The sequence below is a fragment of the Rhinoraja longicauda genome, chromosome 1 (genome assembly GCF_053455715.1).
Source record: "Rhinoraja longicauda isolate Sanriku21f chromosome 1, sRhiLon1.1, whole genome shotgun sequence".
Classification (NCBI taxonomy): Eukaryota; Metazoa; Chordata; class Chondrichthyes; order Rajiformes; family Arhynchobatidae; genus Rhinoraja; species Rhinoraja longicauda.
Window position 1 is genome coordinate 81,836,573 of NC_135953.1, and position 144,179 is coordinate 81,980,751.

Genomic DNA, 144,179 nt, shown 5'->3' on the forward strand with positions numbered 1-144,179 from the left:
AGTAACGTCGAGTCTTGTTGTGCGGTAACGGAGCTTCAGGTATAGCTTTAAAACCAAATTCCATTTACCTCATGATAACTTGAAGTTACAATAGTGCCATTGGACGTTCAGTGGATGACAGATGCATTGCAGGGCCAGGAAAGAAGATTTAGTTTTTTGATGCCATATTTGCTGATGTTTATGCCACATTTACGTTGTCATGTTACCCTGTAAAATAATGGCAAGAGTTGATACGTGTTCGTCACACAAATGGCCAAGGCACAATAACGCCTCTACTTAAGCTGCCCTCGGATTTGGAGGAAGTGGGAGGAGTCAAGGGAGAAGTTGTTGAGGTTAAAGAGAGTGGTATTGTTGTGTATGAATTCTGTAAAAAAACAGAATGATCATTATTAAGGGGAACATAAATCTCAAAAATATAGATTAACACCACTTATTGGATTTACATTTTGCAAATAGAAGCAGTTGTTTGTCCCAGCTGCTGGTGTCTGAATCCACCCTGTCCGCATTATTAGAGCACAGACAACAATGCCAAAACAGCTTTAAAAAGCCATAGGCACTAACAGTGTTTTCTCACCTTGGGCCTCACACAGCAACTGGGATGATTTATCAAGACCAACAGTGAAAACAAGATTGCTCAACATACCTGTTGACAGAGGAAAAAATACTTGCCCATGGAATCTAATGTAAGGTGTAACACTTTACAATTTGATGCAGATCATAGATTATTTCTTAGGGTGTTCGTCATTGCTTGCCCATTGCCTTTAACGTATTCTCCAAATTTACCAGTTAACATGATTCTTGCAGCTGGTTCCTTTGTTTAGTTAGAAAACCCAGGTTCCAGATTAAATGACATCATTTTCAAATGTCCCTATTATAACAAGGTTATTAATTAAACCTTTCTAGTTGTACTATACTTGATCTAAAATAGCCTGTTCCCGTGTTTGCCCCTCATTATACCGAAGTAGAAATCCCTGATGCATACATTTCAGGAAATCATCCTTTCCTGAAGTATTTTTTTGATGGGTGGATGAGAAACCAAAAGATAAATTTTGTCTCTTAATACATTTGGTCTTATTTTACATATTTTGTGTAATTTCTCTTCAGATGATGTCAATATGGGCAATATACCAATTATTGTTAATATCACCAATTTGTAGTAAATCATACTGTTGGCATAAGTCAAATAGGGAAGGCAGGCTTCCTTATTTGAAAGATTTTAACAAGCAATTTAAGTTTTTACAAAAACTATTTCCAAGTGTGCTCACTAAGTGTGCTCTATAAATAACTAGATATCTGAATTTTACTAGCCTGATTTTCCATGATGGAAATTTATGAATTTGATTCAAGAGTAGAGAGCATTTAATTGTCATATTTACTAATATTCTTACTTGCTGTAGCTTTACTGGCACACTAAATGTAACAACACAACAAATAAAGTTATAATAAATTTCCAACCACATTGGGTAAATCAGATTGTGATTATGCAAGACAAATACATTGTGCAAACCTTACTCGTACAAAGTCCATAGTAATTCAGTGCAGAAGTGCAGTTGTGTTTGGGGTTGTGCAGGTGGTTCAAGAGGCAAAAGACAGTTCCTCCCAAAGTTTGCTTCCTCTGCAGAAATGTCCTACGTTGCCTGTGAGGGACAAGTTCACAAATTTATAGGAGCAGAATTCGGCCATTTGGCCCATCAAGTCTACTCCACCATTTAATCATGGCTGATCTCTGCCTCCTAGTCCCATTGTCCTGCCTTCTCCCCAGGACCAAACATGGTGTGGACGAGCCGCTCTGGTAACAGGCACCTGACTCCCCTTGAGGACATGTGCAGAAGAAACACTCCACTAGCATCTGGAGGCCGTGAAACTAGTGGCCCTGAACAGATGGAGGTGCAATACCTCAGTGTTTTATCTTTATAATCTCTAGTTGTGGGCATGCTTGCTGCAACAAATATTCCAAAGTATATGGTAGATAAAAAATGCTGGAGTAACTCAGCGGGTCAGGCAGCATCTCTGGAGAGAAGGAATGGGTCGAGACTCCAGCACTTTTTGTCTCTCTTCGATTTATATCAGCAACCAGCATCTGTAGTTTATTTTTCCAAAGCACATGGTATGGTCACCTTCATTGACCAAGGCATTGAGCAGAGGTCAGGAAGTTATGTTGCAGCTTTACAAGTTTTAGGCTGCATGCGGAGCATGACATGGAGTTCCGGTCACCCCATTACCAAACGAATGTAAAAGTTTTGGAAAGAGTGCAGAGGTGGTTTGTTAGAACGATGGATGGTTTAGAGGGATACACACAGACTGTACCTTTATTTCCTGTGACCCTCTGCCCAGCAACCTCACTTGAGCCAAAGACTCAAATTTAACCTCAACACAGTCCACCTCTCTCTCCCAACATGGCCACTCCACTACACCTTTTCTTCTTTTTATTGGCTGCTCAATTAATCAATTGATTGGCCACTCATTTAGCCAATCCAACAGCTGCCTTTTGAAAATTGCATGGAGTGAGCTCTGGATCATATTCAGGTGTTGGTTGCAAGCAAGCCAGCAAACCAAAGTGTGAATCTTTGGTTCAAGAGTCTTTGGTTCAAGAGTCTTTGGTGAGGAGGCTACACCTGATTTGAAGGTTGTGATTTTTTTTGTCCACTGAAGCAATGGCAGGCAAGTTGGTACAGTGTGTTTCCTGCAGGATGTGGGAAATCTGGGACACAGCTGGTGCTTCTGGAAACTACATCTGCAGGAATTGTGTCCAGGTGCAGCTCCTGAATGAACGTGTTGGGGAACTGGAGAAGCAGCTGGATGATCTCAAGACCATCCGGGAAAACAAGAGTTTCCTGGACAGGACCTACAGTGAGGTTGTCACACCAACGATACTGGAAGAATGAAGATAAGTGAATGTGAGAAAGGGGAGTAAACGTGGAGTGCAGGAAATTCCGGTGGCTGTGCCTAATGAAAACAGGTACAGCCCCCTAGGGAGCTGTCGGTGCAGAAGGCGCTTCCAATCCGAGCGGCGGACAGGTCGGTGGCTCCAATCCTAACGTTGAGACTAGACCGGCGAGAATGACGTCGGGCAGAGCCATAGTGGTGGGTGACTCCATTGTCTGAGGTGCGGACAGAAGATTCTGTGGCTGCAGGCGAGACTCGAGGATGGTCTGTTGCCTCCCTGGTGCCAAGGTTCAAGATGTCATGGACCAACTTCAGAACATCCTCGAGAGGGAGGATTAACAGCCGGAAGTAGTTGTGCACGTGGGCACGAACGACATCGGGAAGAAGAGGAAAGAGGTTCTGCAACATGAGTTTAGAGAGTTAGGTAGAAGACTGAAAAGCAGGACTTCTAGTTTGGTTATCTCTGGATTGCTTCCTGTACCTCGTTCTGGTGAGGGGAGGAACAGGAAGATCGGGGATCTGAATGTATGGCTGGGGGCTGGTGCAGGGAGCAGGGAGCAGGGATTTAGATTTATAGACCACTGGGATCTCTTCTGGGGTAGGGGTGATCTGTACAAAAGGGATGGGTTACACCTTAACTGGAGGGGGATCAACAGTGTGGCAGGCATGTTTGCTAGTGCCACACGTGTGGGTTTAAACTAAATAGCGGGAGGAGGGGTTGACAAATTGGGAGTATAAAGATGGAATTAAAGGGGAAGTGTGTACAGGAAAAGTTGCAAAAGACTCCCGAATTAATGGGAAGGAAAGTTCGAGAAGGGATAAGAAAGTAAGGTCAGGGCCAATAGTGACCAGAGTAAGAGAGGAGGTGAATACCGAAGTTAAAGTATTTGAATGTGCAAAGTATAAAAAATAAAGTGAATGAGCTTGAGGCTCAGTTAGATATTGGTAAGTATGATTCTATTATGGGAATTACAGAGACATGGCTGCAAGAGGACTAGGGCTGTGCACTGAATATTCAGGGATATATGTCCTTTCGAAAAGACAGACAGGTGGGCAGAGGGGATGGGGTCGCTCTGTTGGTAAGGAATGAAATTCAGTCCCTTGCGAGGGGTGGAATAGAATCAGGCGATGTAGAGTCAGTATGGATAGAACTGAGGAATTGTAAAGGTAAAAAGACCCTAATGGGAGTTATCTACAGGCCCGCAAACAGTAGCCTGGATATAGGGTGCAAGTTGGCCCACCTCAGGCTTGCAGTTACCCGGTCACATCCAGGCCCAGGCCCAGGCTCCGGCTGCTTCCCCCGGCACTAGACCTGGCTCTCCCGCCCCCAAGAGACACGCGGCCGAGCCCTGTTCAACAGGCCCCAACTGCGTAGGCACGGATGCGTTTGTCCTGTGCATGCGCGGATGCAGTGGCAAACTGGGCATGCGTGGTTTTTTAAACTTTAAAAATATAACACCGATTTCAATGAAACTTCTTCATAGGACCACAGGATGACGGTGAGTTAGGTGGGCGTAAAATTGCCACGCTATCCTGTACCGTTTTGGCTGTAGTTGAGGAACAAGGGAACAAACGAGAGTTTTAGTATATGGATTTGAGAGGGAGAAGGGAAAATCGGAAGTGTCAGTGTTACAGTTGAGCAAAGGGGACTGTGGAGGCATGAGGGAGGAGCTGAGCAAAATCGACTGGAAAGAGACCCCAGCAGGGATGACAGTGGAACAACAATGGCAGGTATTTCTGGGAATAATACAGAAGGTGCAGGATCAGCTGATTCCAAAGATTTTAGATTTTTTTAGAGATACATTGCGGAAACAGGCCCTTCGGCCCACCGAGTCCGCGCCACCCAGCGATCCCCGCACATTAATACTATCCTACATACACTAGGGACAATTTTTACATTTTACCCAGTCAATTAACCTACATACCTGTACGTCTTTGGAGTGTGGGAGGAAACCGAAGATCTCGGAGAAAACCCACGCAGGTCACGGGGAGAACGTACAAACTCCGTACAGACGGCGCCTGTATTCAGGATCGAACCTGAGCCTCTGGCGCTGCATTCGCTGTAAGGCAGCAACTCTACCGCTGCGCCACCGTGCCGCTGAGGAAGAGGAAGAAAGATTCTAAGGGGAGTAAGAGGCGACCGCGGCAGACAAGGGAAGTCAAGGACAGTATAAAAATAAACAAGAAGTACAACATAGCAAAGATGAGCGGGATGCCAGAGGATTAGGAAACTTTTAAAGAGTAACAGAAGATAAATAAAAAGGCAATATGGGGAGGAAAAATGAGGTACGAAAGGAAGCTAGCCAAGAATATAAAGGACAGTAAAAACTTCTATAGGTATGTGAAGAGGAAGAAAATAGTTAAGACAAATGTGGGTGCCTTGAAGACAAACGGGTGAATTTATTATGTGGAACAAGGAAATGGCAGATGAATGGAACAGTTACTTTGGATCTGTCTTCACTAACATTCATATGTATCATTCGTCTTTCAATTTTGTTAGATCTATATCCTGCAGCAGTACAAAAAGATGGCAATTAGTGATGGACAATCGGTCAGTGACGCCAAGATTTTCAGCTTTTCCATTTAAATGATAAAGGAAATTATAGAGATTCAAACCTATTGCTAAGTTGAATCCAGTAAGAAAAGACCTCAAGAAATTTATAGAACTCATTTATCAATGGCAATTTGGTTCAAATGGTTCTATACAAAACTTCATTCCAGTACCCAGCTCCTCTAAAACTGTAGACATACACAAAAAGCTGGAGTAACTCAGCAGGTCAGGTAGCAGCTCTGGAGAAAAGTAATGGGTGACATTTTGGGTCAAGAGATATTGATGGTACTGAGGAGAAATTAATGAAAGATATACAAAAAGCAATGATTATCAAGGAAGTGTAGGGCACACAATAGGCCATGGGATAGATGACAGTGAGTATACAAACAGAGGAACTAAACAGGATGACAGTGAAACTAGTACAATGACTAGGGTGGGGGAGGGACGAAGAAAGAGGGGATGCAAGCGTTACTTGAAGTTCGGTTGTAAGCTACCCAAGTGAAATATGAGATTCTGATCCTCCAATGTATGTTTGGCCTCACTCTGACAATGGAGAAGATCCAGAGAAGAAAGGTCAGTATGGGAATGGGAAGGAGAGTTAAAGTGTTTGGCAACCGGGAGAGCACATAGGCGAGGCGGACTAAGTGGAGGTGTTCAGCAAAACGATTGCTGAGCCTGCGCTTGGTCTTGCCGATATACAGGAGTCCACACCTGGAACAGTGGATACAGTAGATGAGTTTGGAGCAGGTGCAAGTGAACATCTGACTCACCTGAAGTCCTGCTGGGGTCCCTGGATAGAGTCGAGGGAGGAGGGAAAAGGACAAGTGTTGCATCTCCTGCAGTTGCAGGAGAAGGTACCTGGAGAGGGGGTGGCTTGGGTGGGGATGAATTAACCAGTGATTTGCGAAGGGAATGGTCTCGGCAGAAAGCAGGAAGGAGTGGGGATGGGAAAATGTGGCTAGTGGTGGGACCCCATTGGAGGTGGTGAAAATGTGGGAGGATTATGTGCTGTATGCGACAGCTGATGGGGTGAAAGGTGAGGACTAGGGGTACTCTGTCTCCGTTGCGACTGGGAGGAGGGGGAGCAAGAGAAGAGCTGCAGGGTAATGAGGGGACACGTGTTAAGGCCTCATCTACATTAGAAGAGAGGAACTCCCGTTTCCTATGGAACACCTCATCTTGGGAGCAGATGCAACTTAGACGGAGGAATTGGGAGTAGGGGATAGTCTTTTTGCAGGAGGCAGGGTGGGAAGTAGTGTAGTCTAGATAGTTGTGGGAGTCAGTAGGTTTATAAGAGACGTAAGGTCATTGCGTGAAGAGACCAAGGAGATTTTGAGCCAGTAACCTTAATAAACTATTGGTCCGATAGAAGCATTTACTTTGTTTCATTTCTTAAATTCACTTGTTCACTGGATGTGGATCTTTATGGAAAGGCTAGCATATAGTACATTGCCCATTCCAAACTATTCTTGAGCTGATGACAGTCAAATGACAACCACTCTGATGGTTCTATGGGCCAGACTGGTCCAGGATGGCAAATGTGTTTCTGGAAGGACAAATTAACCAGGTAAGCTTTTGAATTACAATCTACAGTTTCAAATTCATTACTATTCTTACTAGCTTTCAGATTTCATTCATCTATTTAAAAAAAAAATTAAGTTCCTCAATTGTCATGTCGGAATTCAAATGAATTGTTCCAGATCAGTGGTCCAGGTCTCTGGATATTTGTCTCATAAATGGACCACTCTGGCTCTTTACCATTAATTTGCTGAGCAGTAATTAGATAAGAGGTAATTTCCCAGTTTTCACAATCTTGCTGGTTGCCATCACTGCTGGGAGCTCATCTACACGTTGCTCATAAATGTTTAACCACATTAACGAAACAAAGAAGCCTGGTACAATAGCAACGCCATACTTAAATAGTATTTCCATTAAATAAAAAACATTGCTGGTGCATTTTAAGAAAGTATTTCTCCTCACTGATATTTTTAAGTGCAGTGATTCCCAAAATGTGAAGTGCTATTTGACTTTTTTGAAAGAGTAGACAAGGCAAATTTTTTAACTTGTAAGAACTGATTTTCTGTTGCCAGTGAGAGTTTTGGATTTTAGACATGAGGAACAAGATTGAAAACAACAAAACATGAGAAGGAATTCCTAACGCATCCCTCAAGGGGAAAAAAGGAAGCGAGGGGAAAAAAAAATCAGTGAGGAGAAATACTTATTTTAAATTCACCAGCAATGATTTTTTTGAATGGAAATACTATTTAAGCATGGCACTGCTATTGTACCAGGCTTCTTTGTTTTCCATTTTGCTGTTTCAAATGCCAGTATCTAAATTTATTCAAAGGAGAACAATGCAAATGTTCTGTTTAAAACCTAAAATAACTTGAAAGTCAGAAATAAAACTGCAGATGCTGGAAATCTGAAACAACGAATGCTGGAAACAGCAGATCAAGCTGCATCTGTGGGAAGAGACACAAAGTCAACATTTCATGTCCAAGATCTTTCATCAGCAGAGTAGAAAATCTTCAAGTTAGGTAATCCTGGCAGAGATGTGGCAGTAAATTCAGCAAGTAAATGAAAGTTTAAAAAGCTGAAGTTATTGTAAATCTAAAACAAAGGCAAACAATTCAGCAGGCCTGGCTACTTCTGTGGGGGTGAAGGATCCCTGACATGAAACATTGACTTCATTTCTCTTCCTACAGGGGCCGGCTGAATATTTTCAGCATTGTTTGTTTTTGTTTGACCTAAGATAAGTTGGTTGCTGAGAAAGGTTGCTCCATGTTGAATTGCCAGATTTGCTTCCATCAACAAGACTCACTCCTTGCCTCAGATTCCAAGGCATCGTCTATCTGCAAGGTAGTCTCAGAGCTAACATACATGATTTGGCAATATGTTTAAAGCTGTTTGTGTTGCAGAACTTAGTGAATCATGCATTTGGCAAATGGTGTGTATTTAGATAATGTTGAATTATTGTCAGCTGTGAAATGATTTTGTTTCTGTTGACTAATACCTTAATCTTCTTTAAAACAAAGGGATTTTCACAAATTGTATTCCAGTCACCTCTCCACTGTGATGGAAGGCCAGAATGTCTTTCTCTTCCCTGCTGTCTTCTCCCGCGGTCAGGCAGTTGAACTTGCCACGTCGGGGCTCCCAACATTGAAGCCCCCGCCGGGCGGTGGAAAATCCCGCGGCCTATTCCAGGCCGCGCCGGATGGTGAAAGGTCCGCAGCGGGCCGACCCAAGCCCCGCAATTCGGGGCAGACGAAGACGCTGCCGGAACTCCCGAAGTCGGCCCCTACCCAGGGACCTGCGAGCTTCAGATGTCCACAGGGCCCACGGCCGAAGCCTCCGAAGGCGAGTCGCAGCCACACTTGCAGCGCTACCACAGCCTCCGAAGATAGCCAGCTCCGCAGGTGGTGAGTATAGTCCATGGACTCTGCGAACCAGAGCCCCAGGTGGTCCCAGCTGGAGGCCGCCAGCTCCAGGTGTTTGGCCGATGGTAGGCCGCAGCGTGAACGGAGACACGACCCATAAAAAAAGGTCGCGTCTCTGTTCGGTAGAGATTATTTTTATAGTTCCCCCCCCACATAATTCACAACCACAAAAAAGACTACATCATATCTACTTACAACTAAGACAAAAACAAAAAGACAAATGGACAGCGCCGCCACCCGTGGCTAACCTTGATGCTGTGCTCATTGGCCATCCGTCAACATGCTCCATGAACTGCACAAACATATTCAGACCTCTGAAGCACGTCTTGTTTTCCAGAATTCCTGCACATCCATCATTGTAATGAGTTCACAGACTTAACTTGCACCAATAAATTGACTTTGCCCTTTTGTTTTTAAATCAGTCTTGCAGCAGATTACATCGATGATCTCCTCCAGTTCAAGCAATGCTGCTCTGATTCATTCTCTGCCCTCTCCCTCAACCTGTCATTGCCTGTTACCACTGCATCTCTTTGTGTCATTTTGTTTTCATCAGTGCACTTCACGAACCTCTAGTAGACTTTTAGCCTCGCGGCAGCTTTATAAACATTTATTTTCTGCTGGGTTTTAAACAATATTAGATGTTAGCTCTATTTACAGATGTTGATAAATACGGTTGTGATCAGGCCATACACAGAGATCACTAGGAAGTATCACCAAGTTAATTCAATAGTACATGCCAAGTTCTTGTCATTCCCCTGTATCTTTAAAGGTTTCAAATCTTCAATCATAGAACTCAATGGAAGGTTTCTTGGTTGGGAAGTCCAAGAAACATGCACAAAACGTTTGGTCGGGAATCAGTGAGCACCTCTTCATATTTTTCCACCAAAAAAAAACAGGAATGCACTGGTTTGCAGAAATCCCTAATTTTCAAATGGGGTTTCCTGTGGAGATTAACAGGATGATGCAGTATCTGGATTTCATTTTATCACATTATCTGGAATGGAAAACCTGCTAAAGTTTATCTTCCGAAGAAGGGTCTCGACCCAAAATGTCACACATTCCTTCTCTCCTGACCCGCTGAGTTACTCCAGCATTTTGTGTCTACCTTTAAAGTTTATCTTCAACAATTTTGTACTTCTTCTGGCGCCACAGATATCCCACTGAAATATAAATATTTCACTTGGGTGCTTGGGTTCAAATAACCTTGGGCTTGTCACTGATGCTGTGCACTTTCTGTTGGTAGACAATTGTAATTTTACAACCTTGGATTGCACCTTTTAATCTACAAAAGTACTACTAAAGAATAAAATATGATTTAACAAGTTGCTCAGAATTGGTAACCTGGTTCCCAAGTTCTCAAATAATCACCCACTGAATTTAATTCCAATAACATCAGGCCTCCTAAAATGGCTGAACAGAAGTGTCATAATTAATTCCTCTGATCCAGACCATTACTATTGCTGCCCAAACAGGTTACCAATAAAGAAACACTGCTTTTGTTATTATTTAGCTCTTTATCACCCCTCCCCCCCAAGAAATATCATGGAATTCGATTTTTTGGGTGAAATATAGGAAATGGTGGACACATAGGGAAAAAATGGGTAATTGGCAGAAATAGGAACGGAATTGTCTGGATTAATTTCATCAATTTTCATGGCCCTATAGGCAGAAATTGTATAATTCATTCATAGTACTGACATTGGATTCTAAAGGGTGTAGATGTTTTTATAAGCTTGAACACCAGGCAACACAATTGGCTTTTCAAATGTTTTTCTTGGAATACAAATTGGTGGTACATCTTGAAGCCAGCAATAGAGTAGTTAAAGCATGCAAGTAATGGACTCTATGGCAGACTAATCCAAAACAGTAGTCCTGGTTATTATCATTTGAAGCATCACGATATCCAACTATATGTACATTTTTCAGCAACATAGAATAAGCTGATTGGATAGATGAATCAAGGTACATATTCTTTAATTGGATTACATTTGAACAGCTCTGCGTCTGGCTGCACAGCAAGTTTGCCTTTTATACATCTAGACATTGGAACATGACTTGACAGCATTTATCACTGAACAATTCTGAGGGCATTTACCTGTAGAATTGTAAAGATGCAGTATGGAAACAGGCCCTTCTGGCCACCAAGTCTGCACTGACCACCAACCTCCTATTTTCGTACCATAAATTCCTCCCCAACCCACCAGGGATACTTTAAAGTGGCCAACTAGCCGACCAACATGCATTGTTCAGACGTAGGAGTAAATTTGAGCACCACGGGGAAATCCACGCTGTCTTGGGGAGAATGTACAAATTCTATATGTAGCACAATAGATCAGGATTACACTATCACTGGAGGTTTATCATGTGTAACTCCCTGGTTATCCAAAGTATCTGCAAAATAAAAGCCCACCATGAACAGCAATTTGGAGAACAAGGAAATAAACCTCCAATTTCTTAAAGCCCAGTATGTTTCTCTTACTTCCAATGAAATTTAAGTGGGACACTTGTAACTGCATGATGTAACTTAAGACTGATTTACAATTTTTTGTTATGTATTTATAATTAAGGAAAGATTAAGACATTCGCAAGCTCACTTTTTCTTTGATTCCAGGAGGGACCCTGAAGGTCCATGCATATTGATTCTAGAGGACCAACACGTTATGATTTTCCATACCAAGAATTTAGTCATCGCGATAGTGTGGAAACAGGCCTTTCGACCCAATTTGCCCACATCGACCAACATGTCCCCGTTGGCTGAGCAGTAAAGTAAGTGCTAATCACAGTTCAACAGGCAGTTTAAAAAGAGCGCCAAAAGGAAGTAGTAGTCAGTTTGAAAAGTCCGGGAGCAGAGCAAGGACGCCCGTTGGCTGAGCAGTAAAGTAAGTGCTAATCACAGTTCAACAGGCAGTTTAAAAAGAGCGCCAAAAGGAAGTAGTAGTCAGTTTGAAAAGTCCGGGAGCAGAGCAAGGACGCCCGTTGGCTGAGCAGTAAAGTAAGTGCTAATCACAGTTCAACAGGCAGTTTAAAAAGAGCGCCAAAAGGAAGTAGTAGTCAGTTTGAAAAGTCCGGGAGCAGAGCAAGGACGCCCGTTGGCTGAGCAGTAAAGTAAGTGCTAATCACAGTTCAACAGGCAGTTTAAAAAGAGCGCCAAAAGGAAGTAGTAGTCAGTTTGAAAAGTCCGGGAGCAGAGCAAGGACGCCCGTTGGCTGAGCAGTAAAGTAAGTGCTAATCACAGTTCAACAGGCAGTTTAAGTGAGAAGTCAGGTAAATTGGACAATCAGGCAATTTAAATTGGTGATATAAGCAAGGCTCACAAAAGGGTGCAGCCCTGTTCAGGTGCAGCCCAGTGAGGGAAGTGCCCAGTGAGAAAAGTGCGAGTCTTTGGCTGCGAGTCTTCGGCAAGGAGGCTGAGGTGAGGAGGATACCATTGTTTTAAGCCAGAGCTGGTTATAGGCACAAGGTGATGGCGGAAAAGTTGGTGCGGTGTGTTTCCTGCAGGATGTGGGAAGACAGGGACGTCGCGGGAGCTTCTGGGAGCTACACCTGCAAGAACTGTGTCCAGGTGCAGCTCCTGAAGGGACGTGTGGTGGAGTTGGAGAGGCAGTTGGATGACCTCAGGGCCATCCGGGAATGCGAGAGTTTCCTCGACAGGACCTATTGTGAGGCTGTCACGCCAAGGGTCCAGGTCGAGCGAAGGTGGGAGACTGTTTCCGGGGGGAGTGGACGTGGACTACAGGAGACCCCGGTGGCTGTGCCTATTGCAAATAGGTATACCCTCTTGGGAACTGTCGGGGCAGAAGACGTTTCCAGTCCGAGTGGCGGACCTGTTGGCAAGGATACACGACAGGGGAGACCGAAGTCTGGAAGAGCCGTAGTGGTCGGTGACTCCATAGTCCGAGGGACGGATAGAAGATTCTGTGGCAGCAGGAGGGACTTGAGGATGGTCTGTTGCCTCCCTGGTGCCAGGGTTCAACACATCACAGACCGGCTTCAGAAAATCCTAGCGAGGGAAGGCGATCAACCTGAAGTCGTTGTGCACGTGGGCACGAATGACGTCGGGCGGAAGAGGAAGGAGGTGCTACAGCGGGAGTTTAGAGAGTTGGGAAAAACGCTGAGAAGTAGGACGTCGAAGGTGGTTATCTCTGGACTGCTACCGGTACCTCGTGCTGGTGAGGCCAGGAACAGAGAGATAGAGGGTATGAATTTATGGCTGAGGGACTGGTGCAGAGAGCAGGGATTTAGATTTCTGGACCACTGGGATCTCTTCTGGGCTAGGGGTGACTTGTACAAAAGGGACGGGTTGCATCTTAACAGCAGGGGGACAAACATTCTGGCAGGCAGGTTTGCTAGTGTGACACCTGTGGCTTTAAACTAAGTAGTGGGGGGGAGGGGTTAACAAATTGTGAATATGAAGATGAGGTAAAAGGGAATACAGGAGATATTGCAAAAGACTCTAGGAAGAATGGGAACAGAAGTTCCAGAGCGGAAAAGAAATTAAGGGCAGGGCCAATTGTGAACGATGTGAGAGGGGAGGTAAATACAGAAGTTAAAGTGTTGTACTTAAATGCGCGTAGTATAAAAAATAAAGTGGATGAGCTTGAGGCTCAGTTAGTCATGGGCAAGTATGATGTTGTAGGGATCACTGAGACATGGCTACAAGAGGACCAGGGCTGGGAACTGAATATTCAGGGGTACACAACGTATAGAAAAGACAGACAGGTGGGCAGAGGGGGTGGGGTTGCTCTGATGGTAAGGAATGATATTCATTCCCTTGCAAGGGGTGACATAGAATCAGGAGATGTTGAATCAGTATGGATAGAAATGAGAAATTGTAAGGGTAAAAAGACCCTAATGGGAGTTATCTATAGGCCCCCAAACAGTAGCCTCGACTTAGGGTGCAAGTTAAATCAGGAGATAAAATTGGCGTGTCAAAAATGTAATGCTACGGTGGTTATGGGAGATTTCAACATGCAGGTAGACTGGGAAAATCAGGTTGGAAATGGACCCCAGGAAAGAGAGTTTGTAGAGTGCCTTCGAGATGGATTCTTAGAACAGCTTGTACTGGAGCCTACCAGGGAGAAGGCAATTCTGGATTTAGTGTTGTGTAATGATCCTGATCTGGTAAGGGGACTAGAGGTAAAAGAGCCATTAGGAGGCAGTGATCACAACATGATAAGTTTTACTCTGCAAATGGAAAGGCAGAAGGGAAAATCGGAAGTGTCGGTATTGCAGTATAGCAAAGGGGATTACAGAGGCATGAGGCGGGAGCTGGCCAAAATTGATTGGAAGGAGGCCCTAGCAGGGAAGACGGTAGAACAGCAATGGCAGGTATTCCTGGGAATAATGCAGAGGTTGCAGGATCAATTTATTCCAAAGAGGTGGAAAGACTCTAAGGGGAGTAAGAGACACCTGTGGCTGACAAGGGAAGTCAGGGACAGCATAAAAATTAAGGAGAGGAAGTATAACATAGCAAAGAAGAGTGGGAAGACAGAGGATTGGGACTCTTTTAAAGAGCAACAAAAGTTAACTAAAAAGGCAATACGAGGAGAAAAGATGAGGTACGAGGGTAAACTAGCCAATAATATAAAGGAGGATAGCAAAAGTTTTTTTAGGTACGTGAAGAGGAAAAAAATAGTCAAGGCAAATGTGGGTCCCTTGAAGACAGAAGCAGGGGAATTTATTATGGGGAACAAAGAAATGGCAGACGAGTTAAACCGTTACTTTGGATCTGTCTTCACTGAGGAAGATACACACAATCTCCCAAATGTTCTAGGGGCTGGAGAACCTAGGGTGATGGAGGAACTGAAGGAAATCCACATTAGGCAGGAAATGGTTTTGGGTAGACTGATGGGACTGAAGGCTGATAAATCCCCAGGGCCTGATGGTCTGCATCCCAGAGTACTTAAGGAGGTGGCTCTAGAAATAGTGGAAGCATTGGAGATCATTTTTCAATGTTCTATAGATTCAGGATCAGTTCCTGTGGATTGGAGAATAGCAAATGTTATCCCACTTTTTAAGAAAGGAGGGAGAGAGAAAACGGGTAATTATAGACCAGTTAGTCTGACATCAGTGGTGGGGAAAATGCTGGAGTCAATTATAAAAGACGAAATTGCTGAGCATTTGGATAGCAGTAACGGGATCGTTCCGAGTCAGCATGGATTTACGAAGGGGAAATCATGCTTGACAAATCTACTGGAATTTTTTGAGGATGTAACTAGGAAAATTGACAAGGGAGAGTCAGTGGATGTGGTGTACCTCGACTTTCAGAAAGCCTTCGACAAGGTCCCACATAGGAGATTAGTGGGCAAAATTAGGGCACATGGTATTGGGGGTAGGGTACTGACATGGATAGAAAATTGGTTAACAGACAGAAAGCAAAGAGTGGGGATAAATGGGTCCCTTTCGGAATGGCAGGCAGTGACCAGTGGGGTACCGCAAGGTTCGGTGCTGGGACCCCAGCTATTTACGATATACATTAATGACTTAGACGAAGGGATTAAAAGTACCATTAGCAAATTTGCAGATGATACTAAGTTGGGGGGTAGTGTGAATTGTGAGGAAGATGCAATAAGGCTGCAGGGTGACCTGGACAGGTTGTGTGAGTGGGCGGATACATGGCAGATGCAGTTTAATGTAGATAAGTGTGAGGTTCTTCACTTTGGAAGTAAGAATAGAAAGGCAGATTATTATCTGAATGGTGTCAAGTTAGGAGGAGGGGGAGTTCAACGAGATCTGGGTGTCCTAGTGCATCAGTCAATGAAAGGAAGCATGCAGGTTCAGCAGGCAGTGAAGAAAGCCAATGGAATGTTGGCCTTCGTAACAAGAGGAGTTGAGTATAGGAGCAAAGAGGTCCTTCTACAGTTGTACCGGGCCCTGGTGAGACCGCACCTGGAGTACTGTGTGCAGTTTTGGTCTCCAAATTTGAGGAAGGATATTCTTGCTATGGAGGGCGTGCAGCGTAGGTTCACTAGATTAATTCCCGGAATGGCGGGACTGTCGTATGTTGAAAGGCTGGAGCGATTGGGCTTGTATACACTGGAATTTAGAAGGATGAGGGGGGATCTTATTGAAACATATAAGATAATTAGGGGATTGGACACATTAGAGGCAGATAACATGTTCCCAATGTTGGGGGAGTCCAGAACAAGGGGCCACAGTTTGAGAATAAGGGGTAGGCCATTTAGAACGGAGATGAGGAAGAACTTTTTCAGTCAGAGGGTGGTGAAGGTGTGGAATTCTCTGCCTCAGAAGGCAGTGGAGGCCAGTTCGTTGGATGCTTTCAAGAGAGAGCTGGATAGAGCTCTTAAGGATAGCGGAGTGAGGGGGTATGGGGAGAAGGCAGGAACGGGGTACTGATTGATAGGGATCAGCCATGATCGCATTGAATGGCGGTGCTGGCTCGAAGGGCTGAATGGCCTACTCCTGCACCTATTGTCTATTGTCTATTGTCTATTGTCCCAGCTGCACCAGTCCCACCTGCCTGCGTTTGGTCCATATCCCTCCAAACCTGTCCTATCCATGTACCTGTCTGTTTCTTAAATGTTGGGATAGTCCCTGCCTCAACTACCTCCTCTGGAAGCTTCTTCCATACACCCACCACCCTTTGTGTGAAAAGGTTACCCCAAAGATTCCTATTAAATCTTTCCCCCTTCATCTTGAACCTATGTCCTTTGGTCCTTGATTCACGTACTCTGGGCAAACGACTGTGCAGCTATTCCTCTCATGATTTTACATCTCTACAAGATCACCCCTCATCCTCCTGTGCCAATCTACCCAACCACTCCTTATAGCTCTATTTTATTTAATACATTTATTTTTTAAATTCTATTTAATAACTATAGTTAGATTGTCCAGTAGTGATATTGTCGATCCATTTTTTATCATTACCCATCATCGAACAAAGTATATGTAACAATCGATGCTCAATAATGAAAGATCTTCAAAGATCTTCAAAATAGAGGTTCATTGTCCTGTTCCCAACCTTTCAAAAATGAATCTGTTTTCCCTGGATTAGTAAAACGTGAATATTGGCAGAGACTTCAGTCTCTTCCTATGAGTGATGTTATCAAAGACTTGTTTTAAAGTATTATCACAAACTTGTACATTGTTCCAGTTTTGTTGAAAAAATGTTAATGTAAAGTTTACTTCCATTTCTTCTTCGGTTTAGCAAATATCAATTGCTAAACAGAGCTGAAGAAGGTAGGTTTCAAGTATTCAGCATTTAGAGTATTTTGCTTTCATAATTGTCGCTCACCAGCATCAATTGAACAAGAACATTATAACGGGAGGTCATTCAGCCTCTCAAGCTTTTTCTGACATATAGAACAGTACAACACAAGAACACTCCCTTCAGCTCCCAATGTTTGAGCCAAACACTGTGCCAAGACCATTTTTTATCTGCCTGCACAGAACCCTTATCCATATACGTAATCAAGTCTCTTATTTGTTACTATTGTATCTGCTTCAACCACCACCCTGGACAATGTGTTCCAGGCACTCATCACCCTCTGTGTACAAAAACTTGTCCCGCATATCTTTTAAACATCGCCCCTCTCGCCTTAAAGCTATGCCCTCAAGTATTTGATTTTTTAAATCCTGGGTAAAGGTTTCTGACCATCTACCCTATCTATGCCTCTCAAATGTTATATATTATATATTTTTAAATTCCATGATGGTTGATGTAATATTAATTTTAAAGTCTAGAAAGTGTATATTCATTGATCCTGGAACAAGTTTGTTGGTTGGATAGCGCTACAAATTATCCTGTTTATGTAAACGACAACAAAATTCAACATGATGGTTATTTAAGCCGGTTATACCAAATTTGATGGGACAAGGTTGGTCGTCAAGTTGTCTATTTCGCCAGGTATAACAGTTTCTGCAAGCCCGTGCTACTGCAGTGAGGGATTTCTAATTGGTAGAATGAATAATGTGAGGCTTGGTGCAACGGACAAAAATTTCAGGAAAACAGACTTCTACTTGTAACCAGACACTGGAAATACGAGTTAATTTTCTAATTTCAAACAGGACAGCTGACAGATACATTTTTAGCATAGAGCAAACATGCAAATAGTTTAATGGTTTATTAATTCAGTCAACAGTTAATATTACAAATATTTAAAAATTACTTAATATAAATAGTTGGCAGCAAATCATTCCAGTACAGAATTATCACCAGTACAACAGACAGACTGGAGGAATTAGACATCAACAGAAGTATGCAAAAGAAATATAAAAGTTGAAAGGAAAATTAAATCAAGCTTGAGGTGATCTTGTGTCCAAAAAGCATGGGTTCTCCTTTATTTAAAAATCAAACAAAATTACTAATCAACTTTCCCCTATAAAGTACAAAAAGGAACAGAACTGGCAGAAGTTGATGGCTGTCTAATTTGCATATCAAAGAACCATTAGTTAATTACAACCTAAACACTCCTGTAAACCACCGCTCTGAATCTATACACAAGCATTTAATTAGAATCTAGAGACTTTAACAATATTACAAAGATTTAGCTCCAAAAATAATTCAACATAAAATAAACTTTAGGAATTAGCATCATAAAATTATATTTTCCACATAAAAATACAAAATAATATTAATGACACTGGCTGAATAAGAAAATCATTCCAAGTATCATGCTACCGTTGAAAAAGTAGTCATATTTTTAAAGTAAAATAAAACAAAATAAGCAAATATGCATGAAAAGTATCTCCTTTTTTCTTTTTTTTTAGCAAAACACTATCCAAAATAACTACAATCATTTACATCAGTACAAAGATCTCTGGATTTAAAAATATTAGCATGACAAAGGGGTAAAATTTCTGACAGTAAAAAAATGACATTGTGGATAACTAGTCTGCAAATATGCAATGAAAAAAATAAATCTGCATTAAAAGGTTTACACTGTTATTCTTTTTCTTTTCTTACAAACATTAGAAACAGTATTGCACATCACAACACAGAGTCGAGGTTAATCAGCCTTCCAAAATGTGTTATATTCAAGTCTTTCAGCATCTTTGAGGAAAGGCCTCACTTGGCCAGATGCAACAGGGGTTAAAATGTCAAGTGTTTCCCATAAAATATATTTTGCTTGTGTTTTCTTTGCAAAAACACAGCGTGATTTAAAAAAATTAATTTCTCTGCAGAGCCCTGCATCTGGGCAGAAATACATACATTCGGGGAACACAGTATGTGAACAAGCTTATTAGAATATAAAAATAATACAATCAAAACAAAATAATTACATTTCTACAAAAATAGTGAAATAAATATGATTTCTTTAAAAAAGATGCATTACAGTGTTTACCATTTTCTTCATGGCAATGCTGAATAATTCAGGTGCTACAGTGTCACGGGAAAGAAATGACAGCAGATGAAACAAAAATCATTCTACTACCACCCCACCCTAAAAAGGATTCACTTAATATTTAAATTAAATTAATTTAACAAAATACATGGGTGATTATGCCTTTAGTTATATTTCAGGAGCTGGGGATATTTCAAATTACTGCACTTACTTTCTGCACAGTTTTAAATAGCAGAGCCCTCCTAAGGTTACTATAATAGTTTACAAATGTTTAGACCCTTCCAAATTTAGGAAGCAGAATGTATGGAAAAATAAAATTATCGATTTGTTAAATCATTTATTTGCTAGGTTAAATTATATATGCAGATCATTTGATAATAAACGTAGCAAAACTATCGATTTCTCTTCTAAATTCAGAAAAATTGAGGTATTGCAAAGGAGATGCCATCAGTCAAAAAGTGTGCCCTAGAACTGCTGACTGTTGGAAAAAATTCTCACCAAGATACAAAAGTAGTGCATAACAAATGCCAATATGGATGTCTGAAAATTGAACAAATTTGGCAGAGAAAAAATACTCCAAATAGCCTGGAGAACCATGGTAAGTAACAAATGGGAGCATTAGCCAATAAATAAATTAGTAAAAAAGCTATTTTTCAAAACAGCATAGACTTCAAACATTTTAAAAGTTGCATCACAGTCACTAAACAGCAGAGTTAGACAAACTACATACACAAAAGCACACCAGGAGACCACCAATGTTCAAGACCAACACCTTGCTTACATAAAAAGATTGTCCCTAAGGATTATATACGGTTGTTTTATACAGCATATGCTTGTAATGGCATGATCACCTATTTTAAAAATAAATAATTGACACCCGCATAACTTTCTGCAGCTTACTAATACATTTTTTCAATCTAGTGTGATTAAACTGCAGAGAAATTCAATGCTCTATGCCAAACCAGATTAATTTAATACCATATTCATCTCCATTTTGACTTTAAAATGGTTAGGTTTAGTACTTCATGTTCCTTATATGACAAATTCAGTACAATTTTATATTTTTAGAGAGGGCTGGTAGGAGGGAAGGGACTTTAAGTTTGGTGATTGTTTAGCAGTGTGCTGACCATCTTTGGTTTGTAGAGAAAGTCGGAACCATTATACCAAAGAGTTTTATGAAAGGGGCAATGATGTCAAAGCTTTTAATTTTTTTGCCATTTAATAATTTGTTTTAAATTCCTAGCTAGCTACTTCTAGATTTCTACTTTGGACAACAATTCACTGAACACTAAAACTAAACCCACATATTAACAAGATTGCACAGGGAAATACGAAATTACATCCAGTCTGCAGAAATCAAACTCCACAACCCACCAGGTCACGATAGTGGCTGCACTTCTATTCTAAAAGCTAATTTGCATAATGTACACAAAGTGTAGCAGTAGGACATTGTCGTTACAGGAGTCACATTTATGCATGCAAGTTAGGTTTTCTCCTCATTTTCTTGAAAAGTATTATTGTATTTTTCATGCTAACTAATTTTTCTGAATGTTTGCCAGATTTGACATTGCATTCACCGCTGTGAAGAACATGTATGAATATACTAAATATACTACTGCATGCATTAGGTGTACAAGTAAACATGCAGTTGTTTAAATTCACATTGTAAATTGTGGCAGTCTAGGCCATTGCTGCCTGCATTTAATTCTTTTTTTATGCAGCTATTATTGTTTCTGATCCCATTTTGTTACTGTGTGTTCTGGCATTAAATATAACACTATATAGCAGCAAAGCTCCTAATGTAGCTCAAGAATAATACAAATGCTAAAATAGTTAAACCAGATCAATCTCGAGGTATTATTTCTTGCAAGTCAAAATGGAGAGCAAAAATGTAACCTATTTTTTAAAAAGTTTGTGTATATATTGCAAATAGCAACATTAAAAAATAAAATTTTGTGTGGCAGAAATCACTCATCTATAGCTAATCTTGCCTCCTACTATGTGCTACCTTTGGTAAAATTACTAGGGATAGGACTTGGAGATGAAACTGAGCTTCCTGAAATAAGTGCATGCTCCACCCATTAAAGATAGCAGCAAACTGTGCGCCCCTAAGTGGCAACAATCTCACTTCTAAGTTTATTTTATATAAAAAAATAACTTGAAAAAACTACAAAAAATCCTTTTTATCTCAAAAACATGAAAGTACCTCAAAAAAGTTAGTAAAGCCTGAGATGCAGGGTTTTGGTGACAAACAGAGGCCTGTAGTGTATTAGCTGCTACATATGATGTACGCATTGAGAGCTGGGGTAGGAGGCAGAGGAATGCACTTATTTCTCCTAACTAGTCATGGTTTCTTCAGTTTTTTAAACCTCATGCACTCTCCTATCTTCATCTGTCATGATCCTTCAGGCGTCTGAATGTTCTGTTCAGCTCCAGCGGAAGTGAACTTGTCGAGGGCGGTCAGCCCCTTCCTTCACCAGTGGCTTGTGGAATTCTCGCCCTGCACGTGAGTGGATATTTGCCCAACAAAATTCACAGTAATACTGCAGACAAGTGACATTGGCACAGAAAAATGGAGCAAACTTTCCACCACACCGGGCACCCTGGCATTCATCACACATTTGATCATCTAGCACATATGGCTTAACTTCCACCTGTTGGAACAAAGTACAATTTATCATCAATATTTCTTCCCAAAAAGTCTGCAAAATCTCTTTGGATCAATAGAACGCATACAAATAAGCATAAATAGTTACAAATATGCAGATTTTAAAACTGCAGCTGTAACATTTCAAATGCTCAAAAAGAATCAGGGTCATCATGCTCCAAGAGGCTTTCCCCCCCCATTTTTTTCCTCAATTATTGCAGCAGATTTTTTGAAGGGACATTAAGGCCTGGGGCGTTTCATCCATATCCTCGCTCCTATCTCCCCCCTCTCCCCCAAAACAATGATTCAGTACATTAAGGACATGAGTAAATGTGTGTGTAAACTCATAAAGTATATCTATTTAATGTGTTTCTTCAAAAGTGGTCCAATTAATGTTTTATTCTTTGGCAATACATCAGAGGTGTGCTCCAGTCCTCTAGATAAAGGCTCCAAACAAATGGGTGGACAATGTTTAAAGAAGGGTCCCAGCCCAAAACATCCTCTGTCCATTTGCCTCTAGAGATGTTGCCTGACCTGCTGAGTTTCCCCAACAGTCCGTTTTTGCTCCAGCATCTGTAGTCTCTTGTGTCTACCACTTCATTAACCTTTTTGATTATTTTCTATACTTTCCACAAACCATTGTGGTCACATCACAACTATTCAGATCTCAAAAAAGGGCATTTTATCTGATCCATCCCTCAATATTATTCTACCCAAATTATAGGAAACACCAAACAACATTCTCAGTTAAATCTGAGTGTAAACAAATTATAATAGACCTGTCAGCAGAATGACAGAGTGGTATGATATATATTACTAGCAAAATCTATATAAATGCTAATGCTAATTCCTCAAAAAATTAAATTTATAATATTTTCTAAATGATCTTGGGAAAGCATTAGAATTTAAATCTTAAGATGTCAAAATGAACTCTGCATTTCAAATAGCACCATGTATTATTGAAGAAGGGAACAAAAAGTCAAATTACTGATTACCTAAACTTTGAAATCTGCATGTAATCTATTCATTATGAATCCAGCAATATACAACATTTACTTCATGCCACATGCATCAAAATAGATACCAACAACATATGCAATGTTTGTTCACCTGAAATAAGGGACAGGAAAGAAACTCAGTCATAGAGTGTAGAGAGTAGGAAGGAACTGCAGATGCTGGTTTATATCGAAAATAGGCACAAAAAGCTGGAGTAACTCAGTGGGACAGGCAGTAACTCAGTGGGACAGGCAGCATCTGGTAAGTTCAAAAGATACCACTTACCCGTTTATCTATATCTCCATGCTGTAGCTGAACAAATCGAGCACTGATGGCAGCTATATAGCTCTGCTGATTTGAAAAAGCAACACGCCCCGCCCCTTTTGGGTACTTCAGCTCTGGGTCGGTATCAATTCCTGCATAACACACTCCACCATAAAGGCGATCCATTATCATTGCTAGTTCCACTAAGAAAAAGTACAAAAACTTTAAAACTCAGAATATGTACTGACGTGAATAAATCATGTAAAATAGTACTAACAAACTGAAGGTCCTTCAATATGCCACTGTATTGCAAAATGCATAATTGTTTGAGAGATGTCAGTATATTCATGTTCCCACAATCCTAGTTTATGCTCTGCTTCATTTTCAGCATTGAACATTTTGGGGAAATTGCTTAATATTGCTTGATAATGTCAAGCTTGAAAGGGTTCAGAAAAGGTTTATGAGGATGTTGCCAGGACTAGAGGGTGTGAGCTATAGGGGGAGGTTGAGTAGGCTGGGTCTCTATTCCTTGGAGCACAGGAGGATGAGGGGTGATCTTATAGAGGTGTACAAAATCATGAGAGGAATAGATCGGGTAGATGCACAGTCCCTTGCCCATAGTAGGGGAATTGAGGACCAGAGGTAATAGGTTCAAGGTGAAGGGGAAAAGATTTAATAGGAATCTGAGGGGTAACTTTTTCACACAAAGGGTGGTGGGTGTATGGAACAAGCTGCCAGAGGAGGTAGTTGACGCTGGAACTATCCCAAAGTTTAAGAAAGTTAGACGGGTACATGGATAGGACAGGTTTGGAAGGATATGGACCCAGCGCAGGCAGGTGGGACTAGTGTAGCTGGGACGTGTTGGTCGGTGCGGGCAAGTTGGGCCGAATGGCCTGTTTCCACACTGTATCACTGTATACTGGCTTGATGCGTGATCAAAAAAAAAAATCAGCCTCAAAAATCATTTGTACAAATTTGACAATGTATTTTTAGTCAACTATTTTCAAGGAAGTAACAGTGTGAATAAGACTCAATATTATGCTTTTAATTTTGTTTTACATCTGCCATTTTAAATCCACACTATTAATCGCTTCTAGAGTACCATTAGTTAGTTCAATTCAGCAGTCAAAAAGTAAATACGTAAATAAAGTAAATAAGTATGTAAACCTCAGAAATTTACCACTGTTGGAATATTCTGGTAGGCAGACTAACTTTGCCTAGATTAATGTCAAGTAGGAGCACCTTACTTTTAATATTTAGGTATTCAAAGACTTTTTTGTAGGATTCCAAGGAAAAGATGGATAGAAATTAAAGGGAGAGGTACTCGGAAGTTTCCCAAACAATTTTGTCAGAGGTAAACTTCACAGGCTGTAAAAGCACAGAGATCAAGACATTTTGAGCGTAGATATCTAAAGTCGTGAATGTCAATGGTTAGGTGAAAGAGGGCAAGCTGTGCAAAAGAACAATCTGGAAAATGTAAACCTTATGAAGACTGAACTTGGTGCTGTGGCAGTAGAAAACCATAGCTTTGACTTGCCCTAGTGAAATCGTAACGGGTCAGAGGCAGTGGAGCCGTTAATGGTATATGTGGCAGGTAGAATTCAGTGTCACCATCATAGACACACAATCCAGTTCTATATATGTGGATTAAGTTGCCAAACAAAAACATACTACTATGAAGCTAGATGGGATGAAGAATGGATATGTATGGGCACTCCCAAATTGACTGTGTGGCAAGAGAGGACATTGCTAAAGATTACACCAAGCGCTGGAGTAACTCAAGTGAGTCAGGTAGCATCTCTGGGGAACATGGATTATTGATGTTTCGGGTCGGGCCCTTATTCCGACTGAAGAGAGGGGGGAAAGGACAAAGCCTGGCAGGTAATAGATTGATACACATGAGGAGGGTTCTTTGACAGGCAGATGTCTGGACAAAAAGCAGAGATGAAAAGAATTGAAGAGTTGTGAATTGTGAAGCTAGAGGGAGGAATGTAGGTGGAAGGGCAGGGGAGGGGAGGGGAGAAATAGGTGAAAGTCCACACTGTATGACTATGACTCATCATGGGGCACAGGGGCTAAAGATTCTTGGACTGAAGGTACTTGAAATCATACAAGAGCAGTCACACAAACTGAAGAACAGAGAAACCGGAAGAAGATAGTATGTTTAATTATGTTAAAGTCTTCAGAGGCAAAGGATAACAAAGAACAATAACATAGAATTTGTACAGTTGAATATGTTAAAGATTTTGAGTGGGGCTCTTCCAGATCCGTGGATGAGTCAGAAATCATGGAAATGTTCAAAATGAGTTGCACCGGATATGAACAATTCAGGGAAACAATAGGTGTAATAATTTGGGGACGAGGGACATTGGAGATGAGATGGTTTGCATTGATAGGAAAGCCAATTTAAGAAAAAATAAAATCAGGCTATGACAATTATTTTGAAAGCAAAGAGACAGTCAAACAAATAATCATTTTCAACTTCAGATAGAATGGTAAATGAATAGTCATTAATTTGCACTGTCAAGATAAAACCACATTTTATGCTGGTCCAGTGTACATGCATGGATTTTGCTTGGTCAGCAGTAAAGGACACCATTTCAGGTTCGGACAAATGTAATATTTGATTATGGTTTAAATATTTAACATTTTTAAATATGCTATTATGCTATATTGGAAAAGATTCATTTCAAATACTTCAGTGAAGATTTTTTTACCAGCTCTCAGAGGACGAGGAACCCCTCCTACAAAGATGGTTTTGCGAGGATCAAGTGGCTGTGAACCATCCATTACAAAGTCGCTGTCACTTAAATTCCATGGCCGAATCTGGACCTGATAAAAAGAATAGAACATGTTCAGTCCACTCAAATACTACTGTACAAAAACAATTTTCAATCAGAGAACTACAACTGACATTCTTCGACCTCAATGAAGAAATCTTGGTGAAAAACAAAAGGGCATTTACTATCAAATAAACACAATAGTGTGGATATTTTAGTGAAATGGGCAGTTTGCTGACAATATCATGTATAACAAACAAGTTCAGTGCAATGCTGAAGGTTCATGTGCTGTAAGTCCACTACCTTTGGTGCAGAAGCTGCCAAAGACCCCGTGGTCAGACATAGTTCAGGGACAGCTACCTCATTGATTTCAAGGGAAGGGGTGGATGTAATGGATTCAGGCGAGTATATGTTCCCTTAAATTGCTAAAATCCATTTTAAAATATTCATGTATTTTAGGGCATTCATTTCTCCTGACATGTTTAAGAATTTTATCTTTTCATGAACATTTACAACATGTAGAAGCATTTGACAGTTTCAGTTATGTCATAACTGATCGAAGCTGATAGAACCTAACCACAAAAGATTGGATGAACTTTCATCTGTAACTTCTAAATGGGAGGATCACTTGAGACAGTTGCGCATTCCTGCTCATTACAACCCCACCACTTCTCAAAATGAATGCGAGATTGTTAGGTTAGGTTTGTTGCCAACACACCACTAATAAGACTTTACATGTGTTATACCTAACCATTATACCTCCATAAAGGATTCAAACATAATTAAATTCCAGATTAAATAAAATCACAATCAGAAAAACAGAAGTGAATAAGTGGTCTTGTCATTATACATGTTTGAATATACATTTAGATTATATCCAGAAATCTGATAGCATCACTGTCATTTACAGCACATGTACAAACTGCTATTGAATATGGCTACTCTACTTTTTTGCAAGTGGGGTGGAAAAGTTATGATTCCCAAAAAGCATTACAGAAACATTTAGAATGCTTAGTTTGAGTACAAACAAATCTTGACCATTTGACCTAACAGTGTATGAATGAATAGCTAATTATATCAGTAATTTACTTCACTGTGTTGTTAACATTGTGTCATGTAATGATGTTAACTGGGATAAATAATTTGATATTAGTACTAATTTACAAAGAAATAATGTGCAGATGGTGTCAGGGGGTTATTCAGTCCCTTTATAGCAGATAACTATATTCACTAAGGAGTAATATATTTGAGTTACAGATTTCAGAAAGGGTATTCTAGAGCATCTTAACATTTAAAAAAAAGAGGATAGATTTTATGTCTTCGCAGGCATAAAGGAGGATAAATCCCCAGGTTACTGTGGAAGGCAAGGAATGAGATTGATGGGGGTCCCAAAATAAACTTTAAATCTTTTCTGGCCAAGGGACTGGAGGACTGCAAATATGATATTGTTAATTAAGAAGGGCAGCAGGGATAAGCTAGATCAGAGGCCAGTGAGTCTATCATCAGTTGTCAACAAATTATTGGAAAAAAATTGAACACAGGATTAATCTACAGGCAACAATTCATCAGGGATAGTCAGCATTGTTTTGTTAGTAAAAGATCCTGCCTGACTAATTTGGATTGATTTTTTTCAGAAGAGATTAACAAAATGTACTGATGAAGAAAGTGCAGTTGATGTAGTCTACATGGACTAGTCCTTTGACTAGGTTCCTTGTGGAAAGCTGTCCAAAAGGATAGAACTCAGAAGATCCAAGGCAATATGACAAATTTGATGTAAAATTGCCTTGATAACAGGAAGTAGAAGTGAAGGCTAGAAGGAATCTGAGAAAGGGTTTTTATCACTAATCTTAGAATATACTGTGTGAAAAGATGGTGGAGGTAGATACTCTTCCAACATTTATGAAGTGTCTGGAAAAGCACTGGGATAGACCAGGCATTAAAAAAAGCTAAGGAGCAAGTGTTGGTCCACACAGACACAGTGGGCTGAGGAGCCTACTTCTGCTCTGTGTGATTGACTCAATGACAACATTTCAATGTGGGACAATTATTTATGTATTAATGTTAAGTCGAACAATCTTGATGATATTCAGATGTTAAAATTCCTATTTGGGATTAATAAACTTTAGCTAGAAAAGAATTTGTCACCAGATTACAATAAATATACTCCAGCCCATTCACATGAACTAAATTATAAATATATCTCCCGAGATGCTGCCCGACCTGCTGAGTTACTCTAGCACTTTGTGAATAAATACCTTCGATTTGTACCAGCATCTACAGTTATTTTCTTATAAATTATAAGGATACCTGCTTGCCTGCTGCTTAACATACAGTACATTCATCTATAGGTTTACTCTCTTGCAACTCAAGAACAATATCTAGCAAGATTAAAATAGGTATCATCCACAGATGTATCTATAAATTTACTGGTTTGTCCTTGATGGTGGGGCTTGAAACACAAAGATAGAGTTTGCCATCCTCTTCAATGCAAGCATCAATCAGAGCCTGGACAGAACTCTCCTCCTGAAACAGGAGAAATGCATAGCCTGTAATAGAAAAGGAAATTAAATCAGCAAGCAGTCATTTTGTGTTTTGAATTATATTTCAAAATACAAATTGTTAATTTGTTTGCTGTACAGTAATATTTAAAACACAATTCAATTCAAGGGGGCATCAGCAAAAAATGTACCTACACTGGCATGAAATACACCTTCTGTTATCCATTTTATTAAAAAGTTATATCAGTCTATTTTTTAATGACTTTTCCCCAAACATTATGTACGATTGGCATTTGGGATCCAGTGTAAGACACAATCAAACAATAGAATAAATATTCCTCAAATGAAACAATAGACGCCAAGAGATTTTATTACCTCCTGCAGCACATAATACTGGGACAGCAGGAAAACAATTTAAAATGTGCTGTAATGCTAGGTACAAGGCCAAAACTCATTTGCGGTGACATTTTGAATTCTGAATTCTAGACTCAATTTTCTCACAATGACTTTGCTTTATCTCAGTCTGGTGTACACTTTGCTAAACAAAAAGTACATATTTCCTTAGATTGACAGCAACAAGCTGGTTACCAAGCTTATGGAACTGGGTCTCTGTGCATCTCTCTGCAACTGGATTTTTGACTTCCTCATGAACAGACTACAGTCTGTTCGAATTGACCAACATACTTCCTCCTCAATAGCAATCATTACGGGAGCACCTCAAGGCTGTGTGTTCAGCCCCCCACTCTTCTCACGACTGGGTAGACAGACACAGTGCAAACTCCATCCTCAAGTTTGCCGATGATACCACCGTTGTTGGACGAATTACAGATGGTGAGTCAGAGTACAGAAGTGAGATCGATCGACTGACCAAATGGTGCCAGCACAACAACCTGGCTCTCAATGTCATCAACACCAAGGAACTTGTTGTGAACTTTGGAAGAGGAAGGATGAGGACCCATAAACCTATCTATATTGACGGGACGATGGTGGGGGGAGTCAAAAGCTTCAATTTCCTGTGCGTGCATATATTTCTGAAGATCTTTCCTGGACACAGCACAATGATGCAATTATAAAGAAAGCACATCAATGCCTCTACTTCCTGAGAAGATTACGGAGATTTGGTACGTCAGAGGATTCTCTTGAACGTCTACAGGTGTACAGTAGAGAGTATATTGACTGGTTGCATCACGACCTGGTTCGGCAACTTGAATGCGAAGAAGACTGGTTCGGCAACAGGAGCGAAGAAGACTGCAAAAAGTTGTGAACACTGACCAGTGCCTCATGGATTCCGACCTCCCTACCATCGAAGGGATTTACCGGATTTTCTGTCTCAAAAGGGCAGCCACCATCAGTCGATACCCACACCACACTGGCCACACACTCATTTCACCCTTGCATTCAGGAAGAAGGTACAGGAGCCTGAAAACTGTAACATCCAGGTTCAGGAACAGCTTCTTCCCGACAGCCCTTAGGCTATTAAACACTACAACCTCAAATAAGCTCTGAAGTACATAGATTATTATTGTTATTATTGTACTATTATTGTTTGTTTTTTATCTATATTATAGAAACATAGAAAATAGGTACAGGAGAAGGCCAACCGGCCCTTCGAGCCTCCACTTCCTGAGAAGATTACGGACATTTGGTATGTCAGAGAGGATTCTCTTGAACTTCGACAGGTGTACAGTAGAGGTATATTGACTGGTTGCATCACAGCCTGTTTCGGTAACCTCAATGTGATCAAGGTTGATCATCCACAATCAGTACCCCGTTCCTGCCTTCTCCCCATATCCCTTGATTCCGCTAGCCGTAAGAGCTCTATCTAACTCTCTTTTGAATGCATCCAGTGAATCGGCCTCCACTGCCTTCTGAGGCAGAGAATTCCACAAATTCACAACTCTCTGGGTGAAAAAGTTTTTCCTCATCTCAGTTCTAAATGGCCTATCCCTTATTTACTGTGGCCCCTGGTTCTGGACTCCCCCAACATCGGGAACATGTTTCCTGCATCCAGCTTGTCCAATCCTTTAATAATTTTATGTGTATGTATGTGTGTGTGTGTGCGCGCGTGTGCGTTTGTATCCACGGAACTTTTTTTTCTTATTTATTATATTGTTTACAGTGTACTATGTTTGCATATTATGTTGGGCTGCTGCAAGTAAGAATTTCATTGTTCTATCAGGGACACATGACAATAAAACACTCTTGACAGGTTTAGCAGTCACAAATATGTGGCGTAATCATGATAAAAGACCAACCTGGTATTCAAAGAGAAATAGAGACATAAAAAGAATCTCTGACACATTGAATCTACACTGACAATTATGCACCTATTTAAACTAATCTTATCCTAACTGTTTTTTGTTCTCCCCCCATTCCCATCAACAACCATCCTCCCTCCAGATTCCACCTCTCTCCCACAAGCTGACAATTTACAGTGACCAATTAATCCCCAATCCTTGGGGTGTGGAAGATAATTGGAGCACCTGGCAGAAACACGAGATTACTTTAAGTATTATATTTTAAAAATAATTCAATTTCTAATCAAGGAAAGCTTCAGTTCGGTTAATCATTGATGCCTGCCCAAAGAAATGTTGCTTCTAATATATTTACATTTAAAAATCACAAATATTAACTTTGTGAAAGAATACCTTATTTTAGTCCAAAACCAGGGGTGGCATGAGCAAAACATTTTATGCAGTGAGTCAATATAGGTTGGATTTTATTACCCAAAAGGGCAATGGAAGTAATTGTTACTTTTAAAAGGGAACTGTACAGAAACTTGGAGAATTAAAAAGAGCCATGGGTAAAGAGCAAGAATTGTTGCTGACTTTACAATGCAGCTCAAGTGGATTAATTGTTTTTTGCTATAATGATTTCATAGCTTTGATTAAGATAAACAATTTTAACATTGAATTCCACTGATATTGCCTTACCTAGTGGGCCTCTCCAGCCTTTTCTGTTTGTTATTTCAACTTCAGTATATTTTTATGCTTGCATCTTATTAGCAAACTCTTCCAGGTGAAATATATATAAAATATAGATGTCAATACATATACATTTATGAATGGTACTTTGATGTTTGCTCCAATGATAATTGTTTTGAAGCCAAATCAAAAATCTAAGCAAATGTTTAAGATTTACGCTAGACTGAGATGAAACAAAGTTGGATCAGGGGAATGTGCAGAATACGAGTTGACTCCAAATTGGATGTGCAACTGCAGATTCAGTATTTGTAGAATGAATGCTACAATGGTGTAAATTATAATGTAGCGCTTAATAAAAGTCCTTCCAGCTTTCACAACAATTGTAAAATGGTACAGCTTTATGCTGTAACTATTTCATTTGGAAGGAATATAGAAAACGTATTCAATAAAAACTTCAGAATCAGCTGAAAATACAGCTTGTTCGAGTGCAGAGGTAAAAGTAAGACAAAGTTGTGTTTAGATGGTTTGGAAAAGCAAATCTGATGAGTCAATAAGCAAATCAGAAGACCAAAATATGGGTGCGTTGGATTTATAGACAATAGGTGCAGGAGGAGGCCATTCGGCCCTTCGAGCCAGCACTGCCATTCAATGTGATCATGGCTGATCATTCGCAATCAGTACCCCGTTCCTGCCTTCTCCCCGTTCCCCCTGACTCCGCTATCCTTAAGAGCTCTATCTAGTTCTCTCTTGAATGCATTCAGAGAATTGGCCTCCACTGCCTTCTGAGGCAGAGAATTCCACAGATTCACAACATCACTGATTGAAAAAGTTTTTCCTCATCTCAGTTCTAAATGGCCTACCCCTTATTCTTAAACTGTGGCCCCTTGTTCTGGACTCCCCCAACATTAGGAACATGTTTCCTGCCTCTAACGTGTTTATTTGTGTCAGCTGAAAGATTAAAATGCAAAATAATCTAGATTATCAACTGAATCAGACTACTTTTAGATTTAACATTCCTCTGATAAATCAATGAGGCAAGTGCCTTTGCAACACGGCTTGTGCATCGAGTTGTAGGAATGTTCTTTTCCAAAACCAATAAACCACTCAGTAAATATTTTAGTTCTGTATCTGTGCTTTATCCAATATCACTTCACCCAATACACAATTGGAAACCTCTCCATGATTTTAGTCACATTCCTAAAACACAACTTGTCTTTAGTAGATTTGGCCTTGCGCATAATGCCTCTCAATCAGGATACCAATGATTTTGGACCCGACAGAAAAATAAAATTTAAAAAGGAACCTGAAATAAGTCTGGATAACATTGTTCTGGTCTCAAAATAACTATGTAAAATTCATCTACAGGCCAAAATCTCATTCATCATTAGATATTTGCCTTACCTTTTGGTGGAAAATAGGATTTGCTTTCAGCTTTATGGGGCCAGTCGACAACCAAAGGTCCAAAACGGCGAAAACTGGCTGTAATTTCATCTGGAAAAGCAGCATTTGATAATGTATACAATCTCTATGAAGGCAGTTCAGAATTGAAGAAAGAACTCCATAAAAATTTCACAGTGAGCACTACCTTCATCAATATCTGGTGGAAGGCCACCAACAAATACTTTTCGGGAGTATCGTTCAATTCGTTCTCCGTTCTGGTGAGATGAGCAGCAATTAACAGAATTCAAAACGCCAGGAACAGTCTGGTCACCATGTCCGTCATCAAGAAAACCATCTTCGATGGGGAACAATGAGGAACGGCCTGAAAAAAAAAATCAATTTTGAAAAAGAGTTCAGTTGTAACAAAAGATCCAACTTCTTGAAACATTTTTTTCAATGCAAAAGATGACAAAATTTAAAGCCTATGTAAAACTAAAAACATCAAATTTGTTTACAACAGTTTGACTTGCATATTACTCAAGTGTTTATTTCCCCTGCCTCTTCAAAGATATATGCACAGAAATTCTGATATTAACTTTGAAGAATGTAGGGTTAAGAAATATATCTACAAATAGTTTATAACATCAATCCTAATTAAACCTATAAGTTTAATTTTGTAAACCAGTTTATATTACCATGCATTGATAAAAGTATTGATGGAAGGCATTTCTTTGATCATCCATAACACTTGCAGTCTCTCTCTGCAGATGTACCCTGATCTGTATAACCAGCATTATATTTTTTAGATTTCTTGTACTTCAAATTTAAAATGACAGTGATTGCTTTGCCATTTTGGATTACCACAAAGTCTGTTCACTTTGAGGCAAAGACTAGGAAATACCTTTCCAATCAGTCAGAGAGTCGTGAATCTGTGGAATTCTCTACCTCAGAAGGCAGTGGAGGCCAATTCTCTGAATGCATTCAAGAGATAGCTAGATAGAGCTCTTAAGGATAGCGGAGTCATGGGGTTTGGGGAGAAGGCAGGAACGGGGTACTGATTGAGAATGATCAGCCATGATCACATTGAATGGCGGTGCTGGCTCGAAGGGCCGAATGGCCTCCTCCTGCACCTATTGTCTATTATCTATTATAACATAAACAGAAGCAACAATAGGCTATTTGGTTGCTCTGCTGTAGGTTCATGACTGATCTTTTACTTCATCAGTATTTTTCTTCACTAAACACATATCTAGAACATTTCATCTCAGTCTTCAATATACTTAGCAGCTGAGTCTTCAGTCCTTTTGGATAAAGAACTCCAACGATTTATGACAAATTTACTTTCACTCTTTGAACTGTATCTCTCAAACCCACAGCCTCTACTACCAATACAGAAAGGAAAATCTGAAGGCTGTGGCATCCCTTTAAGCCCCACACCAGCATAACTTTGGTTTTCTAAACCAACATGTCGAGGAACCAACGAGAGAACAGGCCATTCTAGACTGGATATTGAGTAATGAGGAAGGGTTAGTTAGCAGTCTTGTTGTGCGAGGCCCCTTGGGCAAGAGTGATCATAATATGGTAGAGTTCTTCATTAGGATGGAGAGTGACAAAGCCAATACAGAAACAAGTGTTCTGAACTTAAAGAAAGGTAACTTTGAGGGTATGAGGCGTGAATTGTCCAAGATAGACTGGCGATTGATGCTGAAAGGGTTGACGGTGGACATGCAATGGAAGGCATTTAGAGGTCGCATGGATGAACTACAACAAGTGTTCATCCCAGTTTGGCAAAAGAACAAACCAGGAAAGGTAGTGCATCCGTGACTAACAAGGGAAATCAAGGATAGTATTAAAACAAAAGATGAAGCATACAGATTAGCCAGAAAAAGTAGCATACCAGAGGACTGGGAGAAATTCAGAGTCCAGCAGAGGAGGACAAAGGGCTTAATTAGGAAAGGGAAAATAGATTATGACGGAAAACTGGCAAGGAACATAAAAACTGACTGCAAAAGCTTTTATAGATATGTCAAGAGAAAAAGATTAGTTAAGACAAATGTAGGTCCCTTGCAGTCGGAAACAGGTGAATTGATCATAGGGAACAAGGAGATGGCAGACCAATTGAACAAATACTTTGGTTCTGTCTTCACTAAGGAAGACATAAACCGTCTGCCGGAAATAGCGGGGGACCGGGGGTCTAATGAGATGGAGGAACTGAGGGAAATCCAGGTTAGTCGGGAAGTGGTGTTAGGGAAATTAAATGGATTAAAGGCAGATAAATCCCCAGGGCCAGATAGGCTGCATCCCAGAGTGCTTAAGGAAGTAGCCTCAGAAATAGTGGATGCATTAGTGATAATTTTTCAAAACTCTTTAGATTCTGGAGTAGTTCCTGAGGACTGGAGGGTAGCTAATGTAACCCCACTTTTTAAAAAGGGAGGGAGAGAGAAAATGGGGAATTATAGACCAATTAGCCTAACATCGGTAGTGGGGAAAATGCTAGAGTCAGTTATTAAAGATGTGATAGCATCACATTTGGAAAGTGGTGAAATCATCGGACAAAGTCAGCATGGATTTACCAAAGGCAAATCATGTCTGACGAATCTTATAGAATTTTTCGAGGATGTAACTAGTAGAGTGGATAAGGGAGAACCAGTCGATGTGTTATATCTGGACTTTCAGAAGGCCTTCGACAAGGTCCCACATGGGAGATTGGTGTACAAACTTAAAGCACACGGTATTGAGGGTTCAGTGTTGAGGTGGATAGAAAATTGGTTGGCGGACAGGAAGCAAAGAGTAGGAATAAACGGGTCCTTTTCGGAATGGCAGGCAGTGACTAGTGGGGTACCGCAAGGCTCAGTGCTGGGCCCCCAGTTATTTACAGTATATTAATGATTTGGACGAGGGAATTGAATGCAACATCTCTAAGTTTGCGGATGACACGAAGCTGGGTGGCAGTGTTAGCTGCGAGGAGGATGCTAGGAGGCTGCAGAGTGACTTGGATAGATTAGGCGAGTGGGCAAATGCATGGCAGATGCAATATAATGTGGATAAATGTGAGGTCATCCACTTTGGCGGCAAGAACAGGAAAGCAGAGTATTACCTGAATGGTGACCGATTGGGAGAAGGGGAGATGCAACGTGACCTGGGTGTCATGGTGCACCAGTCATTGAAAGCAAGCGTGCAGGTGCAGCAGGCAGTGAAGAAAGCGAATGGTATGTTGGCATTCATAGCAAGAGGATTTGAGTTTAGGAGCAGGGAGGTTCTGCTACAGTTGTACAGGGCCTTGGTGAGACCGCACCTGGAGTATTGTGTGCAGTTTTGGTCTCCTAACCTGAGGAAAGACGTTCTTGCCTTAGAGGGAGTACAGAGAAGGTTCACCAGATTGATCCCTGGGATGGTGGGACTTTCATATGAGGAAAGACTGGATAGACTGGGCTTGTACTCGCTGGAATTTAGAAGACTGAGGGGGGATCTTATAGAAACATATAAAATTCTTAAGGGATTGGAGAGGCTAGATGCGGGAAGATTGTTCCCGATGTTGGGGGAGTCCAGAACCAGGGGTCACAGCTTAAGGATAAGGGGGAAGTCTTTTAGGACCGAGATGAGAAAACATTTCTTCACACAGAGAGTGGTGAGTCTGTGGAATTCTCTGCCACAGAAGATAGTTGAGGCCAGTTCATTGGCTATATTTAAGAGGGAGTTAGGGATCGGGGGTATGGAGAGAAGGCAGGTACGGGCTACTGAGCTGGATGATCAGCCATGATCATATTGAATGGCGGTGCAGGCTCGAAGGGCCGAATGGCCTACTCCTGCACCTATTTAAAAAAAACCTTTAAAAACTTGGAAATATATCCACCGTTCTTTGACTAAATCCTAACCACAGCTTTTGAGAGCATCTTTAGTAAATGCTCAATGTGATGGCTGACCACCATCTTCTCAGGGGTAATTGGTAGTGGGAAATAATTGCTGGGTTTTTTAGTAATGCCACATCCCCAAAATTAATAAATGGAAAAAATACTTCTGAGAACCTAAGATTTTACATGCTTATTTATCAAAATAAGTATTCTGCTTCTACTTTGAAATTTTTACTGATTTGGTTCATTCTTCTGTTTCAAATAATAACTAAGTATCCATGTTCTTCAGCCATGTGTAATAACAATCAATGCAATTGATAGGAAAGAACTAAGGCTGGCAGACAGAAGAAAATATTCAGAACAAAGCTTGCCATATGTACGAGAATCAAAGAGGTGCTTTAATGAAAATTAAAAAAATCTGGAAACTGCAAGTTGTAATCCAGAGGCAAGTCTATGTTTCATTTCTTGAGAATCTTGGTGTCAGTTTTAACGCCATGTAAATCTAAGGTTTTCACCCCATACTTAGGTTCTATAATTTTGATTTAGAATTTAATTTTAAAAAGTGCAAATGGCAAGTAAAGACAAAGTAGGCATTCAGACTAAAACATGTGAGAAACTGTACTGACAACATTGCAGAAACTGAAAAATATTGCTCTTTTCAATTTGTAATGTTATGTCCAATTCTGGGGTTATTTCAGATAATAAGCACAAATCTATTCTTTCATACATGATGATTAGCAATGTGTGCACGCTTAGGTACAAGTACAGAACTTTTGTCCCAGATGAAAAAGCAATTTCCAACCAATCACATTCTCCATTCCCTGTGTTATTTTTGTATAGCCATTAACCATTTCAGTCAAAATACACAAGAGACTGCAGATGCTGGAATCTGGTGCATAAACCAAACTGCTGGAGGAACTTACCAGGGCAACCAGGATCTGTGGGGGCAAAAGAATTGTTGAGGTTTCAGATTCATCTCCATTAGGACATGAACTGAACGCTGGCATTGTACTACTCAGTAACACAAGAGCAAGTGTGACTCAGTCTCCTCGAATAGCTCTCACCATACCTCACCAATATCAATTTTGAGCCAAAATCTGCAGTTATTCAGTACACGAAGAAACTGCCCAGATGTAGAATCCATCTCACGGTCTCATAAGGTTGCAACAAAAAAACTTCAAGATATTATCATTCACCTTGGTTGCTATCTTTAAGAATTTTAAGAATTCAAAATGACAGAAGTATTAATCATGTTGGTGGAGAGGAATGTGTTTACTAAACACCCTATTCAAAGGACCCCATAACTATAGCTGGAAATTGTACAAAGAGAACATGAGGTCCAGGATACAGTAGAATTTGTTGCTTTAAATAGTGGGTCCTATTTGTTGCAATTTGCTCATGCGAATAGGAGGATGGGAGTGGAGCAATGTGGCATGGCATTTTATTAAATAAGTTATACTGTGAAATTACACTCTTGGGTAATCATGTTGAGTTTCACCAACCTCATTTCACAAAGTATTCACTTAAAAATAAAATAGATTTTCACTCTAGAAAAGCCAGGAATGTGAAAGAAATTCTATGAATGAAGTTTTAGTGATAAAGTAAAAAACAAGTTCTATGCAAAAAAAACAACTGCTGGAGGAACTCAGCGGGTTGGGCAGCGTTAATGGAGGTGGACATACACTGTTTTTAGGTTGACCCTTTTTTTCAGCTGGAGTCAAGGGAGGTGGCTGGTGAAAGCAGGTGGGAGGAAGAGGTAGGTTAAGAGTTGGGAAGTGATGTGTGGATCCAGGTATGGAAGGGGTTCCACCATTTGCACTCTATTGTCTTTTCCTCTTACCATTTTTAGCTGGTTACTCTCTCCACCCTTCACTCCCCCATCTGATGCACCTGCTAATTTACCTGCCTTACTCGATCCATATTTCACTTACCAGCACTTGCTCAACCGGTTCCCCTCTATCAGTTACCACCACTATACTCTATTAGGATGAAGAGTCTAAACCCAAAACAACATCTGCCCATTTCCTTCCACAGATGCTGGCTGACCTGCTGATTTTTTTCCGCAGTTTATTTTTTTTAAACAAATATAAAATGCTCATATCTTATCATTTAATTATGCAATATTAGATATAAAGCCTTTGATAACGATCAAAACAGAAAAGCACTCGAGATTTTTTACACGGGGCAATAAAAATGTTATAAATTACTGTGCTTCTATCATTTCCATAAAATGTGTCATATTCTGGGATGTGTGGCTTATGTGTCAAATGGTTATAAAAACAATTTCTAATTATTATAAGATATCAAAAAATGAAAACACAAGGTTAGCTTGGAATGCAATGAAATCTGTTTAAATGAAATGGTCTACTAGTCTTAGAGAATAAAACTGAACTTTCCTGGCAACCAAAATTGTGGAAATACACATTAGCTTTATCTAGGAAAACATTCACATCTTGTGTTCCATAGGACCTAAAACATAACTGTACATTTGCTAGAGCAAGTTTTATATTTTACTTAAGGGGAAAAAGAAAATTCATTCTTAAATAGAATTTATTCAGCTTCATGCAAATTACAGAAAGAATGTAATCAAGACACGAGTTTACTGATCCATCTGGTTAGCACAAAGCACAGGAAGTGCATTTCTCGATAAATAAAATTAACATGGATCTGCTATGAAAAGAAACCCTTCATAACAGCATGGTTTTAAACGCAAGATTCAAACTTCCTATAAAATTGGACAGCTGTGATGAATCCTTGTATTATATATATTTAAAAAAAATTATATTGGGAGGTCAATTCTTAAATTGTTTCTTTTTATGTGACAACTAAAATAACAGTAATTGGGTGCATGCAGATCATTAAAAATGCTGATAAGGTAGAATACCACAATAAATTAATTGCATTGGATTTTAAATCCTGGCAACAAATGGCACTTAAAAAATGCATCTATCTAATTGAAGCCAATCACCGGGTACATCTTTGGAACAGATCTATCAGGTAACATTAAATTATTTCTATATCTGAAACATACCATCGTTAATGCTGAATACAAAATAATGTGTGTAATAAAATGAGACTTTTGCTCCTTTTATAATAAAAGGTCTAATTGTATTGTTTTTTTTATTCTTAGGTTGGCCCTGGGGATCAAAGATTTGCTTCCATTTTGGTTTGATTGGATGAGGTAGCATATAAGGCCTAAGTGGGAACTGGAGATTTTCCTGCTAATGGCCAGGTGGTATTCGACAGTAAAAGCGAGGTAACATGCACCTTCTGCCACTTACATAAAGTTTCTACATGTTTATGATGTATTCATTCAAGGTTCTCAATATTGTTCGATTGAAAGATATTGCATGGTAACGGGTCCTTCACCCAATCAGTTCCAAGCTGACCATCGATTACACGTTCGCACTAGTTCTATGTTATTCCACTTTCGCGTCCACTCCTTACACACTGGGGGCAATTTACAGAGGCCAATTAACCTACAAACCCACACTTGGAAAGAAAATGGAATGGCCATTGCATCACAGGGAGAACATGCAAAGTTCATAGAGATAGCAACCAAGGTCAGGATTGATCCAGAGTCTCTGGCGCAGTGAGACAGTGGCTCTGCAAGCTGTGTCACTGTGCTGCCCATATTATCCAGTTCCTTCTCCACTTTAAGAAGTCATGGGCTAGTAGCTCATAACAACTGTCATGGATCTTGCCATTTACAAGTCTTGCATCAGGGCTGGAAGAAGCTTGGCTTGCCCAACAGACCAACTGAATACAATGAGAGAATCAATGCAGGACACGGGAGTCTTGGAGAGGTCTCTTGACACTGTTTCTTCATGTCCAAATAAATTAAGGATTTTGCCAAGACACTTCGGTCTTTTTAGTGTCTTGCTGCAGACAGATTAAATGTTAGAAACACACACGAGAGCAGTAATCCCTGTTACTTGGTAGACCAGGTCTTTTGTGCCAGGTCTTTGGGTGTGGTGTTCAACAACCCTTTGCCCAACCAACCAAAGGATGTGATATGATAGAAATAACTTTTAGGTGCAAAAATAGATTATTTTACCCAAGGTTAGTGAGGCAAAAAGTAAAAGCCAGCAGGCATTGCAGTAGAAATCACGTGGATATGCAAGGACATAACTAGGTCAGGCGTGGTGCCTCCCTTAGCCTACATGCATAAACTTATCACATTAGCAAGACAATTGTAAGTTGCCTGATCATGACAACATATAACTCCCGCAAAAGTGAGACCCTTCTGAGAGAGTAGGGTAAAAGGTAACATAATCCTATGCTCTATTTGTTATGTTCTTGAAAATTAGGAAAAACAAAGATGTTTTGGAAATAAAAAATCTTGAGCATAACAAAACTTTTTTTCATTGAATTGCATGGGTTCTAAATGTGGTCAACTGAAGAATTCACTGAGGGAAAAAAAAGCAATTCAGTAGCTATACATTAGTGCAGATTTAATGTATCCCAAAATAAGAACTGAATGGGAAGGAAGCACTAGTAAACCATTCATTCAGTCTCTTGTGCCTAGTCGGCAATTAAATAAAATTACAACTGATCTTGTATCTTGGTGTTATTTTCCTGCATTCATCAATTTCCTTTAAATATAGTGTCTAAAATATATAAAAAAATTCAAACTGTTTAAAACTGTTATCTTCAGCCAAATCATTACTTTCTTTAGTTCATTCAATCAGGGGGTCAGAAAATTGAGGAAGAGAAAGGGGATGTCAGTCCTACTCTATCAAATGACACTTGGTCTGTAAAGGAACCTGTAGCTGTCCCATACTGTATGGAGGAGATGGTATAACAGTGAAGCAAGCTTCAAAAAATTAAGGAACAAATGAACTGTACAATTAGAAATTATTGAACAAGTTTTCAGGTTTAAGTATCAAAATAGATCAGAATATTGTGTTAATACTACATTCATAAAACCTTCATTATTAACATAGAATCCAAGCCAAGCCAAGCCAATTTTGAAAATTTGCATACAATTAGTATTTTTTAAACCATAATCACCAACTATTTTTTGTTGTGTTGTTCAGCCATGCAATTATGCAGTTACAGTGGAAGATCTCCAGTCCAAATACATCCTAAATCCAAATGCATTCAGAATTCCCACCAAAATGTATTATGGGTGCCTGATCATGTATTTTCAAACACTGCCATTTTCAAACAAGGCAGTAGTCCTTGTGCTTCCAGGAAGTAGCCAAGTGATGCCATGGGAAGGCATGTTACACTTATAATGATGAAGAGCATTTTAATCATACAAAAAGTAGATTGGCGTTAAGCATAACTTTAGAGAATCTGGTGTTGGTAACTAAAATTGCATATATTATGTTTCATGGAAAGCTATTTAAGTTTTATGTTAGAATTATTCAACGGGGCACTGTTAAACACAACAAAATGAGCTGATTGCAATTAGCTTGTTTATAGGCAGCTTAAGCAGCTTTGTACCTGTTCCTTAGGAAAAGATTGATTTCATCAGTATGTGCAATTTAAAGATCTTTTCGGGTTCATGTGTACACGGCAGTAAAAAGCAAGTTGTGAAATAGCATACAATACCTAAGAAGCGCAAGAAAAGGTCTGCAGATAGGTCACAGGGATGTAGTATGGTTATTAAAAGATAAAAACTTCGGAAACAAATTTATATAATGAGGAGATGAGCTTCATCTGGCATTGTATTCTAAGAAACATGCTTAAAGGAAGGCAAATAAATAGTCTCTGGCATGAAGAAAATAAAGACAGCAACTATTTGTGTATGTACATAGATGGCTGACATAGAGGTTCAAACTGCTGGTGATACAGAGAGTGGTCATCTTCAAGTATTGAAGATGATGAATTTAGAGATAACAAATGGGTGCAATAGTTTGATACAAACATTGTGAAGATGACAGTGAGACACGGAAAAATTGGACCCGTGGTCTTCCAGATGAAGGGATTGAATTTGTGGTTTTGACCCAACTGAAGGCACTAATAACAATTGTAGTGGTGGGCAATCTCAAAAGAAAATCAACATGGAATCTCAGATAAAGTTGGGAGATCAGAGCATAGGAATTAGGGGGAAGAGGTTCAGCTCTTGAAGCATGATTATATTTACTGCATTCATTAGAGATTAATCAAGATGTTGAGATCTTCAACTGTAGTTATTTTCTCTGTAACTGAATTCCATAAAATCATCTAATCTATCATTCAATTAATTGTCAAAAATAAATAACTAATAATTAATCATCCAATAGTACAGAATAATTTAAAAGATACAATCTAGTCAGCACTAAAAAACAAATGTTTACCTCGTCTTCTCCCATAACTTCTTGCTGCATGCAAACAAAGGATAAATAGAATTTGTATGTGGACTTAAAGTTCATAGAATGTAAGCCAAGTAAAATGCAAAACCTTTACAATAAAGTTGCTGTGACAGCTTAATGAATCCGCATCCCTTTGTACATGATGATAGCAATTTTCAAAATCTAAAACATTTAAGTTTTCTTCATACAAAAGACAAAATAAGGATCTGCGTTGTCAATTCATAACTGTGAATAAAATTTGTGACCACACTCTGCATTCAAGAATGCTTCAAATTTATTACAGAACAAATATTAAACAAATCAGTTGATTTAGTAACTTTAAATGGTACTGCTTCAGATTACATACTTACTTGGCAATATGCCGTTAAAATTCAAATTACTATTAAATGAACTGATTTTATATAATTCAGTATCAGCACAATGTTCATAGAAGTACATTGAACAATCTTAGAAAAAGGTTAAAGTTTGATGTATTTTTAAGGCATTTTGAATGGGGAGAAGAGTCAATGACACTTTAGAGAGTTCTTAGCATAGTCTAGGAGAGGGGAGCTCTGTACCTGCAGAAAGCGGGTTTATCATTGAAATAATCTAATTAGACTTCAACCTTGCTTCAACCTTGCATTCTCTTTTCAACTTCAGGAAGCTGGAGTTCTACAGTTGCAGAAAACTGTTAGCTGAAAGGAAGCACGAATAGCTGAATTCAAAGTTAGCATCTTTACAATACTGTTTATGCCCTATAGGAGCAAGAGTATTTCCACCAGGCTCAATAGCACATTCAAAAATGAGCACCCTTCCACTTCCATAACCTATCTGCTTCAGTTTGCATTCACAACCATCACCATCTGCTCCTCACCACAACACCCATTATCCTCTCACTGTAGACATAAGCCCCATTTGGTCTCCTCACCCCATATCCAGAATCATTCACAATTCCCAGTTCACCACATATCCTGCTTGTAAGCATAACAGAAACGTAAAGCAGAACTTTGGGAAGCCCTTTATCCAGATTTCCACATCTCTGAACAATGCACCTATTACTGTAATCACACTCAATTTCTCTCAGAGTCAAAGTCCAGGCCTTTTATAATAATTAATGTTAAATGCTTTTAAAACATTTTGTTTAAGGTTAAAAAAAAATTGAAATTTAGTTAATTCCATAAAAGCTGCCCTAGGGAAAAATATATAATTTTAAGGCAAAACCCTGCTTGTCATAAACATTTGTAATTAAACCTTCCTCTTTAATCTTAGACTAAATTTTGCACTACTTCCCCCCCACCTGTCTGATCAAACAAGGTTCAGCTCCTTCCCCCCTCCTGTGTGGTATCTGTTTCTGCTGCTTGATACAATTCTTAATGTTTAATAATTTCCAAATTATATCCAAGGTAGTAAACCAATTTCCATATGTTTCAATGGGTTACTTCAGATTCATAGAGCCTCAAATGGGTAGCCAGCTTCAAATAAATTACATTGATAATAGGGTATGAGCAGGAATTACAAATGTTAAAATATTCCTAGCACCTGGTCTGTTTAAACTAAACCCATCTTCCCATAGAATGCTACACTGTACGTTAAGACGTTTTTCATGCATCTTTCCAAAAGTTTTAAAATGGCTTGTTATTTTATGTTTCAGCACTTCTGAAGGCTGGAAGGAGAGACTATTAAGCTCTTTAGACAATCAAAGACCTGGTGGTGCAGGGCCAAGAAAATACACTGTTAAATTTGCAAATCCACCCCCATGTCAGTTCATCAAGACACAGCCTTAGCCAGGGGATGCTGGGATTTTATACATTTGCTCAATTTCTGGGATTGTGGACCACAAATTATCCCTTTTACGGCTGCCCAGTCCCATTAATGTATGCAGATACCCTGGCTTCCTGCAGGTATCCTTAAGGGCCTGTCCAACTCAGGCAATTGTTTTGGCGACTGCCGGCGACTGTTAAAGTCGTAGCAGATCGCCAACATTTTCTTTTACCCGACGACAATGCCGAGTCAGGTCGAGATTACACCGTCTTCGGAAACATCGCAAAATTTCCACACTGTCAGTGCTTCTCCGGCGTCCTAATTTTCGTTGAAATCACTGACAAGTCGGTAAGTACTTGAGAGTTTTGAACTATAACATCTTGTATGGGTTACTTAAAAACCAAGCTTCACTGTAACAAGGCATAAACTGGATTTACTTCCAGTTTACTAATAGCAGTATTAAAAAAAAAAAAATTTAAAGTGGTGAAGTGGATTTTTGTGAAAAGTGTGTAGGCATTCTTTGTAAATGTCCGGGAGATGCATATCTGGTTTCTGGGAGCCCACTTTAAATGTAATGGCTGATGGCCATAAACATCGCGAAAATTCCCACGCTTACCGACAGTCAAACTGTTGCCTCCAATCTACCTGTCAAATGTCCTGACGGTAAATAAATTGGTTAAACATAAGCATTTTATGGTATTTTGAAATGACTTTACTTATTTTAATATTATGTGCTTCTAAATGCATCTAAGAGAACCTATCAAATCTGGGGACAGCATGCAACAGCGCCCGCAATAAGCAACAAGCCAGCTGTCGCCGAGAATTTTCAAACCGGATGATTTCTCAGCGATGCGCTGAGATCCACTATAATTTTTGGAAGACTCCTCACGATCATGCCCGCGACACCCCGGCGAACTGTCGGCGACAGCCAAGTCGCCGGCAGTCGCCTTAAAATCGCCTAAGTGGGACAGGCCCTTTATAAAACCCAATGCTAATCAACCATGAATGCTGGAGGACAGTGGCAGAATTATTTCCAACCAATACATGCAACTTCATGGCATACCTATCATTTCAGCCATTACCATCGAACCAGAATTTAGTGATTATGTAAAGGTTTACCAGGAACACCAGGTACATCTAAAAATTGAGGTGGACTTCATACATGTTAAGAGTGTCAATGGGATTTGTTCCATATGAATTATTATACAAATAGATTAAATCAAACTTGCATGTAATAACAAATCATACTGTAAGAATAGCTCTAGATATATAAAATAGGAAGAAGGTAGGTAAAGTAGGTGTGGATCTCTACAGACTAGGGTGATGAATTTATAACATGACACAAAGAAATGGCTTATGTGTTAAATTATTTTTTGCATCAGTCTTCATCATATAGAATACTGCAAATATATTTTCGGTAACAATTATTGAATTTGAAATAACAGGAAGGAACTTGTTAAAATCTTAATCCCAATGCATAAAGTATAAATGGAACTCAGAGGGCTAAAGGACAAATTACTGGGAATTAACCGCCTGCACTCAAGGGTTTTAAAGGAAGTTGTGATAGATAGTGGACCCATTAGTTATAATTTCTCAAAACTTGCCAAATTCCATAAGGGTGCTGGAAGACTGGAAAACAGCCAATTTGAATCCTTTGTTAAAAATTGGAGGAAGGCTGAGGGTGGGGAACTAGAGGCCAGTTAGGTTTACATCTATGGGTGTCAAGGTGCAGGAATCAATAAACAAAGAGGAAATAACTCATTTGGGAAAGCTCATAGTCAAATCTAGTCAACGTGGTTTTATGAAAAGAACATAATGTTTGAAAAATTCCCTCACATTCTTTAAGGTGAAAGCTAGAGTTGAGAGATTGAATACTGTATGTGTATTGTGTTTCAGTTACATCAAATTTACCAAATGAATGCAAAAAGCAGCTAACTATACTGGGGGCATTAAAGTTTAAGGGTCCAATAACAACATTCTGGCTGGATGGGAAATGGTTCACAAAACATATCACTTTTTGGCAAAAGCTGATTCAGTACATCCTTGAACACTGATATCTATTTGGCAAAGTGAAAAATTTCAGTCACAAAGAGCAGGTCAAGTCAAATTGCCAATTTTGGCAATACTGTAGTTCAATTAAGTAACATGTACTCATCAACCACCTACTCACTACTGTTCAGTTTTACTTTGGTCAGGATAGTTTGGCCTGAGCATATGACAGTCTTAGTTCAAATGCAGAATTTAGAGTCCTATGTCAAAAGTCAGCTGATAGCAAATCAGCATATAACAAGCTAGCACAAAGATGCCATAATAAAGCTCAAGGTAATGCAGGTCATGGGGAAATTCCACCAACGAGAAGGTAGGCACAAAATGCTGGAGTAACTCAGCGGGGCAGGCAGCATCCCTGGAGAGACGGAATGGGTGATGTTTCGGGCTGAGACCCTTCTTCAGATTTCTCCACCAACTAGAGTTATCTGTTGCACAACAGAAGATGATTGTGACTGTAGAGTCCAAATGGCTCTGCTCCAAAATCTAATTGAAGAGGTTCATGAGCCCAAAAAATTTCAGCTGCTTCATGGAATCAAATGCACATGAATTGTTTGGAATAACTGCTCACCATTAGATCCCATTAGCAATTCCCACAAGAAAAAACGAACATGTTAATATGTAGCAAATGCAGTACAATACTTGAGAGGAAATAAATAATATTTACATTACACAAGTGTTGAGCAATAGATTGAAACGTCTAACCTCTACCTTGTAACTTTCAGTGATATTACCACATTGTAATCAGCTACTGGTCAGTCTGAGGAGCACTATTAACCCGAAGCTTAACTGGAGTAACAAAAATAGATCAACGGAAAACATTCCTGGTGGGATAGCATCTCTGTTCCTTAAGGTAACAAAGACCTGGGAAATTGAAAGCCTGGACTATTAATGCTGAGATTTGTTCAAAATGCTAAAGTACTTGAGAATTTAACTTCAGATAAATGTGGCTTTATGAAAGCTACTATCAGCAAAAGTGACTGGCAAAACTACCAGACTGCTGAAACTGTTAGGTTAATTGCTAGTTTAGCTACTGAACTTTCCCCAATGTTTGCCACTGGGGAAAGTGATCTTTCTTCCTTACCAGTTTGGCCTTTGACTTCAAATCTACACGAATATGGTTGACTTTCAACTATCTTCAGACGTAAACTAATCACTCCGTTTAATGGCAATTATAAACCGATAATAAATTCTTGCCTTATCAGCAACACCAATATCTGATGTATGAAATAAAAATTGCCCAGGTTTCCACTCCAAATAACAAGTGTGATATAATACTTGTCACAAAACATTTTAAAAACGTTTAGTCACTGTTATGAGCTCCAAAACATTACTGATTTTAATTGGCATTGATAAAATTATAACGACATACATCGATTTGGAAAAAACAGTAATTCAGGAACTATTAAGCACTTCAGCATATTCTCAGGATAGACATTAACCAAGTGTTAATTTCTTCACACTGCACTATGGCTCCGTATAACTCGATTTACCACAAAGATTGCCATATTTCTTTACCAAACATTATAAAATCTAGAACATTTCTGATTAATATGTACTGAATGATGCTAGAATGGGAATTAGCAATTAACTGAATTCATAATGTAAACCGAAGTGTATAAAAACAATAACAATGGCGAAAAAAACATTTGAAGGATCTCTGACGTGAAACATTAGCTCTGCTTTTCTTCCTACAAATGCAGTATGGCCTGCTGATTATTTCCAGCATTGATGTATTTAATTTATATAATAATTATAGTTTGTTTGTTTCTTTTTTTTTTTGGGGGGGGGGGGGGGGGCGAAGTGCTCATGGAAATCCAGCAAAATCTTTAAGAATCCCATATTTAAAAGATACAGCCACAAGCAGCATTTTGCTCATAGACGCAGGCACCACCTTTCTAGTCCAGGGTTTCCTGTAAGTTAGCAACATTAAAGAGAGCAAAATTGAATGCCCACTTATGGTCTGGAACAAAATTGGGAAGTAGTTTCTTCAATTATCATGCAAGACTCACACTATTATTAATATTGAAAAGATGTCAATTCTGACCATTGCATAGTGACTGCACTTAAACACCTGACCTACGATTTTGTAGATTCAAGCTCGACTTCATCAAGGCCTTTGACAAGGTCCTGCATGGTAGGTTGTCCAGAAGGTTAGATTGAAAGGGGTCCAGGATGAGGATGCAGAGGATTTGGAAGAAAGTTGATTTTCAGATTGGAGGTCTGCAATTAATAATGTGGCACATGGATTGGCGCTGGGTCCCCTGTATTTGTAACAGATGTCGATGAATTGTATGAGAATTAGGTGGCACGATTAGTTCGTTTGCAGGTGACACTAAAATCGGTGGCATTGTGGACAATGAAGAACATTATCAATGTTAATTACACTATCTAAATCAACTGGGAAGTGGGCAAAGGAATGGCAGATGGAATTTGACTTGGCTAAGTGCAAAGTGATTCATTTGGAAAGTAAAACTAAGCAGGACATACATAAACATACACGGCACTGGCTTAGGGAACGTTGTTGAGCAGAGAGATCGAAGGGGCACAGGGACTGTTCCTTTAAAGTGGCAAGATAGGTAATCAGGGTAATGAAGAAAGCAGTGAGCATGCTTGCCATCATCAGTTAGGGCACAGAGTAAAGGAGTTGCGATGTCTTGGAGAGAATGGATAGGATGGGAATGTTTACCCTCGAGCGAGGAATTGCCTTATAGTTTTTGGAGGGGCATAGGTAGGGTTAATAGTCACAGCCTTTTTCCCCATGGTATGGATGTCTGAAACCAGAGGATGCTGGTTCAAAGTGAGAGGAATTGTTTAAAAAGAATCGGTGGGGCAAGTTTTTTTCCCCCCAAACTGAAGGTGGTAGATATATGCAAGGTTCCCTCATTGGTGGTAGTAGAGGTAGGTCCAATCACAACTTTTGAACAAGTGCATGAATATTACATGAAAAGTTTAGAGAAATATGGGCTAAATGCAGGCATGTAAGAGTAGCATAAGCAGGTTCCTTCATCGACATGGATGAATTGGGTTGTGAGGGCCTCTTTCCATGATGTATAACTCTACAGTCTCTCACACATTAAGCTGATGTCGGTGCAGTAGCCTTTTAAAATGGCATCAGTTTTAAATGCCTCTTTTCACACTAAATTCCTTTCCTCTCAAGAGATACCTCGTGGCACAATTTGGGGGATTTTTTTTCCCTCCAATATCCTGCATAGTTTAACAACATGAGCCACCAGCTCTGCCAATTAATAAGATCAAAGCCTATCCTCTTTCCTTAAATTCACTGTTGCCCAATTCCAATATTGACCAATTCCCTCAGCAGTCAAACATCTAATCAGTCTCGAACATAGGTTATGACTGAACATCCGTAGCTCTCTGAAGTAATACTCAACCAACATTATAACAGATTACATGGTTATTACTTAACCGTTATTTATGGAACTTGTGGTGCACAAACTGGCTGTTACATTTCCTACATTCCAAAATTAACTACTCCTTTATTTGGTTGCAAAGCATTTGGGAAGTTATGTTTAGGAAAGCCACTGCTTAAATGTAAGTATGTAGGAAGGAACTGCAGATGCTGGTTTAAATCGAAGATAGACACAAAATTCTGGAGTAACTCAGCGGGATGGGCAGCATCTCGAAGAGAAGGAATGGGTGACGTTTCGGGTCGAGAGCCTTCTTCAGGCTGAGAGTCAGGGGAGGGGGAGATACAGAGATAAGGAAGTGTCAGGTGTGAGAACTAGACACAAAAAGGGGTGGAGATCATGGAAAATGTAGAATAGATCATTGTTACCTCGGAGAAGGTAACAACAAAGCAAACTGAGATGAAATGTAATCAGGGAAAGTCAGACTGGTCAGAGAACTGGGAAGGAGGATGGACAGTGAAAGAGGGAAAGCAAGGGTTACTTGAAGTTAGAGAAGTCAACAGTCATACCGCTGGGGTGTAAGGTGCCCAAGCAAAATATGAGGTGCCGTTCCTCACTCTGACAATGGAGGAGGCCCAGGACAGAAAGGTCAGTGTGGGAATGGAAGGGGGAGTTATAGTGGTTAACAATCGGGAGATCAGGCAGGTTTAGGCGGACTGAGTGGAGGTGTTCAGTGAAACAATCATCGAGCCTGCGCTAGGCCCCATAGATATCCACACCTCGATCAGTGGAAACAGTAGATGAGGTTGGAGGATGTGCAAGTGAACTTCTGACTCACCGGAAAAGATTATTGGGATGGACAGAGTCGAGGGAGGAGGTATAGGGACTGATGTTGCATATCCTGCGGTTGCAGGGGAAAGTACCTGCGGAGGGTGTGGTTTGGGTGGGAAGGGACGAGTTAAGCGGGGAGATGCAGAGGGAATGGTCTCTACGGAAAGCGGAAAAGGGTGGAGATGGGAAGATGTGATGGGATCCTGTTGGAGGTGGCGAAAATGTTGGAGGATTATGTGCTGTATGCAATGGCTGATGGAGTGAAAGGTGAGGACTGGGGGACTCTGTCCCTGTTGCGACTGGTGTGAGGGGGAGCAAGAGCGAAGTTGTGGGATATCGAGGAGACCCTAGTGAAGGCCTCCTCTATGATGGAAGAGGGGACCCCCTGTTCCCTAAAGAATGAGGGATGGAACACCACAGCTTGGGTGCTTAAATACAAGTGTTCCTTTTAAAAAACAACTTGAAGAAAAGATTTTAAACAAGATATGTTAATTTTTGCGAATCACTGGCATATTTAAATGGAAATTTACGAGAATGTGGAGCCACCAATCATTTTATACACCTTAATTAGATTATACTGTATCCAATAGGATATACGCTACCTATACAAATTGTTCAAGAGTTAATCTTTGAGCTCAGACAATGTTATGAATCAGTATTTGCAGACCTCAAGGCCAATATACTCTTTCCTGTGTTATTCCTAAAGGCGACTGCAGCGGCAATCTAAATGGGATCCAGCGAAACATTTTGTACAACTGAATTGAATCTGGAGAGTGGCACCCAAATAAGTCATTTTGAACTGCTGTTTCTGTCAACATACTGCAGTGCAAAAATGACAATATTCAATGAGCTGGTTAACTATACTGAAAATATTAAGTCTAAAATTTATGCTTGCATATTGTTTCTTTTGCCAAAAAAGGACAGCAGTAGCTCAACAGAAGTTGAATGACACTTGATCAGCAGCATTTTGCAGGTGCAATTTTTACAGCTGATCTATATTTACACAGATCATATAGAATAGCTCAATGTTTGGCTCCGCGACATTCTCATTTTACAAAGAGAATGCTATTAGAGTTGAGCTGCATGCATCCTGATGATTTCTCAGTGAGGGAACTGAGCAGACAGACTGGAGACTCTGGTAGGCAACTGAAATAAAATAATTGCCAGCTTTAAGGCATGGCAGTCTCAAAAATGGAACTGCATTTGAGTTGAGCTGCAATTGTTCAAAATAACCCCAGGAATGGAAATAGTTGCACAAAGTACCTCAGCATCAGATTAAAAGTTATTTTTGATAGCAATCCTGTGACGTGCCTGGGGATGTTTATGATGTTAATGTCACTACATAAATGCAAGCTGTTAATATTTTAATGCTCAGTACATTTCCTTCCAGTAAAATCATTTAGATAGTGCAGTAAACAGTTTACAAGCTTTAAAAGATCCATTTTGTAGGTACTATTGAAAATCCGAGCAGTGTAAAATGTATTTTGAATTACATAACATTCTGTAAAAATGTACATTTACATTTCTCATTCCATCATGTTTTTTGTGAACGATGAGCAATTTGAATATCAGAAATATCATCTTATCCTTTTGAAATTGCTTAACTAGTTACGTTTATTGGTTATTACTCTACCAATACCAAAGTAATATTTATTACATGTGGCAATTTAATTATGAACTGTTAAATAACTCAATTATGTCCATAACGAGTTTGTGCTTCTGGATTTCTCATTAATAAATAATCATTACATAAATGGTACAATATGAATCAAAATATAAAATATGTCAAAACAATACTATTCATTGCAAAGGAATATTATACATATCCAAGAAGTTAGCTTAATTAACAACAGAAGGAAATTTTCAACAACTGTGAAGGTCAGGCTAAAATTAGACCATTCCCTGATGCTGCAGGAGCGAGCTTCACATGTGACATTTTGATGTGAATTTTTCTTCCTTGTGTGGCACGTTCTTTTCACATCTATACCATTGACCTTTCTTGGGAATGATGTGATGCAGTGAGTCATAGTTTCTGCAGCACATTTTACAGCAGTTCTAAGAACCAGTCAGTTACTGGCTTCAGCAAACTGTAACACTCTAGAATTAACAACTCGATAAAATAGGATGTACAGATGCAACATGGGCATGTGCATTTCATTCAAGGACTTCAAATGAATTTTAAGCACTAAACAAAGAGCTTCTGGATTGTCAGTGTGCACCATATACAAAACACAAGGGAATCTCACTCGAAGTGGATCATAAGTCAAAAAGCTGGAACAAAATATTCTGCAAGTCAGAGAGCATCTGTGGAGACTAAAACAGAGTTAATGTTTCATGTCAATGACTTTTCATCAGAACTGAGATGCGTCAGAAATTAATCATCTCAAGTCCAAAGAAGGAAGAACAAAGAGAATGCCTTTCGTCAGATGGAGTTGATTGTTGACTTCAGGAAGGAAAAGCCGAGGGACCATGCATCAGTTTTCATTGTCAGGATGATAGTGGAGAGTCGATAGCTTCAAGTTCCTCACAACAAAGATGATCTGTCCTGGGCCCAGCACTTTGAAGCTATCACAAGGAAAGCTCATCAACGTCTATAATTCTTCAGAAATGTGAGGAGATTCCACAGATCGCTGGTGGAGAGCATGCTGGCTGTTTGCATCGTAGTCTGGCTCGGAAATACAAATGCTCAAGAACGAAGGAGGCTGCAGAAAGTGATGGACATTGCCTAATCGATCACGGGTACCCTGCCATCAAAGGGATCTGCTGCCTTTAGACAGCAACTAATATCATCCGAGACCCACACCACACGAGTCACGCTCTCTTCTACAATTAGGAAAGTAGTAGAGGAGCGTGAAAACTGTTACATTCGGGATCCAGAACAGCTTCTTCCCACCAGGTTCTTGAACCACCCTAAACTACCTATTCTCTGTACCAAATCACTATGAACTTTGCATTACTATGGTTGCTCTACGTACTTTGGTTTTGTCATTTTCATAGTCTTGTTTACTTAAGAACGATAATTTATTGTATATATTATTGTTGTTGCTGACTCGTATGCTTGCAAAGCTGCTGCAAGTAAGAATGTCAATTCTCTGGTTCATATCCGATACATAAAACAAATAAACACGCTTGACCAAGAGATACCAAGTGACAAGTGGCGATGTTAAACGAAGGTTGGTGGAATTTGAGAAGAATGAAAACAGAAGGAGAAGGAAACAAAAAAATATACTGGGTACAAAACACCTCTTCCAATTTATTGCACTGCATCGGAACTTATAACGTGCTCAATGAACAATTTTGGAACAACCAAACAGATTGGATAACCGCTCTGCATAACACCACCATTCACTCTAGCAATGCTTCTGAGCTTGCATGCCACTTTAATTCTCTATCCTACTCACTCTGTGTTGCCTTTGGCCTCCTAGACTGTTCTAATGAGACTTGTGGAGCAGAATCTAATTTCTAAGCTTGGCAAATAGAATTTGAGCTAGAAAGCATAGATACGGGCACATTGGCCAACAAGCCAGCCAAGTTGCCTAACCGAGCTGGTTCCACTTGCCTGTTCATGACCCATATCCCTCCAAATCCTTTCTATCAGTGTACCTGTCCAAGCGTTTTTTACATGTCTTAATTGTACCCGATTCAACCACTTCTGGCAGCTCGTTCCATGTATGCAACAACCTCAGTGTGAAGAGGTCGTTCCTTGGGTTCTTTTTTAATCTTTCCACTCCCACCTTAAACCTATGCCCTCTAGTTTTAGCCTCACTTACCCTGGGGAAAAAATATTTGGCTATTCACCTTATCTGTGGCCCCATGATTTGTGGCTCCATGATTTTATGAACTTCTACAAGGTCACACCTCAGTTCACTACGCTCTCAGGGGAAAAAAGCCCCATCCTATCCATAACCATATAACCATATAACAATTACAGCACGGAAACATAGAAAATAGGTGCAGGAGTAGGCCATTCGGCCCAGGCCCGTTCGGCCCTACCAGTCCACGCCGACCACTTTCTCTGACCTAGTCTCATCTAACTGCTCTCAGACCATAACCCTCCAATCCCCTCCCATCCATATACCTATCCAATTTACTCTTAAATAATAAAATCGAGCCTGCCTCCACCGCTTCCACCGGAAGCTCATTCCACACAGCCACCATCCTCTGAGTAAAGAAGTTACCCCTCATGTTACCCCTAAACTCTTGTCCCTTAATTCTGAAGTTATGTCCCCTTGTAGGAATCTTCCCCACTCTCTTTTTAACTCAAGCCTTCCAGGCATGAAACAGGCTCAACTCTTTTTTTGTTCCCTTCTAGTTTAATGACATCCTTCCTATAACAGGGTGACCACAAGTGTACATGGCAATCCAAATGTGATTTTAACAATGTCTTGAACAGCTGTAATATGGCTTCCAAATCCTGTACTCAGTACACCAATAGATGAAGGCATGCATACTAAATGCATTCTTCATCAACCTGTCCATCTGTAGTGCTACTTTCATGGAACTATGTACCAGCACCCCCAGGGTCTCAGTTCTATAACACTTTCCAGAGGTCTGCTGTTTATTGTATTAGTCCTGCACTCGTTTGTCTTATCAAAATGCAACACCTTGCATTCAACTGAATTAAATTCTATTTGTTAATCCTTTGCCCGTTAGCCCAGTTTAGTTTAGAGATACAGCGCAAAAACAGGCCCTTCAGCCCACCGAGTCCGCACCGACCAACGATCCCTGCACATTAACACTAGCAGATTAACACTATCCTACACACCCTAATGACAATTTTACACATACACCAAGCCAATTAACCAACATACCTGTACGTCTTTGGAGTGTGGGTGGAAAACCGAAGATTTCGGAGAAAACCCAAGCGATCATGGAGACAACGTACAAACTTCATACAGACAGCATCTGTAGTTGGGATTGAACCTGGGTCTCTGGCACTGCAAGTGCTGTAAGGCAGCAACTCTACCGCTGCGCCACCAAACCCAGGTCTCTGGCACTGCAAGTGCTGTATGGCAGCAACTCTATCGCTGCACCACCGTGGCCGCCCATTGATCAAGATCATATCGTAATCTTAGATAACCTTCATTATAGCTCTCATAACCTAACATTAAATTAAGATGGTTGAAATCAGATCATGAATTGTTATGCTTTTTTGCTCTTAATATATTTAACATAGCACTCACAACATTTGCTTTTTATTTTATATGTCCAGTATTACATAATAGACATAGTATTCCCACCAAGGCTTGAGGAGGAGAGAAAACAGGAAATTTCTAAAGTGTTAGCTAAAAGTCAGCAGTAGGGAAAGGAATGTTATAACAGAACACTTTGGGCTGGATCTTGAATAATGAAGAGATGCCACACAGGAAGGAGATAGAGCCTAGTAGCATGGTGGCAAGACAACAACCTCTACCTCAATGTTTGTAAAAGAAAAGACCTGGTCATCGACTTCAGGAAGCAAGGTGGAGTACATGCCTCAGTTTACATCAATGGTGCTGAAGGGGAGACGGCTAGGAGCTATCACCAAAAATGCCCTGGTCCAACCACAAGAAAGCACACCCACGCCTCAACTTCCTCGAACGATCAAGGAAATTTGGCATGTTTTCAATAACTCTTACCAATTCCAAAAGAAGCACCACAGAAAAAATCCTATCTGAATGCAACACAGCTGGGTATGACAACTGATATGTTCAAAGCCACACGAAATTGCAGGGTGATAGACAATAGGTGCAGGAGTAGGCCATTTGGCCCTTCGAGCCAGCACCGCCATTCAATGTGATCATGGCTGATCATTCTCAATCAGTACCCCGTTCCTGCCTTCTCCCCGTTCCCCCTGACCTCGCTATCCTTAAGAGCTCTATCTAGTTCTCTCTTGAATGCATTCAGAGAATTGGCCTCCACTGCCTTCTGAGGCAGAGAATTCCACAGATTCACAACTCTCTGAAAAAGTTTTTCCTTGTCTCAGTTCTAAATGGCCTACCCCTTATTTGTAAACTGTGGCCCCTGGTTCTGGACTCCCAACATTGGGAACATGTTTCCTGCCTCTAACATGTCCAACCCCTTAATAACCTTATATGTTTCGATAAGATCCGCTCTCATCCTTCTAAATTCCAGTGAATACAAGCCTAGTCGCTCCAGTCTTTCAACATACGACAGCCCCGCCATTCCGGGAATTAACCTAGTAAACCTACGCTGCATGCCCTCAATAGCAAGAATATCCTTCTTCAAATTTGGAGACCATATCTGCACACAGTACTCCAGGTGCGGTCTCACTAGGGCCCTGTACAACTTCAGAAGGACCTCTTTGCTCCTATACTCAACTCCTCTTGTTATGAAGGCCAACATTCCATTGGCTTTCTTCACTGCCTGCTGTATCTGCATGCTTCCTTTCAGTGACTGTTGCACTAGGACACCCAGATCTCGTTGTACGTCCCATTTTCCTAACTTGACACCATTCAGATAATAATCTGCCTTCCTATTCTTACCACCAAAGTGGATAACCTCACACTTATCCACATTAAACTGCATCTGCCATACATTCGCCCACTCACACAACATACACCACATCCACCGGCTCTCCCCTGTCAATTTTCCTAGTTACATCCTCAAAAAATTCCAGAAGATTAGTCAAGCATAATTTCCCCTTCGTAAATCCATGCTGACTCGGAATGATCCTGTTACTGCTATCCAAATGCTCCGCAATTTTGTCTTTTATAATGACTCTAGCATCTTCCCCACCACTGTCAAACTAACTGGTCTATAATTTCCCGTTTTCTCTCTCCCTCCTTTCTTAAAACGTGGGATAACATTAGCTACCCACCATTCCACAGGAACTGATCCTGAATCTATAGAACATTGAAAAATGATCTCCAATGCTTCCACTATTTCTAGAGCCACCTCCTTAAGTACCCTGGCATGCAGACCATCAGGCCCTGAGGATTTATCAGCCTTCAGTCCCATCAGTCTACCCAACACCATTTCCTGCCTAATGTGGATTTACTTCAGTTCCTCCGTCACACTAGGATCTCTGGCCACTAGAACATCTAGGAGATTGTTTGTATCTTCCTTAGTGAAGACAGATCCAACGAACCGGTTCAACTCGTTTGCCATTTCCTTGTTCCCCATAAAAAATTCCGTCTGTCTTCAAGGGACCCACATTTGCCTTGACTATTTTTCTGTCTTGAAGGGACACACATTTGCCGTGACTATTTTTTTCCTCTTCACATACCTAAAAAAGCTTTTACTATCCTCCTTTATATTATTGTCTAGCTTACCCTCGTACCTCATCTTTTCTCCCCATATTGCCTTTTTAGTTATCTTCTGTTGCTCTTTAAAAGAGTCCCAATCCTCTGGCTTCCCACTCTTCTTTGCTATGTTGTACTTCTTCTCTTTTATTTTTATGCTGTCCTTGACTTCCCTTGTCAGCCACGGGTGCCTCTTACTCCCCTTAGAATCTTTCCTCCTCTTTGGAATAAATTGATCCTGCAACTTCTGCATTATTCCCAGGAATACCTGCCATTGCTGTTCCACCGTCTTCCCTGTTAGGGCCTCCTTCTAGTCAATTCTGGCCAGCTCCTGCCTCATGCCTCTGTAATTCCCTTTGCTATACTGTAATACTGACACTTCCGATTTTCCCTTCTCCCTCTCAATTTGTAGAGTAAAACTTATCATATTGTGATCACTGCCTCCTAATGGCTCTTTTACCTCGAGTCCCCTTGTCAGATCAGGTTCCTCACACAAAACTGTCCAGAATTGCCTTGTAGGCTCCAGTACAAGCTGTTCTAAGAATCCATCACGGAGGCACTCCACAAACTCTCTTTCCTGGGGTCCATTACCAACCTGATTTTCCCAGTCTACCTGCATGTTGAAATCTCCCATAACCACCGTAGCATTACGTTTGTGACATGCCAATTTTAGCTCAACTTGCACCCTATGTCGAGGCTACTGTTTGGGGGCCTGTAGATAACTCCCATTAGGGTATTTTTACCCTTACAATTCCTCATTTAAAAAAAAAAAAAAATTTGTTTTGAAAAGCATATGTACAGATAGAAATAAAAGACAAATTTGTTACAAAGTTGTTACATAGCTTCAATTTAAAAAAATTTAAAGAGAGAAAATAAAAAATAAAGAAGAAAGAAAAAAAACCTATAAACTATTGGGAAGAGAGAATAATAAAAATAAAAAAAAGGGTATAACTATAAAAATTAAAGGGGGTAGATCCGGGAGACAATAACCACAGTTGTACATCCAACCCTAAACTCAAGTTTCAACTTTTAATTTTAAATTTTTATTTTAGTCCTGTGTCAAACCCATTTATTTTTCTAAAAATTCAATAAATGGAGACCATATTTTAAAAAATAAATCAGGTTTGTCAATTAAGGCAAATCTTATTTTTTCCAAATGCAGGGTCTCTGTCATTTCCGTAGTCCACATTTTAATTGTGGGGGTTATTGGTTTTTTCCAAAATTTAAGTATTAATTTTTTCGCAGTTATTAAACTGTAATCAAGAAAATGTACCTGACTTGTTGTAAAGTTTGTAGTATGTTCTGATAATCCTAATATAATTAATTTTGGATCCATATCCAATTGCTTGTCGATAACTTTAGAAACTATTTAAAAAATATCCAACCAGAAATTTTGCATTTTTATGCAAGTTACGAAAATATGAGTTAAATTAGCTTCTTGAAATTGACATTTATCACAAATAGGAGAGATACTAGGAAAAATCCTATTTAATTTTGTCTTCGAATAATGTAATCTATGTATTATTTTAAATTGTATTAAGGAATGTCTAGTATTTAATGAACATTGGTGTATATGTTGTAAACTTTCATCCCATATATCTTGCATTATGAGTTGGTTCAATTCGTCCTCCCATGCTCGTCTATATGATTCTGATGACGGAATGTCAGTATCTAAGAGAGTATTATAAATAAAGGATATTAATTTATTTGAATTATAATGTCGATTCAGGCATACATCAAGAGTTTCTGGACCTCTAAATTTATATTTTTGCATGTGTAATTTTACATAATCTCTAAGTTGTAAATATCTAAAATAATTATTAACATGTAATCCGTACTTCTGCTGTAACTCCTGAAAAGAAAGAAAAGTTCCCTTATGATAAAGATCTCCCACCCTTTTAATTCCATAACTTTTCCATTGAGCAAATCCTCTATCTAAGACAGACGGTTTAAAAGAAGGGTTATTCGCAATAGGGAGGAAAGCAGATAATTTACTCAGTTTTAAAGTAAGTTTTAATTGTTTCCAGGTACGGATAACACTGTGTATAATCGGATTACCTCCATATGTTTTTTTATTTAAATTTATTGGAGCTAAGAGGATCGCACCAATATCAAATGGTAAACAATCCTCTTTCTCCATCTTTAACCAATCCGGTTGTTGATCAGTGTCATCCAACCAGCAGGTTATATTTTTAATATTAACCGCCCAATAATAAAATAAGAAGTTAGGTAAGGCAATTCCTCCATTAGTTTTAGACTTACATAGATGTCTTTTATTTATTCTATGAGTCTTGTAGTCCCAAATAAAATTAGTAATAATTGAATCGATTTTTAAAAAAAAACTTTTTTGGAAGATAGATCGGAATTGCTTGAAATAAGTATAGTAGCTGTGGAAGAAAGATCATCTTTATAGCATTACTACGACCAACTAATGATATAGGAAGTGTTTTCCAAAATTGGATATTTCTGTGTAATTTAGTAAGTAAAGGAGGAAAATTTAATTTAAATAAAGAAGTATATTTCCTAGTCACGTAAATTCCGATATTTAAACTTTTCATAGGCAATTTTAAAAGGAAATTGTTGAAGTATGGCCGGATTGTGCTCCATTATTGGCATAATTTCACTTTTGTACCAGTTAATTCTATAACCTGAAAATGAATCAAATTGAGTTATGAGATTTAATAAATTCGGAATGCTAATTTCAGGCTTTGTAATGTATATTAATACATCATCCGCATATAAAGAAATTTTATTGGTTGTATGTTTAGTGTTATAACTGTGAATATCTGAATTTGATCTAATACTCTCAGCAAGTGGTTCTATAACGAGGGCAAATAGAAGGGGAGATAGTGGGCATCCTTGTCTACAACCCCTAAATAAATGAAATTTGGATGACAGCATTTGATTAGTTAATATTCTAGCTGTTGGGGATGTATATAAAAGTTTCACCCATGAACAAAAATTTTCACCTAATTGAAATTTTTCCATCACTGAGAAAAGATAGGGCCATTCTACTTGATCAAATGCTTTTTCAGCATCTAGCGAAATGATTGCTAAATCTTCGTTTAATAGTCTATTTGAATATATTATATTGAACAAGCGTCTCAAATTGAAAAATGAATATCGTTTAGCTATAAAGCCTGATTGATCGGGGTGTATCAATTTATCTATAACTAGACTTAATCTATGAGCTAAGATTTTCGCTAATATCTTCTGATCAGTATTTAAAAGAGCTATCGCTCTGTACGAACCAGGGTCTTCAGAATCCTTATCTTTTTTAGGAATAAGTATTATTGTTGATTCAGTCAGAGTTTCTGGTAATCTGTTGTTTAAAGGCGTCACTATATACAGTTTGCAAACGTGGAGAGATCAAATCACTAAATTTTTTATAAAATTCATTATTTAAGCCGTCGGGGCCAGGAGTCTTCCCATTTTTCACGGATTTAATGGTCTCTTCAACGTCTTTCATAGTTATTTCTGCGTCCAGTAAATTTCTGTCACTCACATTCAAACCAGGGAGGTTACATTCCTGCAAAAAGTTTTGCATCTGCGCAGAGCTATCTGTTATTTTTGATGAATATAATGTCTGAATACAATTCCTCATTTCTATCCATACTGATTCTACATCTCCTGATTCTATGTCACTCCTTATGACCGCTGCTTAGTCCATCACACAGCCACCACCCTGCACCCTCTTTCATTAACTCCATCTACACTTCACACTCGTTTGGGAAATCAGCCATCATAATCAAGGCCCATTTATACTCTGGTCATTCTCTCCTCCTCTCTCCTGTCAGGCAGAACATACAAAAAGCTTGCCAGCATGAAATACCAGATTTAAGAACAGCTTCTTCCCTGCTATAAGCAGGCTCTTGAACAGACCCACCATAAGCCAAGGATGGATTACTGGATCTCCCAAACTCCCTCGTTGGTAAGTCTTAAAATAATAGTGCATAGTTGAGGGCCCTAAATGGTTCTTAGTGGGTAACCACTGTAGTGTTTCATCAAGTAGAGAAACAGCTTAACTATCTCACGTTACTTGATCACTTTTCTGACTGTTACTTATCTGCCTTCAATTACACAGAAAAGCTTTTTTCCAAGTTATTTTATGAAGTACTTTTGCTCTGCACAACCTTCCTTTCTAAATCCTAATTCTGCCTTTGTCCTTAATTATAGATTCAACCGATGCAATGGACAGAATGCACCGCTTGATATTATTCATATTTTTGCAAATGACCAAAATGTACTCTACAAAGGCAATATTAAATATGTATAGATAAATGAACCAAAACACATGATAACAAACCATTCGATTAGAAATCAGGTTCAAAACTAAAATCCGAGTCACGTGCATAATATTTTTATATATCATGCTGCTGCACGTTAACACTAGATTGAACTTTTATTAGTTGACCATTGCACCTCGTGGGAGACGTTTGATGTTCTGGCAATCATTGAGGTTTCAGCAATGGAAGAAAATAATGCATTACTCAAAGACTTACCATTAAGCATCAGAAAATTGTCAGTTCCTGGATGGGGATATCCTAAACGACCTGGAAAAGAGAGGATAGCATAATTAAACATTTTTAAATGAAAGTAAAGCAAAAATTGCAAGGGTATCTCAATATTAACCCTTGAAGAAATGTTAGGGGAATAAAAACAGGAATTTTTCTAGCATCGTTTAGAATCTGAACTTGTTTTAAAATCCTTCGGGAAATTATGTCCTGCTGAAATGTAATTATAAAATCCTGACTTAATATTGAACAGGCAATAGTTTTTTTTAATTGATATCACCAAATTTTCACCGGAAAATTTACGTCTGACCCATTTCAGAACCCCAACAACCACAATGGTTTACTAGATTCAATATATTTCTGGAAATATTTCATTTTAATACCAAAGAAAGCTTGCGGGGAATATAAAAACTGACTGTAAAGGCTTCTTTAGATATATACAAACAAAAAGATTAGTGAAACCAAATGTAGGTCCCTTACAATCAGAGACAGGTGGATTTATAATGGAAAACAAGGAAATGGGAGAACAGTTAAATGAGTACTTTGGTTCTGTCTTCACTGAGGAAGGCACAAACAATCTCCCAGAAATACTAGGGGACCAAGGATCTAGTGGGAGGGAGGAACTGAAGGGAATCCACATTAGTCAGGAGATGGTGTTAGGTAAACTGTTGGGACTGAAGGCAGATAAATCCCAAGGGCCTGATGGTCTGCATCCCAGAGTACTCAAGGAGGTGGTCCTAGAAATTGTGGATGCATTGGTAGTCATTTTCCAATGTTCTCTCGACTCTGGATCAGCCAACAGTCATAAAAACACAACATACATGAAACATGAAATTAAACTGACGAGTGGAAAGGATTGGCGATGCGCAAATATTGGGGGGTGGGGGGGGGGGGGGGTGGGCAGAGCCAGTCTCAGTCTTCCCCACGACAGAAGAGGGAGGCGTTGTACAGTTTGATAGCCACATGGAAGGATCTTCTGTGGATTAACAAACTCATCAGGAAGGCTGGCTCCAGTCTGTTGTGGAAGGTACTCCTCACGTTGACCAGTGTGTCATGGAGAAAGTGAGCTGTATTGTCCAGGATGTTACGCAGTTTGAGGAGCATCTTCCCCTCCAAGACCACCTCCCACGAATCCACTCCCCCGCCAGGACAGAGCCAGCCTCCCTGATGAGTTTGTTAATCCTATTGGCGACCATGGCGTTTGCCCTGCTGCCCCAGCACAGGGTAGTGAAGAAGATGGCACTAGCTACCACCAATTGGTCAAACATCTGCAGCACCTTACTGCAGACGTTGAAGGAGCGGAGCCTTCTCAAAAAGTGCAGCCGGCGCAGTCCCTTCTTGTACAGGGCCTCAGCATTCCTGGACCAGTCCAGTTTACTGTTCACGTACACTCCAAGGTATTTGTACTAATCTTATCCCACAGAATCCTCTACTGTAGTTTATCTACCACAAATGTTAGACTCGCTGGTCTATAGTTCCCAGGCTTTTCCTTGCAGCCGTTCTTAAAAAGATGCACAACATTTGTCACCCTCTAGTCATCTGGTACCTCATTTATATCCAACGATGAAAATATTTTGTGAAGTGGATATGTGGGTACAAATTTGGATTATCAGCTATAATTACATTGAATGGCAAAGTAAACTCAAAACGGCCAAATGGCCTACTCTTGCAAATAAATTCCATCTTTTGCTGCCATGAGATGGCAGACTCAAGGGATTTGGAAATCCATATAGGCAACAAAAAGCAGAAGTCTAAAACATAATGAAATAATGTAATTGCATCAATCTGCTCTGTCACAATACTAATGCAAAGAGGAGACTATGGATGCTTTTAAATCTATCCCTCAGTTTTACCATAGAGGATGGCTAGTGTGTTAATGTCAGCAGTGCTCATTTAACTGATCCCGTCGAAAGTAGCACATGCTTTACATATTAAAATTCTGCTGGACATTTTAATATCTCGAATGGAGAGACATGCAAGGTCTTTGACAGCCACTGATCTGACAAAGAATGTGCTGACAGCAGGTCCTAAGGGCTTAGACAATGCCACCTAAAACCTACTCGCTGCCAAAGTCCACCCCATTAGAAGCTTGCCGGATATGGCCCTCAGTCTGGACAATGCGAGTGCAAGTGGACATCAGGGTTAGTACGACTTGGCTCAGAGTTACTTATCGTACAGGATACATTGCTATACCAACAATGCCCTTTTATTCAGTCACTCACTGAAAAGAGTAACCCATGCCATGATTGTATAAAGTCTGACAAATATCCAACTTAAACTGCGTTCACTGGCTAAATGAAACTGTAGTGGAACTGTAGTTTCTAAACATTTGAACTGATGTTTAAAATGAAGTTATACTGCAAATTTGGTGATCCATAAACCACCTAGAAATTATTAACAAGAACAGCGCTCAGAAGATTAAAAAATATTCAGGAAATGCAGTGTTAAAATGAAACTGAGAATTCATTAAAATACTAGCCAACAATCATGAATACTATGCCCTTGACCCAAGTATAAAGGAACACAGATCAGCTTCTTAATCTTAATTCCTTCATCACAAATTCTGTTATACAAAGCTCTTGGAACCTGTTACAATAGAATAAAGCCTTTTTTGTTGCATTTGCCCACATTCCCTTCCTCTTTCATCACTGATAGCAATTCACGCATTTGCAGATCAACAAGCACGAAATTTCCCTATTGCCTTTTGAATTTGTATACTAAATAATAGTCCCAACCTCATTTTCAAAAAAAATTATTTCAATTGAATGTAATTTTTTAAGTGGGTTTCCAATTAATCGAATGATTTCTTTGAAATTAGGATTGGACACAAGAAAACCTGGCATATTCAATTTGGCTAATTACCATTCATTCAGTCTACTTTCAATCAAAGTAGTGAATAATGTTTTCAAGTGCTATACCATGGCACATCCTCATCAATAAACTGCTCAATGATGCCCAGTTTAGATTTCACCAGGACCTTTTCATATGTGTATTTAAAACAAGATCCCAATGAGTGCACTTGGCATTAAAAATGCACTGCATTTGACCGAATTTGTAATAAAGACAGGACAGCAGAGTCAATAGGCTCTAAGTAAAATGGCTCTTATTCTCAAAGATGTCATCCCAACTCCAATATATTTCTGGAGGAAATCATATCTTTTCAGCTGCCTCATCATTTATCTTCTTTCCATCACTCAGCGTGTGGTTGGTTATGTTCACTGATAATTGCTTAACGTTCAATTCCCTCAACTCCACGGCAATTCAATTAGTCGTTACCTACATACAGCAAGACCTGGATAACATTCAGACATAGGCTGGGTTAGTAAATACCAAGTAACAATTGTTGCACAGAAATACCAGGCAAGGAACATCTATCTCATCAAGAGTCTAACCACCTCTCCTTGATATTATCAGAAACCCACACCATCAACATGTTAGATATTACCTGCAGCAAGAAACAACTGCATCTCTCAAAAATAAAAATAAGAGCAGGGCAGATGATTATGCACAAAGCCTTGTTGATATTTCAAAACCTTTCAATCATCCACAAGGTACAGGACATGAGAATAAAGGCATATACTTCACTTTCCTGGATGGGGACAATCCAATGACACTAAAGAGGTTTTAGTCCATCCAGGGCAAAGGAGCCTATTTGAATAACATCAGATCTACCACCTAAACATTAATTTCCTCTACCACTGGTAAACAGTAGCTAGCTTTTTGTCCCATCTGCAAAACAAACTGTTGCCACTTGTCTGGGCTACTCTGACAGTATATTCTATAACTACTATGTGCACCATCAGGACAGAGGCAGCAAGGTCAACACCCTCATATTCCTCTCCAAGTTGCAGACCTCCTCAATTCAGAGGTTTCACCATTGCTAGGTCCCTGCTCAAATAAAATGAGAATACTTTCATTAAATGGACTAAAGCAGTGCAACAAGGCTCAATGCCACAGCTTCAAGTACAATTATCAAATGTAATGCTGGCTTAGCCAGATCCTGATAAATGAAGGCACAAAAAAGAAAATGCAACAAAGTGAATAGTTTATTGAACATTACTATCAAATTGATGGCAAAATTAACTTGCATATAAAAACCGTCAAACCTATGCTCAAAAATGAAGATTCACCGTGTTAATTTTTAAATGGACAAGAAAGCAAACCATAGACAATGTATTTATCCTACAGCTGATGGTCATGTTTGGGTTCCACCAGAAACTATTTAGCTCCAGACCTCATTACAGTGTTGCCTTAAATATGAACAAAAATATTTGAATTCTAAGGGTGAGATGGTAACAATTACCCTTGAAATGAATGCCACATGAATGTTGACATCAAGGAGCCCCAGAACAAAGAAAGGCTATTGTCATCAGGGCTGAAATATATCAGTCTGTATTAGGTCCAATCATCTTCAGCCTTTTTATTAGCCTTCTTTCTTCCTCATTTCTGATCATATAATAGATATCTATTGATGATGGCAATTTTTTGTTCCTTTCATGACTCCTCAAAACAAAAGAGGCCATGATTACATAAAACAAACCTAGATAATCATCAAACTTAAATTGATAAATTGCAAGTGAAATTGTGCTATGCAAGGAGGAGATTGACCATCTCCAACAACGGAAACAAGATGTTCAGTGATAGTGTTCTTATTGAATCCCTTACCAACATCCTAATGCAGAGTTGGGGTAAGAGAAGGGGTCATCATTGGTTAAAAACACATCTGAATCCACCACATAAATATGAGAACATGAAAAAAGCCGCGTAACCTGTAGCAAAGCATTTCCACCACTTACAAGTTAAAAGTCAGGAAGGAGTGAGATGCAATACTACCCTATTGTCTTGTTGAGTGCAACTATAACACCAACAAAGGTCAACACTATCCAGGATGAAACATCTCTTTTAATTCTATTCACTATCTCAAACCATACCATCTGCCAGAATCACCCCACTTTAAGTTTTGCATGTACTATTCACACAATGCACAGCTCAACTCAAAGCTTCTATAAATACATCCCACAAACCCATGACCTCTTACCACGTGAAAGACCAAGGTCAGCGAGCACATGAACTCCAAATTCGCTTTCATGTCATTTACCAGTCTGGATTGTAAATATGTAATCACTCCTTCATTGCCACTTAGTTATAATATTGGATTTCCCCATCCATCATCAGTGGTTATACCTTCATCACACATGAGTGCAATGGTTCAAAATGCAATTCACCACTACCTGCTCATGACCACCCAGGAATTAACAATCAACGTTGTCCTTGATAGATGATCCTACATTCCCTAAATAAACACAAAAGCTGATCAATTTCATATTCTATTAGCATTTGCTGCTGTTCACACCCAACATATTATTGCCACTGGCTATTATTAGATAGCTGGAATGTGTTATTAATAATATGCATCTGTGTTATATGCAAAATATCCGTATGTTACAAGAAATAATCATGACCCTTGTCCTTTTTGCAAATAGTTTTGCAACTATTTTCATTTGAATTGCTTTGCACATGAAATGTTTTGTTTGTTCATACCCAGCTTCTAATCAGGGTATTGAGTCCACATTGCTTAGTAACTCAAAACTTAGGACATAGGCTCAACATTCCATTGGCTTTCATTCTCAACTGCAACAACACAACATAAAAGATGCACTGTTTCTGTTCGTTTCAACTTTCTACTTGAAGATTAGGTTGTAAACAAATTCTAAGCGAGAGAATAAGATCTTTGTGTTTTGTCAGTGACTTTCACCAAGTTAAAACAAAACAGCCTTCGCAAAACCTACTCTAAGTCATCTTGTCAGTGTTTTGAAAAACCCCATTTATTACAATACTTTCACAAAAGTAGGTAACTATTCAGTTTTAAGCAATAGACAATAGACAATAGGTGCAGGAGTAGGCCATTCGGCCCTTCGAGCTAGCACCACCATTCAATGTGATCATGGCTGATCATTCTCAATCAGTACCCCGTTCCTGCCTTCTCCCCTTACCGCCTGACTCCGCTATCCTTAAGAGCTCTATCTAGCTCTCTCTTGAATGCATTCAGAGAATTGGCCACTGCCTTCTGAGGCAGTGAATTCCACAGATTTACAACTCTCTGACTGAAATAGTTTTTCCTCATCTCTGTTCTAAATGGCCTTCCCCTTATTCTTAAACTGTGGCCCCTGGTTCTGAACTCCCCCAACATTGAGAACATGTTTCCTGCCTCTAACGTGTCAAACCCCTTAATAATCTTATATGTTTCGATAAGATCCCCTCTCATCCTTCTAAATTCCAGTGTACACAAGCCTAGCCGCTCCAGTCTTTCAACATATGACAGTCCCGCCATTCCTGGAATTAACCTAGTAAACCTACGCTGCATGCCCTCAATAGCAAGAATATCCTTCCTCAAATTTGGGGACCAAAACTGCACACAGTACTCCAGGTGCGGTCTCACTAGGGTCCTATACAACTACTGAAGGACCTCTTTGCTCCTATACTCAACTCCTCTTGTTATGAAGGCCAACATTCTATTGCGCTTTCTTCACTGCCTGCTGTACCTGCATGCTTCCTTTCAGTGACTGATGCACTAGGCAATTCTCTTTGTTGAAGTAAATATTGAAATGCCCAACTAATTTATGGCAGCTCATTACATTTATCTAGAGATAGTCAAATTCCAATATGAAACTTTTGTCATGAACCTGCTGCCACTTCAACATCTTTTAGCACAAAAAAAAAGTTGGTTTGGGCAGAAAACTTTAAAAATCAGGACCCAAAGTTATGCCATTCATGTCTTGACTTGGTTTCTTTTATCACCAACCAAGAAGAAAATACAAGGGTTCTAAACCCATTGAGATATTCATAGTCGTATGTCTGGGATCTTTTTGAAAAGTGGCTATTTTGCATCATCACTTTCTTCTCCTGCTTGCTCTTCAACTGAGCATTTTGTAGAGGGCAAAAGAATCAGGCAAAAACAATGCAGCAGTTAAAGGAAAATGTTTACCACTGTAGATGTTTCCCATCTTTTAAGATGCACAAGAGGGCTTCACAACCAATGTTTAAATGTTGTCACAATTGTAATTTCAGAGAGAAGTGAAAAGTAAACGGAATATGACCACCATTAAATCTAAAGCATTTCTAACAAAATTTATTTTGCAAAAAGAGTTTGACACAAGGTTGAAACCAGGGAGCAATCAAAAAAATCAAAAGACAAAACTAAAATAGTTGGAAACAAATGATGAACCAATGTATGCTGATCGTAAAATCCGTTACTACAAAGTTTATCTACACTGTTAAATCAATCTAGACTCGATCTTCCCATTCTTTTATTATCTCTCATCTTCTCTTTTCTCTTGAACCACTGCACACTTACCTTAATGTCTGAGTTTAATTATAATCTTGCTTTGCCATACTATGTGCTATAACCTTACACTTGACATTGCTATTCAACCACATCTACATTGGTGAATCACTGTTGGTATTGTGACAAGGACCTCTTTGTTAGTTTAAGTAGGTTAACACACAAGAGAGAACTGTCAAAACAAAATGAGCAGGTTATTATTCACACAGGAAAATGAAGCCAATGTACAAATTGTTTAATACTTCAAGCACAGGGATAGACTTACTGACAGGAACATATTAGTAGCTAACCTTAGTCTTCAAAACATTATCTTTAGTGAAATGTTTTAAACAATTTTTTTTATCTTTGTGTCCACATCTCTTTGGACATTTTCACAAATATATGATCTAAAGGGTCTAACACCATTCTTTTAAGTTCCCAACATAAAATCTGACCAAAGATAATCTTTGAAATTAAATTCTTGTTTGAATCACAGCTTCAGAGGCCATAAAAAATGCCCACACTCCATTGTGATGCTGTCTCGGTGCTTAACTATTTGAAATTTTCTTTTAAATGTTTTACTTTCGTAATAAATTTTCATTGAAACTCTATACAAATATAGCTATACTCCTGTCATCTATTACTCAAGGTCATGATGACATTTTGATTAATAACCCCATCCCATTGTTTAGAAAGTGCTTGTTTGCAAATTTTTTCTTGAGTTCGCACAATCCAACTTCTGAAGTTTCATTCAAATTTATCCCACACACTTGCTCTAAACTTAATTATGTTTACTTTATTTTTCCCTTCTACCACACCTCCTCTAATTCTTTCACTGGTAACAATCCCTCACACTGACTTCCACAAACTGGTCAGCTTTTCTTCAAATTTATTCATTGTCCAACAAATTCTTCAATAATATTCTTCTTGGATAGTCCCTCAGAATCGAAGATGACTTGTTTCCAACTTCATTGAGGTGGCCGATTAAATCTTTTGTTGAATCTACAAATTCACAAAAGTGGGGCAAGAGACTGCCTCATTCCTGTGTTTACACCAAGTGTTCTCCCAATGAATGGACTCAAGCCAGTATTCATTCAAGAGATGTGGGCTCCACATTTAAATGGCATCACTCATAGCCCCCAAGGTGATAGCGAGCTGTTTGCTTGAACTGCTGCTGTCCTTGAGGTGCGACCACAATGCTGCCAGGAAGGGAGTTCCAAGATTCATACCCAGCAACAATGAAGCAGTGGCAATATATTTCCAAGTCGGAATAATGTGCAGCTTGAAAGGCAACTTTTGGGTGGCGGTGGTCCCAAACTTTTGATATCTTTACCTTTCTGGTTGGACGAGGTCATGGGTTCTGGAAGGTGCTGCCTAAGGGGTCTTGGCTCCCCCAATATGGGAAGATCGCCACTTCTTCTGAGATTTCTTGCAGAGATTATTGAAGTGCTGTAGTTCAACATCTGCCAGTTGGTAAAAGAGCTATTTAGTAGAAGTGCGAGGTCCATTCTTTCACATACTTCAGTGAAAAGAGTCGATGACTTGGAGCTTCCAAATGTGCAACTTGTGACAACACCCTCTCCCTTGGAGGTCGCTCTGATCCTTTTAACTGGTTGACAGGCCCGGAGGCACCAATCCTCAGCATCATTGGTAACAGCTGAGTCCAATTAGCTGGTATTGGTTGGCCACTTGAACCTTGTCAGCCTACTCTCTAAAAAAACCTAGGCTTTCGAGCCAGATAGACACTGCGAGAAGAGAGAGACTGCGAGAAGAAAGAGAAAGTGGAAGAAACCAGAAAGAAAAGAAAGAGAACGAGGATGGGAAATCAAGTCTCCCTCCTTGTGTTCCCGTCGCAAGGTTCGAGGCCAGAGACCACCAGCACCACAATGTACTCGAGACTGGACTGCTGGGAAAGAAGCCCTAGCCCACCAGTGCCTTCCACCCGAGGTCGACTGAGTGGCCGGGGCAAGCCTGAGACGCACGAAGCTCATCCTGCCCACAGATAACGAGGGACTGCACCCATACACACCCACAGAGGCCAAACCTGTCCACCAGGATAATTCGGAGACGGCTATGTCGCCTCTTCGAGCCCAAAACCGAGCTGCCTGGAAGAAATCTACACCATCAGCCACTCATCTCGAGGCAGGGGTGAACTGCGAGAAGCCCGAGGTCATCATGCCTCCTCCTTCGTAGATCAGGCCTAAGCTGAGGGGACAAGCCCGAGATTGCCAACGTCATTGCACACATGCTCTGACGAGGGGCAGTGACTCCATGTGATCCTGGACTTTCTTAGCGCTGTAAATTGAATAAACCATGCGGGTTCGCCCTCGTGCGAGTGTTGGTGTGGTCACTGCCGAACCAGGCGTCATTCCCAAAAGCCAAAACCTATAAGCATCATTTGTGTTCTTGTCACGTGTGTTGGGTGAAATGGTCTCCTGTTCTGTGGATTAGCAACACTCCAGCAGGATGTTTGTTGGATGAAAGTTACAAGAAATCAATAGGAAAATGATCAAACAAAGCATTAAAGCGAAGACAAAACCTTGTTTGATAGCAATCTGCCTTGATGCCGTCACAAAGAAAGTACAGGATAAAGAGGAGTTTCTGCAGCCAGCCAAATTTGACTTGTGGGGTTAAAAAGTTGAGGGGTCCAAATGCTCCTTGCGTTTCTTTTTGAAATTGTGCAGTATGGTGAAGATCAAGTCAATGGTGCTTCTAGTTGCGTTCACACTGGGATTCAGGGAGTAGCTCTTTGGCAACGGTGAGGAGGCAGATCCTAGCAATAACTTTCCATGTAGAAGGCAGCAGGGAGACACCTTTGAAATTTCCAGTCAGAATGCTCTCTTCTTTATGATTGTGGCATCACTGAAGCCCCCTGGCATACCTTTCTCTTCTGTCATGAGAATTATATATCTCTTACTGAAGGTGCTTTCTCCAATGATTTAGAATTCCAAAGGAATATGGCTATTCAGTTGCCGTTCAAATGGAGGTGTTGCTTCTATCAGCATCAGCCTAGATCCAAAATAACTGACAAATTTGGTACAAAAACACAATATTAAAGACATCCCACTTGGCTGATGTCAGTCTGAAGGGTCTCGACCCGAAACATCACCCATTCCTTCTCTCCAGAGATGCTGCCTGACCCACTGAGATATTCCAGCATTTTGAGTCTATCTTTAATTTAAATTTGCATCTGCACTTCTTTCCTCCACCATTTCGGCCAATATTTCCCCTCAAATAACCTGCTCCAATCAACATGTGCGAAACTTTCTCTCATATCCTGGAAGTTGGCCATTTACCCCAATTTAACATTTTAACACAAGCCCTCTCTGGCCCTAAACATAACTATCTTAAACCTAATCGAACAGTGGTCACTGGTCTCAAAAGGCTCCTCCATGAACACTTCATTCACTTGCCCTTCCCAATTTCACAAGACTAGATCAAGTGTCGTCCTCTCACAAGTAGGGCCCTCTACATATTGTTGGAGACCTCTCCTGAACACTTGAGAAACTGCACCCCATCTAAACCTTTCACACTATGATTTTCCCAGACAATATTGGGAAAATTAAAATCCCCTACTATAACAACCTTATTTGACTTGCAGCAATCTTCTGGCATATTTGTTCTTCTAATTTCTGTTGACAATTTGGGCGTCTGTAGTACACCCTCAACAAGGTGATCATCCCTTTTTTGTTCCTCAACTCCACCTATATAACTTCACTTGATGAACCGTCTGTAATGTCACCTCTGATTACTGCCGTGACATCCTCCTTGCATTAAAATACGTGCAGTTTAACCCAAGCGAGGAAGGAAGATTGGTTTAAACTGCACGTATTTTAATGCAAGGGGCCTGATGGGTAAGGCAGATGAGCTTACGGCATGGATAGGTACATGCGACTGGGGCATAGCCATTATCAAAATCTAGTTAAGAGAGGGGCAGGACTGGCAGATCAATGTTCCGGGATACAGGTGCTTCAGGAGAGACAGGGGTGATGATTAAAGAGGGGGGGTTGCATTATTGGTTAAGGAGGATGTCAATCGAGGCCTTTCTTCTGCCCTCCAACCTTTCCCTCACCACCTTCTAACCTCTCACCTGTCTTTGTCCTGTATGAGATCCCACCCCCGTCAATCTAGTACCAATCAATGAATCCATTTGCGAGCTAATGAACATTTGCAGTCAATATTTCAGTTCAATGGGTTCTGATTAGGTTTGATAAATCGTCAGAAGCCAAGGAGTCCTCCATGCATCATATTAGGTGGCATATTGAGCAACCTCTAGATAGGTAATCTATGGAGGGGCCAATGGTCAGCTCATGTACTATGGTGCTACTGTATAGTGATTTTGCTTCCATTGTCCACCAGAGTTGACACCATTTACTGGTATAGCAGCACAGGTTTGGAAGAGTACGTACAAGTATTTCAATTCATTACCATTAAAACTTTAACTTAAGGTATTTTATCAGAAACGCCAAGCTTCTGACCAAGTACTCCTTCAATAATAGCTACACTCCAGTACATTATTTTCTTTAATATAGGCTGAATTTATTACTCAATAAACAAGATAGAGATTAATATTTGGCTTCTCTTGTTGAATCGTCATACCTGCTACAGGAGGCCACTTAGCTTATTGTTAGCAATCCTATAATTCCTATTCTCTCCCTATTTACCTGTATACCTGCAACTCATTTTTTCACAAGTCCATCAACTCCCCATTGGTTATTTTGCCAGTTACCTAAACTGAAGGATAGTTTCCAATAACCAGGTTTTAAACAACAACAAACATTGGGGTTGATAGGTCTCTTTCTGCACCCACAAAATTATCTGTCACACTATCTACGCCCTTTGGGCTATTTTTCCACTACCTTGGTTATCTAAAGTGACCTCAAACTGGCCATGCACTTTTATTTTCTTCCACAAGAAAAACCTTTTTCCACATGTAACAGTTTAATTCAATCAAATTTTTATTCAAAAGCAAAATATTGTAGATGTTGAAAATCTGAAATAAAAGTAAAAAGTCAGAAATAACTTGTATGAAGAAAAGGTTACTGTTTCTGCAATGCATCTCTGCAAATACTGCCTTCCTTGCAGAGTATTTATAACAATCATTTTTAATTTCAAATCATACATTTTTTTAGGTTTATTGGCAGTCATGATTACACAAGATTACTCTTTTGCAGCTTTGTATACTTGCATCAACTTTAAGTTTTATTCTTCTTTATTTCAGATCCAAAGCATTTGTACACTCTAGCACAAACGTTCCACGTTGTAGTGAGACTAAATAATCACCTCTTCAAGTCACATCTATTTAATTTCACCAACCTTTTAGGGGATCTTGTTCAGCTCTCATTATATCAATGAGAGAGTTTTCAAGTGAATGCATGTTGAGGGAATCATACAGACGAGTGCGATCCTGTAAGGAGAAAAATACATTCAGTACCATACAGTAATTATTGCATTGTTCACTATAACTCTAGGCAAGATTACAAAAAAGGACAGATCGTTATTACACAAAAAATCTCATAAATAGCACATTTGTTGCAGTTTTCTCAAATTCTTAGTTACCGACTTTTTTCAGACTACAATACATGTCCCTCAGCTCATATGTATGGTTAGAAACTAAATTATTTCAGTTTTGTTTGAAGCACATTATATTTTTTTGAAACATGATTTAAATCTTTAGAACAAAAACAGAGTGTATCATAATTGCTAATGAAACACAAGAACAGTTGCAACAAAACACCACTCAGGCCAGTTTGCTGAAATTTGAATAGCTTAATTGTATCATAGGCACCAACAGCCCCCAGCAAGTCTTAAAGCCAGGAATGGGAGAAATAGTAGCTCTGAGAATCTACAGTTACCATAGCTGTCTTTTTTAAAGATCAGAAAACAGAATTTAGCAGCCCTCCAGCATCCATAAAGTAGAGGGCTACTAGCTATTCATTGCATTGATTGGGGATATATTCAGGATCACAATGCAGAGTTCGTTTGACATATTCAAATGTTCAGTAAGCTGAAGGCAAATAATATGTTCTCCAACCTCATCTGGGCTACTGCCCTGGCCCAACCCTGACATTCACCATAATTTGGTCAATGCGATAGATAATTATTGGGCAACAGGCAGTTTAGAACTTGCATCACAAATATCAGCACCAAGTTGTGACTAACATCCAGATATTATCCATTCTCCAGATCACAAAAACGAATTTGCATTCATTATTTGAACTTCAAAAGTTAAAATATCTAAATCGGTCAATTGATAGTCAATCTTCAACATTACACGTGTTTTGTAATGTGAAAATAAACATTTAGAAATCAGCACTAATTTGTTTCAATATTAAATTTCAATCCTAATACTGAACATCAGAATTAAAGTACATAAAAGAATGTGTTATATTTTCACACTATTTTCACCTGTAGTTCAATAGAGGAGCCTAATAAAATAAAATCCTAAAAAACTCATCTTCCAGGGATGCTTGAATGGCCGAAAATAATATACTCCAGTTAACTCTGTCAAATACCTCATATGCATGCAAAATGTTTACTTCGATATCACTGGTTATAAGCAAAATAAGATGTTATGAATAATGGGCAGCATTTCAAATTTTCTTCAATTAAGAGATTTGTTTCCTCCAATTATTAAATATTTTGTTTCATTTTTGTTACTCCATATACTGAATTCTGTCACAAGAATTTTCGAAACAAAGCACAAGGTCAAAATAACTCATGAAAATAAAACTAAACTGGATGTGCAAACTGTACCTACCCTTGAGCTATTTTAAACAAGATCTGTAAGAATCAACAACCCATTGTAGCCAGGAAAATTGCAATTTCAAATTTAGAGTGTCAAATTATGCACCTCCCTTGTCTTTCAGCTTTGTCAGAAAACAAGCTAATATTTATAGGACTGGAATGGAGAACAACCAAGTTGCAATAATGTAAAAGGGCTGTACTTGAATGAATTCAGTGTAGCTTGATATATTGGTTAGTACAATTCTTTCCCCAAACCTGAAGGAATTTAGTTAAAAATCAAGCATATTAGAACTGCCTTTTAAAACTAGTGGGGAAACTGTAACAATAGTTCTGTTTTCTAAGACGAAAGCAGAACAAAATATAGACTGATGATTATGAACAGCAGGAACAAGCATCAAACCAGGGAAAATTCATTTGAATTCTATTGGAATTTCCTAAAATTATTGTACTTTCAATTTCCTGCTTCTACTTAATAGGTAATAAAAGTCAGTCTCTCCCATTGGATCAATCCAAATCAGAACATTCCACATAGTCACATATAACACACATAAATCCTTTTAAGGATGGCAGGCAGTGACTAGTCAGGTGTCGCAAGGCTCGCTGCTGGGACCCCAGTTATATACAATATATATTAACGATTTAGACGGAATTAAATGTGACATCTCCAAGTCTGCGGATGACACAAACCTGGGTGGCAGTGTGAGCTGCGATGAGGATGCTGTGAGGTTGCAGGGTGACTTGGATAGGTTGGGTGGTGTAAGAAAATAACTGTAGATGCTGGTACAAATCGAAGGTATTTATTTCACAAAATGCTGGAGTAACTCAGCAGGTCAGGCAGCATCTCAGGAGAGAAGGAATGGGTGACGTTTCGGGTTGAGACCCTTCTTCAGGTTGGTTCAGGATAGGTTGGGTGAGTGGGCAGATGCAGTATTATGTGGATAAATGTGAGGTTATCCACTTTGATGGCAAGAATCTGAATGGTGTCAGATTAGAAAAAAGGAGAAGTGCAATGAGATCTGGGTGTGCTTGTACATCAGTCACTGAAAGTAAGCATGCAGGTACAGCAGGCAGTGAAGAAAGCCAATGACATGTTGGCCATCATTACGAGGGGATTTGAGTTTAGGAGCAAGGAGGCCTTACTGCAGTTGTACAGGGGCCCTGGTGAGACCGCACCTGGAGTATTGTATGCAATTTTTGTCTCCTAATTTGAGGAAGGACATTATTGCTATTGAGGGAGTGCAACGTAGGTTCACCGGGATGGCGGAACTGACATATGATGAAAGAATGGATTAACTGGGCTTGTATTCACTGGAATTTAAGGATGAGGGGATCTTATAGAAACATATTAAATTCTTAAAGGATAGGACAGGCTAAATGCAGGAAAAATGTTCTGAATGTTGGGGGAAGTCCAGAACCAGGGGTCACAGTTTAAGAATAAGGGGTAGGCCATTTAGGACTGAGATGAAGAAAAACAGAGAGTTGTGAACCTGTGGAATTCTCCACCACAGAATTCACTGGATGTTTTCAAGAGAGAGTTAGATTTAGCCCTTAGGGCTAAAGGAATTAAGGGATATGGGGGAAAAGCAGAAAAAGGGTACTGATTTTAGACGATCAGCCATGATCACATTGAATGGCAGTGCTGGCTCGAAGGGCCAAATGGCCTACTCCTGCACCCATTTTTCTATGTTTCTAAATGTTGTTATTGTTCTTGTCTCGACTACCTCGTTCCATACACTCGCCACCAGCTGAGTGAAAAAGTTGGATCTCGGGTTCCTATCAAATCATGCCCCTCTCACCCTTGTTCTATATTATCGCACTTTAGCATCCACTCCCAGTAGCTCAGGCTCTCAAGTCCTGGCAACATCCTTGTAAATCTTCCATGCACACTTTCCAGCTTCATAACATCCCCTCAAAAACTAAACACAGTACTCCAAATGTAGCCTCACCAACATCTTGTACAACTATAACATAACGTCCCACCTTCTGCATTGAATATCCTAACTGACGAAGGCCAATGTATCAAAAGCCTTCTTTACCACCCCATCTACCTGTGACACCACTTTCAGGGAGTCTGTACTCCAAGATCATCTGCTGTTGACTGCTGTTTTTTTCTTAAATCACTGTTATGGCGGATATGTTCTGTTTTGGAATCTTTCGCACATTGCTGTATCTCATTGTATTGAGGCCCAGGCCCAGCACAAAGATCTTCACACATGAAGGCATGTGTAAAGGAGATTTGGCATTTCACTGAATACTCTGAACAAATGTCTGCAGATGCACTGCAGAAAGTATCCTGGTTGGTTGCATTGTGGCCTGGTATGGCAATTATCTGGGCCATGCCCTCTTGTTGCTACCATTGGGAAGAAGTTACAGAAGTCTGAAGTATCCCACCACATGTTCAGAAATAACTACTTTCCCACAATTATCAGGTTCTTGAACCATCCTGCTCAACCCTAATGCCGCATAAACCCTGGAACACTGCAACCCACCTCTTGCACTACCATGGACTTGTCTTAAAATTGTATATTTTCGCTCTCCTGTTTATTTGCAGTCTTTACCTTTCCATTCTTGTGCAGAATTTGTTTTGTGTGTGGTCTGTGCCTATTTGCCCATAATGCTGCAAGCAAGGTTTCATACTTGACTTGAGATTTACATTAATATAAGATAAAACTTGCCCTGTGTTATGTGCCCTACCAATGGACATCCATACATATGGAACGAGCTGCAACACTCGGGGTTTGGGTCAACACAGTTGGCAGCACTGAGTGGGCTAGCTCGTCAAATCAGGAAGGCTGGCTGGTGGTTGCTCTTCCCTCTGCTCGCTCTCCCATCACATTGCTCATTTTTGACTGAAAAAAAATTGGGTTGTCAACGGTTCTCTCTGGAACAGAACCCTTTCCTTATCCAGAAGCCGTGTGTGTATGAAGTTGCAGTGGTAAATCACTCAAATTATGCAAAGAACTATGCATAGGTTAAATATGCAAATTATGCATAAGTTTAAGGTGAAGAGGAAAAGATTTAATAGGAATCTGAGGGGTAACTTTTTCACACAAAGGATGGTGGATGTATGGAACAAGCTGCCAGAGGAGGTAGTTGAGGCAGGGAGTATCCCAACATTTAAGAAACAGTTAGACAGGTACATGGATAGGACAGGTTTGGAGGGATATGGACCAAATGCGGGCAGGTGGGACTAGTGTAACTGTGGACATGTTGGCCGGTGTGAGCAAGTTGGGCCGAAGGGCCTGTTTCCACATTATATCACTATGACTCTCTAACTCCAGATTTTCTGCTTGGCTGTGAAATCACCTTTATGGCTTAGAAGTCAAAACCATTAAATAAAACTGAAGCCCACAGTACAGCTTCCGTCCAATATTTATAAGCACTAAAGGGATTGTTTTCCTTTTTGCTGTTCACCTTGAATTGTCCTCCCGTCTGCTTAATATGAGCTGAATGCATCAGCTGTCCTCATGCATGGCTTGAATTATTAAAGCACCATTTCCACATTACACCAAGGCACAGTTGGAGTTTGTTTTTAGGTGCCAAATATGAGCTTTCAATATTTCAATTTTTTTTATTTTTAAATGCCGTATGCACTTGGGAAGAGCAGCTGTTATCCAGTTAGTCCACGCGTATTTCTGCATATGATGCTCTGTGCTCAAAATTCATCTACAGCATAGGCTTTGACAGTCTTATTATTACTACTATGAATTTCAGGTCATTGTTTCTGTGGTAGTTGGATTAAATTATAACTTGCCGTTTGTTTTAACAGATGTCTCTTTCCTCCCCCTGATCACATAGTAACTTGTCTCATGAATGTCCAATAAGCTGCTGCTTAAAATAAACATAACCAGCTGTAATAATTATCGAGCTGTTTGGGCCCATGCTGACGATTCTGGATTTTTATGTAATTAATGTTCAACTGGCATTATGAGTTACTAGAATGGAAATTGTGACTTGAAACAGCCATCTAAATCCCAAGATCAATTGTTTTAATGTTAACCTTTTTGTTTTTCTATTTTACACATGCTACTTAAATTGCAAGCAGTTTATTACAAATATCTGACTTTTTTTTTTTAAGAGAAGAGTGAACTGCGACAAAATGGTGGGTTGATTTACAGATTTGGTTTCTAATGTAATAGAAATAGAAAAATTGATGCAGGAGTAGGCCATTCGGCCCTTCGAGCCATTCAATATGGTCATGGCTGATCATCTAAAATCTGATTAAAAAAATGTTTTCCTCATCTTTGTCCTAAATGGCCTACTCCTTATTCTTAAACTGTGACCCCTGGTTCTGGACTCCCCCCAACATCAGGAACTTTTTTCCTGCATCTAGCCTGTCCAATCCTTTAAGAATCTTATATGTTCCTATAAAATCACCTCTCATCCTTTTAAATTCCAGTGAATGCAAGGCCAGCCGACCCAATCTCTCATCATATTCTGTCCTGCCATCCCGGGAATTAACCTGGTGAACCTACACTGCAATCCCTCAATAGCAATAATGTCCTTCCTTAAATTAGGAGACCAAAATTGCACACAATACTCCAGGTGCGGCCACCAGGGCCCTGTAGAACGGCAGCAGGACTTCTTTGCTCCTAAACTCAAATCCTCAAATAAGCTTTCTTCACTGTTTGCTATACCTGCAAGCTTACTTTCAGTGATTGATGTATAAGCACACCCAGGTTTTGTTGCACCTCCTTTTCCTAATCTGACACCATTCAGATAATCTGCCTTCCTGCTCTTGCCACCAAAGTGGATAACCTCACATTTATCCACATTATACTACATCTGCCTTGCATCTGCCCACTCACCCAACCTATCCAAGTCACCCTGTAGCCTCATAGCATCCTCATCGCAGCTCACACTGCCTCCCAGCTTTGTGTAATCCACAAACTTGGAGATGTCACATTTAATTCTTTCATCTAAATCGTTAATATACATTATAAATAACTGGGTTCCCAGCACCGAGCCTTGCGGCACCCCACTAGTCACTGCCTGCCATTCTGAAAAGGACCCGTTAATTCCTACTCTTTGCTTCCTGTCTGCCAACCAGTTCTCTATCCATGTCAATATCCTACACCCAATACCATGTGATCTAATTTTGCACACTGATCTCTTGTGTGGAACCTTGTCAAAGGCTTTTTGAAAGTCTAGATACACCACATCCACTGGCTCTCCCTTATCAATTCTACTTGTTACATCCTTAAAAGACATTTGGACAGTTACATAGATAGAAAAGGTTTAGAAGGATATGGGTCAAACTCAGGCAAAGGGGTCTGCATTAGATGGAGCAAATTGTTTGGCATGGATGAGTTAGGCCAAAGGGCCTACTTCCATGCAGTAAGACTTTGATCCCATAACTTAAGTATTTATACTAAATTATATTGAATCAAATTTCTCACTTTTAGAATGCTTTCTGGATAGAATGGTGCAGATAAATTATATTGCCCCACTGCCATTTCGGTTCAAATCAGCTATAATGGCATTGTCCAAAAAATTAAATTGCTATCTTCAATATTAACATCTATAGCTCCATAAATCATAATGCAGGTTCATCCAGTGTTATTGCCAGCAAAATTTTAGCGGTTAACTCACATGACTATTATGATTGTCGAAATGAGGCACCAACCAGTGCTTACAATGATCAGACATGGTAGGGTACGAAAGATTACAAAACAGAACACGAGAGCAATAATTGAGTAGGCCAGAGTCTGAAGGTCGGCTTTGCATGCTGCACTCAAGAAATCCAAACAGAAAATCTAGGATAATACTTAAATGCAGTCTTACTCTTAAGAAAATTATACACATTCAGATGTGCCTTTGGTTCAATGAAAAGAGCTGCACCTGCTTATCAGACAGATGTAAAAATATCCTAGGGATTCATTCCATGAAAAGCAGGAGAAATGTTCTGGTGTCTTGCCCAAATATATTCCACTAAAACACAGTTGTGGGACAGTGTTGGACAATGGTTTTCCTATGTCACAGCAGTGACTACACCAGAAATATTTCAATATTTATAAAAATTAGTTTGCAATGCCCTAACATTATGACAGGTGTTTCATAAAATACTTTCACTGAAGGCAAGACTAGTTTGATTCCTGCAAGCAAGCAGAACAATACAACAGAAATAAAATCTAATGCCAACAGCTTTCAGAATTTACTTTTTAAAGAATAGTCCAAAGTACCCAGCACCTGGTCAATTTTAAAGCATCGTGTGGTTAAAATTCAAATGTGACCTTAAACTTCAAACAAACTAAATGTTATAATTTCTGGCAAATTTAAGTTATCTTTGCTGCTATATCACTACATTTTAAATAGAAATGTTAAAAAGTTCAGCTTTTGGTACTAATGAACAGTACTAAAAATGGGTCAATGCCTCAAAGGTTAGAGTTATTTGATGTTTCACCAGAACAGATATCTACTGCATTTGTTTAACGAGGAGTTACAGCACATCATTGAAATCAAACAATTCTGAGGTTCCAGTTGACAAAGAACAAGGCAGCTAAATGCAAAGGTAGTGTTTAACAAATTTGGTGAAAACAGACCATTGTATTTGAGAAACATAATCCTCATTAATCACAGGGGGGAGATATGATTTAATAATTTATTGTTGAAAATATTTACGTCACAATAAAAAGAGATGCATACTCTTTTAACTTTAGCCTAATGCCTTAAACTATAGATTCATGTGGAATGCTCGCTTATAGCATTTGATATAGCAGAATTCTGTTCAAATTGCAAAAAAAACTACCAGGCTATGGGGGGTGGAGGGGACTAATTGGACAGTTTTCCCAAAAAGCTAGTACAGATACAAGGCCAAATGGTCACCCATCTTATAAATGCATAAAATGTTAGATTTATCCAAATTCCAAAGAAGTCAGATAAATTATCAAAGCACCAGAGGAGACAAAAATCTATATTTACAAGCAAATACATTAAATGAGGCATCAATTTAAAGTGGAGATAGTTGAAAATGAAATACCTGTGCTAATTACTTTAGACTTTAATTGACATTGCACGGAATCATATTGAAAGCTTATCTATAATGAATGGAAACACTGTTCTAAAATGAACCTGTAGACATATACATGCAAATATTTACCAACCTAGAGTGTCTGCTTCTGTCATCCAAATCTATTAATTAAAAGCATGCATATTCATTCAAGATTGTTACCAATCAGAAATAAATAGCAAGATGGACCCCATAATTTAAACTTTTACAAGATTGCCATAAACCAATTGTTCTGCTCAAGAAAATCTGTTAGTTAAAAATCCCAATGTTAAATGGTCAGAGATGCCGAGATGTAGAAAAGGTAATTTTCTCCACCCACCATGTAGAAATCAATTTGAGCAGAATTTATTATGTACCATCTTTCACATAAATCAGTTTTGAGCATTACCACCTTATTCTGATAATTCCAATTTATATAATCTTATTACATTTTGTACAAACAGGCACAGAGGATCAGGAAACAAGAAGAGAATCAAGTTGCAATTATAGCTTAATAAATGAGATACCTCACTCATACAAACTAAAATATGGTTATTTCCTTGTCTTTTTATTCTACTTGCTTTCCCAAGGATACGGATCACTGTTCCTGGTTTCAATTAACTTTCTCATGGCAGTTAGAATCAAACTAAACACAGACCAGGGTCAGATAAACCCCAAATTTCTGCTTTGCAGCATGATGATTAGACTTTTCTCATTGCAGTGATTTGGTTAATAACTACATTGAGCAACTATAAAAATACTTTTAATGCACTGTAGATTGGGCAATATTAATGCAGATAGAAATAGAGGAATAAAATGCAATTCGCCCCATGCTGATATTATGACATGCTGATCAAATACGCATTGCTCTTTTTTCAAAATTTGTTTCACAGAAGTTTGTTCCAAAATAATTTAATGGTCAAAAATATACAAATTGAAAAAGTGCACAGAAAATCTGCTCAAATTTTAAAATATTTTCTCATGTTCAGAATTTAGAAACATTTCAGTAAATATATCTCTATATCAAATATTTTTGCAATGAGTGTAAAATGTAAAACATAAATAAGAATTAAAATGAATTAAGTTAAGAATGTATTCATTATAGCGCTATATTACATCGCTGATGTGCGACGCCTTTTTGCCAATTAATGTTGAACAAATTGTATAAGCATTGTCTAAATACTAAACCAGTGATATTTCAGTCACTTTTAACTCACAATATACTCATTTATATGCCAAAGGTTTGCTGTACGGTAAAACCCATTAGCAAAAACATTTTTTCAAAATGTTAGTACGACTTCTAATGTAAGAGGAAGTATTTGCTATGCTGAATGGGCCAGATTGTTGTATCACATTAAGAAAAATAATGATTTATTTATTGAAAATACATTAATTGTTAACGTGGCCATATGATTGCATTTGAATACACTAATCATTTATCATCATTTGATGACACATTAGATTCTTGCCAAATTCAATACAATAGCATCAGTTTTGGGTAAAATGTATGTGATATGAAATGTTATACAGATAATTTGCAATGAATATTTGAAACTGTATGCTTTGAAATTATGCATGAACTGCGGTAAATGAAGAAAATAGAAATGATGCAAAATTATTAAACGTTATATAACAAAATATTTAAAGGCCCTTCCATTTTTATGTGTGTTACCTAATGGAGACAAGTGGGAAGAGGCAATGAGGCTTAAAGAAATTATAGATGAAAACACTATAGAAGGGTGCAAATGGTAGAGAAGATTCAGATGTTTTGGGAATGGAATGTTTCAGTTATGAGGAGAGGCAGGATTGACTGATTTTGTTTTGCTTGCAGCATAGGTGAAACATGCTTGGAGGTAAGGAGAACTTGATAGAAGTATGCAAACTTATAAGAGACATAGATATTGTGTACAGAAAGAAACATTTCCCTGTGCAAGAGATGTCCAAAACCAGAGTGCATATGTTTAAGGAGCGGAGTAGGAGGTTTTGAGGGATCCAAGAAATAATCTTTTCACCCAGGGGGTGATTGTTATCTGAAATGTACTGCACAAGGTGGTTTTCATAGGTTCATGTTATTAAACAGCGTGGAAACAGGCCATTTGGCCCAAGTCATCCATACTGACCAAAATGTCCATCCAAGCTAATCCCATTTGCCTGCGTTTGGCCCATATCTCTTTAAACCATACCCATCCATATACAGTACCTATCCAAATGTTTTTAACTGCTGTAATTGTACCCGCCTCTCCCATCTCCACTGGTAGCTTGTTCGATGTATTAGCCACCCTTTATGGAAAAAATTGCTATTCAGGTCCCCCTTAAATCTTTCACCTCTCATCTTAAACATATGCCCTCTAGTTTTAAACTTCTCAACCCAGGGAAAAATATTGTACCATTTTACCTATGCCGCTCCTAATTTTACAAGCATCTGTAAAGTTAACTATCAGCCGTCTTCACTCCAGGGGAAAAAAATCCCAATCTATCCACTCTCTCCGAATAACTCAAGCCTTCTATTGCAGGCAACATCCTTGTGAATCTTTTCTGCACCGACTCCAGCTTAATCACATATTTTTCATTGCACGGTGACCAGAACTGCACACAATATTGCAAATGTAGTCTCCCCTATGTCATGTACAGTGTAACATGATATCCCAACTCCTCTACTCAATGGCACAGCTGATGAAGGCAAGCAAGCCATGTGTTTTCTTCACCACCCTGTGTTGCCACCTGGTGATAGAGGCTGATACTTTCATAGCACTTAAGCATTTGGAAGACCATTTGAATTGCCAACAGATACACATCTACGGACCAAATCCACTGGCAAAATGAGATAGCTATTTGATGGTCATTATGGACGGTGGACCAAAGGGCCTGTTTCTGTTCTTTATGACTCTGACACAGGTGCAAATTCTCTATGTGCACATTAGATTCATGGTGGCTCTAAAACCTAATGATCCTTACAATTGTTCATTCAGTCCAACAGAATCCACAAATGAAGCATGTCTCAGTAAATGATGCATAATATTGATACTCCTGACCATAAATTTCAACATTATAAAATAATCTCTATGGACCAATCGTGATGCCATATAACAGGGCTGAGGAAAAACAAAATACCTGTCGAAATTCAATGCAACAGAATGCTCATGAGTGCCTTCATACTTCGCAATACCAACTGTAATCATAATCATTGTTCTTCATGTTTCCGAAGTCAGCCAAAACTATCCATTTAGTAACCATCTTTCTGGAAAATTATTTAAATGTACACATTTCTTTAAAATTTTGGCAGAATCCAACCAACCCAATAAAATCAAGATAAGTTAGACATTTTAATACACTCAAAACCCTTTATATTAGGTTCAGTCAATAGTACAACTGTTACCCATCAGACAACATGAACACAACTTCAATACTCTATCTTTATTTTGTCTGAGCATTTGAATGTGCAGATTCAGTACTAATCCAGGGGGTGGCAGTGCACAATAAAGGTTAATATAAACCTGTAGCACCTTGTACATCAAAATCATATGATACGAATACCGTCATATTTGACCCATTTTCAAAAGATGTCTCAGCAAATCTTTTTTTTCACTTTCTGTCCAGATGCCACTAATTTTTGTTACTGGTTCTGCATCCAGAATCTGGAACCTAATGCAGCCTAATTAATGTGTAGGAAGGAACTGCGGATGCTGGTTTAAACCAAAGATAGGCACAAAAGCTGGAGTAACTCCACGGTTCAGACAGCATCTCTGGAGAAAAGGAATAGGTGACGTTTTGGGTCGAGACCCTTCTTCAGACTGAAGGGTCTCGACCCAACACATCATTGATTTCTTTTCTCCAGAGAAGCTGTGTGAACCGCTGAGTTATTCCAGCTTTTTGTGTCTTTCTACAGTCTAATTAATGTTTTGTACATCAGTAACATGGAGTTCCAACATTTGCATTCATTGCCTTGGCCTATGAAGGCAAGCTTGTCATACACCATCGTAATCACCCTGCCGACCCGTGTTGCCACTTTCAGGGAACTATGCACATATAATTCATGGTGTCTCTGTTCCTATGCTCCTCAGGGCCCTGCCATTCACTGTGCATGTCTGGTCCTCGTTTAAGTTTTCAAAACACATCACATTGTACATGCCGAAGTTAAATTTTAATCTGCACTTTCCTTGCCCTCTTTTCCATATGATCTGTGAGGTGTAACATTCTTCACCATTCACTTTACCAATTTAGTGTCATGTGAAAACTTACCATTCATACCACCCACACTCATCCAAATCATTAACATACAGGACAAACAACAGAGGAGTCAGCACTGATCTCTGTGGCATGCCCAGTGGTCACAGAGCTGCAATCTGAAGACAATCCTCTACTTTAATCCTCTATTTATACAATTAGCTCTAGGGGCTAGTGGAATCAAGGGATATGGGGAGAAGGCAGACACGGGTTATTGATTGTGGATGATCAGCCATGATCAAATGGCCTCCACCTGCACCTATTTTCTATATTTCTGTGTTTCTAATTGGCTAACACACTCTGGATCCCATGTGGTTTAACCTTCCAGATCTACCCACCATGTGGGACTTTGTCAAAGGCCTTTCTAAACTCCATGTAGACAATGGGTACTGCCTCATCAAACCTCGGTTAGCTCTTCACAAATCTGTGACATGTCTGGGAGCTGAATATTCAGGGTTATACATCATAACGGAATGTCAGGAAGGTGGGCAGAGGGGATGGAGTAGCTCTGTTAGTTAAGAATGAAATTCAGTCCTTAGTGAGGGGTGACATAGGATCAAAAGATGGAGAGTCATTGTGGATAGAGCTGAGAAATTATATGGGTAAAAAAAAACCAATGGGGGGTTATTTAGGGCCCCCCAAACAGTAGTAAGTAAATAGGGTACGTTACGATAGAACTTTATTTATCCCAGGAGGAAAATTGATCTGGCAAGTCATAAAAACACAAAATACATGAAGCATGAAATTAAAGTGACGAGTGGAAAGGATTGGGGACGTGCAAAGATTGGGGGGTGGGGGAGGAGACACCCCGGGACAGAAGCGGGAGGAGTTGTACAGTTTGATATCCACAGGGAAGAAGGATCTCCTGTGGCATTCTGTACTGCATCTTGGTGGAACCAGTCTGTAGCTGAAGGTGCTCCCTAGGTTGACCTTTGTGTCATGGAGGGGGTGAGCTGTATTTTCCAGGATGCTCTGCAGTTTGAGTATCCTCTCCTCCAAGACCACCTCCCATGAATCCAACTCCGTCCCCAGGACTGAAGCCAGCCTTCCTGATGTTTGTTAATCCTACTGACGTCCGTGGCCTTCGCCCTGCTGCCCCAGCACACGGCAGCAAAGAAGATGGCAATTTAACAATATATGCCAGAGGATTGGGAAGCTTTTGAAAAACAACAGAGGGTAACTAAAAAGACAATACGGGGAGAAAAGATAAAATACGAAGGTGAGCCAGGCAATAATACAAAAGAGGAAAGCAAAAGTTTCTTCAGTTATATAAAGAGCAATAACGAGGCAAGAGTGGACATTGGACCGCTGGGGAATGATGCAGGAGAAGTGTAATGGGGAATAAAGAAATGGCAGAGGAGTTCAAGAGAGTCAGGGGGTGGAAGTTAGTGGAGTGGCTATTACTAGGGAGAAGGTGCTTAGGAAGCTGAAAGGGCTGAAGGTGGATGTCACCTGCACCCTAGGGTTCTGAAAGAGGTGGCTTTAGAGATTGTGGAGGCATTGATAGTGATATTTCAAGAATTACTAGAGTCAGGAGTGGTCCCAGATGATTGGAAAATTGCCAATATCACCACACTGCACAAGAAGGGAGCAAAGCAGAATAGTGGGAACTATACTGACTCCGGTGGTCGGTAAGATTTTAGAGTCCATATATAAAGGATGAGGTTACAGAGTACTTAGAAGTTCACGACAAAATCGGCCAAAGTCAGTAGATGCTGTTTACTTAGATTTTCAGAAAGCCTTTGATAAGGTGCCACACGTTAGGCTGCTTTGGAAGATTATGGCCCATGGTATCAAAGGGCAGGTACTAGCATGGATAGCAGGTTGACTGGATGGCAGAAGACAAAGAGTGGCAATAAAGGGGGGCTTTTCTGGTTGGCAGCCAGTGACTAGAGTTCCACAGGGGTCGGTGCTGGGGCCGCTACTCTTCATGTTGTATATTAATGATTTGGACAAGGTGATTGAAGGCTTTGTGGCAAAGTTTGCGGATGATACAAAAATAGGTGGAAGGGCAGGTTGTGTAGAGAAAGCAGGGACTCTTCAGAAGGACTTGGACAGGTTGGGAGAGTGGACAGAGAAGTGGAAGATGGAATATTGTAGAGCAAAGTGCAGAGTCATGCATTTTGGTAGTAGGAATAAAAGCGTAGACTATTTTCCAAATGGGGTGAGAATCCAGAAATTGGAAGTGCAAAGGGACTTAGAATTACTGGTGCAGCATTCCTAAAAAGTTACTCTGCAAGTCGAATCGGTGGTAAAGAAAGCAATCTCAATGCTGGCATTTATCTCAAGAGGGCTTGTATACAGAAACAGGGATGTAATGTTGAGGCTCTATAAGTCGCTGGTAAGGCCGCATTTGGAATATCGAGAGCAATTTTGGGCATGATATCTGAGGAAGGATGGGCTGGCTCTGGAGAGGGTCCAGAGGAGGTTTATAAGAATGATCCAAGGAATGAGTGGGTTAACGATGGGTGTTTGTCGACACTGGGCCTGTACTCGCTAGAGTTTGGAAGAATGTGGGGGGACCTCATTGAAACATACAGAATAGTGAAAGGCTTGGATAGAGTGGATGTGGAGAGCATGTTTCCACTAGTGGGACTTGCAGAAACATTTAAAAAGAAAAAGAACAAAAATCTATGAATTGATAGATGAGATATATTCTGCATTTTAATGGTATCATCACACATACTGTTCCCCAAAACACTGATTACACTGCGAGAGGCATAACAAACGGCGGGTTTTGCCTACCAAAATGGCGGACATTACGCTCATTTGCATACTACACTATAGGCGATTTCAACTGAGTGGTCCATCTTGTTCCTCTAGTATCTTTGATTAGTACAGGCGTCAAAGGTTATGGGGAGAAGGCAGGAGAATGGGGTTAGGATAGAGAGATAGATCAGCCATGATTAAACGGCGTAGACTTGATGGGCCGAATGGCCTAATTCTACTCCTATTCCTTATGACCTGATGACAAATTCATGATATGATTTCCCATGTACAAAGTCATGTTGATCATTCCCATTCAATCCTTGTCTTTCCAAATGTAAATAAATCCTGTCTCTCAGGATTCCTTCCAATGCCTTTCCCAACACTGAAGTCAGGCTCAGCAGCCTGTAGTTCCCTGGTTTATATCTGCTGCTCTTTTAAATAATGGTCCAATGTTAACTATTTGCCAGTTTTTTGGTATCTCAGAGACTAACAAAGGGTCACAAATCTCTGCCAGGACCTCAATAATCTCCTCCCTTGCTTCCTTTAACATCCTAGGAGACACCCAGTCAGGCCCCAGCGATTCATCCACCTTTGTGCATTTCAAGACCTCCAACACATGTTTATATGTTTCAGGCTATCACTAATCTCTCCTCTGAACTCAACAGTCTCTACATTCTTCACCATGATAAATATAGATACCATGTATTCATTTTAGATCTCACCCATTTCCCTCGTGTCTACACAGATTATCAAGCTGATCCTTAAGTGATCTACTTTCTTCCTTGCTACCTTATTATTCTTAATATAGTTTTAGAATCTTTTTGGATTCTCCATATCTATCTGTGTAGGAAAGAAAACTGCAGATGCTGATTTAAATCAAAGGTAGACACAAAATGCTGGAGTAACTCAGCGGGTCAGGCAGCATCTCTGGAGAGAAGGAATGGGTGACATTTCGGGTAGAGACCCTTCTTCAGTCTGAAGAAGGATCTCGACCCGAAACGTCACCAATTTCTGCAAGTGAAATTATTTGTGTATTTGTAGGACAGAAAAGGTTTCGTATAAGATGTGATGTGGCTTTAACGGGTATGCCAATGCATTCACAATTTTAAAGCAATAAGAGTACTAGCAACAAAGGATGTTGGAGAAAGTGTTACAGGAAATTAGTGTGACACTTGGAAATGTGCACACTGGGGAATACAATAAATAAAAATTATATAATTATATGAGCAATGATCAAGTTCAGAACTGTGGCAAGGAACCAGATGAAAAAAAAGTGGGTTGGGCCACATACTGCCAAATGTAAGGGTGGAGGTAGTAAAGGGCTAACTTTAATGGAAAAAACAGGTATTGATCACCTCTACTTCCTTAGAAGGCTTAGTTTGGCATGTCCCTTTCAACTCTCAACAACTTCAACAGATGCATCATAGTAAGCATTTTATCAGGATGCATCACAGCTTGGTTTGAGAACAGCTCCATCCAAGACCACAAGAAATTGCAGCAAATTGTGGACGCAGCCTAGACCATCACACAAACCAACCTCCCTTCTATTGACTCTATTTATACCTCACACTACCTTGGCAAGGCCAGCAAATTAATTAAGGACGACTGTGGAGTTCTTCCAGCACTGTTTTTTTGCTCAAGATTCTAGTATCTACCATTTCTTGTTTTTCCATAAATGTACACCACTTTCCACATCAGGAATTAAATAAAATTCGTGTCTTCTAAATCCAGAACTTTGACCACAAAATTCTGTTGTCTGGCTAAAGAGAGCTGTGTCTACTCCACTCATTTTATCCACTCACTTGTTCCATTGAGTAGGGTGTGTTCATAAAGGATCTTTCATTAGTAACTCAACTTTCCATGCCAATGCAAAATTTTGTGACAATGACTATAATAGATTGATACCTTGCAAATACATTAGGGGTTGCATCCACGTGTTTTCTCTTCCCCCTCCACCCCATTTACTTTTCGTTTTCTTTAAAAGCTTGTCACCCATTATACTGCCAAAAGTAGCAAACAAAAAATCTAACATACTCAAATTTGATGTACAAGCCAATGATAAATACACCACTTATTTGTTAAATCAGCTACAAAAGAACATCCTACCACATTGCAGTGCAGAAATTTCAACTCCCTCCAATAGCAATTAACATCAACATTTTGGAATCTGCTGGTAACATTACATGTCAGTCATTGATCTACTCGGAATGGAGTTAAAATTACACTAACCTCCATACTAGTATGTGCAAACATGCATATCATGACATGAAAAAAGCAAGTAAGAAAGAGGGAGCAAAAAATGTTTTACAAGAAGAATGTGGTCAAAAACAAAAGAAAAACCTTTCACAGTTATAGACATCAATTGGTGCTACAAACCAAGTAAATCCGTTTGGAATAATTAAAGAACACAAAAGATATATCAAAATTATGAACTGAACAGAATTTTCAGTAAAAGTTAGATTCAAGTTTTCTTTATTGTCTTCATTATTCCAGTCAGTCATTGTCTTAATTGCTCCAGCCCTGAGATCAGCTTCCAAGCCCTCAAAATATAGCAGATTTCAGCGTCCAAAAGAGCAAAAGTTAATGCAGCACAAGTTTGCTACCTGCAAGCATCCACCAAAAACGGTAACACTCTCATGCCAAACTCCCCTTAATTTAGTGCTAAATTCAGTTGAGAAGAATGATAAAGATATAGTTTTTGGTAAATGGGAAAGGAGGTTAAAAATATTTGAATGTTGAGAAACTAAGCAGGGTGGAAGCTTTACTATGCATCTGGTTTATGTGATGGGAGCTTTTATTACTATCTGGTAAAGTTCCTTCGACAATTTTGAAACAAAAAGTAACATTAGAATGTTGGACAATTTTGACATTTTTAATGGAAAACAGAGGTCATCAAAGAAAAGATAGCACAGTATTTGAGAGGGCATAAATTACATTCTGAGGGCGATTTTGTGCACTCAAAGAGGTGGGTGTCTAATTTCCAATGTATTTACAATACAGAATTACATCATAAGTAGTTTTGGTTGTATACTCAAGCCTGCTGAAAATTGAGATGCAAAGGCCAAACATTTCCCAACAAATTTCCCAACAGTGAGGAATAGTAAAAGCCAGAAAATCAGTTAAAAATTTTGCAGAAGTGATAAGGATCAGTTATGCAATGGGGCATTCAAAGAAAATGTCAGCATATAAGATACTATATTTATTCCCAATGCAATGTAAATCAATGAGGTAGACTTAACAGGACCTGACAGCAATAGTAAACATCACCAAATGTTGTAAAGCAATTTTATGATCAAATAGACTTTTGAGAGAAAACTGAGTAATAGAAGTTTTCACAGGAGACTCATTCATCCATCATGTTTGCGCCAACTGTTACAGTAATGAAAAACAAAGCTGATTGTCCTGCTCTCTTCCCCCTTTGTTTCCCCCATTTCAAATGTTTACTCATAGTTATAACCACAGCAGAGAAACTCTGTACATGAAGACATTTCTCATGAGCTCTCCTCACCGTTGATGACTATTGTCATGAATGATTCTTCAGTGCTGCTTCTATCAGACGAAAACCACTTCCATTTGCTGTTCAGAACAGTAAAACCTTCACAAACTGCTCGCCTAGAACTGGTTTTTTTCTAAGCCACTCATAGCCATTTTTCCAATCATACATCCTTGTGTAGATTCAGAGAATGCTGGACAATATGTTTTATAATGCAACTCTGTGGCTCAACCAATCTTTGAATAATTGTCACTTCTTTACTCTTGCATTCGAAGGCCTAATTATGAAATCAAACTTTTAAAAACCCATCAAGCAATAGCAATGCACACGAGCCCCTAAGCTTCTGCCTAAAGTTAACAAACCTTCAGCATTTCAGAGTATATCCTTCCAAATTACACACTTCATTTCCACATTTGCAAATTTATTTTTGACAGTGTTTTCTATATATATATATATATATATATATATATATATATATAATATACATAGCTTTTACTATGATTGCCCTAATTCATAACCTTTTATTGTTTTCAATTCTTCAGAGAGATATTCCTTTTACATTTTTAATTTGATTTAAATGCCTCATCCCTTGATCATCAGTTGGTTCTAGTGAAGAAAAAAAATGATGGCTGCTCATGTTTCTTTATGAAAGAGTACAAACAAATATAATTTATATATATTACTAAAATTCTGTTTGTTTGTGCATTTTATTAATTGTATATTGTTTGGGGCTTGACACAACCAAAACGGTACATGATAGCGCGACAATTTTAAGCCCACCTTACTCGCCATTGTCCTGGGCTTTCAATAAATGTTATTTTTATTTTTTAAATCACTTTTTAACATTTCAAAATCTCTTTAAGTTTAAAAATTCACTATTCCACTTACCTTGACGTCACAATAGCACCCGCCCGAGTGACGGGAGTGATGGCCAATGGGCGGGGGGGGGGGGGGAGAACCACAATGACCACCAGGGGTGGGACCCGCCAGAGTGGCGGCCAATGAGGGGGGGGGCTGACTTCAACAAATGCGTGTCTCTCCCCTCCCCCCCCCCGGAGGACCAGCGGGAGGACCGCCACCCGTCCAGGCATGCATCGCGCTTGACATTCTTCCCGTGGTGCAGTGGCGGCCCCAGAGGCAGCGGCAGAGGGTCTGATAAGATGGGCGCTCGTCGCGGATTTGAGCTACATGCACGGGGCACAAAGTGGCTTTCGCTGCCAACGGTTCCACGGATCAGTAGGCCCGTTTATGTTGAGAGGGGATGGGGTGGGTGAGTGGGGGTGGGATGAGGAGGGGGGGTTGGGGTGAGGGGGCAGCGGAGGGAGAGGGGGTGAGTGAGGGGAGGAGAAGGGGGGTTTGGGGTGGGGGGGAAGGGAGGTGGGGGTTGGGGGAGTGGTGGGGGGAGGGGAGGGAGTGAGGGTGGAGGGAGGGGAGAGTGGCGGGGGAGGGGGGAAAGGGGAATGTGGAGGGGGATGGGGGTGGTAGGGTAAAGGAGGAGGGAGGGTGGGAGGTAAGGGAGTGGAGGGGGGTGTGGGGGGAGTTGTGGAGTGGGGGAGAGGAGGGTGCTACACCAATGCAGAAGAGGCTTTGAGTCCACAGCTCGCTCTGGCTGAGATTTTTTTTACAAAACAATTTATTTTAAAGAAAAAACGCGATTTTCCAAAGTCAATGCAAACCCTACGAGGAATGGGCCCAACGGGTCCACTTAGTCTAGTTACAAGTAAAAGTAAATAATTTAGTCACAAAATGGGGTTTCAAAGATGCTGGGTCATTTTTACATATTTCATAATAGACAGTATCATGATCCACAAATAACAGATAGAATAGTAGTATTTGTGCGTAGAAAGAGCAAGAGACACTGTACAAATTAAAAGCTATATTTTCATTTAAATTATTGGCCATTTATCTCTTTTTTTCATTTGTTACTACATTTTATTCATTTACAGTGCTGAGCGATGACTTGTAAATCATAAGGTCATAAGAAATAGTAGAATTAGGCAATTCGGCCTATTAAGTCTACTCCGCCATTTAATCATGGCTGATCTATCCCTCCCTCCTAACCCCATTCCCCTGCCTTCTCCCCATGACCCCCGACACCTGTACTTTTCAAGTATCTATCTCTGCCTTAAAAATATCCGCTGACTTGGCCGCTACAGCCTACTGTGGCAATGAATTCCACAGATTTATCACTCTCTGACTAAAGAAATTTCTCCTCATCTCCTTCCTAAAAGATCGTCCTTTAATTCTGAGGCTATGACCTCTAGTCCCAGACTCACCAACTAGTGGAAACATCCTCTCCACATCCACTCTATCCAAGCCTTTCACTATTCTGTATGTTTCAATTAGGCCTTCCCTCATTCTTCTAAACTCCAGCGAGTACAAGCCCAGTGCCGACAAACACTTATCATAGATTAACCTACTCATTCCTGGGATCATTTTTGTAAACCTCCTCTGGACCCTCTCCAGAGTCAGCACATCCTTCCTCAGATACGGTGCCCAAAATTGCTCACAATATTCCAAATACGGCCTTACCAATGCCTTAGAGCCTCAACATGACATTCCTTTTTTTGTACCCAAGCCCTCTTGAAATAAATGCTAGCACTGAGTTTGCTTTTTTTACTACCGATTCGACTTGCAGATTAACTTTTTGGGAATCCTGCACCAGCACTCCCAAGTCCCTTTGCACCTCCGATTTTTGGATTCTCATCCCATTTAGAAAATAGTCTACGCCTTTATTCCTACCACCAAAATGCATGACTCCACACTTTGCAACACGATATATTCCATCGTTCACTTCTCTGCCCACTCTCCCAACCTGTCCATGTCCTTCTGCAGAGTCCCTACTTTCTCTACACTACTTGCCCCTCCACCTATTTTTGCATCATCCGCAAACTTTGCCACAAGTGTAAATGTATTAATACATCTGAAAGCATCAAAACCAAATTGCCACGAGAGAGGAGCAATGCCTTCTGGAGAATCTTAATTATTTGGCTGAAATGTTGGTACCCTCAATAATATTTGATTGTAAATGCAAGTGTAGCACTCTCTAAAACATGATTGTTGTGCCCACTCAATGTAGACTATAACTATACTGCACAACACTAATTAGTTGCCATGCACTGAATGGTGCCATGCCTGAAACTTAATTGGAACCCCTACCGTTCATTGGCTCTCTTGCAGCAAAGAATCAGTTGAGAAACTGCTGGTTAGGACTCTGGCACTGAGAATGTGGGGCTTGGCGCTGCACAGGGCATGCAGGCCATTGCTGAGAACTGACAGAACCCGCTCCACGTGTTGACAAACCACTGGATCCTCCAGTCTCTCCCATTATCTTTTATTGGACGTAATGTAAAGTGCTACTCCACTTTTTTTGCCTAGTCAACCTCAAAAGCCAGTGATCACTGCTGACTTTTCATCTCAGAAATCTGTGGGCTGGGGGTGAGCTGTGTAACTAAAGGCCCGGTCCCAATTAGGCGTTTTTAAGGCGGTACTGTCATGGTCATAGCAGGTCGCCGAAAAACCGGTGATTGGACCCCCACTACGACAATGTCTACGACAAGCTACAACAACCTACCACCTAGTCGACGTCAAGCTACCGAAAACCGGCGACCCAATCATCGCAAGTAGAAAGTCCACCTACGACAACCTACCACCACAGAGGCGACAACCTATGACAACCGAAGTCAACCTATGTCCACCCGCGACATGCTACAACAAGCGATGACCCTGAAGACAATTCACGTTTCACCCACTTTCCCTATAAAAGGGGGTAGGGTTTCCAATCATTCTGCATCATGACTATTTGAAAGTGATGCCATGAGAAACTACTCTGAAATACAACATACATCAATTTTCCGTCAAAATGTCAAGAATTTCCTTTATTGATATACAAACAACATTTTTTTAAAGGTTGATAAGAACATACAACAGTGCATACAAAAATATTGTAATAAACTTCAATAAATTTCAATATACTTCAAACTTTAAACGGAATACAAGTGCAAAAACATACAAAACCTAACATAATTTATGGACACATTACACTGATGGATGATCAGATCAAGTCCACACTTGGAATTCGCTGAAGTCAGCACCGGCGACAACCTTAATCACCAGGCAACAACCTACTTCACCAGGCGACAACCTGGCGACAACCTACGACAGCGCCCATGTCAGGAGACGTCAAGCTACGCTCATTGGCGTCAAACCAACAGTCGCGAAAAAATTTAATGCCTTCACAAAATCCAGCGACGACCAGAAAAACGCTACGACTCTGGAGACTACTCACGACCATGCCCGCGACACCCCGGCGACCGTGCGGCAACAGCCTATTCGCCTGTAGTCACCTAAAAAAAAAAAATCGCCGAACTGGGACAGGGCCTTAAGAGTGAGAGGAAGGAAAACAGCAGCTTCCTTCATAAGCAACAGATACCCCAGCTGCCCAAAACCACCCTTCCTTGGAAGTATTTTCACTCCAAACTAAGCAAATCATTTATTACATATGTTGCTGGCACCCTACTGCTGGCAGTATTGCATCTCATATATAGAAAGCTATAATGACCCCTTTTGGTACCAATTCCATAACCATACATTTCTGGGAATGTAGCCTGAACACAGAGAGGTACCAGAGAATATGCAGCTTATTTCCAATAATTTCATTGATATTTGTTAAATTCATCCTGAATATCAACCAGAAATTACATTAATAAGCTGTAATTCTATATCTATCAAATAAATAGTAGGTCAAGAAACTACATAATAGGTCCAAAAAACTGTCTGCAATATTAAAAAACCGCAGTATGTTTTTACTTTAACAATGCAAAATCATTAGACTGTACGAGGCTTGAAGAGCATGAATATATAAACAAAATGCAGAATTCACAATTTTTGGAACATTCTCATTTACTGTTCCTTCGTGTAGAATTGTCATCCAGAATGACACACAAATAAAAAATGTCATTCAATTACACTTTCTCTGGGATACTTCACAGTTTCTGGTTTGTAATTGGTTGCAGTGGCAATAATTCTTATTTTCTTATGAGTTTCCTTGTTAGATTTCCACATGGAAGCAGATGCCCAGAACTGCTGAGTCATTCCTTGACAGAAAAAACCCTATTCCCGTTGAGAGAGGAGGTCCACTGCTGAACATGGTGCAAATCAGGAAGTTGTTTGATTCACTTTCCCTGTCCTGTTACTAAGCTGAGATTGGAAACTATTGATTCGTCCAACCAGGGATTTGGCACCCAGGGCCCATTGCAGGACATTGGGAAGTAGAATGAGATAATGATGAACCATGTAATTGTAAAAGCTAGAGTCATATTTCCCACAGAACGTGTTACGGAAAGGGGGCATGAATTGAATGGAAAAATAAATAGCTGAAACCTGACACTAACTAACATGTGGAGTGTTTTCTTTGTTTTGTGCAATTTAATATTTTAGAACCTATCAACGAGAATGTTTCTCTGTATGACACATAATTCTATTGTTGATCCAATATATAAACATTTCAATCAGTACGATGAACTGTAAACTAAAAATTAAACACACAAACTCCAACAACATCTTCTGTTGGTTACTCGTTTCTAACCTTTTCTTCTCTACATTTGTTCAGTTTTAAAAAACAAAGTGTGACCATCTATCAAATATCATAGAAAATAAACAAATTCTACAGCTATGTAAAATTATCATATTACTTCAATTATCCCACAGCCATTACTGTCAGCTTGCTGCACAAAAATGGTGGTCATAGAGACAACAGGATAAGAAAGTTTCAACAACACTGGTAATAAAATCTGTTTTGTTTGTTCTTACCATTCAAACTTAATTATGTCATTTTCTTAATACAATGACAAATGTCAGGCCATTGTTCTACCTCTTGGAGGAAGCTCTAAAGTAGACTTTCTAAGATTAAATTAAATATATTAAAAAACAATTCCTAAATTGGATCTTCGTAACAAATGCAATGTTAAAATTTGTGTCACTGTGAGTCATGACACCAGCAACAATTGAATTAATTATGAAAGCAATTGTATTGCTGCTCACATATGGTAAGAGCCAAGAGCATGGAGTTGGTGAGATGATGCATTTACGCTGTGAGATCCAGCTTTTTCTTTGGAGGAAGAGTTATAGAACCAGTAGTTTGTTCCCTCATTTGAGCATCGGGAGAATATAATGGTAGCTGGTTTGATGATTCAGGATATTTGCCTTTCAATCTAAATATGTATCAATGCCTTCCATATAAAGATGTCTATAAATAAACAGGTTCTATTCTGATGCAGAATGACTGCTGAGACTTCTATCCTTTAGAGGAGCGTGTTGAGCTATATTTTATCAATGATAACTAAAAATGATAACTGATGAATTAAACATACTTTGTTTCAGTTTTTCACTAAAGAGAATACAAGCACATTCCAGAAATAGCAATACGTAAGGAAATAGGAGGATCTCAGGAACATCAGGTAAGTGGAACGGAGCACATTTTTTGGAGCTGCAGACTGACAGGTCTCCAGATCCTGGAGGACCTCATCCTAGATTCTTCAAATAAGTGACTAGTGAAACTGTTGATGGGTTATTTTTAATCTTTCCAAATTCTCTAAATGCAGGGAACATTCCATTAAATTGAAAAATAACAAATAGAATTCTATATTCAGAAAGGAAGCGAGAGTGAAAGCAGGTAAACCAGTTAGCTTAACATGTAATGATAAGGAAAAATGATTAATCACAATTATTAAAGTTATGATAATAAGACTCAGAAAATGTTACGGTAATCAGGCAGTTTTGTGAAAGGTCAATTTACTGGAGCTCTCTGAAAAAGGAAACTAAACCGCTATAAATTATATTTAAGATTTCTAGAGAGCATTTGAAAAGGTGATGCAAAAGTTGTTACCAAAAATAAACGCTTGTGAGATAGGATGTAACAAATTGGCATAAATAAAAGACTGGTTGGCTAACAGGAAACAGTTGCATGTGTGCATTTCTTTTTCTTTCTGGTGACAAGATGTAATGACCAGTGTTTTTCAGGTTTTTTCAATTTATACAAAAGATGGCACCCAAGTTATAGCTGTTAAATTTTCTACAAGATGAATGGAATACAGTGGAATACAGTGCCCCCCCCCCCCCCGGTACTTTCCCCTGCAACCGCAGGAGATGCAACATCTGTCCCTTTACCTCCCCCCTCGACTCCATCCAAGGACCCAAACAGTCTTTCCAGGTGAGGCAGAGGTTCACCTGCACCTCCTCCAACCTCATCTACTGTATCCGCTGTTCGCGAGACCAAGTGCAGGCTCGGTGATCGTTCTGCGCTCAGTCCGTCTTAACCTACTTGTTCTCACGGTGGCTCAGTACTTCAACTCCCCCTCCCATTCCCAATCTGACCTTTCTGTCCTGGGCCTCCTCCATTGCCAGAGTGAGGCCCAGCGCAAATTGGAGGAACAGCACCTCATATTTCGCTTGGGTAGTTTACACCCCAGCCGTATGAACATTGACATCTCTAACTTCAGATAGCCCTTGCTTTCCCTCTCTATCCTCTTCCCCCTTCCCAGTTCTCCCACTAGTCCTACTGTCTCCAACGACATTCAATCTATGTCCCATCCCCTCCCCTGGCATCAGTCTGAAGAAGGGTTTCGACCCGAAATGTCACCCATTCCTTCTCTCCCGAGATGCTGCCTGACCCGTTGAGTTACTCCAGCATTTTGTGTCTACCTTCGAAAAAGTTAAATTTTCTATTTTGGTAAGAATTCTTTTTTTAAATGCGTTTTTTGAAAGCCAGCTTAGTGGTGGAAATGTTGCTGGCTTTGGTGAATATTGGGCTTCAGTGAAGAGGGTGAGCAGAAACAAGGCAAGATGTTTAAGGTTTACTTCTTGAATCTATTATTTTTAAGTATCATTTAAGAGGACAGGAATGGCAGTCAGTGGAGTGGTATGCTCCACCTGTCAGAAGTGGGTAGAATCAGGGAGCAGTCATGCATTCTGTCAACTATGCCTGACCCACTGTGTTGATCAAGCATTTTGTGTCTATCTTCAGTAGAAAATGGGTGTTTCTATGGCTACAAGCAAGGATGTCTCTGAGCAGGCAGACAACGTTGAGAGGGGAAGATGAACAGCCAGAAGTCATGGCCCATATTGGTATCAATGACATAAGTAGGAAGGGAGACGAGTCCCACAAAGAAAATGTAGATATTTAGGTAGGTTAAAAAACAGGACCTCCATGGCTGTAATCTCAGGATTACCACCTCTGCCATGAGCAACTGAGGCAAGAAGCAGAAAGACAGTTCAATTCAAAATGTGGCCAAGCAGCTGATGCAGAAGGGAGGTCTTGAGATATATGGATCATTGGTCTCTCATGCTGGGCAGGTGAGACTTGAACTGGAAGGGAACAAATATCATTGAAATAAATCAGTGAGATGGTTTAAACTAGAGTAAAGTGGACAAACTTACAGTTTTTGATCAGTGCATAGAACTACAATATTGTGACCATTACAAAGACTTAGTTGTGTGAGGGACAGGTCAAGTAATTCAATGTTCCAGGTTTTTGATGCTTTAGACATGATAGATTATGGAGGTAAAAGAGGTGGAAGAGTTGCATTACTAATCAGGGAGAATGTAATAGATACACTCCAAGGATGCACTGGTGGATTCATTCACTGAGGCAACATGGTTAAAACTCAGAAATAAGAAAGGTACAATCATTCTGATGGGATTATACTAAAGGCTTCCCAATAGCCAGCAGGAAATAGAGGAATAGATATATGGACAGATTATGGAAACATGCAAATGCTCTGAGTGACTTTAACTTCCCCAATATTGATAAGGACTTCCTTCATGCAGGATTGGATCATATGATCATACATGATAGGAGCAGAATTAGGCCATTTGGCCCATCAAGTCTACTCCGCCATTCAATCATGGCTGATCTATCTCTCCCTCCAAACCCATTCTCCTGCCTTCAACCCATAATCTCTGACACCCGTACTAATCAAGAATCTATCTATCTCTGCCTTAAATACTGCCATCACAGCCTTCTATGGCAAAGAATTGCACAGATTCACCACCTTCTGACTAAAGAAATTCCTCCTCATCTCCTTCCTAAAAGAATGTCTTTTAATTCTGATACCATGACCTCTAGTCCTCGACTCTCACTAATGGAAACATCCTCGCCACATTCACTCGATCCAAGCCTTTCACTTTTCTGCACCTTTATAAGGTTCCCTCTCAGATGGGGTAGAATTTGTCAAGTAAATCTGTATGAAGTTGCAAGAATAACAAGCTATTAATTCCAAGCTAAGTTTATTGAGCACGAGGATACAAGGTTACAGTCCAAGCCAGAGCTCCCGAACAAGATGACTCACCCGGGTACCTCACATGTGCAAGATAACTTCTTGCAGGAACGGCATATGCTAAAACCTGACATGGACTGACTGTGAATACAGTGACTGATCGACATCCCCTTTCCTTAGCTCATCTTCCCTATCAAACTAAATATCACGCGAAGCGGTAAATATATCAAGCCGTCTACAAAATGCTGTCACTGCTAAAATAGGCATACAAGGTAGGAGGTTCGAGATACTAAATACTAAACGTTATAGCCAAACAAATGTACACACTGTAAGACACAAACTTTAAATCAAAGAAGTGAATTCAGTCTTGGTATTTGGCTTGCTGACACGGCCTGAACATGTTCAGTACAGACTCTCAGTGGTGTTCGAAGGCAGCTTAGCCACAGGCACCTGAACCTGAAACTGCTCAGTGTCCATTATTGCTTGTCCGTCTCTTGTAAGAGCGTTATAGTCCCTTGACCCAAGTCCAGTGGTTGGTATCAGTGGTGATTGGTATCAGTGTCACATAGATCTAGCAGTGCTGGTTGATCTGGCTATGCTGGTGCAGGCTCATTGCGGGCAAAATGTGTCTGCGATTCCTCCTGTACAACTTTCCTTCCGAGTGGATAATGTAAGACCTGGGCTCCTGGCATATTTCCTTTACCATGCCCATCTGGTTGTAACCTTGTGGGGTCTGTAGCCTGGCAACCTGTCCTTCCATCAAAGGCTGAAGTGACCGGCTTGACTGGTCATGGCACCTTTTCTGTGACAGCCTTTTATTTAGAAATTCGGCTTGTACCTCCTGAATCTTACGCATATGTGGTTCAAGCCGTTTCCTTGAGACTGGGAGAGTAGTACGTGTCTGCCTTGACATTAGTCTTTGTGTTGGAGATCCAAGCGTTGTGTCATGTGGCATGTTTCTGAGATTGAGGAGGTTTAGAAAAACATCAGCTCTGTCTCTGTAAGACTTCTCCATGAGTTGTTTAGCGCTGCAGACATCTCTTTCAGCTAACCCATTAGATTGGGGATACTCTGGACTGCTGGTAACATGAGTAAACATGACAGGTTGTCAGACTACAGACCCCACAAGGTTACAACCAGATGGGCATGGTAAAGGAAATATGCCAGGAACCCAGGTCTTACCTTATCCACTCGGAAGGAAAGTTGGACAGGAGGAATCACAGACACATTTTGCTGCTGTTAATGCCAAGTCCAAGCAGTGTCTTTGTGTGTGAGTTGTCACAGTGGAGCCGTCAGCTGACAATAATTCGGAATGAATTTCCCAAGGTAACTAACCATCCCCAGAAACCTTTGCAGAGCGGGGACACCTGTTGGCACCAGCATTTCGCTGATTGCAGTTGTTTTGGAAGGATCCGCTTTGAGGCCTTCACTTGTGAAAACGTGTCCGACACAGCTGAGCTGGTTCAGCTGGAACTTGCATTTGAGAGGATTGAGTCTCCAAGTTCACCTCTCTGACACAGTTGAGCACTTTTCTCAAATTAGCGTTGTGTTCTTCTACGTTCTTGCCTCCAATGAGTATGTCGTCGACAATGATTGCACAGGGATATCCAGCGAAAATCTGCTCCATGGAGGTTTGGAACACCTCACTGGCAGAGGCTAGTCCAAATGGCATCCTCAAAAACCTGTAGCGACCAAAAGAAGTGCTAAAAGTGGTTAGCATCGAAGACGCATGGTCAAGTGGAATCTGCCAAAACGATTTCTTGGCATCCAAGACAAAAAACACTGTTGCATTTGACATGCGTGTATCCCACTTCTGACACCATGTATGAAGTTGCAAGAATAACAACAAGTTATTAACTCCAAGCGAAGTTTATTGAGCACGAGGATGCAAGGTTACAGTCCAAGCCGGAGCTCCCAAACAAGATGACTCCCCTGGGTACCGCGCATGTGCAAGATAACTTCTTGCAGGAACGGCATATGCTAAAACATGACATGGACTAACTGTGAATACAGTGACTGATCTACATATCCAAAACAGCTTCTTGAAACAGTATATGGATAGTCCAACTGGGGAAAAGACCACACTGGACCTTGTTTTGTGAAACAAGCCTGGTTAGGTGACTAATGTTTCAGTTGGAGAGCATTTTTGGAACAGCGATCACAATTCCTTAAGTTTTAAGATAGTAAAAAGGACGTCTGGATCTTGGAAGAATTGGGGTAAGGCAAATTACAACATTGTTAGGCAGGACTTAGGGAGGGTAAATTGGGAGCAGCTGTTATTGGGCAAGTCCATATCTGACATGTGGGATTCATTTAAAGAACAGCTGATCAGAGTTCAGGACCAGCATGTTCTGAATATGTATTCATTTTGAGGGAAATAGAACAAAACGAGAAGAAGTTTTAGTTCAGATATATAGGGAAATTAATGAGATCACATCTGGAGCACTGTGTACTGGTCTCCTTATTTTAAAGTAGTTTACAGGAGTTAATCAAACTATTATCTAGAGTGCTTGGGTCATCTTGTGAGTAAAGGTTGGACATTTCTAGACCTGCATCTGTTGATGTTCAGAGGAAAAGGTGACTTAATTGAAGCACTAAAGATTCTAAGGTGTGCAAAAGGAGAGCAGGGTTTCTCTGGGAAAACGTAGAAATAGTGGGCATATTTTTTGAACTCAAGAGGCAATTGAAGCAGAATTGTATAACATTTTTCATAGTACAGGTTTTTACTCAGTGGTAAGTATATAGAATAGGAGGAATAATTGCAGCATAAGCAAGTTGAATTATTTTAGAAATAGTGTAAGGCAAGGATGCATTTAAAGCAAGCTATATAGGTACATAATGAATGCATTTAATGAAAGCTTTACACGAACTGGTGTAAAAAAGTGGTCACGCCAAGTATAAATTCGGCTACGGATGTCTAAATTACGACTACGGATTTCTAAATTAATTAAACTCAATGAAGGTAGAAATCAACCTATTGACCCTTGTTTTTGTGAAAAGTAAAATTAACTAGCTTCAAATATTCCAAGGCAAAGTTGTATACAAAATCGTGCATAATTATGGTTAGAATGACGTAGTTGTCAGTATGCAGAGAGGAAAAGAAGTTGAAAGTTTACATTTAAAGTAAGTTTGTTTCTCCAGTTAGCTGCTCAGGTTTGGCTACTTTGATTTTTGAATAATCCGTCTCTTGATTTTCTCTTGATACTTCTCTTGAATAATAATAATCTCTTGATTTTTTGTTAATCATAGAAAGAGCTGCAAGAAAACAATCACCCGCCATCACAGCAGCAAGAATCTGCTCCATATCCGAAATGAAGCACATCTCAAAAACTGATGCCATCAGGCCTACAATTTTATATTTGCAAATCAAAAACAGGACATGCAATTTCCTGAGCTGAAGAAGGGTCTCGACCCGAAACGTCACCCATTCCTTCTCTCCAGAGATGCTGTCTGTCCCGCTGAGCTACTCCAGCTTTTTGTGTCTATCTATAGAATTTCCTGATGCATTACTAGATATTTTAGTTTATACTACTGTTAGGCATGATAAGTAGGAAAGGAAGCTCATTTTGATAATTACTCCATAAATGAAACATTATTTCTTTGCAAACAAAGCCAAAGCATATATCATTGTTGAACGTTAAATCTAAACTTGATGGACTTGAATGGAATAGATTGCATTTACAGCTCAGCTGAAAGCCTTTCCTGCAAATCAATCAGGAAATGTTTCATTTCATTAATTCACAATTCCATTCTATTTTAAGACATGAGGCTCGTGACTAAAATAGTGCTTTCCAGTATTTTCCTGCATTTCTACAACTGCCGTGACAGATCACAAAAAAATGGATATTATTTACAGTCACAGGAAGAATAACTGGCTTATTTAAAAGATTAATGTAACAAGATTGGTTTTAGTAAGCACCTTTTTTGTATGAATTATTTAGCAATTACAGTGCAGTGATTGTTTGTGAATTTGAACAGCGAATGTTGCTAAGAATGGAGTAATTTGAGAGAGGCATGAGCATATTGTGAAGAATGTCATCATGATGTTCTTTAAAAATAAAACAACGGCATAATTTAGAGTGGGGATGTATCTGTATTCTGCAAAAAATGACTTCTGATTTTAGGGCTCAGAAGTGTCCCTCTACCTTACATATTGTTGAAATAATTTGTAAATTCAATGGGAATAAAAGTAATCTATAACAGACAAAACAAGCCACGGCTCCCTTTTTTTTCTCTATGTGATCCTCCTTCTTAGGTAGGCCATTAGGGGTCAGAACGTGCTTCAGGAGGAAAGTTCTATGCAAATTATTTTTCCATGGGATGGCTATTGCACATCATTGATCAATGCCATCTTCATAAAGTGAATTTATTTAGTTAATTCTCCAATTTTATACATTAAATATAATGACCATTGAATGAGGTTATATAATAAATACATGAGTGTATTCCTAATACAATACAAAATGTCACAGAAAAAAATCAAGATTCGAAATGGATGCACACCACTTACTGTACACATAGCCTAAACCTATGAACTTAAACTGGAGGGGAACTGATCCCTTTTGACACTCGTGCTAAAACTGTGGAATGTTTTATGAAATAGCTTCATTTGAAAGACATCCACCTATGTAATTGTAAGCAACTGCACCAGATATCACCCTTTAAACTATAGATTGCAGGTGCTGCATGTAGAACACCTACATCATGATCTTCAAATCCTGATTCAACAAATAGTTCGGAGGCACCAAAAACTGCTGGAATCATGAGCAAAAAAACAAAGTGCTAAAGGAACTCAGCGGTACAGGCAGCTTTTGTGCAGGACATGGACAGGCATGTTTTGGGTTGGGACGCTTCATCAGAATCACAGATACTGTCTGACCTGCTGAGTTCCTCCAACACTTTGGTACAAGAATAGTCCCACTGAAATGGAATGTTTTCACCATCAATTCATTTAAAGATGGGATAGAACCCATTAAATTCGAAGTCTCTCAAAATTATTACAATCTGATTCACTGACAAATGCGAACTACATGGAAGGAATTAGTATCAATTTGCAAACTACAAATCATGGCTAACTAACCAAAATGAATTTGCTGAGTGACAAGCATGATAAATCAGGCATTGAGATGCATATTCACTAACTATAAATTTAATATCTTGCAGCATGTTTATTCTTGGAACTTTTTTAGGTCAAGCTCTGTGCCATGGCCAGAACAATTACCGTCTTCACAGGCAAAACCCAAATGGTCTCCTTCTCGGCAGATGACCTTTATCATACAAAATAAACAATATACAAAATTATCAACATTACTTTGTTTCCTAAGGCTGATTTTTTTGCTTGTTTTCCCTTCGGATCAAGTATTTGTGATGTGCAAAATTAAGTTTCAATATGAAGCTTTTATACTCATGACAGATTCGCAGAGTGGTTCATCTCAACTCAAGTCACATAAATGCATGCCTTTCAAAGTATACCTTTAAGTAATGGGTAGATGCAAAACCTGGTGCATACCTCAAATCAGTTAAACAAAACAAATCTACGCTCAACATTGTCCGGGTGGCCTAACGCATTTTTGCTGATTGCTTAATACTTGCTGATGTTTACATTTAATTATATTTTACTTAGAGGTGGGCATCAGAACCCTGGAACCAATGTCCCACTGAAGTAGTCAGATATAATAATTTACCATCTATAAATATTTCATTCCTTCATAACATTGAATTGAATAATCCATTAAAAAATCATCCAAAATTTAGATTGTATGCAACGTTCAAATATCATACTGTGGCACATGGAAAGAATTATAGCACTATTGTGATTATAATTTATTTTTAAGCTTCTAATCAATCTTACCAGGAGCATATTTTGTTTTTGATTATTTGCCTGCCAATAAAACAGCATGTTCTGTTCTTACCTGTAAAGGTAACAGAGTGTTGCTATTGTTGTCCGTCCTGAAGACATTGTCTTCAATCCAAGATTTTGGTGTCAGTGTTGGGGCTGAACGAGGAAATTTGGGTGGTGCTATAATATTACTGGAGAAAGGTTTCTTCAGTGGAGAGATTTGGTTCATGGATGTTGGCATTCCTACACCTCCAGTTCTGCGGTGATCCCTTGTCTGCATGCCTCCCCAAGAGACTCCTGCACTCCAGCCACTGCTCTGGTGGCTGTTCCATGGAGATTGTTTCATTACTGGCTGATATTAAACATAATACATATATATTTAGCAACTGGACAATTACAGGAGTTTAATTACAGGAGAATTAACAGAAAACAAATTGTGTTTATCTTTATACAAAGATGAAAATAGCAACCTTTTATTTGGGCACACTGGAAATAGCTATTCCTTAATTTAAAAAAAAACCAAAACCATCAAATATTGAAGAATTTATCATTCTACTTTTTTTTACCCCTAATGGTTTTATCAATGTCTGATCAGCTAATTTCAAAACAAGTTATTATTAATCTTGTAGTTTCCTTTAAAAAATTAAGCCATATATAAGAGATAAAAAAGAGTGGTAGACAAAAATACAATGCAGAAAAACATTTTATTGACAATTTTGAAAAAATCTCAGTTCTGAGTATTAATATTACTGTGAATATTACATTTTAAATGCAAGTTGAGAAATTTGATCCTCTGATTATATATTTTTATTCAACCTATTCTGATGAAAAATATGAACTGCCATTCAAGTTTTCTAAAGCAATTTCCCACAATATGGGATGGAAGTATATTGACAGAATGAAAAAGTTAAAGATCGAAATATTTATGATGTCATTTAAATCATGCTGTATATTTTCTGCCTGTTAAAATGTTTTTTTTTCCAGTTGTACAATAGATTTTCCAAATTTCCTTGTCTAGGTTTTTCTCTCAGCATGAAGCTTTTATATCTATAGTCGATATTGCATAGATATTGTTAAATGTTCAGTATTGTACCATTTGAGGTTCAACAAACGATACGCAGCATAAATCTATTCAGCAATTGAAAACCGAACTGGGTTTTAATTAAGGATGTGGTTCATTCACTGATTTATAAAACAAAGGGTTTGAAATTAAGTAATGGCAAAGAAGCTTGTTCGCTATTTAATACCGGCAGAGAACTGAAAACCTTCTGTATGGAAAAGCTATAAACTGCACAGTAATTTTCCATCCCCACTCCTCTCCGCATCATGACACTTCTATTCATCCAATACAGCTGCAGTATCAGACCGAATACTGCATCCATTTCTTACCACACACCCTCCCCCCCTCCCGATATTTTAGCTGACATTTAGCTAACTAATTTGGAGTTAAATAGAACATGCGAATTTGCGAAATGTTACGTTAAATTAACCATCTTGGCTGGGGGAAGGGCGGGGTACGTGTAGGGAAGCGCTAAATGTACCTCATTATGTCAGTAGAAAGATCTTTCCACAACATAGCCCTTTGCTGGCGATTGACAGTGCTAATTCACGCGAATATACTTATTATACAACAACCAACAATTAGTCTCATGCGATGGCCTTTAGCAACAACCCGAAACCCGCTTTTCTTACAGACTAAATAACTTTAGCCGATCTGCGGCTGCAGAACGCCAGAGAAAAGAAGTATATTGTTTTTTCTTAATCTTCCCTAGGCGTTGACAGCTCACGCTCAGCAACATAATCCAAAAACAGAGCAGTGAACATAACTACCCCCCGGGTTTCTCAACAGCTCTGCCTGCCACAGCGATCGGGAGCAATCGCAGTAAAGGAGAGGCCGGATCTTGACCGGATCCGTTCAGGGTGATATGGATCAACCTCCTTCAGCAAACAAAACCCATCCGAAAACAGCACGATTCTCCGTAACACAACCTCGCAATCCACATACCAAGGGCAAGGCAAGGACACAGGTGTAGCTTTAAATGTTAAAATCGCAATCAGACGCACATACTAAACATAACATCATGAGGCTTTCTGTGGTCGGGTCGGACACAGAAATTGATGCAAACAAGGGTTGATCCCGTGAACTGGCCCCGCAAACATTTCTCAGGGACCAGGGCGCCATTGGCCTTTACCTGGTGGTGGCTGTAGGTGTTCCTCTGGTGGGGGAAGGCAGCCTGGTGTTGGTGCTGCGGGTGGTGGTGATGATGCTGAAGGCCGACAGGGGACCGTCGGTTCTGCTGCTGCTGAGGTAAAGGCGAGAAGGTACCGCCATAGCCGTGGCCCATACCCATACCCGCCGTGTTGGCAGCGAAATTCTGGAAAAGCACTGTGCCGTTGATAGACGGTATGCCGTGGAAAAAGCTGTCATCGGCGGGGCTGGGCACCGGGCAAGATCCCGGGGCGTTGATGCCGCCACCGGAGCCGGGCGAAGTGCTCATCTGAGTAGCGGGTGCTGGGGACCAAGCGGTGCCGAAACCGGCCAGAGCAGCCACTGGAGACGGAGAGGAGCCATTGCTGCTGCTGCTGCCGCCGCCGGCGCTGCTGTTGCTGCCACCGGGCCCGGGCTCTTGTTGTTGGTGGAGCTGCTGTTGCTGAAAACCGGCGCTGAGCCCCGGTAACATCCCGATCCCACTACCTCCTCCTCCGCCGCCACCGGCCGCCGTCATGTTACTGGTAGCCTCCATCAGACCTTGCCCTCGGTGCGGCGGCGGCGGGGGCTGATGTTGCGGCTGGTGGTGCTGGTGGTGGCTGCGGTCTGCGATGTTCACAGCAGCGGCGGCGGCAGCCCAGGCATCGGTGGAGGCGAGCGCCTCCCCGTCTCCCGTCCTTTCCTCCTCCTCCTCCTCCTGGCGGCAGGGCGGCGGCTCCTCTCCGGCGTGGGACGGCTGAGGAGTGGGAGCCGGCTGATGGTGGCTCCGTCCGGTCAGGGGATCCGGACAGATCTTGTCCTGCTGTTGCAGCCGCCGATCGCTCCCGGTTGTGGAAGCCGGGCGGCTGGCGGAGCCTGTGTTCAGGGCTGGAGCTGGAGCTGGAGCCGGAGCCAGCGACGCGGCGTTGGTGTTGCTGTTACTGCTGCCGCTACTACTACTGATGGCGGTGCCTGTCGTCCTGTCCGGTATCAGAAGGTCATCATCCTGCATAATAGGGCTGGTGTGTGGAGCCCGGCTGACTGGTGGGAAAAACAAAGAGGCGGAGGCAGAGGCGGCGCCGGCGGCGGCAGCAGCCCGGGAGGAGGAGGAGGAGGAGGAGGAAGCTGAACAACACGACGTGGCCGGCGCCGCCGCCACCAGCACCGGCTTGGTGCATCGGTAAACCCCAATACCTCCCCCGCCACCCGCCGGCTGGAACAAGGCGAAGCCGAAGTCGCCCATTTGTAAAGTAGCTGAGTGTTTTGTCAGTGCAGCTGCCGGGCCGCTCAACACTGGCAGGGGGGGATCATGGCGGCTCTACTCTGGTCGGGCTGCAGCGGTTGGGCAACGGTTTATTTCTCACCGGGGAAGGAGGAGGCCATAATGTGTTGTCTGTTTCATGTCCATGGATGCGGGTCTCCCTGACTGACTGACTCCCTCACTCACTCGCCCAGCCGCGCACGGCGCCGGGTCCCGACCTCTGGCCGCGGCCCAGGCTGCGGCTCCCCTCCCCTCCCCTCCCCTGTTTCTAGGCTCCCCGACCTCTGGCCGCGGCCCAGGCTGCCGATCCCTCCCCGGCCCTGCGCCAGTTTCCAGGCTCCCCCACCTAACGGCGGGGCTCCTGGTTATTTTTTTTCCGGGGGCCGCCCGCGCGTGCGCGTTCCGCTGTTTCGAGACGCCCCTCCCCCATTCCCGCCTCATTTGCCTTGACGTCAGCCGCACGTGCGGAGTCGCGTCGTAATCGCGCGCCATGGGAAAACAAATACGCAGGAGGTTAACTGTTGATGTGCCGGATGAGGGGGAGAGAGAGTGGAGTGAGAGTGGAGTGAGAGAAGAGTGAGAGAAGCGTGAGAGTAGAGTGAGAGTGGAGAGAGAGTGGTGAGAGACTGAGAGGTGGTGGGAGATGGAAAGGGAGTGGAGGGGTGAGAGGGGCAAGGCAGGAGGGGGCAGGGGAGAGAGGGGGAAGGTGGGAGGGAGGGAAGGGGGACTGAGGAGGGAGGGGAGAATAAGGAGAGGTGGTGGGAGAGGAGGGGTGGAGGTGGAGGGAGGAGGGTAGAGAGAGGAGAGGCAGTGAGAGGGGAGGGGAGGAGTGGTGACGAGGGGAGGATAGGAAAGGGGAGTGGAAACATAGACAATAGGTGCAGGAGGCCATTCAGCCCTTTGAGCCAGCACCGCCATTCATTGTGATCATGGCTGACCATCCACAATCGGTAACCTGTGCCTGCCTTCTCCCCATATCCCTTGATTCCACTAGTCCCTAGAGCTCGATCTAACTCTCTTTTAAAGTCATCCAGTGAATTGGCGTCCACTGCCTTCCGTGGCAGAGAATTTCACAAATTCACTACTCTGGGTGAAAAGGTTTTTCACATCTCAATTTTAAATGGCTTCCCCTTTATTCTTAGACTGTGGCCTCTGGTTCTGGACTCCCCTAACATTGGGAACATTTTTCCTGCATCTAGCTAGTCCAGTCCTTTTATAATTTTATATTTCTATAAGATCCCCCCTCATCCTTCTAAATTCCAGTGAATACAAGCCCAGTCTTTCCAATCTTTCCTCATATGACAGTCTCACCATCCTGGGATTAACCTCGTGAACCTATGCTGCATTCCCTCAATAGCAAGGATGTCCTTCCTCAAATTAGGAGACTAAAACTGCACAAAATACTCCAGATGTAGTCTCACCAGGGCCCTGTACAACTGCAGAAGGCCCACTTTACTCCTATACTCAAATCCTCTTGTTATGAAGGCCAACATGCCATTAGCTTTCTTCACTGCCTGCTGTACCTGCATGTTTACTTTCAGTGACTGGTGTACAATGACAACCAGGTTTTGTTGCACTTCTCTTTTTCATAATCTGACACCATTGAGATAATAATCTGCCTCCTTGTTCTTGCTGCCAAAGTGGATAACCTACACTATATTGCATCTGCCATGCATCTGCTCACCCACTCAACCTATCCAAGTCACCCTGCAACCTCCTAGTATCCTCTTTGCACTTCACACTGCCACCCAGCTTTGTGTCATCTGCAAATTTGCTAGTGTTACTTTTAATTCCATCAAGGATGTGAAATGGTTGGGGTGGAGAGAGGTGAAGGAAGGGGAGAGCTGGGCAGGGATGAGGGAACGGGAGAGCTGGGGAGAGATAAGGGAGAGGTGGGCTGTGTAGTTTTGAGGGGAGGGATGAGGTGGGGAGGGGTAGGGGTGAAGGGAAGGGTAGAGATAAGGGAGAGGTGGGCTGCGTAGGTCTGATGGAAGGGCTGCGTAGGTCTGATGGAAGGGTAGGCTGAGGGAAGAGGTGGGGTAAGGGCAGGAGGAAGGAAGGTGGGGAGAGGGGGTGAGTAGGAAATGAGAATGGGGTGAAAAAGTGGAAAATGGAAGTACTGGGTGGGAGAAGGAGGTTATGGAATGGGGAAAAGGGAGGGTGGAAGGGGGAGGAGTATTTAGGGGACTGAGATGATGGCAGGATGGTGTATAGTGAGGAAGGGAGGGTTGAGGATGAATGGGGCGGTGTAGAGAGGAGGAGGAAGGAAGGACACTAACCCTTTAGTCACCACAACCACCATTAATCCAATTTACCATCATTACACCTGTGGCCTACTGTGCATTGATGATTCAAGGTTCTGTCTCAATATTTCTTAAATATAGACAATAGGTGCAAGAGTAGGCCATTCGGCCCTTCGAGCCAGCACCACCATTCAATGTGATCATGCCTGATCATTCTCAATCAGTACCCCGTTCCTGCCTTCTCCCCATACCCCCTGACTCCGCTATCCTTAAGAGTATCCAGCTCTCTCTTGAATGCATTCAGAGAATTGGCCTCCACTGCCTTCTGAGGCAGTGAATTCCACAGATGTTATGAATACCTGCCTTTACCACATTGTCAATCAGGGGTGGGGAGCTGGGGAGAAGGAGATCCTTTCAAGTGGGACAGTAGCATTAAGGGATGGGGAAGGGTAGTGGCTGAGATGGGGAAGGGGGGAATGGGGGAGCTGTCAGGAAGGGGAACAAGTGGCAAGAATGAAAAGAGGTGGAGGAGGGGATATGAAGGGGAAGGGTTGGCGAGAGGGAGGTGATGAAGAAGGAGATGGGCTGGTGAGTGGGAGGGTAAAGGGAAAGGTTTAGATGCTGGGGAGATGAGGGGAAGGGTGTGGATGAGGGAGAGGGTGTGGCTAATGGCGAGATTGTAAATGAGGGCTTGAAGGAGGTTGCATAAAATCTGCAAAACGATAAAGGTGGGTTAAGTAGTGGACAGAAATTTGGAAGTTGGTGTATTCTATAGGCAAAGCTGAGGTTATCCACTCTGATGGGAAGAATACTAAACCTGAGTATTGTTTAAATGGAGAGGAACTACAGAAATCCAATGTGCATAGTGAGTTGGGTGTTCTTGTACGTGGAAGACAGAAGGTTATCTTGCAAGAGTAGCAAGTAATTAAGAAGCCAACTGATATATATGCTTTTATTACAAAGTTGATAGAGAAGTTTTACTATAGTGGTACAGGGCATTGGTGAGCCCACGCCCTGAGTACAAGTTTTGGTTTCCTTATTTAAGGAAGACTATATATGCATAGGAGGTCACTCCAAGAAGATGTACGAAGTTGATTCTTGAGATGAAGAGGTTGACTAATGAGGAAAGGTTGGGCCTACATTAAATGGAATGTAGAAGAATAATAAATAATCTTATTATAACATAAGATTCTGGGGGCACTTAACAAATGCTGTGAGGAAGTTTCTCACTCATGGAGGAAACTAGAACCAATTGCATTGTTTCAGACAAAGTGTTCATCCATTTACAAAGAGATTATCAGGCATTTTTTAATTTCAAAGACTTGCGAATCCTTGGAATTCTGCCCCAAGGAGTTGAAGGGAACAAATCAATGAAGATATTCAAAATGGATAGATTTTAAGCCTATATGAAATGTAAAGGTTTTCAGTGAACAGGCAAGAAAGTGGATCCAAGACCAAGATCATATTAGCTGTAATCTTATTGAGGTAGATCCCACACAATTTAACTTTCCAAAGCAGCCTACCATGTGGATCCTTATCAAAGGCATGAAAAACCATACCTATATGTTTACTGCCCTGTCCTTATTGATGTTCTACAAGCCATGATATCCCATACATAAAGTATTACTGACTATCTCTAAATAAACCCCAATCTTTCCAAATGCATGTGTATTTTATCCTTCAGAATCCCTTCCAGTAACTTATCTTTTACAGATTTGGGGCTTATTGGTCTTTAGTTTACAAGTTTTTATTTGCAGCCCTTCTGCAAATAAAGGTACAACATTAGCCACCCTTCACTAAAATATTTGTTGTTTTACATAAGGAATGTTAGAAACCTTAACTAGACCCTGAGATCTGTGAATTAATTCTAAACTTGTTTTATTGAAATTAAACTTTTTTTAGAAATTTGAATAGCTGTTTACAATAATAAATCTGTACAGAGCATAAGAAAACATTAGGAGCCATTTGAGACTTGGATAAAGTGGATGTGGAGAGAATGTTTCCATTAGTGGGAGAGCCTAGAACCAGAGGTCATAGCCTCAGAGTAAAAGGACGTTCCTTTAGGAAGTAGATGAACAATTTGTGTAGTCAGAGGGTGGTGCATTTTGGAATTCATTGCCACAGAAGGCTGTGGAGGCCAAGTAAATGGATAGTTTAAAGGCAGAAATAGATAGATTCTTGATTAAAATGGGTGACGGGTTATGGGGAGAAGGCAGGAGAATGTGGTTGAGAGGGAGAGATAGATCAGCCATGAGTGAATGGCAGAGTAGACTTGATGGGCTGAATGGCCAAATTTTGGTTCTATCCCATGAAAATATTACAACTTTGGCAAACTTTTACAAATTTAAATTACAATTTTATTTTAACTTATGAAATTTTCACACAGCAGCAAAACCAATTTAAAATTAAGGTAGTCATAAAGCAAGTATGATTAATATTTTTTAACATTTAACAATTTAATATTTAACATTAACATTTAACATTAACATTTTTTTAACCAATACATATGGGAAATAATGATGGCGTGAATTAAATTCCTGCTTGACTATGGCACCTTGATGAGTCCTCAGTTGCTACTCCATTTCAAAGCAGGAAAGTTATGCAAGATGGAGGACTGTGGAGGAAGAAACTGTAGATGCTGATTTAAACCGAAGATCGACAAAAAAGCTGGAGTTACTCAGCCATTCGAGTCTTGACCCTGCAGCATGGATCAAAAACAAGCTAACCACATTCGACCATCAGTCCCCCATCTTAGACAGTACAAAAAGCTGGAGTAACTCAGCGGGACTCGTAGCATCTCTGGAGAGAAGGAATGGGTGACGTTTCGGGTCAAGACCTTTCTTCCCCCTAGTCTGAAGAAGGGTCTCGACCCAAAATGTCTATCTAAGATGGAGGACTGATGGTCTGGTGTGGTTAGCTTGTTCTTGATCCATGCTGCAGGGCCAATCCTACCATTGCAACCATTTAAACATTCTACAGAGAGCTGCACTGTGCAGGTTGCCACATATGGACATCAACAGTCATGCTGTTGAAAGGGTGAATGGCAGGCTGGTATCCCTTCCCGTAACATACTCTTGAACTTACCTTTCTTCAACTGAAGTAATCATCATATTTGTTTATTCACATTGTATGGATATTACTCACAATGTCAGCATTTATTAGTCATCCTAAATTTCTCTATGACGAAGAGACCACAAAGAGTCAAATTCATTACTGAATCTAGTCTCACAAAGCAGAGTCAAGACTCGAATGGCAGATTTCATTCCCAGAAGAGCATTTGAGAACTAGATCAGTTTGATGAGGTGGTATCGTGTTTATCATTTCTGAAAACCGTTTTATCTAACCAGATTGATTGAATTGTTCTTTAACTTCATGATAAGATTCAAACTCGTGTCCCTGGACCAACAGTCCAGACCTTTGGCTGCTAGTCCAGTGATTTAACCAGAGCACTACTATGCCAATTCCCTAATGTAATGTGTGGCACCATAGCGACTACCAGATTCTCCAAAGTCTTCAGAGATGGTAAATATATTTGATGCTTTCCAATCTATTGCACAAGGCCTTGATCAGAGATCTATGACTCTATCTGATATTCTATTAATGTTGATTTGCCATGACAACTATGTTTCAAAATGGACCTGATAATTACTGTACGGCTTTGGCAGCTATAACATTGTCTGTGCTCAGCATGACAGCTGGCTTGGAGGATACATCCGTGAAAGACTTCCACCGATCCTGGCGCTAATGGATCCAGAGTCGTCCTTTCGCCTCTCAAAAATTAGTGACCTGCTTCCTGTTCCTTTAGCGTACTCTGGAAAATAAACAATCGGTTGGATTTGTTGCCTTTGCCATGACAAGTGCATCCAGGGAAGAGAAAGCTGCATGGGGGAAGGTACTAATCTACTTAAAATGATGGAGTTCTTCATTTTGTGCAAGGTAACAGACCAGATGTGACACAACCAAGAGGACTTAAGGGAATTAAGGGGAGGGCATATTTTTTTAACACTCATTAATTACAGGGATAGTACCAGATGAGCGAAGAAAGGAAAATTGTACTTCAGGGAATTATAGGTTGTTAACTTGACATCCGTGGTTGCAAAAAAATATTAGAATCTATATTATAAATAGCAATGTACTTGCAATGAAACTAAAAATAAAACATTTTCTGCTGTTCTCCACGCAGCTTTGCTCAAATTACATTAGGAGATTGGATGATGATCTGTAACCCTGAATTTATGTGGTTTAGTGGCAGACTAAATTTTTTCCATTTTTTGATTTCTTAAGCCTCTCCTTTAGAGAAACATAAACTCATGAGGTTTGAACGGATTATGGTGTAATATTCTTTGTTCAGTCGAATAAATGCTAAATGTTGAACCTTTAATTTTTTTATTATATAATATTAATTCATGATATAAATGACGAGGTCTATATGTCTTTACGACATATAAAATACGAAAGACTGGAACTTGTGGATGCATCCTCCAAGCCAGCTGCCAGCAATTCACAATATCATGACCTGCAGGTTCTGCATTCCAAGCCAAATTCAGTAGTCGTAGACTTGCAGGTCGCTTTTAGCCTGTGATTTCCTGTTTGTACTCCAACATTAGGTCCTCAAGGAGCCCAGTATTTGGAGCGTGATCCTGCTGCAATTCACCAACACTTCTCTTGTGGAATCTCCCAGCTGAACTTGCAATAGTTTACACTTGACTGCGAGGAGTAAAGATGAACATAACCTTACTCTTTCATGCGTTTGGTTAAAAGAGAGTTTTCATTGTTTGCAAACATGTTTAAATGTTACAATTGTTTGATATGTAATATTGTTTGTTTTAGAATATTTTTGAATTCCAAAGCATTCAGATGTACTTAAACTCACTCTTCTGACCCCCCCCCCACCCCCACCACAATCAATCTGAAGAAGGGTCCCTACCCAAAACATCATCCATCCATGTTCCCCGGAGTTGCTGCCTGACCCATTGAGTTACTCCAGTACTATGTGTCTTATTTTTTACTTTAAACCTTTGACAGGTTTGACAATCAGGTGGCATTCCATAACAAATGTTACATTTTCCAATGAACTACTATGGACTTTGTATAGGTTTCACTGGGTTCTTTTGCTTGCACTATTGTTGTCTAGTTACCGAGTATTAACTGATCATTTTTTGTATTGTTTATTGTATTTTTGTAGTGTTATTGTGTTAATGTGCCTGTAAGAATTTCATTGTCCATTTCCACTGCATAGGACAATTAAACATTCTTGATTGTTGATTCTTGACTTGTCTTTGTGCAGACTCTTGGCCTTTAGAAATGGGGAGCTAACACTGGGGGATCCTCAACGTGTAAGTATGCATCAACCAATTAGATAGATTCTAGCTAAAGTGCTTTTAGTAATGTTGAGTATTGTCTAAACATTGGCCAGAATACTAGAAATAATGCTCTTCAAACTGAATTATTCATGTCTTTGCATCATTTATGAAAGGCAACTTATGCTAAAGTGTGAATAGTACACAAAATCAGCAGAATTGGAGTTCCAAAATATTTAAATATATATTATTTTGCTTTTTTCCCCACTATTTTCTTTAAAAAACCATACAAAACAAGCTAAAATTCTGCTTCAGCTTGAGGCAATTGTTTAATGGTTCTTTTTGTCACATAAATTGAGGTACAGTGAAATTATTTTTTACATACAATTTAGTAAATCTCTTACTTTACACAAGCACTATCATACTTGATGAGTACAAGGGTGTAGGAATAGTTGCCATTTTGTACAATTCATGTCCAATGTTGCTAAAAATGTAGAGAGTCCAAACTTGGCCATAAAGGTCAGTTGTCCTGGTGGCGGAGATGAAAAGGAAATGCAGTCAAATATAAATCCATAATGCATGATGGTGATTTTTAGAAGTGGCTTGCAACAAAGTCAAAATAAATAATATTTTCTTTTTCCAGAAGACATACTTTACTGAATTTATGATTTTATTGTTTTGGTTGAATTGGCAACATCCCATACTTCTTTGATAATATGTGGGCAATTATAATGCAAGAGGTTCTAAAATTTACATGATTCCTTCGTACTTTAGCTCTCAAAGTTCATGTGACTTTCCATTTTATTTTGCAAAAATGTTGGCTTGCAATTTGTCTCAAAATTTTGTACGTTTACCTTCCACATATAATGACACTTTTTAAACATTTATTCATTTAATCAATTTAAAAGAGAGTTAGATAGAGCTCTAAGGGCTAGTGGAATCAAGGGATATAGGGAGAAGGCAGGCACAGGTTACACAGTGGATGATCAGCCATGATCACAATGAATGGCGGTGCTGGCTCGAAGGGCCAAATGGCCTCCTCCTGTACCTATTTTCTATGTTTCTATGACTAGACTCTTGCATCTTTATTAACACCCTTTATTTTATTTTCATTTGGAGCTAATCTAGAAGGTATTTAACTTTCTTACTAATGATACATAAGGTTTCACAACTTTTCTTGAACTTGTTGATTGAATTTCACTGACATCAAGGCTTTCGTCTTCCTAATAATAATGGCAGAAACATGATAATATGTTTGCGATTATTTGCACATTTTAGAAATGAATATTGCAAGAACCCTGAATATGTTGGTTCATGTCTTCATTGTGAAATATTTCTAAAAGGATTAAAAACATTTTTTTTACAATTTTCAACAACAATTAAAATTCCCAAAAATAAGACATCATGCTGGTAATAGTCAATTTGCAATGCCAAGAGGTTGATTATCAAGATAGTAATTAGCACATCATTTGCTTAAGGGCGTATTTAGACAAAGTAATAGAATGGTTGTGAGCATGCAAGCAGGCCTTTTGGCCCATTATGTCCATCTTGGCATCCACCACAGCAATCTTCTAGTTCCACCCATGAGTATTTTCTCTGTAGCCCTTTAAATATTTCTTCACACATATCCTTTCTGGGCCACAATGAAACCTGCTTTCACCACATCTGCAAACACAACATTCTGCAACTACACAGCTGATCCTTATGTTATTCTCAATTCCCTTCATAATATACCAGTGATCTGAATCCTCAAATTTTAGTTGGTGTATGGATAAGCAGATTGCAGTGGTAGGTAAATGCTGATGAAATAATATGGGAAAGGGATGACGTCTCTAGCACAGATTCATACCTTTGCTAGAACAGGAAGGAACTGCACAACTGGCAAATTGGGACCAGGAACATTGCAATTCATTGCAACAATGAAAATTATCCCTTGGTAGGTCACTCTTCTGATGAGTTTTTAAGAAGTATTGATAAGGAAATTGGGGTATGCAGTTCTGAGTTTTCTATCCCACAGATCTTTCAACTTATGGAATGATTAGCATCTATATTACCTTGTTTTGCAACATGGTGCTATCCAGACACTGCCAGCTGTTTGGTTTCCAAAGACACGTTCATATCCTAAGAGGGTATATTTGTCCCTCTCTATGACCCAATGCCAGATATGTCCTTTTCCCATATGGGACAGATGGAATAAATATGTCAGGCTGTGGCAGGTGATAACACTGTTTATTGCTGAATAATCAGTGGCAGTAATTAGACAAGACCAGGCAAAAATAATGGGCTTTCAGCCAGCTGGGGCTTTTAAAAGAAGTTTGAGTGTTTAATACTTTAAAAAACTATGAAAGGTTTTTCTTCGCAACAAGGAATATTTAAATAATAAAATAAACTTGAATGGTGTTGGCTCCTAAAATTGTGTGTGAAATAAAATCAAGAAAATGTGAATAATTTTAAAATGTTAAATTTGTTGTTAAGATGTGTGATGGTAAAGCATCTCCAGAGTTCACTAATGTAGTAAATTAAAAGTATTATTTAATAAGACATCTTAAAAGTCATTTCCAAATGTTGTACTTTTACAATGCAAGATATACTTTTGAATTCAAGTATAACAATCCATTAGGACCAACACTGCAGATTGAGGAGCTCTGACACCACTCACTGTGAATGAAAATTAATTTTATGCCAAGTGACAATTTTGAAGTTTCAGATATTTTTTTAGAGATTGGCTTATGAAAGAAGCAATTCTCATCTGCATTAGGTGTACATTTACAATGTCCTACAACAATCCTTGGTTATTTTAAATATTCTGCATTATGTTACAAGATTTATAACCAAAATGTGCCATTACTAATATTTGATGAAATATTACTGAATCTAAAGTTACTTTACAGTTGTCAATTAAAAGCATATATTTTTAAAAATACAGATAAACAATTTATTGTCATTAATGATTGTAGCATTGTCAGAAATGTTAATTTTTCCACTTATTTGTGTTGTCAGAAAAAGTTGCCTTCTCATTACTGGTAAATAGTCTATTACTGATAAATAATCTAAAATATATTTGCAGTTGGTGATGTTGTCATCGTGAAGCCCTTTGCCTTTCTGTAATCTTTTCCTGGTTCAATTTTAATACAGCTTGCTACAATAATGATAACGTTAAGCATAATTGTTTGCTTGGCGACTCGGCTGTAGTGCTAACAATCTCTCAGGATCTGACCTGCAGTTTTGGGTCTTGTTTTCCTTCACTGATGATTCAGCACAATTTGATGACTCTGAATGTGCCCCTTTTGATGACTATCAGCTGGACAAAAGAAACACTAGCCTGAGTCAACAGATGGTGTAAGAGCGATTGTGCTCTTGCACTATTACCTTCCAAACTGTGCCAATTTGTGTGATTTTCTAAGTTGGACTGACATATTCATTATGTAATGGTTCAGTAAACAATAGAATTTGATATCACCCAAAGGGATTAAGTGATATACTTGCAAAGATGCACTAAGATATCTTCAAGCAAGAAATATTCTGTCAGATAATTACTTGGCATGGTATATCAGTATGTGATGTTAGGAGAGCCTGATGGCACACAACTCATGTATTCTTGTTTGTTAATAGGAAAGCATTACAAAGTTAATTCTAGCATAATATGCTTGTTAAAAATGTCTGGCCGAGTATAACGTTACAAACTAAAATGCAGTTTCTTATTTTTGCAAACGTTAAATGTAAACTTGCCTGCACAAACTTCTAGTATAAAAATAAATTTAAAGCTTGCTATGAACACATATCTCTGACATTGTTTTGGGATTTGAAATAGTTTTGTGCAGGAATCAATTAAGCATTCAGTCTGGAAAGGTTTAGTTCCTGTGGCAGGCAAACTGAAGTGGCATGTTTTGGCTGCTACTCAGGAGAGAGAGGTTGATTGGAAGAAAAACTAAAAGGTTCACACAAAGAGATATTGAAATTATGGTGAATGAAATAGAGGTCCCGAGATGGACGAGAGGTGAAGAGGGGGAGGGGTACCTGGGGTTCCAGTAGACGTTGTTGTGGTTGGTGAGTGACTGGGGTTTGGAGGTGCTAGTTTCGATGGGAAGATGGCAGGATACTCGTCAGGCATGTTTTTTGAAGACTTTACTAGGAAGTGGCTACAGTGGTTACCCCAGGAGTAAGAATAGACAATAGACAATAGACAATAGGTGCAGGAGTAGGCCATTCGGTCCTTCGAGCCAGCACCGCCATTCAATGTGATCATGGCTGATCATTCTCAATCAGTACCCCGTTCCTGCTTTCTCCCCATACCCCCTGACTCCACTATCCTTAAGAGCTCTATCTAGCTCTCTCTTGAATGTATTCGGAGAATTGGCCTCCACTGCCCTCTGAGGCAGAGAATTCCACAGATTCACAACTCTCTGACTAAAAAAGTTTTTCCTCATCTCTGTTCTAAAATCCATGCGCTGTGGAGCAATGTGGAAGACATTTCATGATCTCGTGCTAAATAACAGGTTAAACTCTAGGCCAATAACAATACTGTTGTTTCATTCTGACATTATTACACACAGAAGAAGAAGGGTCTCGACCCGAAACATCACCCATTCCCTCTCTCCTAGATGCTGCCTGACCTGCTGAGTTACTCCAGCATTTTGTGATACCTTCGATTTGTACCAGCATCTGCAGTTATTTTCCTACACATTACACACAGACACACGCCCTCAACACAGTATTGATATTCTACATACATCAAACCTGCTCCTGCAGGAGGGGGTTCCCTTAGCATTATCCTGACTCATATTGGTAATGAGCACCAAACCATCTCGGGGATAAGTACAAGATGTGATCACCATGTTCCCATTTATTCTACCAGTTGTAGATGTCCTTATTACTGTCTGTGCTACTGCATCAGTGCAGAGATGTTTTGGCAGCAACTTAAAGTTCAAATATCTTCTGATTTGTCTTTGGAGAGTAACAGAATAGATCATTGATTATCCCTCCCAGAAGAAGAATTGATAAAACATGATACCACACAACAGATTGGTTGTATCTGGGCATATTAGAGGATTTCTGTCATGGGTAATTACAGCTGGCACTAATGGACTACACTCTAGTGTGAGTTGTAAGGAATTTGCTGGAGGAAGGGTGGTTCATCACCTGTGAGGGCTGTCTCACAAAATGCAAGAAATTACAAGGAGCATGCCGGAGTATGGTGGTCATCTAAATTACTAGACCAGTAATCCAGATATTTGGACTAAAAATCCAGAGACTGAGTTCAGATCTCACAGTGGCTCTGCAATTTAAAATTCAGTTAATCATTTGGGTTGCATCATGGCCTGGTTCAATAACTAGAATGCCCAAGAAGATGGAGGCTGCAGAAAGTGGCACTCTGCCTGGTCCATCATTGATATTGACCTCCCCACATTCAAAGTGGTCTACAGGAAGTGTTACCTCAAGAAGACAGCTAATATCATCGAAGACCCACGCTATCCTAGCTTTTCTCATCTTGCTGCTACCATCAGGAAAAACGTTTGACAGCCTGAATGCCATTGCCTTAGGGTTCAAGAACAGCTTCACGTCAATTATCAGGCTCTTGAAACACACTGCACAATCCTAGTCATAACCTTACATGAGCAAGAACTGCGGTGGACTTTGTATAGGTTGCACTACATACTGCGGTTAGATTTGCACTATTATGGTCTGGTTACCTAGTATTACTGATAATTTATTGTACTACTTTATTTACTGCATTAATATGCCTGTAAAACTGTGGCAAGTAAGAATTTCATTGTACCGTTACCGGTGTATTAAACACTCTTGTTCCTTGACTGAAGAGCATGAAAAGCTTCTGGACTGTCATTAAAAGATCCATCTGACCCATGAATATCCTTTTGGGGGGGAGGGGGATTGGAATGGGGATATGGGAATCTGCTTTTCTTTAATCCAGTCTAGTGTGTGTGTAATTTAAGATCAACCCCTGGTGAATGACTCAAATGTCGTCTGACGTGCCCTAATAAACACTTGTATCTTACTGTTGAGTTTAAGCAGAGTAGGAGTCAAATTAGGTGGACCACTCTGTATTCACCAAAGCACTGAATTTGGACAAGGCAAAGTCGCCCCCCAATCCATTTATAATGTCCTAACAAACTTCTGGAGCACTATCTTCAAATGAATCAAGCAATAGCATGACATATATCTAATCGCCAATGTACCAGAATCAATAGTTCAATGGTCCTTTATTGTCACGTGTACCCTGAGGTACAGTGAAATTTGATTTTACCACATAGTCATACCAAAAACAGCAAGATACAAAATGACATGAAAATTAAACATAAACAGCCACCACAGCGGCGTGCGAGAATCCCTAGGCACACAGCAAAAGCGGAGACTCACAGCCATCAGTCCAATGTCCAGGCCACACACACGCCCCACCGTGATGTGACCAGAGTTGTACCCACCGCTTGTCGCTCTTTGTAGTTCCTGTCCGCCCGAACAGTCAGAAAGCCATCCGCACTCGCACCAGACACCAGGATGCTCCCATGGCGCAACGTCCCTGCAACACCGTGACCACCGCACTCACGGCAATCCCTCCGAATCCCCACCAGCGCAGGCAGCATCCATCTTGCATTTGGTGACCTCGCACTTCTCACTGTAATGGAAGGTGAATAACTTTTACCTTCTTCCTTTTTCCCACGGTCGGGGCGATCGAAACATCAGCAGTTGGAGTGATCGAAGCTCCCGCAGTCGGCGATCAAAGCCCTCGCAACGGGGCGTTTGAGGCTTCCGCGATCGAGGTGGTCGAAGCTCCTGCAGCTGGAGTTCCTGAAGCCGATCCCGAACAAAGGGACCGCCAGCTCCACGATGTTAGACCGCACTGCGGACGGAGATATGACACGGAAAAAGTTGCATCTCCGTCCAGGAAAGAGATTGAAAAAAGTTTCCCCCACCCCCCACATAATACAAAAGCTAAAGATTAACTAGAACATACAAATAAAACAGACGAAAAACAACAAAGAAGAAAGGGACAAGACAAGCTGATGGCGAGGCTGCCTCTCATGGCGCCATTCTCATTCATAATCCCTGGGTACATTTGGTCTCTGTTGGGACAGAGCCACTAAAGGTTGCCGCAGAGTGCTGTACGGCAAAGGATTTTTATATTCTCACTCTGTTTTAACCTTCAACTAATCCACTATCAATACTGAGATGTTACCTTCAGCCTCATGAGCTCAACTAATTTGCAGATGTTGTTCCCTTGTGCCTAAATCCCTTGCCTTTAGTGCTAGCTGTTGCATATTTGGGGCCTGCTATGAGAGTGGACACTACAATGCAATGGTGCTGAAGGGAATGACGTTTAAGGCAGAGTTGGCGCCAATCATGCAAAACACGATGACCTGGACGGTGCTGAGTTTTGTGAGTCTTGATGGCTAGATTGCTGTATTTTCCACCCTGTGTGTAGATCAAATTCATAAGCCCATAAGACGTAGAAGCAAAATTAGGCCAATTGGCCCAATGAGCCTGCTTCAAATTCCTGAGTGATAACATCTCTTAACCTGCCCTGAGCAAGCATATATGTAGTTATGAAGCTAGCGTGCCAATGTCTCTACTTTCTGAGAAATGTAATAAGATTCAGCATGTCATGAATACTGTAATAAACTTCAACAGATGTACTGTAGAAAATATGTAAGAAGGAACTGCAGTTGCTGGTTTAAACCAGATAGACACAAAAAGCTGGAGTAACTCAGCGGGACAGGCAGCATCTCTGGAGAGAAGGAGTGGGTGACGTTTAGGGTCGAGACCCTTCAGACTGGTTAGGGATAAGGGAAATGAGAGATATAGATGATGATGTGGAGAGATAAAGAACGATGAATGAAAGATATGCAAAAACGTAATGATGTTTGTAGGGTGAAAATGAGAAGCTAGCGCGACTTGGGTGGGGGAGGGATAGAGAGAGAGGGAATGCCGGGGCTACCTGAAGTGTGAGAAATCAATATTCATACCACCCAAGTGAAATAGACAATAGACAATAGACAATAGGTGCAGGAGTAGGCCATTCAGCCCTTCGAGCCAGCACCGCCATTCAATGCGATCATGGCTGATCACTCTCAATCAGTACCCCGTTCCTGCCTTCTCCCCATACCCCCTCACTCCGCTATCCTTAAGAGCTCTATCCAGCTCTCTCTTGAAAGCATCCAACGAACTGGCCTCCACTGCCTTCTGAGGCAGAGAATTCCACACCTTCACCACTCTCTGACTGAAAAAGTTCTTCCTCATCTCCGTTCTAAATGGCCTACCCCTTATTCTTAAACTGTGGCCCCTTGTTCTGGACTCCCCCAACATTGGGAACATGTTTCCTGCCTCTAATGTGTCCAATCCCCTAATTATCTTATATGTTTCAATAAGATCCCCCCTCATCCTTCTAAATTCCAGTGTATACAAGCCCAATCGCTCCAGCCTTTCAACATACGACAGTCCCGCCATTCCGGGAATTAACCTAGTGAACCTACGCTGCACGCCCTCCATAGCAAGAATATCCTTCCTCAAATTTGGAGACCAAAACTGCACACAGTACTCCAGGTGTGGTCTCACCAGGGCCCGGTACAACTGTAGAAGGACCTCTTTGCTCCTATACTCAACTCCTCTTGTTACGAAGGCCAACATTCCATTGGCTTTCTTCACTGCCTGCTGTACCTGCATGCTTCCTTTCATTGACTGATGCACTAGGACACCCAGATCTCGTTGAACTCCCCCTCCTCCTAACTTGACACCATTCAGATAATAATCTGCCTTTCTATTCTTACTTCCAAAGTGAATAACCTCACACTTATCTACATTAAACTGCATCTGCCATGTATCCGCCCACTCACACAACCTGTCCAAGTCACCCTGCAGCCTTATTGCATCTTCCTCACAATTCACACTACCCCCCAGCTTAGTATCATCTGCAAATTTGCTAATGGTACTTTTAATCCCTTCGTCTAAGTCATTAATGTATATTGTAAATAGCTGGGGTCCCAGCACCGAACCTTGCGGTACCCCACTGGTCACTGCCTGCCATTCCGAAAGGGCCCCATTTATCCCCACTCTTTGCTTTCTGTCTGACAACCAATTTTCTATCCATGTCAGTACCCTACCCCCAATACCATGTGCCCTAATTTTGCCCACTAATCTCCTATGTGGGACCTTGTCGAAGGCTTTCTGAAAGTCGAGGTACACCACATCCACTGACTCTCCCCTGTCAATTTTCCTAGTTACATCCTCAAAAAATTCCAGTAGATTTGTCAAGCATGATTTCCCCTTCGTAAATCCATGCTGACTCGGAATGATCCCGTTACTGCTATCCAAATGCTCAGCAATTTCGTCTTTTATAATTGACTCCAGCATCTTCCCCACCACTGATGTCAGACTAACTGGTCTATAATTACCCGTTTTCTCTCTCCCTCCTTTCTTAAAAAGTGGGATAACATTTGCTATCCTCCAATCCACAGGAACTGATCCTGAATCTATAGAACATTGAAAAATGATCTCCAATGCTTCCACTATTTCTAGAGCCACCTCCTTAAGTACCCTGGGATGCAGACCATCAGGCTCTGGGGATTTATCAGCCTTCAGTTCCTCCAATTTGCGTTTAGCCTCACTCTGACAATGGAGGAGACCGACGACAGAAAGGTCGGTGTAGGAATGGGAAGGAGAATTAAAGTGTCCAGCAACCGGGAGATCAGGTTGGTTCACGCGGGCTGAGCGAATGTGTTCTGTGAAACCATCGCCCAATCTGCGTTTGGTCTCACCGATGTATAAGAGTCCACATACTGAACAACGGATACAGTAGATGAGGTTGGAGGAGGTGCAAGTGAACCTCTGCCTAACCTGAAAGGACTGTCGGGGTCCCTGGACAGAGTCGAGGGAGGAGGTATAAGGACAGGTGTTGCTTCTTCTGCGGGTGCAGGGGAAGGTACCTGTAGAGAGGGTAGTTTGGGTGGGAAGGGATGAGTTAACCAGGGAGTTGCGGATGGAACAGTCTCTGCAGAAGGCGGAAAGGAAGTAGAAAATATCCTGACATGATAGCATCATGGTCTATTATGGTAATTCCAATGCACAGGAACTCAAGAAGCTGTGGTGGATGTGCACAGGTGGTACAGAAACGTGGATTTCCACACCACCAGCTTCAGGAACAGCAGCTTTCCTACAAATATCAGGATCTTGATCTGCCCCACACAATCTTAATCCTACCTTGGCAACAGAACACAGTAGATCATATTGAACATAGAAACATAGAAAATAGGTGCAGGAGGAGGCCATTCAGCCCTTCGAGCCCACACTACCATTCAATACGATCATGGCTGATCATCTAAAATCAGTACCCAGTTCCTGCTTTCTCCCCATATCGTTTGATTCCGTGAGCCCTTGGAGCTATATCTAACTCTCTCTGGAAAACATCAAGTGAATTAGCCTGCACTGCCTTCAGTGGCAATGAATTCCACAGATTCACAACTCTCTGGGTGGAAATGTTTTCCTCGTCTCACTCCTAAATGGCCTACTCCTTATTCTTACACTGTGACCCCTGGTTCTGGACTCCCCCCAACATCGGGAACATTTTTCCTGCATCTAGCCTGCCAATCCCTTAAGAATTTTATATGTTTCTATAAGATCCCCTCTCATCCTTCTAAATTCCAGTGAATACAAGCCCAATCGATCCATTCTTTCATCATATGTCAGACCCGCTATCCCGGGAATTAACCTGGTGAACCTACGCTGCACTTTCTCAATAGCAAGAATGTCCTTCCTCAAATTAGGAGACCTAAATTTGGTCTCGACCCAAAACATCTATTCCTTTTCTCCGGAGATGCTGCCTGACCCGCTGAGTTACTCCAGCTTTTTGTGTATATCTTCCATGTAAACCTGCATCTGTAGTTCCTACTACACACTATGGATCACCTCTTGCATTATCATGGGCATGTGTTTCTAATAGTGTTTTGCACTAATGCCTTGTATTTTTGCACATTCTTTCTCTGCTGTATTGCATATTTTATGTATGTTATGTTTTTGTGGATTGACTGAGTCTATGCACCTGTAATGCTGCAGCAAACAAGATTTCTGTTCTACCTGTATTTCACTTAGGGTTGCCAACTGTCCCATATTAGCCGGGACATCCCGTATTTTAGGCTAAATTATTTTGTCCCGTACGGGACCGGCCTTGTCCTGTATTAGGTCGAGGAGCGCTGCAGGCCCGGACACTAGGCCCCGATGCTGTAGGCCCCGACGCTGTAGGTCCCGACACTCTAGGTTTCTTACATTTTAGTTCCTGACACTCTAGGCCTAACGGAGGTTTTTTTTTACATGTACATCGTCCTTTATTCACAATGTTTTCAGCAGTATATTAGCTTCTATCCAAACATGCATGTTCCTTTAATTATATACAATACTTCCAAAATAGGCCAGTACCAGTCAGAATAAGACATCATGTTTGACACATACATCACCGCCATTATTTGGTAAACCAAACTAAGATATGGATTAAATTATTCTTTATCGGGAAACCACCAGTTATATAGTGTAGAAAACTAATTTTTTAGAAGAGTTAAAGAAAAGTTTTGTGACATTAAAAAAATTATGCCTTTCAAATCAACAATTAATCTTCAGTCTACAACATCATCTAAATACGATGTGCATTTGTAAAGGAGTATGAAATATTTATGCAAATATTTTGCTACTCTGAAACATCTTTGTGAGTTCACCGATTCACCATATCAATTCACACCTCGTAGGTAGGTGATAGGCTTTATTTAAATTAAAGACTTGTTTCCTACTGAAACTATCTATCTCTACCTTAAAAACATCCACGGACGTGGCCTCCAGTATTCCTCAGATTCACCTCCCTCTGACTAAAGAAATTTCTCCTCTTCTCCTTCCTAAAAGAACGTCCTTTATTCTGAGGCTATGACCTAGTCCTAGACTCTCCCACTAGTGGAAACATCCTCCACATCCACTCTATCCAAGCCTTTCACTATTCAATGAGGTCCCCCCTCATTCTTCTAAACTCCAACCAGTACAGGCCCAATGCCGAAAACGCTCATCAGAGGTTAACCTCATTCCTGGGATCAGTCTTGTAAACCTCCTCTGGACGCTCTCCGGAGCCAACACATCCTTCCTGAGATATGGTGCCCAAACTTGCTCACAATTACCAGCGCCTTATAGAGCCTTAACACTACATCCCTGTTTTTGTATAGAAGCCCTCTTGAAATAAGCTATCTTTACTACTGCTGCGACTTGCAAATTAAATTTTTGGGAATTTCCTTTGCAGCTCCGATTTCTGGATTCTCTCCCCATTTAGAAAATAGTCTACGCTTTTATTCCTACTAACAAAAAGCATGATTCCACACTTTGCTACACTATATTCCATCTGCCACTTCTCTGCCCACTCTCCCAACCTGTCCAAATCCTGCAGAATCCCTACTTTCTCTATACTACCTCCCCCTCCACCTATTTTCATATCATCTGCGAACCTGGCCACAAAGCCTTCAATCCCTTTATCCAAATCATTAATATACAACGTGAAGAGCAGCGGCCCCAGCACCAACCCCTGCGGAACTCCACTAGACACTGTCAGCCAACCAGAAAAAGCCCCCTTTATTGCCACTCTTTGTCTTCTGCCATCCTGCCAACCTGCTAACTATGCTAGTATCTGCCCTTTGATACCGTGGGCTCACATCTTCCTTAGCAGCCTAACGTGTGGTACTTGATCAAAGGCTTTCTGAAAATCAAAGTAAACAACATCTACTGATTCTGCTTTGTCCTACTATTTATTTCTTCACAGAATTCCAGCAAATTTGTCAAGCAAGACCTCCCCTTCACAAAGCCATGCCGACTTCGGCCTGTTTGAATTTCTAAGTACTCTGTAACCTCATCCTTTACAATGGACTCTAATATCTTACCAACCACCGAAGTCAGACCAACTGGCCTATAGTTCCCACTATTCTGCTTTGCTCCCTTCTTGTGCAGCGGGGTGATATTGGCAATTTTCCAATTATCTGGGACTCTACTGATTCTTGAAATATCACTGTCAATGTCTCCATAATCTCTGAAGCCACCTCTTTCAGAACCCTAGGGTGCAGGTGACTTATCCACCTTCAGCCCTTTCAGCTTCCCAAGCACCTTCCTAATAATAGCCACTCCACTAACTTCCACCCCCTGACTCTCTTGAATTTCAGGCATGTTGCTGGTGTCTTCCACAGTGAAGACTGATGCAAAAAAGTTATTCAACTCCTTTGCCATTTCTTTATTCCCCATTATCACTTCTCCTGCATCATTCCCCAGCGGTCCAATGTCCACTCTTGCCTCATTATTGGTCTTTATATAACTGAAGAAACTCTTGCTACCCTCTTTTATAGTATTGGCTATCTCATATTCGTATTTCATTTTTTCTCCCCTATTGTCTTTTTAGTTACCTTCTGTTGTTCTTTAACAGCTTCCCAATCCTCTGGCTTTCCACTTATCTTTGCTATGTTATACACCCTCTCTTTTAGTTTTATACTGTCCTTGACTTCCCTTGTCAGCCACGGTCGCCTCTTTCTCCTCTTAGAATCTTTCTTCCTCTTTGGAATGAAAAGATCCTGCACCTTCTGGATTATTCCCAGAAATTCCTGCCTTGCTGTTCCACCATCATCCCTGCTAGGGTCCCTTTCCAGTCAACTTTAGCCAGCTCCTCCCTCATGCCTCTGTAGTCCTAGTCCCCTTTGCTCAACCGCAATACTGATACATCCGATTTCACTTTCTCCCTCTCAAATTGCAGGTTAAAACTTATCATATTGTGCTCACTATCTCCTAATAGTTCCTCCTAATGGTTTTCATCTGTCACTCAGTACACCTGCTGCTGGTTCATACACTTAATACCCTGAGGATTATATACATGAATTTGTGCTTGCCAGGAATTTAATGATTAATATGTGTGGTGTAGCATTTGTGGACTTGTATATAATAAGGCACAGCTTGGTGCATTACAAGAAGAAGAAGGATGATCACTGAAATGTTTTTGCACACACCCATAACCTGTTTGTGGAACGAATCCTGCAGCAATGCAAATATCTATGGTAAACATAACCAGATTCTCAATTGAAAGTATGTTTTTTCTTGCAGCTTGCCCACATTTATAATGTGCGGGTAGTGGTGGGGGCAGTATCTTTCTGGTTAAATCTGAAATTTAGCTCTTCTCTGAACTTCTAAACAAAAACTGTGAAAATTAAGCTTTTTAAAACTCCATTTAGATATTGTGATTCGCCATTAAGAAAGATGTATTAAATGCTCTGGCGTTCTCTTATGTTGCAAAAAATAAACACTTTTTAAGAATGTCAAGAGTGTTTTATTGTCATACTAGACCAAGTGGACCCATTGGTGCAGCACCCTATCTTCCCCCACTCCCCAATCCTCCCTCCCTCCTCTCTCCCTCCCTCCCCCCTCCCTCTCCCTCCCTCCCCCCTCCCTCTCCCCTCCCTCCCCTCCCCTCTCCCTCCCCTCTCTCTCCACCCTCCCTCCCACCCCCTCTCCTCTTTACCCTCTCCCTCCCCCCTCCCTTTCCCCCTCTCCCTCCCTCTCCCCTCTCTCCCCCTCCCCCTCTCCCCCTCCCCTCTCCTGCCCCTCTCCCCCTCCTCCCCCTCTCTCCCCCTCCCCTTCCCATCCCTCCCTCCCCTCCCCCATCCCTCCCTCCCCTCCCCCCTCTCTCCCCTCTCCCCCTCGCTCCCTCCCTCCCACGCTCCCTCCCTCCCTCCCTCCCTCCCCTTTTAGTATATAGATGTCCTGAAACTGAATAATGAAATTCTTATGTTTTTAAACATAAAACATTCTTAAAAGATGGGACAGTACGATCTTCTGACATCGTCTGCAAAGAACATGCAAATTACATTTATTGATGTCACTGAGTTTAACATAAAAATATTTTGGTACATGTTTTTCAACATTTTCTTCAATTGTAACAGTAAAAAATGATTAGTTCATTGAAGCAATTTAGTTAATATGTTTTATTCTCAATGCCATTTATCATCCCTCAGTTGTTGGAGCATGGTTTGTTTTGGTTGTGTTTCTTAAATATCAAAGATTTGAGATAATGAATATTGCCTGCAGGCATTTAATATATCTCAGAGTATATATTTAATTAAAATAATAGCTGACTGAAATGTTTTGCTTGCCTGCTGGTGGATAAAATGTGCTCGTTGAAACTTATTCAAAGTTAAAAGGGGTGTTAGAACAAAATATAGAATGAAACAATTCTCTAGTAACTTCAGAAAGTTTAATTTAAAAAAAAGGTTAACATTGGCTTCAGCTCCTGAAAGTCTCCTGGGTTTGATTATTGAGCAAAAATAAAATGCTGGGGAAACTCAAAAGCATCTGTGGAAGGAAATGTAGACATTTAAAATGTATTCATTACTGGAAGATAGGCATTTATTGTCCATTCCTAATTGGTCTTGGAAAGATGATGTCTTGAAACACTGTAGTAACACTGATGATGGTACTCCCTCGTGTTTCAGTGTACAGAATTTGAGGATGTAGACCTACCAGTGATTAAGGACATTTTGGAGTGTTGAAGTAAACGTTGTCCCTGGACTGACCATTATTGGGCATTGTCCAGATAAGTAAGTCTTACGCTGGATTTGCCGACTTCTGTCAAGTTAGTCTCTTACTTACCTTGAGTTGTTCTCTCTGCCACCCACTCCCACCATGGTGTGCTGCGCTCAATATCCCTGACCCTTCCTCAGCTCAGGTCCTGCAACCCTTCTCCCTCTGCTGCTGCCACCTGTCTGACTTTCCACACCACTAAGCTAGAGGGCCTGACTCCAATTTCACATCTTTTGTAGTCTTTGCCCTTCCCCATCCACCATTTGTTAAGATTCCATATGGAGGCCTAGTTCTCCAATCCCCCATACTTTTAAGCTCCTCTACCATTTATCTATCTGTTGTTCCAATCTTAAACCTTATCCTGGGGCATGATCAAATTCTTCTTCTCTTCTTTCCCAATCCCTCCTCCACTACGGTTCACAGCTCAAGGGGCTCTGATTGCTTTCTACTACATCCTCAATCTTCCTTCTACCTGAACATTGCTTCAGATCAACTACTGAACAACACATTTACTGAAATTGCATTTAGTATTGCATGAGGCCTTAGGCCTTGCAGCAGGGGTCCCATGACCAAGTTATCTATATAGCCAATTTATTCACAAAATGCTGGAGTAACTCAGCAGGTCAGGCAGCATCTCGGGAGAGAAGGAATGGGTGATGTTTCGGGTCGAGACCCTTCTTCAGACTGATATATAGCCAACCAATGCACCACTTCTTATGCTGATATTAACATGAAAGAGTGGGTTCAAATATTGTTTGAAGAAAATAGATGAATTTGTGCTAGCACATTAGAGTCTGATCATGCACAGGTGTAAAATAAATATGAACATGAGATACAAGAAACTGTAGATGCTGGAATCTGGAGCAAAACACAAAGTCTGGAGAAGTGTCTTGCCCTGAAACATCACTGTCTATTCCCTCCCTAGAAACAGTCTTACCCACTGAGTTCCCCAGCACTTTGTAGTTTGATAAATACAAAGATCTAGTGCACCCTTTGGACCCAACCCTCTCCTGCATTGGTGCAGCGACCTTCTCTTCTTCTTCTCCTTCTCCTCCTCCTCCTCCTCCTCCTCTCCTCCTCCTCCTCCTCCTCCTCCTCCTCCTCTCCTCCTCCTCCTCCTCCTCCTCCTCCTCCTCCTCCTCCTCCTCCTCCTCCTCCTCTCCTCCTCCTCCTCCTCTCCTCCTCCTCCTCCTCCTCCTCCTCCTCCTCCTCCTCCTCCTCCTCCTCCTCCTCCTCCTCCTCCCTCCTCCTCCTCCTCCTCCTCCTCCTCTCCTCCTCCTCCTCCTCCTCCTCCTCCTCCTCCTCCTCCTCCTCCTCCTCCTCCTCCTCCTCCTCCTCCTCCTCCTCCTCCTCCTCCTCCTCCTCCTCCTCTCCTCCTCCTCCCCTCCTCCTCCTCTCCTCCTCCTCCTCCTCCCTCCTCCTCCTCCTCCTCCTCCTCCTCTCCTCCTCCTCCTCCTCCTCCTCCTCCTCCTCCTCCTCCTCCTCCTCCTCTCCTCCTCCTCCTCCTCCTCCCCCCTCCTCCCCCTCCTCCTCCCCCTCCTCCTCCTCCTCTCCTTCTCCTCCTCCTCCTCCTCCTCCTCCTCCCTCCCCTCCCCCTCTCTCTCTCCCCCTCTCTCTCTCCCTCTCTCTCTCTCTCTCTCTCTCTCTCTCTCTCTCTCTCTCTCTCTCTCTCTCTCTCTCTCTCTCTCTCTCTCTCTCTCTCTCTCTCTCTCTCTCCCTCCCCCTCTCCCATTACACCCCCTCCCCTCACCTCCCCCCTTCTACACCCCCTCCCCCTCCCCTCAACCCTCCCCCATACACCCCCTCCCCCTCCCCTCAACCTCCCGCCCTTCCCTCCCCTCTCTCTCTCAACCCCCCTTATCTCCCTTCCTCCCACCCTCCCTCCACCTCTCTCCCTTCCTCCCTCCTTCTTCCCCCCCTCCCTTCCCCCTCCCCTCCCCACTCCATCCCCCTCAACCCCCCCCATATCCTCCTTCTTCACCCACTCCCTCCTTCCTCCCTCCCTTCCCCCCCCCCCCCACTTCCTAGGAGATAGATTTAACTAAATTGTAAATAATAAAAAATATATAACAATGATTTCAATGAAACTTCTTCTATTAGCACCAAAGGGACGACGGTGAGTAAGGTGGGCCTAAAATTGTTGCACTATTGTGTACCGTTTTGGCTGTAGTTCAGGAACAAACAAACAAACAGACGAGAGATTTTGTATGTAGATGTCTATGTATTATGCTACATTTGAGATGCCGTACGTTAAATCTACTTGAATATTGGGAACCAAATTCTTTTTGTTTACTTTTAGCAGTCTGTTGGAGCAATTGCATAAGGCACCTATATTCTATTCAATTGCTACGTGACATGGAATGTGTTCTTTCCTATGTGTAGGTTGGTTGAAATAGTTTTGTGGCTGTATATTTAAGCCATCAATGCAGATCAAATGATGACTCTTGTGTAAAAAACAGTTACCCACTGTCAACCAGCTGATGATTCTATTACACTACCCAAGCACATTTTCCCATGCATATTCAATGATAACCATTCTGCTGGTGTGATTTGTTCTGATAGAAGAGATCATTAGAATCCTGAAGCTATGTTTCTGTTGTCAGAACTGATCTGGAGAAGTTCTGATGCACTGAAAATGGTGAATGTGCTTCCACAATACTTTGGAGGAGGGAGCACCAGTATTTTAAACCAACAATATTGAATAAGTGACATTATATTTCCAAAGCAAAATGAAGTATGACTTGAAGGCGATTGCGTATCCAAGTAGTTGATGCATTTTGTCTTTCTAGTTGACTGAGTGTGCAGGGTTAAAGTTGCTGCCAAATAGTTATTTATCTCCTTTGCTGTGTTAGATATTATTAAAATCTTGGGGACTGAATAAAAACCAGCCACATTAATATTGAGGTAACAGCAAGAAAATGGATTATTCCTGATTTATCATATATAAGGCTTAGATCAGGAATGTGATTGACTATCTGTCACTTGCCTGGATGAGTATAGTTGCAATTCAACTAGACAGAGCACAAAACAGTACAGTTGATTGGTATTTTTGTTGTTGATACTCTCCCTTCATGTGCCACTGTTCGGTTCCCAATTAAATGGTTCTGAGACTTGGATATAGTTTTCTAAAAAGTTATCAAGGTAAAAGAAATGGTGCATTAACCGTTAGTGTACAATACAGGAAAGTGCCACCCGTGAGTATATTTGAAGAGCAGGAACAGCATAGGTTAGATACAAAGCTCCAATTACACAGTCCAGTTAAACACTCTGAAACCAAAGAAGCATTTTGCTTCTTGGCACTTCTCCAATTTTGGATCGAATTTGCCATTCTACCTTGAATCCCATGTGTTTTACCTTTCTGACCAGTCTGCCATGTGGGACCTTGTCAAAAGTCTTGCTAGACCACGTCAAACACATTGCCCTCATCAACTCTCATTGTTACTTTCTCAAATAATTAAATTCAGTTAGTCTTCCCATAAGAAATCAGTGCTGATTGCCCCTATACCTTTCTAGATGAAAATTTATACTGTCCTTTACAAATGATATTAAAAAGTCCCAGGTAGAAACGTAATTGTTTCATCTGCTCAGTAATTCTAATGACATTGTGTGAAGTCTCGCTTAAATCTCACAGAATGTGATGCCTTGATGAATTTTGCACGCAGTTAGTGCTCAAGTATTTATCATCATTCTAAATTTAAAGTAAAGATGAGAATTTTTAAATTGAGCCTTTTTGTAACTGAGAAACAGTATGGGTCATAAAGCTTGGGAATGATGGATGAATGGAACACAGCGAGTGTTAGCAGCAGAGTTTTAGATATCCTTTGAGTCCCTGGAAAATAGAACAAGGAAGGCCAATTAGAGGAACGTATTGGAATAATCAAGTCCAGAGGAAACAAAGGCATACCAATGATTTTAGCATTAAGTGAGTTGAGGTGTTATGAAGCACGTGCAACTAAGCAATCTTAGTGGCTTGTATACACTGGAATTTAGAAGGATGAGAGGGGATCTTATCGAAACATATAAGATTATTAAGGGGTTGGACACGTTAGAGGCAGGAAACATGTTTCTAATGTTGGGGGAGTCCAGAACAAGGGGCCACAGTTTAAGAATAAGGGGTAGGCCATTTAGAACTGAGATGAGGAAAAACTTTTTCAGTCAGAGAGTGGTGAATCTGTGGAATTCTCTACCTCAGAAGGCAGTGGAGGCCAATTCTCTGAATGCATTCAAGAGAGAGCTAGATAGAGCTCTTAAGGATAGCGGAGTCAGGGGGTATGGGGAGAAGGCAGGAAAGGGGTACTGATTGAGAATTTTCAGCCATGATCACATTGAATGGCGGTGCTGGCTCGAAGGGCCGAACGGCCTCCTCCTGCACCTATTGTCTATTGTCTATTGTCTATAGTGATGGCATAGGTATATGTTCTGATTCTGTAATAGGGCTCAAATATGACACCCAGAGGTAATACAATAACTTATTGAAACATTAGCCATAATTTATGGACTCACACCAGTTTTTAATGGTATCAGTATCTATTCACTGTGGGATCGTATACACTTGTATACCTTTAAATTAATCTTGATTTATTGTGAAGATGATAATATTACAATAGGTTTAAGTACTCTTTAACACTTACGAGAATTGGTCTGCACATTAATTTCAAATTAACCTTTCTTATGAAATTCAACATATCACCTAAAATGCTGATTGAATTACAACTTCAGGTAAGATGTAACCTGATGTTAATTTAAAGCCTTTGGGAAATAAATCACAACACTTGTACAGCACTTTGGTCAACGTGGGTTGTTTTTAAATGTGCTATACAAATAAAATTGACTTGACTTGACTTGACTTGTGTCAATAAATGGCATTGCTACTATGAATTTGTTGCTCAATGTCTTGAGCTGAATACTAAGCAATAAAATATATTTTTTGTTTTCTTAGGGTATCATAGTGAATTTGATATGCCTACCAAATAGCTAGAGAAGTAGTAGATAACGTATGGGTGACAAGTGGCAAGCTGCTGCCTCATAACTCCAGTGACCCAGGTTTTCCTCTAACCTCCAATGTTGTTTTGTGTGGAATTTGTGATTCCATGGGTTTCCTCCTGGTGCTCCAGTTTCTCCAACATGTGGGTCTGAAATTAATTGACCACTTTAAAATTGTCTCTGGTATATTGATGACAGGTCTAACCTGGGAATGTGGGATAGTATAATGGGATTAGTGTAGGGTTAATATAACTGTGTGCTTGATGGCGGCACTAACTCAGTGGACTAAAGAGACTGTTTCCATGCTATACGAGTTCAAAAGTCAAGAGTGTTTATATTCTCATATGTACTGAAAACTCAACGATAAAATTCTTACTTGCAGCTGCATAACAGGCCTGCAAACACAGTACTCATTGAAAACATAATAAACAAACAAAAAATCACTGAATTTAAAACCCCCCAATATTATTGCAAAAAGCTCTAAGTCCTAAGAGCAGTTCATAGTTCATCGTTTAGATAGTGTTTGTGGTCTTCATTAGTTGTTAAGAAGAAACTATTCTTGAACCTGGAGGTCATGGTTTTCAAACTCTTCTACCTTTGTTCCAATGACATGAGTGAAATGAGAGTGTGTCCAGGGTGGTGTGGATCCTTGATGATACTGGCTGGCCTCTGAAACATACATTTGATGGTTGGGAGATCAGTACCAATGATGGACTGGGTAGTGTTCATCATACTTTGAATCTCCTTCATTCCTGGGCATTTGATTTGTGGAACCAGGCCATATTGCAACCTGTCAATATGCTCTCTACCCTACACCTGTAGAAGTTTGATTGCGAGTTCAGAGGACAAATAAGATGGTTTCTAAATTGATCTCTGCTGTGATAAAGGGTGCAGTGTGGTTCTTTTTTGATGCATCAGCAATACCTTGCAGAGTAGGTATGACTTGTGAACCTTGGACACCTTTCCAAATGCAATATGAGTTAACACTTTTAATTATTATTGTAGATTTTTAAAATGCTATATTTTGTATTACAATAAGTGAACCTAATTGCAAGATGGAAATTTAACCATCTCTACAAGGTTATTTTTATGAATTATTTTCGCAGGTTGTTCCATAATAATATTTTGATATTTCTGTTGCAAATCCATTTTGTTAGTTCATTTCGATGCTAAATAGTAGAATATTTAGCATCTTGATCTCATTCTACTGTACACTAATATTATGGCAGATGTGTGACCAAACCAAAAAATGTTTGGTAGAATATTGTTAACCCTTCTCATTTTTAACTTAATAATTGGCAACATCAACAACCATTTGGGAAAGAGATTTCCAGATTTCCACACATAGAAAAAATAGGCTGTAATCAACCCTCTAATCCTAGACTACCAACCTTGAGAAATAGATTCTCTCCATTAACAGTATCAATTCGCTTAATTGAAGACTTCAATCGGTTCACTCTTAATTTGAAGGGAATGCATTGCTAGTTTCTAAATCTTTTAATAATGTAATCCCTGGAGCCCAAGTGGCAGTGAAAAAATTCACATTGTATTCTTTCATAGCCTTTCTAAGACATAGCAAACCCTGGAAAAGTGAAATACCACAGAGCAAATTTTCATTGATATACTGTGATCATAAAAATGTACCTTTATAACCTGATAGACATCAAGGAAGCTTTAGATAGGGTGCGAGATAAGGTACACCAGAGTGTGGTAATATAGTTCTCATTCTGATTTTAAACTTCTTCCTCAAACAAATTATTGCAGTCATCCTAGAATTTCACAGAAACCGTGTAAATCAGGGAAGAGGAATCCCTGTTTAGCATTAAGGTAAGTTCTTGAAGCTCTTTAGGGGCTCCTGATCTCAGATCTAAATCAAGCTGTTAACATTGTTCTGATGCTTGGCATTCCTGAAGAGCTCCAAGAACTTACCAAAATACTAAACAAGGCTGCAGAGTGTTACAGAATGAAAATAAGATCCAAGATCACTCTCATAGAGCACTGACAGCAATATTGTTGCATGGATTATAAAAACATATATAAATAGTGATATAATAATAATAATAATAATATATTTATTTTATATAGCGCCTTATCACATGCTCAAAGCGCTTTACAAATACAATTAACATAGAGACAAACAGACAAACTATCCTGACGGAAAAGCGGCGAATACTCAACGCCAGCGTCCTCTCACGTCAGGGTCCGGCAGCAGACATCAAAAAGCACAAGACACACAGATACAATTTTTTACACAAAACAGCCATCACAGTGATTGCTCTAGGCATACCCTCACTGTGATGGAAGGTAAAGTCTTATCTCCTCCTCATTCTTCTCCCGTGGCGCCACGAGGCAGTCGAGGCTCCCAACCCCTTGAAGCCCCCACCGGGCGATGTAAAGTCCCAGGGCCGAGCCACGCAGGGCGATGAGAGTCCTGAGCCCCCACCGGGCGATGTAAAGTGCTGCGGCCGGGCCACGCAGGGCGATGAAGGGCCTGCGGGCGGGTTGATCGTACCTCGCGCTTCGGGGCGGTTGAAGCTGCTACGGTTGGAGCTCCCAAAAGCCGGTCGCCAGCCAGGGACCTGCGAACTCCCGATGTTGCGGTCTGCAGGGCCCACGGCCGAAGCCTCCGAGATGGTAAGTCCAGGCCCTGCGACCGGAGTCTTCGAGGTCGATCCCAGCTGGAGGCCGCCGACTCCACGTTGTTAGGCCATAGCGCGAACGGAGATACGACACGGTAAAGGTCGCATCTCCGTTGAGGAGGAGATTGAAAAAAAGGTTTCCCCCAACCCCCCCCACCACCCCCCCCCCCCCCCCACATACACAGAATTAAAAATAAAACAAAACGTACATTTAACAACGACAATGACAAAAAAACACAAAAAAAAACGGAGATGTATTTGAATGTCTAGGAACAAACTTCACAAAAGATGCAAGATTTGAAAAAGAAGTAATGAAAAGCCACTGACACCCTTCAAGCAAATATAAAGAGTGTTTGGACAAATAACAGTGCTTCATGTGCGTTAATGGCAACCCACTTGCTTCAAACTGCTTCAAATCACAAAGTTAGAAAACAGAAATGACACATTTGAAAATTATTGCTCTGTGAGACAGATCAATGTCTGGATTAAGGAGTCTATCAAGCAGCAAATTTGCTAAAAATTGGAATCTACCAACAATTGGTTGATACAATGAAGAATGTTGTAAGAGCTTGAACATAATATAAGAAGAACAGCCAAGCTTGCCAATATTGTAAGGTTCAACGGGAGAAAAAGGAAGATCCAGCAAGAGCAGGAGAATCAATATTAACAACTTGATAGGGTTTAAGATGATAAAGTACACAAGGATGGTTGTTACATCTTCTATGTACAGTGTATTGACATTCACAGCGCCCTTGGGGACTCATTTGACTTGAATTGGAGGTGTGGTGCTCGGACAAGTTCATGGTTTACTGGGCGTGGTG

At 40.5% G+C, this 144,179-nt stretch overlaps 1 protein-coding gene across 2 annotated transcripts; it reads right to left on the reverse strand.

Moving 5' to 3' along the window:
* Positions 1-17,943: 17,943 nt before the first annotated feature.
* Positions 17,944-112,920, reverse strand: LOC144594540 (cytoplasmic polyadenylation element-binding protein 2-like). 2 transcript variants are annotated; one of them, XM_078401227.1, is made up of 11 exons: positions 111,352-112,919; positions 109,233-109,511; positions 75,201-75,291; positions 62,552-62,602; positions 42,806-42,829; positions 32,873-33,049; positions 32,689-32,778; positions 28,293-28,411; positions 25,803-25,917; positions 23,107-23,288; positions 17,944-21,832 (listed from the first exon to the last, which is right to left on the reverse strand). In XM_078401227.1, the coding sequence occupies exons 1-11, from the start codon at positions 112,588-112,590 to the stop codon at positions 21,605-21,607; spliced, it is 2,595 nt and encodes an 864-aa protein (XP_078257353.1). In that variant the 5' UTR covers positions 112,591-112,919; the 3' UTR covers positions 17,944-21,604. The 2 variants fall into 2 exon arrangements, with proteins under 2 accessions (XP_078257353.1, XP_078257362.1); XM_078401236.1 differs by lacking the exon at positions 42,806-42,829 and having other exon boundaries at positions 111,352-112,920.
* Positions 112,921-144,179: the final 31,259 nt, after the last annotated feature.

Bases quoted from the DNA above. Each gene is read 5' to 3' on its own strand.
- LOC144594540 (XM_078401227.1), bottom strand. From the start codon at position 112,590: ATGGGCGACTTCGGCTTCGCCTTGTTCCAGCCGGCGGGTGGCGGGGGA. The intron at 33,050-42,805 runs GTAAACATTTGT...TTTTTTTTTCAG, and splicing joins AAGTTATGGGAGAAGACGAG to GCCGTTCCTCATTGTTCCCC. The intron at 23,289-25,802 runs GTAAAAAAATCT...ACTTTTTCTTAG, and splicing joins TCCTCGTCCTCTGAGAGCTG to TGGAACTAGCAATGATAATG.